At 38.0% G+C, this 144179-nt stretch overlaps 4 protein-coding genes across 10 annotated transcripts; 2 read left to right on the top strand and 2 right to left on the bottom strand.

Moving 5' to 3' along the window:
• Positions 1 to 48459: 48459 nt before the first annotated feature.
• Positions 48460 to 69292, bottom strand: LIPI (lipase I). The gene is made up of 10 exons (XM_013948600.2): positions 69134 to 69292; positions 65491 to 65867; positions 63666 to 63774; positions 60993 to 61094; positions 59467 to 59556; positions 58004 to 58171; positions 56395 to 56487; positions 53454 to 53565; positions 52907 to 53080; positions 48460 to 49184 (listed from the first exon to the last, which is right to left on the bottom strand). Exons 1-10 carry the CDS (start codon positions 69180 to 69182, stop codon positions 49082 to 49084), a joined length of 1377 nt encoding a protein of 458 aa, XP_013804054.1. The 5' UTR covers positions 69183 to 69292; the 3' UTR covers positions 48460 to 49081.
• A 4058-nt stretch (positions 69293 to 73350) lies between these two features.
• Positions 73351 to 84991, top strand: RBM11 (RNA binding motif protein 11). 6 transcript variants are annotated; one of them, XM_067299796.1, is made up of 7 exons: positions 73414 to 73487; positions 74886 to 75011; positions 75775 to 76123; positions 77751 to 77913; positions 78895 to 78973; positions 80124 to 80217; positions 82206 to 84991. In XM_067299796.1, exons 3-7 carry the CDS (start codon positions 76121 to 76123, stop codon positions 82536 to 82538), a joined length of 672 nt encoding a protein of 223 aa, XP_067155897.1. In that variant the 5' UTR covers positions 73414 to 73487; positions 74886 to 75011; positions 75775 to 76120; the 3' UTR covers positions 82539 to 84991. The 6 variants fall into 6 exon arrangements, with proteins under 6 accessions (XP_067155890.1, XP_067155897.1, XP_067155926.1 ...); XM_067299801.1 differs by lacking the exon at positions 73414 to 73487 and adding an exon at positions 74312 to 74324; XM_067299825.1 differs by lacking the exon at positions 74886 to 75011 and having other exon boundaries at positions 73446 to 73487; positions 75898 to 76123.
• Positions 84992 to 86406: 1415 nt separating this feature from the next.
• Positions 86407 to 123988, top strand: LOC106489410 (multidrug resistance-associated protein 1-like). The gene is made up of 28 exons (XM_067299780.1): positions 86407 to 86518; positions 88795 to 88856; positions 91529 to 91670; positions 92945 to 93102; positions 94152 to 94329; positions 95961 to 96215; positions 97577 to 97642; positions 98265 to 98402; positions 100038 to 100184; positions 100999 to 101083; positions 101199 to 101265; positions 102843 to 102969; positions 104400 to 104576; positions 105078 to 105245; positions 106148 to 106334; positions 108136 to 108205; positions 109177 to 109237; positions 110364 to 110583; positions 111062 to 111216; positions 112323 to 112478; positions 113476 to 113675; positions 114501 to 114627; positions 116060 to 116161; positions 117110 to 117253; positions 118943 to 119101; positions 121656 to 121822; positions 122891 to 123085; positions 123565 to 123988. Exons 1-28 carry the CDS (start codon positions 86456 to 86458, stop codon positions 123674 to 123676), a joined length of 3888 nt encoding a protein of 1295 aa, XP_067155881.1. The 5' UTR covers positions 86407 to 86455; the 3' UTR covers positions 123677 to 123988.
• Positions 123989 to 128168: 4180 nt separating this feature from the next.
• Positions 128169 to 136744, bottom strand: HSPA13 (heat shock protein family A (Hsp70) member 13). 2 transcript variants are annotated; one of them, XM_013948598.2, is made up of 5 exons: positions 136684 to 136744; positions 135279 to 135619; positions 134084 to 134297; positions 133341 to 133508; positions 128169 to 131715 (listed from the first exon to the last, which is right to left on the bottom strand). In XM_013948598.2, exons 1-5 carry the CDS (start codon positions 136706 to 136708, stop codon positions 131045 to 131047), a joined length of 1419 nt encoding a protein of 472 aa, XP_013804052.2. In that variant the 5' UTR covers positions 136709 to 136744; the 3' UTR covers positions 128169 to 131044. The 2 variants fall into 2 exon arrangements, with proteins under 2 accessions (XP_013804052.2, XP_013804053.2); XM_013948599.2 differs by lacking the exon at positions 133341 to 133508.
• Positions 136745 to 144179: the final 7435 nt, after the last annotated feature.

The following is a 144179-nucleotide window of genomic DNA, read 5'->3' as shown; positions in this document are numbered from 1 at the left end:
CAATGAAACTTCTGGTATATTAGGCAAAAAAGGATAACATAGCTTCCCAGGCCACTGTTAATACAGGCAGCCTGCCCTGTATATGCCTTTCATTCATGCATTGGAAAGGTATTTCAATATTATTTTCAGTAAAATAGATAAACATTTCATATTTTTCCCTATATGCTTGATGCTGACGCCTGTATTTTGCCCTACTTGAATTTTTTATGCCTTGGTTTAGAAAACAGTCCCAGTCTTCTCTCTCCTCCAAGGATTCTTGTATATTTGAAATTTGTAGCTGTGTAAAAGGAAGACAGTAATAGTGAAGATATACCTAAAATACAAAGAAAATAGCTTATGTGGTACTCAACATACAGTTGACTGTACCACACTAGATTCCTTTCAAAAAGTAGGTTTGAGATAGATGTAAGAGCAAAAAAAATCCTCAACTATTTTCTCAGTGGTGATTATTAAAGAATTGACAGGTCATGTTTCCCACCAACTAGACCTCTCTGCAATGGAAATCTGATACAACAGTTTTAACAGGTGTGTAAAGTGCTAAGAGTTGTATAGTCAAGCCAAAATAGAAGGAGAAAAACTAGCAAACATCCTTTGAGGTCAAAAGTGTTTTGAAGGTTATAATCATTGGGAATCACTAATGCCTAGGGAAATGACAATGTTAGACTAAAGCTTTTGCTAGCACAGATTGCAAATGCTAAAACTGATACATTTTAGTGAGTAAGAATCAATGTACATCAAGTCAAATTCTGGTTTTCTTCAAATGCACGAGAATCTAAGGTACTTGCAGGCATGTTTATATCTGTGTAACTGAAATCAGAATCTGGTCTGAGGGATTTAAAATAATTAATCACTGATGTCTTACTTTGCCTGTTATAAAGACTGTATTTTTAACTTCATTTCTGCTAGTGCATTACCAAAGACATTATAAATACAAGATCCCTCTGAGGGCCATCTGTGGAACAAGACACCGTCCAATGAGGACCTCACTTTAGTATTAGGATTGTTTACAGCGTATGAACAGCAAAGATAAGATTTTTTTCTATTTAAACTCAGAAGCAACATCAGAATACTTTAACAATATCCACATCACATCAAAGCTTTTTAGTGCCATTATCAGTGAGCTAGAGCACTCCTGAGCCTCACTTTTAACTGGTAGCCACTTTTGTGTGCACGCGTAGAAGGTCAGAAGTCATGAATTTCCACATAAAATCTGCAAGAACCTGGGTGGAGAAAAGTAGAATAGATGATCAGATATACCTGTCAGTTCGTTGACAACTGTGGCTCAAGTGAGATATGAAGACAGGTTCACAAGCAACGTACCTTGAGGGCCTGGGTGTCCTGCCTGCACTGCACTATGGCATGAGAGGGAAAGTCACCTCCTTCTCTTCCCACCAAAGTGGTCTCAGCCCCAGTGAGACAGTGGGGCATGGAAAAGCTTTCTTCACCTCCCAAACACTATGGCAGATTTATGAAGAGAAGGAAATACTTATTTATGAAAAGTCTGCAAGAGCTGAGGCAAATATTCCCACTAACGTTAGGGTCCTAGCTAGGAGGTGAGTCTTCCTCAGCCTCCTCCATAGCCAGTGAAGAGAAAGAGGAGCCACTGGAGGGGCAATGTGAGCACCAAAACCAGACTTCTGCTGGCATCCACTGCGAAGTAGACCCTGTATCTTCTACTAACTATAGGAGGAGTTTAGAGAGATTGCCCACTAAGTGAAGTATAAAATAGGCCAAGGTGCATACTCATACTCATTGGAAGATGCTCTTTCACCCACCGCCAGAATAGAGCTTCTTGTAATACCAGGACATATTCTTCTGTATGCTGTAATGATTTCTTCAGAATCAGGCAGGCCTGCCAGAATATTATGTGGTGGAATTACAAACTTTCCAAAACATATTTAATAAGAGTGATTGAGAACATCAGTTAGTAATTACTGATTATTCAGTAACATACTAAATCATTAATTCAGTAACTTATAATTACTTTTTTCAGAACCTTTCCAAATTTAAGTAACTATTGATTCTTCTGTACTCTCTGATTTAAATATAAAGTGAAAAATGTAAGAGTTTTAATATTTTTATAGCAAAATTTTTAACATCAAATTAATGCTATAAAGAAAAAAATACATGTGTAATGCTAAGAGAAATAAATATAACCTACAGCCATACTGTAACTAGTGAATTAATGGGACCTGAATAAAGGCCAATATGTTTTAACCTGGGTATTTAGCCTTAAGAATGATCGTTTCATCAATTCTTTTGTGTATTGAAACCTCTCAAGACATTTTTATGAAACACTCTGGACCCTCATGGCAATTTCATTAAGACTGAAATGGATATTTTTCCTCAAACATAAAAATTTTCTTTGCAATGGAACTCTTGGATTACTTTTAAGATTTTTTCTTGCAGTAGTCCAAATAATAGTATCTGATGCAGGAATTTTCTGTACCACTACAGAGAGCAGAAGATACTAGTAGCTGAAAGCAGTTGCATTACCACCAACCATTCAAAAATTTTGTTTTATTTCACAGATGAGCAAACAAAAATCAAATTCTTTATTATTTCTTATTTCTTCATTTTTGCCTTCTGGTGTGGGGGCCTTTACGATTCATGGTTTCAAGTCTTTCTCAACAAGAGCAAAATTCACTCTCAGAAGCCAAGATTCTTAGATAATGCATTTATCAGTAAACCAACACTTTAGAAAAAAGTATAAAATATCAAAGATCTCATAATAAAACAAAACTAGAATCCTCTTGATTCAGATATGCCCTTTCTTGGAAGAAAATGAAATGCAACATGGTAAATTGTGAAAATCTGACTTAGAAAGCTCTTTTTTTTTATTACAAAATCAAAAAACCTTCCAAGCATATTTCATTTTCTGCATTTTTTTGCAAATACCTATTTGCACTTTCCAAGAATTTCATTTTCCTCCAAGAAAGGGCATATCTGATTCAAGAGATTTCTAGTTTTGTTTTATTATGAGATAACACATTATACAATATCAACAGTAATTGGATGTTTTTAATAGTCAGCAACAAAAGTTGCAGAAGTCTTGTTTACAATCATCTTTATTCATAATCCTTAATTTTCACAGTTAAAATAAACCCCTAAATACAATCTCCTGCAGGTTATGGTTAGAACACATCATTTTTTACAGGACAACAGGTATTGTGAATGATCTTGCCCAAGGAAAATCAGACACCTCAGGTCTGCAGTGGTCTGTCTCATTAGATTTGTATAGCAGGGATACATAAAGGCAGCGCATGTGCAGAGCAGGTTGCACAAACGGGCACGAGCTGTGGTTTCATGGTCCTAACAAAGTCCTTCAGAGGCCCCAGGCACAGTTAGTTGGCAGCCCATCAGTCTTCCAGCCAGTTTCCTCTGGTGCCTGGCTTTCAAGGGGAGCAGAAAGCAAGCCTCACTGTGCTACCAGTGCATCAGACCGCAGCACCCAAGCACAGTAGCATGAGAACTCAAGAAAAAATGTGAGCCTCTTTCTTACCACATGTTCTACATATGTACAGCTTTATGCAGCTTACCCTAGGGATAAATATACGGGGCCATTTACAAAAAACAGCACATCCTCCTACTATCACCAGCATCGTCTGGTAAGGCTGGTATTACCTGGCACCTGGGAGAAGGACTGCAGCAAAGCCACATAGCCCTCCCCTTTCTACATGGGATGGCATCCTGCCTTGCTTCGCCCCTAGGAAAACGGGAATAGAGCTATCATTTCCTCTTACCAGCTAATAACATCTACCATCAGATAGCACCAGTTTCCAATGGGTACTTGAAATGCAGTAAGCTCACATCTGAGCATACCTAGTTTATGCGGCAATATGAAGTTTCCTCATCAATTGTAAGATGTCCCACCATCACATAAAACCTGATACAGTTTATTGCAAGCATTGTAAGCTCCGGTGAACCTGTGCCTCAGTCTTGTATCAGTCCTCAAAGAAGAAGCATATTACTCACTTTCAGCTGACACTCTGATATTTTACTCTTTGAGTCTCGCTGATTCATTAAAGAATACAAAAACAAGGAGTAAATTAAACTGTGACTAATAAATATGTTTTCTAAGTACAATCATTCATAAAATCTACTTTTGCATTAACAAATCAAAATCAGTATAATTGACTTTTGCTCCATAAAACTATTTGTTTTGTTTTTCTTTGTTTTTTCATAAAGTATGAAATAAACTTAAAATCCATTAAGAAATTACAGATAACTGGCTCTGTCAATAAAGTATGAAGGATGAGGAAAAAGCGAGTAGAAAAGCGATATATTTTTCACAAACTATTAGATACTATGAACAAGTTAATGATGTTTGCAAGGGAGAAAATGTGAGCACCAAAAGTTTTCAAGTTGCTGAGTGATAATAATGGTGCCATCTATTGTGCATCCATCACACTGTAGTTCTTGACATGTATTTTGGACTGTTTTCATGCATTTTCTTTATGATGATTAATAGTGGCATTGTACCATCTGAAATAGCAGCCCATTACACAGAGAAAGGTGCATTAAATTAAATTCACATAATAACAACTTTGATCTCAGACACACATGGAGAAAATACTTAAAGGTTAGGAAAAAAATCTGTAAAAAATACCCATGTCTGAGATGAGAGTCCATAACAAACATAACACACTGAAAAATGAGTAGGGAGAAGATACTCTATTTAAAGACAAATACCTTTCTTAAGCATCCATTATTCTGATTTTTTCCCCCAATCTACATTTATATTAGATTGTGATGAGGTTCAGTATGTGTTTTCTGTTGTTACACTTTGAAGGAAAAATGGGGCACTGCATTAGATAAGGTAATTAAATTTCTGCAAAAGGAAGGAATAAAAGGTAATGCATATCACCCTTCTGCTTCTCACACCCTGAATATGCTAGTGTGGCCTGCTTTGCCTCTGATATAAATCAGAAGTGTACAGAGGTTGAAATAACTTACATTTGTTTCCCTCCCAGTTTCTTAAACATTTTGAATAAAGCATCTGTTCACTTCTTTTCAGGGGACAGTGGAAGAAAAGTTAGTGTAGAGACAGTCTTTTTGTCCAGTGAGACTGAAAGTGAGACTTTGAAGCCCTTTAAGGTGACCAGAGCAGTGTAAAGATATTTCAGCATGAGAGTGCTTGCGCTGACACATTTTAGTTTGCTGCCTAGGAGAATGAACAGAGTTATTATGGCTCAGCTAACAAGCACTACTTCTAATTGCATCTATTCAGAGGTGGAATTTAGCAAGAGAATTTAAGAATTTTCAGTGTATGCCCTTTGCTCTGACTCAGCCTGAACAAACAAGAAAAAAATCCCTTCTCCCATCAGAAGAGCGCACGTAATAACTAGCTACATGAGTGTCATAAAGTATATTTAATGACTATAAATCAGTCTGAAATCTCTGGATTTGTCATGTGCAAGTGGGGATGGTAAATCCCTGTTTGAACTTACTTGGGAAACTTTGCAGCCCTGTGTGTACCCAGGAGCATGGCAATGGAGTCACGCTACAGTTTCCCAGCATGGGATCCCAGCTACAGAAATCAAATTTTCAGCCTCTTGCAGTAGTCAACAGACTTGTAAGAAAAATGGAGTGCAGAGAGGGGATCAGAGATGGTGATCTGGCTTGGGGATCAGCTCAGGTATATACAAGTAATAAGGTAAAGTCCAACTAGCTACATAACACTACCACGACTCTTAACCACCAACATGCGAATAAATCTCAGTTGTGTTTTTGATATGCATTAAATTTCCAAATGGGTCTGAGTGCAAGTTCAGTTCCTATTGGCTTTGGCTTTTCATTTTCTATACAGTTACACATGTACACAATAATACTGTACAGGACTGCGTAGAAAAACTGGATTAACTGCAGGTTGATCTACTGAATACCTTCTAGTGTGGCATCATGCATTACAGTTAAGAGATTTGATCATGATTTAATAACATATTAAGTTACAGTATTGTTTATACGTTACAAATTCTTACCTTCTTACCATTATTAGAGAATATTGGCATAATTGTAAATCCTCTCTATTTAACCTGAAATAATCTTGATGGACTTGAAAAAGAAAATTCCAGAGCAGAATAAGTCTAAAGAATGGGAAAGGTCAAAAATCCACCTAACTTTTTGAATGGGAGCACGAAATGAGTTAGTAAGCAGTTGATTAAATTCTTCTGTTATATATGTAAAATCCAAGTAGCCCTAAAGCCCAGGGGAATCACATAGTTTATGTTCCACCTGTGTCAGTAATATCATACCATCATATATCCAGAAGGTGCATAATTTAACAAAAAATGTTTTGGGAGTAGTCTGGAGGTTTGTAGTGTTTATTGGAATTGCACTTTCATGTCTTTTTAAAAGATAACTCACCAGAGTTTAGCTGTCTGGGCTTCTTAAGTGTAAAAAAAAACCGCTATAGCTAATAAATTTAAGAATCCTCTAGAAACTTCTTTGAATAACTTTCCTATGCATAACAATGTTGTACATAATGATTTAAAAGACCTGCTCTACTAGGGCTAGAAACATCTAACTTTGAGGGAGAATCCTTGTGTCTGTGAGTTGAAAAGCTCCTTTTTCTGACCAGCTTCCCGAGAATGTGTCACCTTAAATCTAGCATTCATCCAGTATTTTATACAGCTGTTCTAGGCTCTAGTCTAGTATTTCTGTAGCAGAATTTTCTCATTTATGGGGTGAACAGGGAAGGAAATGTTTCTGCAGCTGTTGGCTTGGATTTAATGCTTTGGAGCATTTGTCTTAAGTTTAAAAAAAAAGGTTAGCATCCACAGAGGACTTGGGTTTTAGAAGCTGTCTTTGGGAAGAGAGTAAATCTATTTTCCATGTCATTGTTTAAAACAGATAAGAAAAGGGAGAAATCATCACCCTGTGAAAATCAACATAGTCTGCTGTGAATTTAATATTATGTTTTCCCCATAGCCAACAACACGTTAAATTCTAGAGGTCCAACCACAGCTCTGAATCAAACACCATAAAACTGTGAGGTGCAAGGTAGACCTGAGAAGCAGGCCAACAGATAAAAGAAAAATCAATGCTTGCACATCAGTACAGCATAATAAAAGCAATATCTCATTTTGACACCTTGACTGAGTTTATTTTAGACAAAGATTAGCATTGTTTCACCTAAATTTATCCCCTGATATTGAGTTATGCTTTTGTGTGGTGTCCAATATGGGTGAGTTATGGCACAGCTCCAGTTGCAGTAACATTGCTTGTCTCGTTCTTTCCTAAAGGCTCCTGCTATTCTTTTCTCTGCAACGTACTTTTCTCCCACTCATGGTAAGCTAAAAATGCAAATATGTAATACTAGCATATCAGAGACTAATTAAATATAGTGATTGTGATACTCTAGTTTTTTTCAGAGGTGCAGACTGCTTCCTCCTTCTCACAAAATATGACATTAATAGAAGCTCCATAAGTGGTCATTTCTTGTTCCTTATCATTTCTAGTTGACCCTGTAACAGGTTCTCCACTTTCAAAGTTGTAAGGCAAAGACCCTGAGCGAAGGCATTTCTAAGCTTTTTCAGTGAGCCGAACCATGGATAAAGATTTAATCTGGTGCCAATTCCCCACGTTCATTAAGATCAGTTATTTCTCAGAACAACGCAAATATTCCAAGGGAATTGATGTCAGATAAAACCTCTTTCCACAGCTCAGCTAACTGACAAAGAAAAACACCAGTACAAAATATTCTCTAAACCAATGACTCTGCTTCCAGTTTTGTAAGTGTGTTGGACAATTTCAGTTGCTGCTTGTGAAAGAACCTGATGACCTCTCTCATTTGGGAAACTGTATTAATTTTAGCACAAATAAGAAGTAGTCAATGAAGGACAAAAGAAAACAGCAATGAATCTGAATCTTGAATCTGTACAAAAAAGTAGATCTGAAACATAAATCTAATCTTACTTCACTTTGGTAACTACCTTTTGATTAGTTTGGTTCAGTATTATAAAATGGATGGCTTTTGGCCATCAACTTTTTTTTCTTATCATTTCTATATGTGAATGGATATAGAGTTGTTTTCACAATTTTTCTGATGTGCTTATAACCTGTTCAATTTAGGAATGTTGGAATATAGGAATCCTCACTACAAAAATTTTTCTCTGTGTTAATTTGGAGAGCTCTACTGACTTCAGCAGAGATGTTTTTTCATTCATGCTGAAGTTACAGAAAAAATGGGTAACTGAAATTTATAACTATTCAGAGGAATAGCACTCCATAAGTAACCTGTCAGGGGCCTAGGTGACTCACAGATCAGGTGGCAGTCCTCTGCATACAGATCAATGTCATGTGAGAGAGGAAAAACACACAGTGACACTCAACTTCAACATAGTAACTAAAAAGAAAAATGTAAACATATTGTTTTGTTTTTTCTTTAACAGTGAGAGATATAAATTGCATGTGCGCTATTAATACTGGCAGACAACCGAATACACATTATAGCTGTAAGTTATATCAATGTCTTAATGAAAATATTGTATAAATATTAATGATTTCTGTTTCTCTGATTCACCTGGCTGATGAAGTCTTGGGTGAATAAATGCAGGTAAACACGTTCTACTTGTATCACATATGAACAGCAGTGGAGTATACCTACATCTCCCTGCCCAGCATGAAACACCACACAAGTGAGTTAATCCCTTTCATAAATTTGTCTTTGTATTTTTGGAATACTTAGTGCAGTGACCAAAAGAAACCACCTGTGCACTTGCTATCTCCGGCTGCATAAAAATGCCTGAAAAGTAGAGTGTAACATGTACCAGCTGTATAAAAGTGCCTGAAATGTAATATGTAACATGTAATTCCAAAATTAATTTCCATAATATAACATTAGGAATAAAACATGGCCGATTTTCTACAAGTATATTAATTCATTAACTATATGTACTGTAAGTTACATCTGAAATAAATACCCCACTATCAGCAACTTTAAATAATGGGACATATCTTTGGATTGCATCCTATTTATCTCACCTGATTTACATCTGGAAATGATGTAAACATGATGTTACATCTGTTTTGACAACAAATGATGTTACATCTCTTTTGACAACAAAGTTAGACACTATTTCTGCAGTCCTAAAGGCCTACTTAAGCATCCATTTTGAGTCTTAATATTCCTTCTTGACCATATATTCTTCATCTATTAACACAGGCATGCAGTGGGTATCTTTCCCTTTATCAACAGGAAATGCCATCCAAAGTTATGAAAACTGCAAATGAAAGGCCTCCTGCTGTGTTGATTGCAGAGAGCTTAAATTTATAAGGTTGGGTTTTCTTTGATGAAGCATGCCCGTATTGAAGTGTCATCAAAATGATTTGCATTTGTATTACTTTTCCCAAAGCTAATTACAACTATTTTTATTGCCTAACTTTTTCTTACTGTTAGCATCAACATAATTGTATATATTATGTTAGTCCCAGATTAATAAAGGAAGTCTTTGATTTCTAATTTACATACTACACACAGATACCTTTTATGAGCTAATCTGTTTTGTATAATGTAATCCATAATTTCAAAATAAAAGACCTTTACTCATTAAACCATACACAAAGCAAGAGAAACCATCAAAACTCCTAAGCCCTTTCACTAGCACTTTGGTCATTATTCCATGAGCTTTGGTGTTCAAGTTTAAGGGACACACAGAACAGTGCAACCGGACATAAAATACCATTTTGCTGTAAAAGGCATACACAGGTGCATGTGAGATATATTAGTCACTGGTAAGCGCGGTGTCTGGGGAGGGCAAAACTTGGGGAAGTCACCCGGCAAGCGGCGCGGGTGTGGAGAGCCACCCAGGGTGCCCCTGTCTCGGCTGCCCAGAGCCCCCTGCCTGGCGGCAGCAGGGACGGGGCTGCGGGGCCGCAGCGGGCTGACCCCAGGCAGGGGGTGCGTTTCAATGGCAGGCAGGTCTTCAGTGTCTCCTCGCCGACAAGAAGCATCTCACTTTCTTTCTCTTGTCTCTTTTTCCTTTTTCCCCCTTCCAGTGCACGCTGAATTTCTCCCTTTTTTTTTTTTTTTTTGGGGGGGGGGGCTAGCCCTTTTCTTTTTTCTTTTTTCTTTTTTTCCCCCCTTTTTCCTCTTTTCTTTTTTCTTTTTCCCCCTTTTTCCTCTTTTTTTTCTTTTTTCCTCTTTTTCTTTTCTTTTTTTTCTTTTTCCTCTTTTTCTCTTCTTTTCTTTTTTTCCTTTTGCTTTTTTTTTTCTTTTTCTTTCCCCCTCCCCTCACCTCTTTTGAAGGACTCCGGCGAGCCCCGGCGCCTGCTACTCTCCTGACAGCATCCTCCTCCCGCCTCTGCTGCTACCCGAGCCCTCCAGCCGCCAGCTCCCCCTGCGAAGGGCGCCCCGGCGGCGGGCGCGCAGCGGGCGCGGCGACTCCGCGGCCCTGGGGCTCTTACCTGCGCGGCGGCGGGGGCACCTCCGCGGGAGGCTGCAGGCGCGGCGGAGGATCCGCGCTGATGCGTCCGCGCCCGAGCTGACAGCGGCAGCTTATTGCCGCGCTGCGCTGCCCGCCGCGGAGCCGGCAGATCCTGCTGGCGTTAAACCGCCCGACCTGAGCCGGCAGGGTCCGCGGTCTGTAGTTTGCACGGTCCAGCCAGAGGAAGCTTAATACCAGGCTCCCCACTAAACAAATAAATAAATAAATAAAGAGGACGAGCGAGAGGAAAGCATCCGTGCATATGGGCTTCTGGCAGTGCAGTTATTAAAGCTGAAGGGAGGAGTCACTTTAATTCAAGGTCTTGCTCTCAGGAAATGTTTTATTATGGATGCAGGCGCAGGGGGAGTCCGAAAGTTGGAGCAAACCCAACTTTGGGCACCTCGGACAGTGAGACCCCACGGCCAGGCAAAGCTGGGGCCCTGCGGGAAGCACCCCTTCCTGCCCCGGGAGGAAAGGGGAACTTCAGAAGCGAAAGCAGAGGAGCCTTTTTTTTCTCCAGCTGCCACATATATTTGAAAAAGGCACACGATCTTGATGTAAATATTTTGAATGATGGGAAGACTAGCATGCTCCTAGGCAAACTATTCCAATAGTTCATTGTCATCACACTTAAAAGTTTGCACATTATTCTTCCTTGGAAATTACCAAGTGACCAAGCTTGCTGGTGGTGGTTCTCCCAACCATCATCAGTTGAAAACAGATGCCAGGTCATGATTGCCTGGAGAATCACTAAAACCCTACTAATACACGTAAATTATATTTTATTGCATAGATTTTGACTAATTAGTGATCTAACTACCACAAACTGGTAAATATTATTGACCTTATTTTACAGCTGAGGAAACTGGAACAGGGAGTTTAGGAAATGACTAAGGTTACGTAGACCCAGACTCATACAGGACTCCAGACCTGAGTATACCTAGCTTGTGAGATCCTCACCCCCCCTCAGACCACTTCCTTCCCTCCTCCTTGTTCCTTGGGTATAAGCGTGGTGCCTCAACAGCACCTTATCTAGCTTGGCTGTCAGCTGTCAACTCTGGAAGCTTTTATAGATCTCACCCAAACACTGAAATATGGTTTGAGGTCCCCCAGATTCAGGCAATGGCAGCTGTGAATGTAATAGCTCAAAACAAAGAAGCATGGTTTTATGAGGAACGGCAAACAAGGAACATTAGTATGGAACCAGACCTTTCATCAACACAGAGAAGAGCTAGATATTTTCATGCTAATGTTAAGTAAGTGAGATAGACATTCACATTTTAGGGCCTCTCAAGTGGAAAGGAGAGAACACACCTTTTGTAAATCTCAACGAACAATTTTTTTTCCAGATATACCCAGAAATGAATTCTTCTTATTAGCTCCAGATTTCATGCAATATTAAACAAGTCTTGTTTCAGGACTCTGTATTGTTACAGGAGCATAGCTGTTATTTTGGGGGAAAAAATATTGATAAATGAAAGTGAAAAAGGAAGTTTTACTTTACTGATTATTTATCTCAGCAGAATAAGAAAACAGAACCTACTTCTTGGTAGTCATTGAAAATAGTATAGCGATTGGAATAAAATTAAAGGGAGGTTTGGGTAAACTTTATTAATGATCAAGATAGACAGGAGGAAGGTAAAGTGAATCTTAAAAACCAGACTGCATGACTCCTTGGTTCATCAAAACGTATATGATCTATTTATGTGCGTGCATTTTCTAAATGCTTGCATCACACAAGAATACAAATTACAACTATGCAAATGGAAGGAAGTATGGAAGCCTGAATGGATGGAAATCCTATGAAAAATTACTCAGATTTGTAAATAACTGCTAAACTGTTTGTGATAGCCCACGTACTTTCTGTCTAATCTTCTAGCAAAGTGACTTTTAAAACTGAAAATGAGAACTGAAAGAATGGGCTGATTTTTTTTGTTAGCATTAAACAGACTCAGATAATTCTTTAATATATACCAACATCTACACACAGAGTCACAGGAAAGCTCAGAACAGTTCTAGCCCAGCTAAGCAGGAAATAAAAGCTGGAAGGGAAAATATCCACTTCTGTACAGCCAGCCCAAGATTTTTGCTTTGTAATATATATTCTAAAGTGCCTTTTTTTCACTAATCTTCTCTTCTTTAGGTAAGAAATTATTTATATAAACATATACATACACACACACACACACACACAAAACCTAATGTCAGGATTTACAATGTTTTGTTAAATGGAGCAAGAACAGAAGCTAGACAGTCCTCGATCTCAGGACAGCCTGAGATGTAGACAGGAACAAAAGCTTATAAAAATGTTTATAGAGTAGATTTCTTAAGTAACACACTTCCAATCACCTCATCCAAGTTCTCCCAACAGCAGCCTGAAAGCAGGTGTGCCAATTAATCTGGTCACAGACTGTGCAGTGGAGACACAGACTTCTTCAGCAAAAGCGTCTTGGAGCATATCCAGTTGCTGTACACAGTGATGGATACAATAGCGTCCAAATCAAGGCTGCTATGGCTTCAGACTCAGAAGTCACCTTGCGTCACAGATGGTCTGAGAGATGGAGCATGGAGGAAGCAAGCTAAAACGCTCGTGGCAGAAGTCACAAACTGAATTTGACCAACTGCAAGAAGCAACGCATGACAGAGCCTGCTGTGGCCAAGAGGAGTTTCTTTGCTTCCCTGTCCCCTAATCACAAACTCCCGGTTGGAAGGCTTGTTTAGGGTAGTGAACAGTTTGGCATTTTCATTTTACAGGACAACCAAGTATGTCCTTATGGTTAACATTTGACAGTGCAGAAAAGATTGCTCTAATCCGGACTGAATTTCTGGCACCCATGGTTCCAGCACAATTTCTACAGGAGACAATCTTTGCTCAGGTAGTAAAAAATCAGAGTTAAACAATGGTCGAGCAGTCATACTCAGAAATTATTAGGGACTGAATAGTAATTATCTTAGCTCAGAATTAAAATTATTAGATCAACTACACATTATTTTTAGATTTTGTGCAAGGGATCTTCCTTGGTTCCCTCCACTTTTGCTATAGAGCAACCAGGGACCTATTATGCTAGACAGTAGACAAATGGGGTAAAACAACAACAACAACGAGCTTATAGTCTAGTAAGGTAAAAATCTTGATAAGGATAATGTATTTACTGTATGAGCAGCAGAAGTTTTACGTGTTCTTAATTATTCATTTCTTTGCTTTTAAGTGCCTTGATTTATAAATGATGTGATGTGTACATGCAGTGTTGATATGCAGATAACTTAATTGTTTTGGTAATATAACAAGGCATATGATGTAATGTCGATTGACTGCACCTTGTGTGCGTTACAGAGCTTTTCCATATTGATGCTTATCCTCTAGTGACAAAACTAATGATTCCTAATATGTGTATACAGGGTAAGAAAGAGGCTGCTGTGATAGACAATAAATGGTTAAACAGACTGGTGGGAGAGCCAAGAATAAGACTCAAAATCAAATCTTGGCGTTAAACTCTTTTTGGAATGATATAATCAGATACAAAGGATTTGAATGAAAAAAAAAAAGGAAAAGAAAGAGGCTGGGCCGGGGGGGAAGTACAAAAGTAATGGAGATATTTGTCCACACATGCAGATTTATCAGCTTCCTTTCTTCACACAGGCCATTCTAAAACAGACGCTCCAAACAATACCTGCTTTATGTTACGTTTCTAGCAGCAATCCAGACTCAAAGTCATTAGTTAGTTATTGTAGGGCATTATGAATTTGCTCTTTCAGGTGCATCAGTAATGGAGTACCAAATATCTAATTAAAATGTAAACATCCAGGTGGGTATTCACACCTTCTAACTGATGTCATCTGAATTATTACCTAGGAAAAACTCCTGCTCTCCATGGACTGTATAGAAAAATTCACATTCCTAATTATATCACATAAACAGTGTAAAGTAGCTGGTTTGCATTCTTTACCATCACCTATCTCTGCTGAAGCAAAATAGAACTGGAAATGCATGAAGCAGAAAGGCGAATAAAATCTAGACAGCTGTTACCCTTGTGACCCAGCCACTCAGGATCAGTAGCATTTATTTCTAAGGTCCTTTCAGAAAAAAAGAGTCATAGTGAGATAGGTATGAACAACCAAATGCTCAGAGCAAAGAGGAAATGCACACCTTTACGTACCAAATTATGTGCTCTTTATTATTTTTTTCTTTTTTTTTTTAAACACATCTAATCTATTCAAGAAAATTCATGTAAGAGCCATCCTGGTTCTACTGTAAAGTGTTTCTTTCTGGACTTTGTTTCTTTTTTTTAGATATTAGTATTACCACCAGGTAGCAAAAGGAGCAGGAAATCACCTCCTGTTGTCAAAATAGGAAGATGAGCTACAGCAACAGCGTCTTTCCTTTCAGTAAGACTTTGAAAGATAATGTGGTTTGAGTTGTGTCAAAAGCAGTAATGCTACTACAGTACTGCCTAATTACAAATATAATAATACTTTTTGGTGAAAATTAACCTCATAAAGCCCTTACAGTGTAGAAGGTTAAGTACTTAGATTACTTTGTATCTAGAATCTGACCCAAATCTCAGTTTCATAATGCCAGACCATTTTGTAATTGATTTTCTATCACCATTGATTATTACAACAATGTAAGACTTCATCCAATTGAGTTATAGAGGAAGGGAAAAAAAATCTATCACAAAGACACAGAAGCATCCATCAAAGATACATTTAGAGCAAATGGATAATGCACTTTTTTAAAAATTGTAATCATATTCAAGGGAATGACATTTAGCAGCCATCAACTGCAGGTTATGGAAATATTCTGTGACCTTGGCTTCTCTTCCAAACAGAAAGCAAAACCACAAATAAAACTGCAGGGAATAAAGCAGTTGAGTTTTAGGTTCAATTATATTGTTTTGAGAATGTTCTATAGTAAGATAATGACCTTAATTACACTCACAACTACCAATTTTGGAATCAGCGCTTAACCAGAAACCACATGTTGAATAACCCTACAATCCATAAATATACATAGTTCAAAGTACTGCTGTCAGAACCCACCTACATATACATAAATGAATCTTGCATATACATACTGTAGCAGCCCAGCTATTTTGATAAAGTTATATTGGTATACTCCTTGGAGTGTATAAGCTTAACTTATACACACGCAACATATTACAGTTTATTTCATTGCTACTGTGTAAGATTAAATGACAAGGATACAGCTGCAGTCACACTGGGTGGGCATTTTCCACCCTACTGTATCACAATATTTAAAGCAGTAAGTTTGTGTTTAGCAGCAAGGCCTTTTTTATTCATATAACTACTGCCTTTAACGTAAAATCAGATTCTAAAAGCAAACATTTTCTTCTTTTATTTCAGAACGGGTAGGAAATGGTAGAAGCTGGAAGCCAGGCCCTAACATTCTGGTTTATTTAAGTGATATTTATTTACAGCTTGAGCCTGTACACTGAATTTAGCTGTTAAGTAAAGGAGTAGGAGGAGAGGAGAGAGAGAACAGAAGCTCTTTGCCTGACAGCAGTTGTTAGAGTAGCACTCCTGATTATCGTAATGGGTTCACTTGTCAAATGCTTTTCATACCAAAAGCAAAGCTGTTAAATGTGAAGTTGAGACCACAGATTTTTTTTTTCCTTTGTAGAGAGAAAGAAAAGACATCTTTTTTCTTTTCTGTTTTTTTGTCCTGTGACTATTAAAAGCATTTTTAATGCTTGAGGGAATCTTATTTCCAGGGAGATATCACAGCATCTACCTGTCTGTTGGTGCTTCTGAATACCTTGTTCATAACTTCAAACAATGAGTCAGCACATAAGATTTCTTTTTGAATTTACTACTAATAATAAATTATCTCTTTGACCAATGGCATTCATAAGTAAGCTCTATTTCTCACTCCTTGTTCCCTAAAAGAAATAATTTCAACATTCTACCAGCTGCATTGAAAGTTTCTGCTCATCTTTTCAGCTCTTTAATGGCATAGATCCTTTAAAAATCAAAGGTCTGCCCTGTTTGGGTTTTTTTTTTTTCTTCCCTTTGATTAGCCACCAATCTGACCTTAAAACTGCACAACGAGTGAGGGAATATTCAAACGCTTTTATTCCCTCAAAGTCCCACTTTCTCTACTGCCTCAGAGGCAAAAACCTTTGAATCAGCCGGGGGAAGCAAGCAAGCCAGCCTGTGGTCCCCTGCGCAAAGACAACTTCCCCCACGCCTTGTGCAGGGCACCGGCGTCCCAGGGCTGCTGCAGGCCAGCCGGCAGAGCACAGCATCGTGGCAAGTACACCTGGCATTCCCACGCGCTGCAAGGGAGCGAATCCAAGTGCTGCCCCCATCTCAGAGGTCATGTCGTGCTGAAAAAACCTTGCAAGGAACAGATGGAGAGGTGGTGAAAGTTATATTAACTGAGAAAACTGACCTTTGCTCCTAATAAAAGAGTTGTTTAGGCACCTTCCACCCCTATTCAGCAGTGGAAGGGCAGTGATTTTAGCCAGCACAGGAGACTTGGAAATATGAAGGTGCATGGAGGAGTGAGAGGAAGGAAGCCGTGATATTTCTGACATTTTCCAGTGCTCAATGAAGGTGATTATTCACAGGCAGGGGGTTCCTAAAGGATTAGGAAAAATATTACCCCCAAAATAATAACTAGGACTGTGGCAGCTGATGTTTGTTACAAACAAACAAAAAAATCCATTCTTCCTCTTCTGTTTGATTTTCAAAGGGTGTTCTGAAACTCCAACAATGACGCCAGGATCAGATTCGCACACTGAAGCTAGGGACAAGCAGAAGACTCAGTAAGGAGAGTTGAAAATGATTTTTTTTTTTAATTCAGATTGTTCCTAGATGCATTACATCTTGCACTTGCAGATATGTTAAACCACATTCCTAGGAGGATTGAGTGTTTTCTTTGGGTGGTAGGCTGAGGAACTTGACCTTCTTCCTTTGGTAAAGTGAGACTGCTGAAGGGGAAGCCGTTTCTCCTACCTATACTCTGGCTACCTCATTTGAAAGATAGAAAAGAACAATATTTGTACACCCTATAGATTGCTGAAAATTTTTTTTCCTCACTGCATATGAAGAGAACAAACTTCCAACTGCATTTTCAGGTGGAGATGAGTACAGCGCTCTGTACCTCTGCATTGCTTGAGCTTAGCTGGAAAATAAAAATTATAATCATTATTTCCAACTCACCTAACTTAATAAGGAGCCAATTTATAAGACGTTCCTGAGGTGGTTTGGGGGGCTTCTAAGCCATCAAAACATCGTCAACTGTCTTGAACTCTTACAGACTTACAGTTGTCTTTGCTGGCTCAGTATACATAATTTTTTAAGAAGTGTGGTATTCCATTACCGATGCTGCAGGACGGCAGCCTGCCAATAGAATTAAAAAGAAGTCATATCAGGCATTTTAAAGGACAATGAAGAGGAGGAAGAGAATATAACTGAACAGAAAAAAAAAAAAATCCCCCCAAAAGTGAAACTAGATTTTCAGTGATTTTTATAAAACATTTTTAGGCCAAGGCAGCAAAGAAATTGAGCTAGTATATTCAAAGAAATCTTAGTTCCTTTTGTTACAGTTCTGTCATAGATGTACTAGAAAATCATTAATATCTTTCTGAAAGATGTGGAGCTGGAAATATAGCACCACAGTTATTGGTTATGTCCTTTATTAGAAAGGCAAGCGATTCCTCCAGGTTTTCTTATTATACATATTGAATAAAGAAAAGGTGGAAAAAGATTAATTCTGGAAAATCACACACAAAAGTAGAAAAAAAATCAATAGCTACAGGAATCTAGGGAATAGGACTCAAAAAATCACAAGCACAGGAACAGTTACTGTGTGAATGACAGATGAAAAGAATAAATCAATAGAAAGCTTTGAAGAAGGTACTATAGGAATAGATGAATATATACTCCAGAAAGATTAATGTTTTGTGTATGGCAGATAAAGCCAATGGAACCAGTTATCATGAACTAGAAAATAATATCACATCCCCTAACACTTGGTAATGACCTTGATAGGAAGAAGTTGACTGCAGAGAAGTTTCATCTTACTTAATTGTATAGGATTTTGTCCAGCTTTGAAAGCATTTACTTGATTGCTTATATTAAACATAGCTCTTGTTGCCTGCAAACCTCTCATAACTTAAAATTTCACATTGAGTCAGCACTGGTCAGAAAGCTACTAGTAAACACTGATTTGAAAAAGATGATTCAAATAGTTGCTTTTGTGTCGCTTCCCAGCAAGTTTTATTCATAAAACTTATTAAAGTTCCAAAGAAAATTTCTACTACAAAGTATGAATATAGTGCTTATGGTAAGGGAGACTAGAACAAGGAGGAAAGCAGTTTGTTTGCTCTCCCTAGATTTGACCTAGCAACAGATTTCCATTCCGTATTTCAGGAGAAGGAGCCCTAAGAGATTGACCATTACTTTATGAAGATTTTTCCTATTATTTTGCTCTTGCTCCTGCTTACATTTTTATTTTACAGCACTGTCATTTCCCAAACTCAATAGTTACTGTGGAAGCTGAAACTCCCTGTTTTAGTAATGAAGTTTTAAACAGATATAAATTCCAGGGGATGAATTCATCCAGTGAGATTCAACTTGATAGCGTTTCAAAACAAACAAACAAACAAACAAACAACTGATGAATAGGTAGAGAGTACCTTAGATGCTCTTTTCATATATTCTTGTGAGTTCATATTAAAAGCAGACAAGCTTATATATATATATATATATTGCAACACTTTTTCCTGAATGTTTCCTTCTGTTGCATGCCTAAGGACTTTAAATCATATGTAAAAATCACATTAATGGCTTTGGATTCTGTTCTTTAGTGTCTCAAGCCTTGCCTTGATGCTGACAGAAATGAAAGGCAGTGTGCTATTGCCATCTTGAACTGGCCAATGTCAGGAGAGGTGTCACCGGACTGCCTGATGGGCTATGTGAACAAGAATGTCCTGAGCTAGGTTTTGCCCCATAGTTCGTGCATCTGTCTTGCTCCATCTGAGGACAGATGAGCTGGACAGCCATGAATACAAACAAGTGACTGGTGATATAAACCAGCAAAGTGGGGATTCCTCAATACTGATGATTCATCTAGAAACTTTGAGATACCAGTCTGGACTGTGGCCCTTTGCTGGCATAGTAGCTTTTCTGGGACTGTTATAACTATCGTAATTTGAGCAACTTAAATTACACTGGACAGGGGTGCTCTGGGTTCTCATGCTCAGCAACATCTTTGACATCTTAAACTACTTTCTGACACCTTAAACTACTTTTCTCAAAAGTCCAAGAGTGGAGGATGCATACTTTTTATGCATGAAATTTATATATCAAATATAATATATTTTTGAATTTTCACTTCTTTGGTGACCTCCTTTTTCCTGCATCCGACTTTTATTCTTGAAGAAAGCAGAACTGGAAGTTTATGCTTTGCTCCAAGGAAAGGGCAGAGCACAACTGTGTGTGAAAACCTTGGAGAATGAACCTGAGAAGAATTGCTCATCCTCTACTCTTCTCTGTCACTTCATGCCCTTCCTTACAAAAGCAGACTTGCATCTTTAGTTCTGCTCAGCAGCCACTTAAGTTTGGACCTTTTGGTATTTCAGAATCCACTCAGCATATTTTTGAGAGATTTGAGTGTATTCCATTGACTCTTCATGAGGAAAAGGTTTTGGGTCAGCTAAAAGAAGAACCATAGGATATTTAGTCCTTACTCTTCCCCCTTGTGAGTGTATGATATAGCAAAGAATAAAGTTGGGGGAATCTTTATGGAAACTTTGTGAAAACAGTAGCAGGTTTCCGGACTGAGCAGGGAAAATACAAATATTATTCTCCAGTTTTCTAGTGCAATGTGTAAGCTACTTTCACAGCTCCCTTTCCTCTTCTAACATTAGTCTATACCTCCAGACTAATAACACTAATATCACATATAGCTCTTCTTCAGCTATATCGTAAAAGTCTCCAATATTGCCTTCCCTTGTCTCAAAAGTAATTCTGTGCTGCCTCAGGCAGTTTTTCTAACCTTCTCTTTCACAGCACAACACTTGAGCATTTTTTTCTCCTTTTCCCAGCTGTACCCTTCACATATTTTAATCAGGGTTTCTCTCTGACCAAAAGATGGACACCTCTCTTCTCCAATTAGTTAATGGTTCCCTACTTTCTGCTGCTGTAGTTTCCCTCTCTCTCTCATCATCCTCCTTGACCTCAGAGCAGCTGGAGCTCTGAAATTAGATTAGACAAGCTCATGCAACTCTCCTAGCTGAACAGAAGCTGCTACAGCAGTTTTGCTATTTGTGTCCAAAACCATGTGTGGATTCTTATTTTGTTGTATAAATTGCAATAACGGTGGGTGTGTATGGGTGGACATGACTATTTCCAATACAAACAAAAGTATGAAAATAATACAAAGCAGAACAAGTAGAAGACAGACACACTTATTTTTGTAGCACAAGTGCATGGAAGACTATATACAAGCCTTCCCAAAGGCTGGGTTCAAAACAGTGTTCATTCAACATTATTCTAGGAAAAGCCATACAGAGGAAGGGCTACCACAGAGAGAATGGTAATATCATCTAAAAATAAACCATTCCTAATCACTAAAGAACTAAGATTATGACTGGCAAGGAACTAATCTTCCCATATTATCAAGTGCATTATAATTTTAATGCAAAGCTGATAGAAATAATAGAATTCCAGTGTGGGAAAAGAGATTTGACACAGATGGACAAACCTATATTTTAGTAACTTCTGCTTTTTGTAAAGCAATATTAACCCAAGCTAACCCGAGTACGTCCTCTGATCCTCACTGCTTGTGTTTTACAAAAATTTTACGGGGATATGGGCTTTAGCAGCAGACACCCACAAAGCATCATTTTCTGAATGTCATTAGCAAAATTTTGAAAAAGCAGAGCAAAGGCCAAGTGAGCAAAACATTTCCCGAAACTACAGTTAGCAGGAGAAAGAGGAGAAGTTACCAGCATCTGTTGAAAATACAACTGAATCAGGCGGTACAAATTAATTGCAGTTCAACAGGTACCATCACTCACCGTAGCAGGTATGGCATGGCAGTGTCTGCATTGTTTATGTGCACAATCTATTAATTAAAAGAATGCATAAAGCTGGCGGTGGTTAAGGAAGTAATTGTTCTTTCTAGCAGTTCTTACAACATGCTGGGAAAGGAGACTTGTTACTATTCTTGACAGAATACACTCAAAGTATGTTAAAGCTTTTGCATCTTCCCTTTGTAAGAGGAGCTGTGCAATGCAAGTTTTACACCTTTAGCAGCAGCTCCTCTTCCCTGTCACCGCTGCCTCTCTCTGCTATTACATTTGGGGCAGGATCGAAAGGAGCTGTTTGGTAAACAGCTACTCTAGTGCTTCTGTGCTCAGTTTTAGTTCCTCTGACTGTGACATTTGAGTTTCATACACGAGGTTCAAACACGGATTGTCTGAGCTCTTTCCAAACACTCAGGAACCGTCCCATCATCCACCCACACCACTAAGAACAAAGGAAAACCATCAGCGTTTACCCAGCCTGGTGTCTCTGCTGCCAGACCACACAAACAGAAAAAGCAAATTTGGTCTGACTGGATAATTTTTTGAGTAATGGATGGATAATGGATAATTTTTTTATTTTTTTTTAAACACGGTCAGAGATCAAGTAACCCCTAGGGTATCTGGAAAACATTGCATAGTAGACTAAGGAGTTACTTTCAAATCCTTTTCTGTGAACTGATAAATATAAAGGAAGTCCAGAAAAAAAGAAAAAAAAGTCCTAGATTTGAGTTTACACTAAGGTCCACTGTATCTCCTATCAAAATAACATTTTTTTAAAGCATAAATGCAACCACAAATAAAATACTGGAAATGAGGATAAAGCAGAAAAAATTTGACAACATCTAGTTTAAGAGCAGCTTAAAAATAATGTTTTTCTTTGAAAAAAATCTTTTCTAATAACTTACATGGTAGTGTTTTAAGGAAAACAAGGAAAGGGGGAGGAATGAGGAAGAAGAAAAACTAGGTGGAAACCCCCCCCCCCACAAATTAATAGTGTCATAACTTTTCTTTTATGCTGACCAAATGGTGCAAGAGAGATTTAAATAAAAGATGCAAGTAGATCTGTTAAGGAGTTAAGTCCCTCATTTTTACACCATCAAATTCCACGGTTAGATAAAAACCAATTTTAAATTTTATATATCAAATTTATATATCATGCTTCTTTAAAAGAGTGCATAATCTTAAGGTACGGGTACATATAAGACACTGTCCTCTTTCCTGATGAATGAGGCACTTAGTTATCTTACCAGCTTTTGCTCAGAACATGAAAACTTTTAATACATTTAATTTTTCTCCTCCTACTTCTCTTGCATTTTGCCAAACAGTGAGTAATCCATACCTTAAATCAGGCTTTGAAGTGTTGTGTTCTAGCTAAAGCTATATTATAAGGTTGAATATAGGAAAAGTATTTTGGTCAGATTTTTTAACTCAAAAGGCCTAACTGATACAGTCTGAGTCCCAGTGAATTAAGAGGCTTTTTATTTCCATGATGCCGCTTCTGCTATTTTACTAATGTAAAATCATTTCCGTTATTTCACTGATGTGCTACAACACTTTATAAATGTTAAGGATTTCAACCTTACAGCATTCCTGATAGGTATGTGTAATTAAACAAGAAAGTGAAACAGAGTTGCTAAGTGATAGTGAAAATAGGGGGGAAAAAAGAAAAAACAAAAAACCCCCAAACAATAATGGCAGAAGCTGTAATGGGACATAGACTTCCTGATAGCTAATCTGCCACTTAACAGGCACCAGCTGCTCTGAATAAAAACAGAGAAAACAAAAAAGGTTGTTCTCCAGTTGTTAGCCATAGTAGGGGTGATATTCGCTCGAAAAGCAGACATCCAGAGGCACGTAGCTACATAAGCAAAGAGGTAGAGACCTGATCCTGCTCATCATTGCTCTTTCTTCATCTTAATTAAACTGAGGAAACCTACTCATTCAGCATACTGCAGGGCCAACCCATTACTGTTAGTTCTTGGCTACCATACATAGCAAATGTACGGTTATCAAACCAAACTACATCTTGTCTGGGAAGTCCTTAAAACTCAATGTTATTTCATTAAGAAAAACTACATCTACCTCAACTCCACACCAAAGTTCAACTCTGATTTAAAAAAAAAAAAAAAAAAAAAAAACACTGTGAGGAATTAACATTTGGAGCACATTTAGGCAATCCCTCATTATCTGGAAGTGTCTATGGTTAGAAAGTCTCATCTGGGTTTATATCACTCCCTTGAAATGTATGATTATGTCTGTCATGGAAAATTGGTATTCCATTGGTTACAAAAGTATTACTCATGGTTTAGGAAAACCTCCCCCCCACTTTCACCTTATCAGTAAAATGATGTATTTCAATGTTTTTTGCTGAGTTCAGTGCATTTTCATACTTTTGATGTTTTGCACTTCCTTTTCAATTCTCTCTCTGCAGTGTATCAGACTTTGTTCACTATATTTCAAATAGCTGGGCAGATAAATTGTGTCTGCCAAGACATACTTTCAATTGAGCATTGAAAGTGCCTGCTTAAAATTCCCTTTGAATACACTTTTTTTTTTTAAAAAAGTGTTGGCAAGCCATTAGTTGTCACACCATCATTTTTGTGCTAGACTATCATAAGAAGAGGATGTAGCACTATAGCTGTATTTCATACAGTATTTTATAACTGAACAACAAAGGAAGGTACTGACCATCTTTCCCAATGAAGAATTTCTTGTACAATCCTAAGCAGATAACCTCTGTGTCCCATGCAAAAAGACTTATGTAACTTCTTCTGACTTAAACACCAAAAAATTGTTATAAATCTGGCTATTTGTTTAAAAACAAACAAACAAACATTATCTTCACAGGCAATACAAGCCATACTTCCTGACAGCTTTCATCTGTAGCTATTGTTTTACTTCATGTCCAACATGAAGAATGATCTCTGCAGATGAAACCTAGAAATATTCAGCTAAGTATAAAACTTCTTCCAAAAGCATCTTGCAGATGCTTCTCGATAAGTCACCTTAGCTTTGTCATTTGACAATTAGTATTCTGTCCACTTCATGCTTTTGAGTTCAAAAATGTCAAGAGCTCCACATTGAACTTCTCTTTTATTTATTCAGGACTCAATTAGGGACAAATAGCCCTGAGTTTTTCCCTACACTAGGAACAGGAAAAACCTCACTATAGATGCCCATCTTTTCCTTTCAACCTGTCCATGCTTTCTTGCTAAGTTATTCTATGTGTTTTCCCTTATGCACCCTTGCCTGCCTGCCTGCCTAGTAACCTCTTCCCCAGACTTGGCTCAGGTCCTTGTTTGGAGACAGACTTGAAGGACAACATACAAGAGAGCCACTGCTAATATTCTCTTCTCTGAAGATGTCTCATATTACACGGTTCGAATAAGTCAAACATGCTACACAGGACACTGAGCTTTTAATGAAGCTTAACATTTTGCAGCAGCTATGATATAAGCTGATCCTAGTGTTACCTTTTCAGCAAATAATTTTAAAATTATTGGAATTGTTTCCCTGAGAAAAGTAGACACCCACTGCTAAATTCATGCAATTAGTTCTACTCACGTTAGCTGGTATTTCTAGTACAAACACCCATAACTGAATCCTTCTTTCAATATATGCTTGAAGCACAATTCAAACACTGATTGCACCTCATGGGCAACTCTGTACGCAATCACAGAATTAGACAATTTAGCCCACACATGAGAGCTCAGTTTGCAAAAATCCTCACTCTGGATACCACGATCATAAAGCAAGAGAGACAATTCACCCTCTCTACTAGCCTGTGAAGTTTTCTTTAAAATCCTGGAAGAATTATTCAGATATCTGGAGTAAGAATAGGATCAGTGCAGATATTTCAGGCAAGATAGTCTATACCTATTTGTTGGCATAATATCTCTTAAAAGGTCATTGATTATTACCAACTGTGTCTATTAAAATTCAATTTTATATGACATTTTAAGATGCGTGTCGGGCAATAAATTGGCAGATTGAAAGTGTTTTCCAAGAAAGAGAAGGTAGCCGCAAGGACAGATATACAGTGCAGACCAGGAGGATTGCAATAGACTGAAGTACACTATCAATCTGCTGAATTAATGCAGGGGGGTTGAGCCATTGTATTTGCTGTGATGGAAACAGCAGTTGTCACAGGAAAAGTATAGCATTACCAGACTTGATGAGACTTACAATGACAAATGCCAGTGAAGAAGACGGTTCTTGAGATGCCCATGTCAAAGTTGATAACCAGTTTGTTTCAGGTGGTCCTGAAAAATATTTTTCCATTACCCTTTTCTTCCGATGATGTTTGCCATTTTGACCTCTGTCACAAATGTAGGCCTGGAGAAGAGATTTATGTGGAGGCTGAAGTTTGTTAGGATCCTTCCCCTCTTCCCCATCCTGCAGCAGACCCCCAAACCCTGGGCTGCTGGCAGGCAGGGACCCTACTGCTTGTGCTTATTATTAATAGTCACGATCACTTCTCAAGAAGGTATTATCTGGGCAGTCCTTTTAGGATTTTCAGTGCAGAGTCCTGATTAGGCCATTAAGTAGCAATTGCAGTGCCCTAATTTAGCTCTGCCCTTGGTCTTTGTGATCCGCAGCCTCTCCCTGTTATGCCCCAGCTTTCGCCCTGGCTACTCAAAAAAGACAGCATTAATTCGTCAGAGAAGCTACTATTTACCAATCTACTGATTTACAAGTAGCTCCAGGAACAACAAAGCCCATGAAATCAAGTGTCCTATGATGTCCTTTTTCGTATTTGCAACTTCTGATGTGTAATAACAAAATCTGAGCTCTGGAAGAAGGTTTCCTGTGACTGGGAAATCAGCCAAATCTTTTCGCTTGTGGATTCCCTGGTATTTAATAAGGATTGAGCTCACCCCTCAGCTTTCTTTCCCCCGGGGTAAGCTAATAGTATCCATCTCTTCTGCAGCATCTAGTTTCATGAAATGTGGAAGTTGCTGTCTCTCAGACTGTAGTCGCTTTGCCACCAGAAGAGTCAAACGTCAACAGGAAAAGACAGACAGAAAAACAGCATGACAGCATAGGCCGCATCCTCCAAGGAAACCAAGGTTTCCTGCTAGCTACAACTTTAGGACGGCAGCCCTCAAAATGACTCTTTGTGCTTGGTTTGGGCAAGTTTTACATGTTTGCTCCTTATTGGTTACAATGTTACTAAGGCCTAAGAATAGCTATTACACATTTTAAGGGTATAAAAACTGCAGCAGTGAGGGAGTAGAAAGCAAACATTCCCAGCAAATCACTTCTCAGTAATGGTAGCATAAATCTGCAGTTACCCAGTTGACTTCAATGAATCTACTTCACATTTATACTGCTGTAGCCAGGCATGAAATTTGTCCTAGTGATTTATTCTATAGATTAGCCAGATCTAGGTTAGACTCAGTTCTGCACTTAGAAAATGCTCTGTAATTGAAAAATTCACAGCAATTAGAGATAAAGATCCATGGTTGAGGAGTGCCTCCAGACTAAAATTTTCTAAATGTTTCAGGGATTAGATGTTGGCTCCATTACTGTGATGAGCCAGATATATGAAGCCACCTATGACTTAAAGTACACATGCTTCAGATATGAAATAGTTCTTAGGACCCAACCATTGGGGTTAGGAAGGTGCTGGGAATAGCTCTGTAAAGCTGACTGCTCTTCACATTTTAACAAAGGATTCAAGTTCATATTGTATAATTCCTAAATCTGTAACAGCTTCATACACTAAGACAAAAGTTGTTACCTAGGAGAGAAAGTTAGAGAAAGAAATGGAATAAATCCAGAACAAAATCAGTTGATCACCTTAGTCTAATCTGGAGCTACACATACTTAAAACACTCTCATAATTACATAGACATTATAGGTGTAAAGGAGACAGAACCAGACTCTTTTCAGTGGTAAACAGTGACAAGATATGAGGCAACGGGCACAAATTGGAACACAGGAAATTCCGCTTAAATATGAAGAAAAAAAAAAACAAACAGTTTGTTGCTGTGAGGATGGTTGAACCCTTGAACAGGTTGCACAGAGAGGTTGTGGAGTTTGGGATATTTCCCAAACCTGACTAGACATAGTCCTGGGCAATGGGCTGTAGCTGACCCTGCTCTGAGCAGGGGGTTGGACCGGATGATCTCCAGAGGTGCCTGCCAGCCTCAACTCTTCTGTGATTGCTGGGCAAAGCTGAACTTATGTTTTTGCATATCTGAACAAGGTCGTGATGAGTAATTTTTAATAACAGGATAGCAATGACATCTAGTAATATTTTAATCCATAAACTACAGATAAGTATCCACAGCTTTAACTCCCTTTTGGAAAGCTTTTTTTCTGGGAAAAACATTGTGTTTCCACATAGTTATTCATAATGTATGTCTGAAGTTTATTAACTAGTCCGGCAGTGCCAGCCATTATATAAATGAAAAAATGTCCTTTCTCTAATTGTGGATAATTTTAGATTACTATTATGCTGTTGCAAATTACTCAGCTACTCTTGATGTGAAACAGCCTTTCAGCTTACACAGAAATCAGACCATATACCAAAATCTTTTGTATGTATTAGTTTCTCAATTTTTTTTTTCCTTTTGGGGGGGTTAAAATATTTTCTGTCTTTAGGAAATTAACTCTTGCTCTACAATCCTTACTCTGCTTTTAGAAAGCCAGTAGATGAAGGCTCATTGGTAGCAATCAATATCACAGGATCAGGTTCATTTATATGGAACTCTCTACCTCTCCCCCAAGAAATGTCTCTTAATTTATTGAATGTGGATTAGCTATTATAATAATATATATCACCTGGTAGCTACAATCTCCCCACGACTTGAAACTATATTAAAAATTACTTCTTCTTTTTTTTTTTTTTTAAAGCTGATTTGGGTCAAGGGAGAGTGTGCTGGGTATTCTCTACTCTTAGTAAACTCAAAGGATATTTTCTGCACCTTGCAAGCCTGACCTGATCTGAAACCTATGAAAAATAGTATATTATCAATGATTTCAGTAAGCTTTGGGCAAGGCTCCCATGTCAGAATCCATGAAAGGACTAGAGAAAAAACACATTAGGGTAAATTAGATGTTTTCCCCATCAACTGACTACTGTCTCCACCTTTTTCAGTAGTTGTACAATAGCTGCTCTGTAACAAAGTTCAGACAAAATTTACATACCCATCTGGGTAAAATATATAATTCATTAACACCTTATCTTGTAGATGAAAATTGCAAATTTAAAACCTTTCTTCTTGTGGTAAACTGGAATCATTTTTTTTGCCAGTAGTGTGAATTGATGTTTCCCATCTTTTGCTCTAAGTGTTTGGTGGGAAATGTACAATTTGCACTTCAAAGACTCACTCCAGATTAGTCGTGTGCTTAGTGGCTGTACAAAAGTCTTACAATTGTATCATTAAAGTCAAGAGATTTCCATATATTTAAAGGGACAGGTTTACATGTATTTAATTCTGTAGGAAGTATTAGATTGTATATTGTTGTGTGCTGCATTTCAGTATATTTGGATTGCAGATCTATTTCTTTAGCCATATAGATGATAAACTCAGTGCCCATTACTGTGTGAAATCTCAAATGTGCGTAAAATAATTTAGCAAACAACCTTAAAACATGAGGCAAAATAAACTCAATGGCACAAATCAATCCTCTCAAGACAACTCCTTTTGCGATAAGCCATTATTTGATTATACAATGTAATTTTTAAATCTCTGTTACCAGACCAAACCCTGATGACCCTACTCACTCCATATTCCTGACAGAGAACTTCCCATCACGAAGGTTTCAGGTGATAAGCCCTCAGAGCTAAACATCAAAGCCTGCAAGCATCAGAGAGAAGCTCTTTATACCCATTTACAGAAGAAGCTCCATTACAGCTAGAAGGCTCAGAAATGCCGTTCTTTTTGCAGGTTCGTATTCTACACAGAAAATCCTCCTTCACAAAAGAATTGGGAAAGCTAATGTGTAATAAAGTGTCAGTGCAAACAGTTGAGATTGCTTCACTCTCAGCTGTTATGTCTCTGCCAGAACCCAAAGCCAGACTGTCACCATACCGCATTCACACCTGGTGATATACTATTCTTGACACTAGGGCATTGACTCACCAGGCTAGCAGCTAAATGTCTCGTATAAACTGCAATTGCACTGAACAGAGAGAACAGCACATTTCTTGGGAGCTACTATCTCCCCCCTGCTTGGAAATAACATTAAAAAAAATTTTTTTTTTTTTGAGGTGCTCCTGCCTAGCAAGAGGAGGCAGGCTAGATATAGCTTTCTGAAATTATCAAACCCTTGGGAGCACAATTTGCAAGAAAGTCTGGGACATGCTGTGATTCAAGGGAAGAGTGTAATATGCTGCGGACCAACCTCTGTGCCGAGGCGGCAGGGCCCTGTGGTGCCCCCTTCCCGGCCCGGTCCCTCCTGCAGCCCCTGGGCAGGCTGGACTCTGACACTGGGACACAGCAGGCATCTTTTATGCTGCAGGCAATATGTCCTTAGCCTTCCTCCACTAGGACTGACAAGCCTGAGGTATGTGAACTTTTACCATGAGGTCTGTATCTGTGTGAGGTGTCTCCAGGTGGGCACAGTTTGCTCAAAAGAGGTTGTGTTCTAGCATGCAATCCCCTCAAAATGTCCAGAAAGCCTTCGCTACTGATCTGCAAAATCAAATATTTTGACTCCAGCAGTGTAGAAACCATTCTTGGGACAACAGATGGTCCACAAAAATATTTCCTCTGTATGATATGAATGATCAAGAAACAAGAAAACTGACAAGTGTGTGGGAAGACAAGTTCCCTTGACAAACCTTGTTTTGGGAAAAGTCGTCTATGTTAACAGTATGCCCAGACACATTATGCTTGATCATGACAAAAGGCAGAGAATGCGATGGAATATTAAAAGATAAAGGTTTTAATCTGACATTAAGTCTAGCACTGCTTGGTTTAACTTGGAAATGTTGATAGTACTTGTAATAAAAAAGCAGAAATCTCTGAAGGCAGAAGAAATTAGTGCTAAAATATCATCAGTTAAAATTGATTGTTAAGAGTAAAATAAATGTTACAAAGAATTCCTTAATAGCAAAAAGCTTTTTTTTTTTTTCTTCCCTCTCCACAAGGAACTCTCTCTTATATACTTTTGTATTCCCCATTGCTAAACAGCAAGTGCTTTGCAAGTTTTAATGCATTTATAACTTTTATGTGCTGTAGAGAAATATCATTGTTTTTCATTTTACAGATGGAGAACTAAGGCAAGGGGAGGGGAATGCTTTGTCTGTGATCATGAGTTTGCATCTTCACTTCTGGATTCCTAGACCAGTACCCTACATACTTGGAAATACTCACTCCCACTAGAAAACTTTTTCCTGCTTACAGATAGTCCCACACAGAAGTATTGACAGCATGATACCAAGCAAAAGAAAAGGTATGTCTCAGGGTGCCCTTCCCTCCTTGCTTGGGGGAACAATACAGAGACCTCCCCCTGGTCCCTAGAAAGACCAGGGGATAATAGCTGTATCAGTCACAGGCATCTGCACTGCCTTATCATCCTAGGCTGGAGCAGCAAAACCCGCTCTGGAGATCATGGCATCCGATGTGACTCCCAAGCCAAAAAATACCAGCGATGACATAGACCAACAGGGTACCTCTTGAACATGGTTTTGATCTAGTCTTACTCAGTTAACCAGAAGAACTCTTAGAAAGGACACAGGGACCAGGATCCACAGGACTAGGAGGCTGAAAATCTTTTCCCAGTGCTGAGTGAATGGTCTGATATCCCAGCTATAGGCACCACTGAACAGATAAAAGACTACCAAAGCCTTGTCATAGGCCTACATAGGCAAACAGACATGTTAGGTTTAACATGGGCTGACACCTAGAAACCTATCACTCATTCATGTGCAGTAGAAGTTTTTGTTTCGCTGGTAACAGCACCTCTAGAGACTCTTGCTGGTGTAGAGGATTTCTAGGTATTTTATTAGTTTGTTGAAATAAAGCTACCCTTGATATGAAAACTATTATATCAAACTGGGACACAGACCTGAAACCAGGATGATTTCACTGTCTTACCAAATCCATATATCCTGATACGGCCCATATCATGCATTAGCAATACGCATGTAGAAGCTGACGGGAGATAGCATGTAAGTAGCATGGCACTAACACTATAAAAGGTGGTAGCTCCCCTGCAAGAGAGATGAAAAAAACATCCATCAAGACCCCACTTCCCCTTTCAAAGAGACAACACTTGGCCTGGGATTTGACTCGGTCAAATCAGTGAGTAGGTACATTAATCCATAAAAAGCATTACTGAGCGGCTCACAGCTTATTACATTTCGCTTACTTTTATACAGTATATGCTCACAAACATCTCTGGTGTCCTGTCTCTGTTCCCACAGTCATCCTGATCCCACAAAACCATAACTCGTGTAAAAACTGGCCCTTCAGCAGCTATAAGCCACCTTGCTGTTTGGCTGCTGGCTGGGCTCACCCTGAGGAAGGAACAGAGTCAAGAGAGATTCCTCCTGTGAGATTTGCCACAGGCCCATCCCAGTGAACAGCTTGAAGAAAATGCTGTAAACCCTCAGTTACTTCTGGTTTCCATGGCCCTACTGTCCTCTGCTAAGGCACCAGTAGCAAAGGAAACTTGGCTCCACTTGGGCTCCACCGCACCATCAGTGGCAGTAGGGAGAATCAGAACTGCTCTCCCCAAAACGCAGCACGTTTTCTCCTGGCCCTCTGTAAATAAGCCTGAATTCCTCCCTCCAAGCACACGCTCCTTCCTTCCAGAATACAGGAGAATACAGATTTTTCTCCTCTTTAGAAGAAACAATACAAGATGACTACACAAAAGAAACATTGCTGATTTTTCCACTCTTTTGCTGCAGCATTTTCTATTGAATGGTATTCTCCACAGATACTTATACATGCATGTTTATAGTATTTATCCATAGATCATATTTTTCCCACACTCCCAAATTAGGGACTCTTCTCCAGCTCTACAGCATTCTTTATCATCTGTTTTCCTTTTCTCCTTGTCCATTTATTTATTTGATTTTTTAAAAGTCTGTCTTTCTACCAGCTAAAGCAAAAGCATATGACTCTAAGGAATCAGCTACATTATTGCTAACTTGAACTTGTGTAGTTAAATTGCTCTTGTTCATAAACCTGTTCTGCTTATGAATTCTTGATACAAGTGGCTGTAATCAGAGCTAGTCATTGCTTGCATTGATAATTTTAGCACTTCAACTTCAAAAAAGCCCTGATTATAACGATCAGTCTCTCAGAATTTGTTTTATATTTTTTGATCCTTTTGTTTTTACACACTGTATGGCTCTAATAAGATAAAAGGAATGCCTGCTGCAAAAAAATGTTTTCTTTTCTGCTTTCTTCCTCTCTTTCAGGAACTACAGCTCTTCCAATGCATTACAGATAATTGAAAAATTAATATTATGGGCTTATTTTTAACTTGAAAAAGAAAGCTCTAGCAGAGCAATTTAGGCTGGGAAGTCTAAAAGATAAGAAGAGCTGTTATTCAACAGTCAGATAAGGCCCTTTCCAGTGCTCTGCAATCAGACAAACTCCTGTTCATTTTAATAGAAGTTTGCAGAGGGATAGAGAGCTTTGATACTGAAAGCTTTCACATACAGACACAGGAATGGTGGCTATTTATTAAACAAGTAAAGCATCTAGCACAGACTGGAAAGAGTGAAATACAGGGAGAAGCAGACCTACTGTCGTCTCTACCAGCTGCAATGCCCTGGCTTTAAAAAAAAGTCTGCATTTTTGTGGAATGAGACATCATAACTTAAATAAATAACCAGCTGACTTAGATAGACCAATCAATCACACATAACTGCACAATAAGGTATATTGAGCTGCAAAATCCTGAGATCGCTGCTGCTCTTGTTTATTTATACAGACAGATATATCATGACAGTTTTCTTGTTGAAAAAACTGTTTACTCTGAACAAATATTTATGTACACTTATATTGGCTTCATAGAATTCCTTTAGATATCTTTTGAAATTAGAATATGCTGTTGGCAAATTCGTTTCAGAAAATGCTGAAATGTCATGGTAGACTGGATCCAAGTCTTATTTCATGTTTTCTTCCTGTTTTTATGTTCTTTTCCCATCATTACATGACATGTGAGTAGCAGTAATTCCTACTGACATATCCTAACAACTGAAATATTCTGTTATTTGTATTGTCTTTCTAAAATCAGCATGAACAATTGAATGTTATCTGCAAATGGAAAAAAAAATCTGCTGCAAAGAATTTCAGCATAGGAACTTCAGAAGACAAGAAGATCTGTTATATTCTTGGAATACATTTTATATGCTTCCTGTGTCTGCTGTAATGAAAACACTGTGACAGGCATCTCTATATTGATTCACAGAACTCCTACTATTTACTGTCTAGGCGTAATGATTTCAAAGACACCCTAAAATATGGATTAAAGGTGTGCTTCTGCAGACATTTCTTGCAGTCTTGCAGATCATTTTCATCCTCCTGCTGCATTGCATCTTCCTCAAGTTATCTTATACAACTGCTTGGAGGTCTGTGCAATAAGACAGATCACTAATGTTCTGGATTAAAAATGTTTTCAAAGATCTCTTCTAGCTTCTTTTTACCACGCAGCTTTTTTCCATTGATTTGCTTTTACCCCGTTAACGACATGCTGGCAGAAATTAGAAGGCAACAAATTACAAGGGGTGGAAGAAGATGCAGAGATGGGATGTTTCAGAGCAGCTTCTCAATTTAAGAAAAGCAGGCAGATTAGAAAGTTTAAGTGGGGAATTAATCTGGCTCTTCAAAAATCCCTTTTCTGCTTTTGTTATTATTATTATTTTCAAGCCAATCTATTTCCTGATTCAATGCAACCACATTGTGAAACTATAGCTTGAGTATCACCTGACCAGGATCTGCGGCCTTTTTTTTTTTTTTTTTTTTAATTACCCCACAAATAGGTGAGACAGGATCTGAATTGAATAAACTGGTGTAGACACAAGACAGTTTCTCGACAATAATTTTTGTTACTATACTTATTTCTGAATGAGCAAATCTTCAAAAACACTTGGGGTGGAATACTTCACAACATAAGCATACAAAGTAGATAATTACCAGCTTGCTTACTCTTCTTGCCATTCTACAATTTTAATTTCATTTTGCCAAAGTGCTAGGCAAAAAAATATAGAATAAGAATGGCAAAGAAAAACTCTAAGTGTCACCCTTAACAAGTTAAAAGATATTAAGCATAGTTTTAATGATATTCTCTGGAATGATTACAATGTCAAAGCATATTGAAAAAAATTTATGAAGAGCTGCAGAATAGGCACATAATAGACATTAAAACCCCTAAACTTTGCAATTATGCAAGCATATAATTAGGAGAGTGCTATATAATAAACACCAATTAAGCTGAAACAATCACAAGGGGAATAACAAAATGAATACTAAAGCAGGAAAACCAAAGCCATCTGCACACAGCAAAATACCACGAATTCAAAACAGGCTGTGCACAGCTAAATACCTGAAAGGCTGTTTATTACCATACTGGGTAGAGGGGGGAAAGGATGACATAACAACAGCTTCTAGCAAAGTTCTCCAACTGTGAAGAAACTAAAAGAGAGACACTATGTAAGAAGTTGCTTCACAAAAGACAGTGCAGAAGAAAATGCAAATGAGAGTAAGAGCATCTACAATCATTGTAGAAAATGAGACGTTTAGGCCTTCTCACTGCAAAGATTCAATCCAAATACTTTAAGTAGCCTGCTACATTACCAAGAAAAACATGGTTTCATTTGCCTATGTAGATTTTCTGAGAGTTTTCTTACTGTGGCTTGCCTGAACATAGACATGCAAAACATGGAGAGCAACACATCAATAACAGTTAATGCATCCACTTTCTATCCATTTATCAAGCCATTTCCTTCATATTCTTTCTTACTAACATATTAGTTTCCTAATTAGCATATCTAAAACAATTACCTGCTACAGAACGATCTTTCATTCCCCAAAATATGGAACTTTCTTGTCTCCTTTGCCTATTAAATAAAGGCCTCATTCTCATGAGGAATGAAATCTAATTTCATGAGGAATAAAATCAGTGTAAAATTCACATTATCTGGTGTCTGTGCAGAATCCATCCCCATAAGAGTTATATTTAGTCCTAGATCTAGCACAGGAAACAAAAACCTTACCCATTAGTGAAAAAACTTGTGAACTGACCCATAACTTTGAGCATGTGAGTTATTTAAGGAACAGTACTTCTCCAGTTTCATCTGGCATCAGCATTGCAACCCAACTTACCACCTTTGGGCTCTTGCAAAAAGAAATAGTCAACGAACTAGCAAATTCTTATCCTAGAGCTCTGCAAAGCCATAGCATCAGCAATAGCAACAACAGAAAGGTAAACAAGGTAAAAGGGAAGAGGTACAAGATGCAAGGGATGTGGTTTAATTAGGCTGCAACTCCATTAAATCTGGGAACATCACTCAGCAGCAAGTCATTCCTCCCTTGATCGCCCCAGCCTACTTGGGAGGGTGCTCCTCAGCCCACTGACACAGTGGTGACCCTTCTATCCCTCCTCATCAGGGCAATGAGATGAGAGCTGATGACTGTTATTTGTTACCCCACAGCCTCAGAGAGGACAGGAGACACCATTCTCCCCGTTTCCTGCCAGTCTGTTTCCAGCTGGATTTATTGGATAACCAAACCCCTCATTTGCTGCAGATATGGTTGGAGAAAAAGCAAAGCAGAGTGAACAAAGCAATTTGCTTCACCAGCCCAGTCTGGTGAGAAGGGAAAATTCCCCCCTTGCTCCCTTTCATCCTCCAAAGAGTATAGCAGTCCTCAGTGCAAATCATAAAATGCTTTGGATACCACAGGTGGAGAAAGTGAGGATGAGAGTAGTCTTTAGCAGTGACAAAGTGTCAGGGTCAGAAGGAACAGAGTGTAGCTGTGTTTTCATCCCCAACATGCACACGATACCACTTCTTCCAGCTCCTGGATAATATTTTTGGCTGATTATTCTCACCTTCCAGGCATATCTGCAACAAAGAGATTCAAAAGTGAGCTCTCTGCAGGAAAAACCAGACTTTTCAAAACTGAGGCCTCAATTTTCAGGCTACATGAATTAAAAGGCATCCACACAAGGTGCTGTTAGAAGGTACTGGACACAGTCTTTAGGCAGTTGGAGATCTTATCTAGACAAACAAAATATTTTTTGCTCTTTACAATCATGTCTCCTGTGGATCCCTGCTAAATATTTGCCTGTGCATTGTTTAAAGCTACATGACAACTTAAATGTTTGACTTCCTCATTTTTGTTAACACATTATTTCTATAAAAGGAAAAGCCGTCAGAGAAAGTAACTTTAAAATATTATACAATATTGACCAGCATAAATTATGCATGACTCATTCTGGATTACTTCTATAACCAAATATATACTTTTATACCCCACTCTTGCTAGTGGGAATAAATTAATTATAACATTAGAAGCCATTGTACAAAGGTTAAAAACAGGCAGGCATGCATTCAATCTACAGAAAACTAAAAAGTTTAGGTTAATGAAATGTCTGTGGAAAAGAGTCCTATTAATTAGCAGGTTCACAGCATCCTTCACAGCTATATTTTAGAGATGCCAAAGTGTAATATATTAGTGCTGTAGGCAAAAGCTGCATCGCTATCTAGAGAATCATTTCAAGCTTATTTTATTCAATCTTGGATCTTTTTTCTAGTGATTTGTATGCTGCAAAGCACTATCTCTTCCTCAAAATCTTGCATGAGACAGAAATCAAGTGCAATGTTTATGGCCCTGTAGATAATGAGATAAAACTACTGAAAGAGCTCTGGTTTTATTTATTTTTTTAAAATGGATTGCATTTTCAAAGTTTCATTAACATGGTAGGTAAGTGTTTATAGATTTTTTCCCTTTATTGGCTTTGGACTTGATGTTGATACAATCTCTTCTTTTCTTTTTCTTTCTTTCTGTTTTTTTGGGGGGTGGGGAGGACCAAGATACGGCTGATCCAAACCTGCTGCAGTCAGCAGGAGTCTTTCCACTGACTCTGCTGAACACTTGAGCAAGACCTAGTAAATAAAAAAAGTGCAGTACCTGGCAATCTAACAAAATTGAAGCTTTCTGTTTAATATGCAGAGAAGACATGGAGTGAGGAGTATTGGTACTGCCTCCCATTTTGACCTGAAAGAGACACATGAGCAGATATTGTCATGCTTCAGCTTGTTTCATTACAGCCCTTGTCCTTTGGAGAATATCAAAAACATTACTGTTCATTAGGGTTGTTTTTGTGAGGTGGACACTTACATTTCTTTAAACAGGAAACTTATTCTCTCACTTTATGACACCTTTTGAACCAAACAGTAAACTGGCATTTGCAGTCTTGTGGGTTGTTTTTGTTAGGAGGAGAAATTTCTGGTGGAAGGAGGCGCGGGAAAGGGTGAGCTGCCAGACTCGTAGCCAGTTCCCGGCACAGGGACTTCTTGTTCTAAGCGCGAGTGGGCAGGGGAGGAGGAGCCGCCCACAGAGCCAAGCGCGGGTGGCAGAGCTCCAGCAATGACTGTACCCGGGGCGGGGAGCAGAGCGTATTGGAGGCAGCATTTTTTCAGCTGACAACGGATGCAGCTCTGACTTTAAAGCCCGTTCATTTGAACTAGAACAAGCCCCCTCTGGCTCTTGGTGCATCGGTCCTTTCTTGACAATTCAAAGTCTCTTTTCAGATAACATTACACCCCAAAATCTCTTTTTTTTTGACTTAGCATGTCCCAGAACTTGTTTTAATCATTATTTTGACTTTCTGTCCTTCTGAAAGACTTTCTGCACTTTCCTTTGTGTCTTTCACTTTACTCTGCTGATGAGCTTGAAGATCTTCATTTTTTCCAGCTTTGCTCTCTGAGATTGTCACCAGTCTCCTGCTGGAAGTTGCTACGTCCTCAAATCTGCACGCTCCCTAACCTATTCCAATAGAGATAAAGCAGCTTAGCTGGAACGATTTAAACAGTAGGTCTTTGCTACCAGTCAGAATACACTGAAGTATACTGCGTAGCGATTTTATTTGCAAGAAAGGCAGAGGCCTATAGGGTGACCAGAATAGATCTGCCAGCTTTCTCAGTGACTGATTGCATTTTCTCTGCATTGCTCTGCATTTAGTCTATCAATCCTCAGGGAAGTACTTGAGTCATGCGGATAGGTCAGCTTCTGTTCAAGTCTTGCCACCTACTTGCATATATTGCAAAAAGCCTCTGCTACTTCCTTTTTTCAGTAAAGGAGCTTATCTGCATGTCCCTCCCCCATCATCTCCCCAGCCTTCCCACTCAAAAAAACCCCAACAACCCACAATCTCTTTGTGTGGGCTGCTGAACAGTTGGCAAAAACTCTTGGTCAGTGCTAAATTGGGCCTCCTTTCATCCAATGATACTCCTCCCCCCCACCTCAGTTTATTACATTTAAGAACATGTAAATGTAGATACGTCAAAGAAGAACCAGGAGGATAATAACAGCAAGGAAAAATAAATCAGATTCAGAAGACATTGAAAAAAGATATTTCTTTTGATTGCAGTAGTTAAGGCAGCTGGACCAGATACAGTATAAATCAGCACAAGTCCCTCACTTGATTCATAGATCATTTGAGCTATGCACTACTATGCCGTCTGACAATCTGGCCCTCTGTGTTTATTATATTTGTTCAAAAACTGGTTCTGGTTTACAAGTTTTGGTAAAAATGGTACTTTTTCCTCAATAAGGAACTAGTGATTTCAAAGTCAATTTGGCAATTTTGCTGACCAGAACAGTCTTTCTTCTTTTTTTCATTCAAAATGCAAAAATGAGAATGGGAGAAAAAAACATGAATTCTTTTATTAGATCCAGGTATTGAGAAATCAGGGTTGGTCTAGGGAGCCTACTGACAGGTTAACAATAACCTGTAAGAGGACTGATGCTTTTACTTCATTTATATACATAGACAAGAATACAAGTCCACTGTCTCCAATTCAACCAGGCTCAGGGAGAGACCACTCTTAACAGACAGACAGAGTCATACTGTTTGTGGAAAATTTCCAATTTATATGTGTGTCTTCAGTAATGCGGACCTACCAGGATCCCATGTGTTTTGCTAGTCAAAACATTGGGAAATATCCAAAATTCAGCAATCTTAAAATACCATAATATGCATTAAATATACCACCACACCTTCAAACTGCATGTGCAGATCCTGACACATTTTGTACAGCCCTCTGTTCCTTTAAGGAAAGTCAGCTGGAAATTCAAGGCTTTACAGTGAAGGAATTGTTTTGGATAAGAACTGAAACACCAAAGCCCCATCTGCTTGGCATCCACAAGATGCCTTGCCATATTTTATAGGAATTGGGGTGTGTCTTGGCATCCTATATATGACAACGCATGCACCTCATGCTGAACAGTACGCCATGCTATGATTAACTCTCAGCCTTCACCTTAGACTTACTTGCAGGGTGTTAACTACAGACAAAAAGCATCCATGAGGATGGAGTAAAGGATGGGAGGGAGAGGACTGGTAGAGCCTGCACTCCTTGCTCCTTCCTTATGCTATACATTTGGTTCTTAATTGAAACACAGACATAGGTTTGCATAGGACATGCAAACCAAATCTTTTATGACAGTTTTGAGCACAAGGCAAACCTTTGATTTTTGAGCAAAAATTACTTAATTGCTTGAGACTGCAATTATACACCTATTTAAGTGCTTAAGATTAATTCTAATCTTAACCAATCACTTATATCACCTGGAGTTTACATGCTTTACGGAATCACGCTCTGAAAACATCATTAACTCAACTTGAGCCCTCACTCTGCCAAGCATCTAGATCTGAATTTCTGAACAAGACAGATTTCCAAACCTTAAGAAGATCTGGGGACATTCTAATTTGACATCTGACGCATACCAAAATAGACTTGGAGCCACAGAATTACCTCAGTTTATATACAGATGTAAGACCTGATTCTTTCTTCACTTCTACTGGCTCTTCAGCAACATAATTCTAGCACTAAAATTTCCTTCAGTGGAGATATTTCTGATTTATATTTTGAAAAGTGAGAGGTTCAGGCTCTCAGGCATTGACTTAGTCAACATCTGACTTTGTTTTGACACACTGAGACAGCCAAACCTAGGTTTTGCTTTGGTTTCATATGTTTCTTTATTACAACAACCCAGGGCTTTTTTTTCCCTTTGTTCTTGGAAATCACTTGCCCATCTATCTCATCTATCAGAAGGCCACATGAAACTTTAATTCATGAAATTTTTCTCCTAATTGCCAAAGTAAGTGTTCTGAGGCAGAAAGAAACAGTTTTAACATCAAGCCAGTTCAATTAGACTACTCTGTGCAAAGCAAAAGTGTATTTAAAAGATTATTTCTGTGAGTGAAATAAAGTAAAATAAATTTCCCTTTAACATAGCAAAAACTTAACACCACTATGGACGGGAAATGCTGCTAGACAGTTCTAAAAAGGAAAAAGAAAGCTCACTCCGATCTCAATGTCCTAACTTCAGACCACTCAGTCACTTCAGAAATGACTCCTGTAACTCACAGACTACCATTTTGTCAAAACACTGCAGAAGCTAATTCACTAAAGATTTTTGAAAGAAGTGGCTGTGTTATCTTACATCTGGCAGGGATTCATTGATGTATCAGCTAAAAGGATATATCAGCCCGAATTAGAAGCACTCAAAAGGGCAAAGTTCCCATTTTAAAGATGTACAAACAAATCAAGTCTCTGGTAAGTCAAGACTCCTAGTTCTCTGATTGCCTTGCTTTCCCTTTCTATTTTTCAAGAGATAAAATTTGTGTAGAATGCATTGTCTTGCACAGCTAGCAGGCGGGGTTCTCAGCCTTAGAACACAACAGATGTATTCTTCATACAACGTTCAGGGTTTTTTTCATATCCATCATGAAATGTCACTGTATTAATTTAGACAATATAAACTTCACCCAACTTCTCCTGTATTTTAGCTCACTGTTTCTCAGTCTCCCTCTGCAGAACCCTTCTGGAAGCTATAGTCCTCCCTGTTCCTGAGAAAGGCTACAAAAGGTATATAAAAGAGATAAATGAATCATGCTTCATAAGTCAACAGTAATTACATTGCAGACCATTTTGGACTTCTCAAGAGAATAGAAGGTCTACAAACATTTGGGCTACTTTTCTATCTGGTATAAATCCACATGTGCTCAAAGAACTCTGCTGATTTAAGGTATGTCTACAGAGTTGATTACAATCTTTCTCTTTGGCCTGTATCAATCTTTTACCTTGTACTTTTCCCACACAGAGCGGATGGATTTTCCATGGGTAGACGAGATGAGAGCTCCCACCACTCCTGCTCTGAGTTGCTAGACATGAGAATGCTCTGGTCTTGAAGTCACTAGCAACGGTGCCCAAGTTAATAAGCTTTGCTGAGACTCTGGACATTTTAATTTGGCTTCTAGGGAAAGGTCTTAATATTGAAAAGTTTCAATAGATACTGATACCTAATGCATGTAAGTGTCATGCTTGCACTAAGGTGTTACAATGTGTGCCTGCTTACACGGGCAGTGATCTTTGTAATGCCCGATCTAGACAGGTTGGGAGTTCCCCTGTTTTTGCCCTCACCTACTGTTGGCTAAGTTACTCACAAGGAGACACAGCCACCATGCTACCGCTTCCATTCAAGAATCAAAAGTTAAAACAAGCACATCTTTATAATATCTTACATCTCAAGACTGCCAGAAGCTCATGATACAAATTTCACATTCTGAAACAGCCTTTGTGACTACATCTTGTATTTGAATAAATACAAAAACAGATTGGTATGATCAGGAAGAGGAATACAGTAATAAATCACTGTTCCTTTAATTTACATATTTTTTAGTTCTAGCTTAAACTAAATATTGACTTATCTCTATGTAGCAATATTTAGAGCAAGTGCACTTTGCCCTTAATACCAAAGTATTCAAAAGTTTATTTGCCTTAAAAAAAAAGAAAAAGAAAGGAGGATCAGATTTCCCTTTGTTGACTCATCTTAAAAACCTTTCTAATTCCATTGTCTGAACACAACAGAAAAAAAAACCCACTACCACTACAAAGCCAGGCCTCTATCCCCTGAAGATCAGGTAGCAGAAAAAGAGAACTATTCTTGCTGTGATCAAGTTTTGCGTATGTTGCACTAGCCTTAACATGGTTAACCCCACAGTGTTGTGCCTAATTCTAGTGAAAGGAATAATTTAAAATGTTTTCCATATTGTTGTTGGTTTATAGTTTATGTGAAAAGGCTGCCCTCTTCTGACAACATTTTAATTTCTTCTGAAATCTTAACTCATTTTTCTCATCTCCAGTTATACTTTATCCTTTGTTTCTCTGCACATTGCACTGGTAGGACAAGCACTCCATTCTTTATGCTCATATTCAAACTTTATAACAAACAAAAAAATTAGAAAAGACACTATGTACTTAATGTGTAAATTGCATGCAATTGATAAACATAATAAAAATCACCATCCCTTCCTTACTCAAACACAAAAGCAGGAAACAATTGGATATCTGGTATTCTATGCTTCGTAGGAATATTAATTGCTGCTAGTGCTTTTGTCACACTTCCAATATTAGCTTTTTAAATATGAATCATCTTCCCATTTTTAGATACACCCACTGTATAGATCCCCCTGTCCTGCAGTATTTTCACAGTGTCTGCATAAGGCTTTTAGTTTGGATCAGAGTATGCTTCTGAAACGATCATCCCAACTTACCATGTTCTGGTTCACATTGCAGAGCAGTCTCAGAGCATGCGGAGAGGACTCCTTTCAAATGAAATTACACTGAAAGATGCCTTCCTGGAGCACACCTAATGTACTCCGATCACTAATGGGAAGTCAGTGGGACCAGAACAGAGCTAGTGTGAGGACTAGCTAGAGCTAAAGCATATGGTGAGTAATCAGGTTTCACATCAACAGCCAGGCCTACCCATGCACTGCTCCTTGGCTGTGCTACTTGGAGATGCAGACAGCTGCTGTCCCCAGCCGCTCTGAAGTCAAAGCAGGTCAGGGATCTAACAACTGAGCTTAACTAAAAGCTTACTATGCTACTTTTTATGGCATACAGCTGTTACTCAGTGTTTCTCTCCTACACTTCTACATTACACAGAAGGATGTGAAGTGACCACAGGCTGAAACTAAAAAGGGATTTTTGATGCCACAGTGCAAAGCCTCTATGGCAGCTGCAGTGGAATCCGGAGCTCTGTGGCAGAAGGTAGATAGGCTTCTTCACCCAGTGAGAAAGGATAAATTCAGTTGGAACTGAGAACAACTGAGCAGAGACTTGTAACAGCTAGCCCACTTTATCCATTGACCATTTAATGTGAAAAAATGTACTAACAGTCCCTTAAGCAAGGACTGTAACCCAAGAGTTCCCTTCCCATTGAGTACTCCCCTTGCTAGGTTTACCTTTGCTTCCTTTCTCTAGCCCAGTCAATCTTGGTCTCATTCTGCGCTGTGGCACAGCATCAACAGGAAGGGAAAAAGTGCTCCCAACCCAGGATGGGCTTAGAGCATGGAGGTAAAAGCACTCCCCCAGGAACCTGTAGAACTAGAATAAATCTCCCTTATGCCATGGATGGCTCACTGGTGCTCCAAACAGGGCTCTTACCCCCTTATCTGTTAGGGAGCACCAGCATATCATTTTTCTTAAGGTTTTTAACAGAAGGCAGTCTGTCTCAACTTCTTGTGTGGACCTTCATCCATAGCATTAGACATGCACCAGGTATGCCTGCCAGACTGAAGGGAGAGATGTAAGAATTCCTAGACTTCGGATTAGCTTGGAGGCAGTGTCAAACTGCTCAACACTAAGATTGATGCACACATGCGAGTATGCTCAGAAGAAATTTGGGAAATTTCAAAGTGAAACAAATCGAAGTACCCATTGAGTGCCTACAGTGACAGCTATCAAATGCACTAGTTCTTGTTGAGGAGTGATTTTGGATTTAGCTTAAATCCTGCTTAGTACCTCTTTAGGTCCCCGTGTCTGACTGCTTCCTCTCTCTCATATCAGCTGTGCTGTGCTAGTCCATCATTTACTATCCAGGCAGTAATGTCTCACGTGATTGTTAATTACCTGGAATACTCCTTAGAAGTAACCCATAACTCTACAAAATTTCCATCAAAAGAGCAGGTGTTTTCATGAGATTTTCTTCTTCCTAAAAAAAGATATCTGACCCCCTTTCAGTGTTGTCTTACAAAATTGTTTTCCACTTAGCTGCATAGATACATAGTCCTTAATTTCACCAACATATATCTGCACTTAACCTGATACAAATGAGTAATCCCAATGTGAAATCAATCCTTCTTAAGTTATCTGTGGCAGAAATCATAAACCACAGCCTTAACTGTGTAGAGCATCACTGAAATCAATAAAGCCATCCCAAATTAAACTGGCAAATGGTCTTCTGCCACATATCCTTAATCTAGACCATTTAAACCTATTGTGAATTGGCAGAGTGCTGTAGCAAACATCTCCTGCATTATGCATCACCTTTCTTCTAAGCAAGCTGCTGCTTACTCCAGTCACTACTAGTGCTTAAACAGTTTCTCAATATATCCCCACTGTGACACCATTTGAAATGGTATGGTTAGACTAAAAGATGGATTTATCAGATACAGATCAGGTCTAACATAAGTACACAGAAAGCATGCTTAGATTAGTTTTATAAACATGTCACTTAAAAATTTCATCTTCCTGTGAACAAGCACTAAACATAAATACTGCATTAAATCTCCAAAGCTTGTTGCATTTGACAGAAACAGTTCAGAGTTCATTACTAGAAGTATATGCTAAAATTATCCCTTTGGCATTACTACAATATATCCATTAGTTACAGAGCTTTGGTTTATTCATGGAATATATCTATCTTCAGATGTATAGAGGTTGTTCCTTACGGTTAAAAACACTAACTACAAGCAAACTACTGAAATAAAGTTAGAAAAATTTATTATTACAAATTGGGAAGGTTTTTTGACTGGACAGTCTTCAATTTTACTGGTGGGAAAACCAAAACAGTATCATCAGACCTCCCAGCAGGCCATTGCTTATAGCTGAATATTGAACCAGGAGAAAATAAAATAATTTAGTTTAGTTCTGTAAGGCAAATATTTCAGGTCACGTCAAAACAGTCTGAAGTGACATGTTTCCTCATTTTAGATCTTTCCAATGGAAATTGATTTTGGATTTTGAATTTTCTCAGTTAAAACATATGTACACCTTTTTGTAGTAAAATTAAAGATGCTAGTGGATATTTTGTAATCTGACAGACAACGCAGAAGAGTACTGTAATCCATTGAACCCCATCTTCAGCTCTGATGTGAAAGGGAGACGTGTGCACCACTGAACTGTCACCACCACTCCTTTCAGAACAGGGAACTCCTTGGAAGATTTCCATTTTCTGCCTGACCCTGATACCTTCTGCTGAGCTCAGGAGAGCTGACAGAATTAGTACAAAGTGGTATGTGGCAGTGGGCCATATCAAGCAGTGCATTTCTGAACAATTACAGCATATTTTCATCGGTGTTGGGAGACACAAGGCTATAGTCCAGGTGGTTAGCCACTTGAGAAGTGCAGTTATGCACTGGAAATGCACTGCCTGGAACAGTCTCTCTTAAGAAATGGAAATTACAAACTAAATTGGGAAATTAGAAACAAAACCCTGTTTCATTTTGTCTCACTTTGATTATTTAGAACTCCTCATCAACCCTTCTGCTTCTTTCCTCTTTACCTCAAGTCTACCTAAATTAAGGCAGCAAGTCACTATTTCTTTCCCACCCTTTATATAGGTATGTTTAAAATGTGTGAAAATATTATCATTACCTTTATTCTGCATCACTGTGCAACACTGATATTCATACCTATATGTCTCCTTTCTTCTGTCTTTTCAGCAGCACCTTATCTCACATTTATTCCATGCATTTATGGAAATATATATTTCCATATAATGGAAAACTCTAGAAAGATATTTTAGTCCTCAATTCCTCACATTCTCTTGCTCATGTATTATGCTCTAGCTCTCAGCTCAATATATCGTGACAGCTTGTGTAAGCATCATTTTGCCTTTACATCATTTTGTTTTTACACGATAGATAAGGATGCACGAAGCTAGGAGTCCATTGCGTATATGAGCTGACTACTGTCTAAAAGCATGTATTCAGCTCAAGTTCTCCTTTTCAAAGGCTTTTATAACAAAGTTCTACCCTACTTTTGGAAGAAAAACTGGCAAAGGGTGTATTTCATAGTGAAAATACCATCCCTAGCAAATACTGAAAAGGAACACTTTTATGTCCCAATGTCTTTAAATGAACTGTTGAAAATTAAGTTGTTATTGGTAAATAACTTACAAAATAGAAAAAAAGCCCAATCATTTAACAATTACTTCAGTAATAGCTGTGGTAATATACAAACACTCAGAGACTATTACTGGAAAGGACAGTACACCTTTATGCTGCCAATGTAGAGCTAAAATAATTTTATTAATTTTTCCAGATACTAACTTGAAATTGAATATCCCAGGCAAAATAAAAGTCTACAGTCAAAAATCAAATTAATTCTTCTGTACTTTAGGTCTTCTCAGCAGGACTTAAAACCAATGTAAAAATACAAAAAAAGTGAGAATATAAAACATTCAATAAACTGTTGGAATTTAAAAGAAATTGCAGAAAACAAAATCAAAAGGAAACTTAAGAGGCCATCTGACACATTTCTCTGCCTGAACATCTGTGTCACCCACTGAAAGATTCTTGTTTGAGACATTTGAAATTTACTGTCAGGTCTCTGCGCTGGCTTTTCAAGGAACATAAGAAACAGGTATTTGGAGGCAAGGTGACAAAGGGAGGGAGGGTCAGAGAACTGTAAAGGGGAATCTAGGGATGATGAGAGCAAGGCTGGACAAAAACCTACAGAATGAAAACAAGCAGAATAACAGCAGATCAAAAAGAGGGAGTGGAATGAGATAGTGAAACAAACAGAAAAAAAGCCCTCCCTCCACACACATGCACATAAACACACAAAAAATGTCTATTTTTGTACTAATGACTCCCTAAAAGGAAAGGAACAAAGAAGGTATGCAATGGGATGATGAGGCTGAGTTGAGACACCATCTGAGAAAACCTCTGGTAATGTAATTGTATTTCTAATCTCTGGGAAGAAAGTGGAATAATCAAAAAAAAAAAAAAGTCAAGCCATGAACAAGTGAGTCTATAATTCCGTGTTTTTTTGTGTCCAAGCATCATTTCCAGATCTAAGCTTACAGTTCCTTCCCATATGTCTTTACCTGTTTGTCTAGACAGGTAAAAGCACATGCTATGGCTGGTTCAGAGCTTTGTGCATACTGACTGGCAGGCTGGAGCTGCCTCTTGCACCAGATAAGGGAGTAAGTTGGTGCCCTGACTGAGGGAATGCAAGTTATATCTTCCATCTTTCTTCCACCCAGCTGTTGATTTTCATAAAACTTCTTACCACTTCATAGGTTTTTGACATTCCACCCCATTGACATTTAGATGAAATTGGGCAACAGGTTCAATCAAGTACTGCTGTCAGCAGCAGGGACAGTTGGGGCATTGGAAAGAAAGGAAAAGGCCAAAATGCATAGGACTCATTTACACAAGAAACCAGGGTTAAATACACAAAACAACCTTTAAAAAGAAATATATACATATCTGTTCTTCAATCAGTATCATCAGAAAAGGCAGTGTGACTGGATTTGGAGAACCTGTTCTGAACTGGAGGAGGTAGTCTTTCTTTATGTAAGGCTTACTCTTGCTCACATTCCAGTAACTGAAAAGCTGTCACCAATTTCAACCTGAGCAGAGGCTCTAATTGCAAGGAACCCAAACTGAAACAGAATGAAAATGGATATATTTCATCTTTCAACTATTCTCTTCATGAAAGACTTTACAATTACTTCATTCCTGCAACATCATTGCCCTATCCATAGCTTTAATAGAAAAAAAAGTCTGAATGGTTTGTAATAATATTCATCTAAGATGGGCATAGACATAAAGATAATTGATTTAAACAGCAATTTTACCTATACGTTCACAAATTTTATTTTTCCAGTTCTCAGATACTGAGACATACTAACAAGAAAATGTGAATTCATTTATCCAAAGAATAGCACAGCAGAATTGCTGTATATTAGATATACAGATCACATGTACAGTATATCAAATTCACTTAGTAGTCAGATAATTATGTTTCAATGTAAAAGCCATTATAAAGAATAAATAATTAAATATACATATGACTTGATAAATAATGTGCCAAGATTATGCAGGTAATTCATATTTAATTTAGTAGTCCCCTCATCACTAACAAATAATAACGAATAAACCATTGCATGTTCTCTGCTATGATACACTTGTTTTATTCAAATTTTCCAAATATACAGATATCTGAACTTTCCAATGAACTTCATTCTAAGGCAGTTGAAGTAATAAATATTACTACATAGATTCTTGAAAATAAATCTAGCTTAACTCATTTCCTCTGCCATTGCAGTCTTTATCCCGAGAAAGAATCAAAATGTCACTGCTGTAAGAGAAAATAAGTTAGAAGTTCTCTCTTCCTATATCGCTCTCTTGGCATGGGATAGGCTTGAAGGTCAGTTCAGTGTTCTCCAGCAGTACAAAATCATATCTGCACAGCTGCAGCCTATAAAAGTAGAAAAAATGCACAATTGAGAAAACAAATATTAAAATATTTTAGTATCTGAATTATTAAACCTGCAGCATTTACCACCTCTCAGAGAAGTTACTCAAGACAACAAGAAATGTAAGTTTACACCTTATTTTATGGACCATTAGAGTAGTTTTGCCAGCCTGGGAGCAACAGCCAGGACATCAGATGAATGGTGCAAAGTGGCATGAGTAAGAAGTGTATCACATTAGTCTGAAATATAGAGATGCCATAATTCAGTCACCAAGGCTATTAACCTGCATTCAAATTAATTCTTTAGAACAATGGTCCAAGTACAGCTTGATACTTGGTCACATTAGGATTGAACAATTCACTTTGATCCCCCTAGCACTTAAAGTTTCTCTTTCATTCCATGGAGAGAAATGGAGAGAAATCTAAAACTGCACTAAACTATCTTCTCATTTATTCAGTTGCAATGAGAGTATGTATAAGAAAGTTTCATGAGGGACAGTAATTTGTCATCTCAATGCCTAGAAAAACCAGAACTGCATAATACTAAACAATTAGTATCATGTATGTAGCACAGAGGTCAACAAAGGAGTAAAACACACAGACACAAAGTCTTAATTTTTTCGTCAACATATAAGCTAGCTCTGTTCTTTTAGGGCAAATACAGGGCATAGGTTTGCCCTTAACGCACTGCTATAGCTAGATGGAGACGACTAGTTTAGACAGGCAAGTAGCAACACTTCCTTTTCTCTCATAGCACCTCTAATGGCATATATGCTATGATACTTATTTTAAAATGATCTACATTGTTCTAAACTCAGACATGGTTATACGACATGATGCACCTCAGACTGGGATGTAGGATACACTGAAACAGCTAAGGGAAAAAGCCTGGGAAGGAATGTGCAGCCAGCCACTTCTGTTGTTGCCCGTTAGTGTGAGATTTCCAACCAGTTACAGCTCCACCTATCTGTGTATGAAAGGGCTGTGGGACTTCTAAGTTACACAGGACATGGCGGAAAGGTTGAGACTATTGAAAGTCCCCACAAAAGCTAAGTTAGCAGATTTTATAACTAAAAAGATCAAGAGAAATTCTGGTATTCTGTATAATGGAAAACATAGAATGTCATCCAGTGCTTCATCCATAATTTGTTTTAATTAGAATGTAGTTGTTTAATAGTGTATTATTTTTGGTACGGTAAGAAAAAAAAAGACATAAAAGCACAGAAGTTGTCAGCATTTTAGAAATCCTTACAAAAGACCTTGAAAGAATTCACAGGACAAATTTCCAATCAGGATAAAATTATTATATGTATATATATCCCAAGTTAACTTTCAATATACCATGTAACAATACAGCACTGCATTTTAACATATTTGCAACACTATTTGGAATACAGTAGCACAATATGTTAGCATAGCCAGTTCTTTAACAGAATTTTACCTAGCAATAATTCTGTCTAATCACAAGGGATACAGTACTTAGATACAACATGTTGGAAAACAGATGTTGTTCTTTCTAGTATTCATTATTACAGTTTGTCTATCTCATCTGAAGCAAAATACATCTGACTGAGTACCAGGCATGCCTCATGGGAGAGTAATCCTCAATGAGAAGTAGACTTTCCAGTTTACCAAGAAGGTGCAAAACACAAATTATTTTTTTGTTAGGGGAGGCATTCATAATCTCTTGCCCCATGTGACTTTTCTGGTGTATACTAAAAGGCAAGGGTATGCCACATTCTTTTTTTCAGTAGAGGTGTTAATAATTCTATTTTATTATTCCTGTTCTTGTTTTGGATAAAGAAAGGTGGCTGGACTAAGTAACTTGAGACTTTTACTTCCCCCATGAAATGAGTTTGGAATTGACTGACAGATTCAAACACCATACAAGTTACAAAAGTTTTCTTTTACGAGTGAGCAAGAATGATTTATCTCAGAGACCAGAAGAGTCTGAAATGATATGTACTCTCTAATACTTTCACATTCACAAACCATCTGTGTGAAAAAAGGGTCAATCCAGAAAACAATTCTGCCAGTGATATTCCTCAGAATCCCACTGTCTGCCGTTAACCCAGATCTGGAGAGAGTGAGACTGCTATTGTCTTTTATCCTTGCACCTGTCCTCTGTTCTTTACCTAGTATTTTGCTGTATGAATAATTTTTTAAATGTAGTTTAATGTTGATTATCCTGTATTTAAGTAATTGCTGTAATTACATCTAACTAAGGTGAATATAGGTAGTCGTAATTACAATGAGCAATTATGTAATTATACCATCCAACAGCATCGTAACATCTGCATTTAAATTAACCTCACGTGTTCACATGCAGATTCAACACACTCTTTTCCACCACTGTCTAAAAGTATCTAATGTGCCTACATGACTGTCAGCTGATGAGGCTCTGTAAGAAGGACTTTAGTGGATCCTATATTAAAACAAATCAAGTGCATCTTACTTTAAAATTAACAAGAGTTCAGAACAAACAGGAATGAAAACTGAAAACCAGTCAGGGATGTTCACTGAAAGTGTTCCTGATTCACTAGACTATTCAACTGAAAGTCTTGAATGCTGATGGGCTTGCATGAAATGAATCTTTTGAATTATCACCATTGAGTTGGGAAAAAAATTGCAAAATGAGTTAGAGCTTTGGCTATCTCTCATAGCCAAATGTTTTTTAAATAAAATCACGCCAGTCTACTGGAGAGCCTGAGACTTATGGCCTTCAACAAGTTAATAAAGTCTAATGCATACACATTTTGGGGTACTATTTTGATTACCAAGTGTTCCGTTTCTTCCTAACTCTCTCCCACCTGTATCCTCCTCTTTCTCAGTAAATATCAAATAGCAGATTAATTTAGTAAGGTTTCAAAATTTTTACAAAATATCATACCCAACTTCTACCAGACTATTATGATATATCAAATCATAAAACCTTATATGTTATTTCTCAAGTTATAAAGCATACTGAATGAAGTACTCTTGCCACTTTTGACTACCTCCTCTTGGGTATTTCTTACCTATTCTATGGAATATGTTCTTTTCACATGATGAAAGTGTAAAGTTTAATTGGTAATGCCATTTTACAGGTAACTCTAGAGATCTGAAAACTGCATATACGGCAATACCACCAAGTATTTAAAAACGGTAGTAAATAATATAAGTGTAGTAATGACATTTAAGTACCAATAAATGCAGATGATGTCATTTTAAGCATAGTCAAACATAGACTGTGTGTTTTGGTCTTGTAGGGCCTCTACCAACAGCAACAAGACCAAAAGCCTATTTCTGTCACACAGGCAGCTGGACTGAAGTGCTCCATTCCATATCTGAGTATGAAAAGCTGTGTATAGACATATGATTAAATCAGAAAAATGCTTAATAAAATTCATCTTCTGGAAGAGAACATAATCATGCAATCACTGGATGGCCTATTTAAGTCGTCCTTTAGAACTCATTGTGACCAGCAGCAGCAGCAGCCTGCTGTAATAAGCGGCATATAGATATATATATATAAAAGATGCAAACTTAGGGTCCTGTGCACTAAATGTTAATGTACAGATCATCTCTTCCACATAATAAATTTGATTCTGGGTGGGGTGAGAAGGATATTAATGCATTTAGGAATATGCTATAGAACAAAATCAATAGAAGCAAATACACATTTCTGAGGAAACATGCTGAGCAGTTTAGTTGATGCGCAACTTCAATACCTGACAAACACTTACCTTTCTGGATTATTAAGAGATTTTAGCCTCATCTGGAGAATCCTGAGCTTATATTTTGGTCCTATTAAAGTCTTTGTAGAAAAGGTCAAGGAAATTCTCAATATTTTGTCAATATCCTGGTAAAATCCAGTTAGTATTTCGACTCTTCTGTATTGCTGAAATGTTGCAGCCTCACTAAAGAGGAATATTATTTTCTGGTCAGTGTTTTGCTATCTGAGTAATATTAATTATTATTATTAAGAACAGAAATCTGATACAATGTACGGATTAAGAGCATTCAGAACAAGGACACCTAGAATCAGACTCAAACCTGTAGCATACACAGACATGTGCTAGTTTGTAATTGGAGAGAGGATCACTTCAGTGTGAGGAACATTGGCCTGGGGCACTGAGATATATAAGATCCAGAAAAAGAAACTGCAGCCAAGAATTAACAACCTCATGATACTCTCTGGCTGAGTTAACAGGCCAGATGCAAGGTTTAGGGAACTCAAGAAATCAGTTATATGAAGAGATAAAAAAGATTTAGAGATAAAACATGACTTACCTATCCATTTCTGATTCTACTGTCTTTCCAGCATAATCTGTTATTTTAACTCTAATGAAACCTCTCCTAATATTTTTATTCCAGGTAATAATATCCAATAAGTAGTTATACACTGCAAATAGAGACAGGAGAAAAAAAAAAAGATTCAAGGAATGACCTCAACAGGATACAGTTCTTATTATTTATTAAAAGTACTCATTGGATGATGAGTGTAATAGTGACTCATTACTTCTAAGTTACCCATTCAAACCAGGACAAAAAGACTATTGATAAAAAATAGCCTCTACCAAAGAGCTACTTAGATTTCTGTGTAAATAACTTTCATTTCCTCCAGTTCTTACAAAGAAAGGATTTGCATTAGAAAGCTACTATCAGAATTAATGTGAAGAATTTGACCTGCCGAAGAAAAGAATGCAAAATCAAGCCCTAACTGGCACCTTCAGTTTTTCATAAGCTCCACAAAGTGGAGATAGTTGAGCTACTAGCATAGCTAAACTATCACGTTATCCATAAAAGTGGCATTGCCAGAAAATATTTAAGGTACATTGGCAGGAAGAGGGGAGGAACAACATTCACATAAGCTTTATGCACAGGCAAAGTGCACAGTGTCCTAGGTGAGCAGATTTATCAGGTGGTAAAACTGAAGAGAAACATTATTTTGTGCTTTGATTGCCCAGCCTGAGTAGTTGCAACAGTACAGGTCCTCCAAGCACCCTTCTCTCAGGGCAATTCAACCTGTTCTTAAGTGGAGAAGCCACAAATACTTGAAAAACTGCATGGGGATGAATGAGGAAGAGAAGAGGGGGGCTGATTGCTTTCCCACGCTCTAGTCCCTTCTCCCATCTCCCCGGACAGCTCACAGCCTCAGGAAAGACATGGTGGCTTCCTGGGGCTGGCACCCTCAGTGCAGCAGGCTACTTGAGAAGGATGTGTGCAGCTGAGCCTGCTGGCACAAGAGTGAGTTTTGCTTATACTGCTAAGAAACCCTAACCTGGCCTTCTACTGCACTTCTGTAACCACCACTAACGTTGTAACTGTGCTACAGCTCTCCAGAGGAAATAGATAGAGCCTTTCTACTCAAAGCAAGTAAGCCAATTGCAACTCTTTTTTTGGCATGTTGCTTTTTAATATTCTCCCCTAGAAGACCAAGCCCCACCTTGTATGGGGTTTGTCCTGCTCAGCTTTACAGTTTCACTTAGTTTTAAGGCCTCTTGTTTATTCCTATTTCCTCATGTTTCCAAACATCTAAGAATTAAAATAAGGCTTTAATTAATAAATATCTTATTTTCCAGACTGGTTTATTAGACTCATTTTTCTCTTTGAATTTGCATATTTTCCCTTAAATTTATGCTGTCATTACAACACTTCTTATTCCTCTTCATCTCTCTCCTTCTATGTTTGGTAAAACTTCTCCCTCCCTTTCTCTCCACTACCACCCCTGCCCCAGACTACCATATATCATCTTCTACAATGTGTTCTTCTGTCATCAGGTTTCTGCCTGGGTGGACTTTTGATAAATGCCCAGGTTTTAATGCTTGCCTGAGCAGGAGCAAAGCTGTATTTTTCTTCAGGAAGACTGAAGTGAGGAGACAGACCTACTGGCCTGGGCAGCCTTGAGAGTGCGGAAGAGCAAAGTCCAAAGCAGAGAGTAGGAGGGGAGAAGAACAGTGGTAGCAGGTGTGGGTTGGGCTGAAGACCTTTGGGAAGAGAAAGCATTTCTCTGGGTCAGGAAGTGCAGGCAGAAGAAGATCTGATTTGGGCAGTCTAGAGAGAAAGGGTTGAGAAGACTCTGGAGTGCACAAAGGTTCGAAGGACACCCAAATAGGTGCTCTGCAACACTAAGCTTGGCATACTTGGAATGCAGTTAGCAACCTATATTCTCCTTCTCCTCCATCCTCCACCACAGCATGAATATATATAAACTATTTTTAAATTGTGCCTTAGGCTTTGCTAACCAAGTCCTTTTCTTTCCACTCACACCAAGACAACTTCATCTTGGTGGCCACCTGCACCAATAACCCTAGCACTAGCTTATGTAAAATCTATAAAACCTTTGTTAACCTCTCTTCAGCCATTTGAAAGAAACAGTGAAGTAAGTAAGTGCACAATTACCACTATAACAACAAGAAGTATTCAGTCACTGGCCACAAAACTTGCCAAAATGATGGAAAAAGCTAATGGAAAAAGTTGATTTCCCTTGAATTCCCTGTAAGCTCCCCATGTCCCAAATCAAAGACTTTAAATATAATCAATTAGAAGAGTGTGCTAACATTCACTCACAGTGGTAAAATCTGTTAATAAAAAGGGAAACTGGATGAGAATCTAACGTGGACCTCGCCAAGGCTAGGTAAATATTTAATCTGTTGTAGCTAAAGGCCATGCTAAAAGTGTTCGTTCCCATATAGTGTATCCATGATAGTCAGCTAAGTTTTCCCTCCACTGTTTTATTCTTAGGTAGAAATGGATCTATAATAGCTGGAGAAGCTTTAGTTCACTGTGGGCACTCCCCTCTCTAGGGTGGAACATACAAATGTTTCTTTTCCTTCCTCCACTCGAGGCAGTCTTGCTACACATTTTTGGTCTCTGAAAAATGGCAGTAAAGTTCCCATCTAAGCAGGTTCTCTCTCAGTGCAGGCTCTGCCCTGTCACTTGATGCTCATTTTCTGGCTTCCTTGGCAGTTCATCTTTCTCTCATTACTTTTATAGTCACATTTCTTTCTCTCTCTTACTCAGTTCACTTATTGGGTACTCTTCTGCCATAATCGTTCTTCTCCTTCTACCAGTCTACAAACTGACAGCTGATGGTTTATTACACCATTTCATACAGCAGGTAACAACAACTTTCTATTTTTAATCAAATACAGGCTTTCAATCCAGATCAGCTAACAAATAACAACCATAGCATTCTATAAAGAGTTTAAGTACATATTCAGTCACTTACTACAGAATGGGTCATGGTCCGAAGTATCAAAATAAGCTTTTGTTGGTAAACTATTTTGTATTAAGAGTTCTTTCCACCGATCAGCATAATAACCTGAAATCCAAAGTTTATATATTTAATTTCAGACATTCAGCAAAATCATGATACACATATAATTACACAAAAGTAAGTCACCCAAAGTGACAGATTTGGCTTTAACTTTCTAAAAGATTCTCTGGGAAAGTAAATTGATACGGAAAATGCAGGAACAGCCTCAGTCTAATAGAATGTAGTATATATGTATTTCATTCTTCCAATATATTAGCATCACTAAATTGTCATAATGGGATAGTTGGAATCTATTTAGTCTAGAGTACTAACTCCAGAAAGTGCTTATAAACTCCTGCAGAGGCAATAAAAACAAAACCAAAAAAATAACCCATATATTTGTACAAAACAGTTATGGAACAGCTTCACAATAGGTAAAATGTCTTCCTTCCTTTCTTCAATCATTAAAGTAAATATTTTAACCCTCTAATCTATAGTTGTGGAAATTATTTAATAAAAATGTTAAATCCTCTTTAAACCTGCTAAGCTCTTGGATGTAATATAGAAAGTATTTTGTTTTATGCAATTTTATGTTTATTGTCTTTTCGTCTTGATCTTATTCTCTCCCTCAGATTTCTTTATCTAGCTCAGATAACCAGGGCTAGTCAGCAAGTCAGCATCTGGAAAAGGATGCTCTTTCTTCTCCCAGTTCCCAGGTTCAGCTGCCTGTTATTTCCTCAAAGGTTTTATAGTTATTTAAGAAAAAAGATGATAGCAGTTTGGTCAAATATTTTTCCACCTCTAGGTCAGGCCTTCTGTGTCAGTGCATCATGTATGCCTAATAACCATTCTGGGGAGTCTTCCTGCCCTACTATGATGTGGCATTATAGTTGCTTTTTATTATAAAATAGTCTATAGTTTATTATAAAATAGCATATATCTTTCCATTTCTGGTCTATTTTCAAACCTGATTTAACTAATATATGCATGTCTAAGGATGAAGACAAGGTATGAATTCAGAGTTAACTTCTATTTAAACACTGTAAAAATTTCTTTTTTAAGAAAACACTACCAACTGGGAAAAGCTCATACCGTTGTAGCTGTTTTCAAACTGTCCCCAGATCCTCTCTAAAACCAATACCCCCCCCCCCAAAAAAACCCCAACATATTCCTAACAAAAACTTGACTCCAGTAGAGGAGTAAAGCCAGAGACTCCATGAAGTTGCTTTGAACATTATTACTCCAAGTAAAAAATCACAGTTATTATAGAGATGATATTGCATTATGGAAGCCTACAGTGATGGACTAAGTAGAAGCAGCTTCTCTATACAGAGAAAATGCATAGTGAATCTATTTCAGACTAGAAAGCCTAATAATCAAAGATTAAGAACATTCAATGCTTGTGTCTAACAGAAATAGCTATAAAGTAGCCAAAGCATTAAACTTTAAACTTTTTTAAACAGTATGCAGCTCTGTAAACAATCTCTAACAAGAGACTACAGCTCTTTGTAGTCACAGAAAGAACAAGTCTAAATTATTGAGAAAATCTCACCCAGCCCAGAAGAGATACCATAAGTCTTACCCAGGACAGGACAGGACATTGGCTGAAAAGCTTTACAATCAACACATTTTCCTCTCTTGTAATCCGAGTATGAGTCACAAGGATATGCTGTTATGTTGCACTCGCTTTTCAAGGATGATAGGAAGAGGAAGACAGATCTCTGATGATCACATTTAAAATACTGAAATCCTTTAGGAAAGAAAATAAAACATACAAAGAATATGTACTCATTTTTCTTCTGGAGAGAACGGATGTTATCCAAGCAATCCCACTTAACTGAGTCATTCTTAGTTAGCCATGTTTTTATTCTCTGGTTAGTTGACCATCAACAGTTGCATGTGTTTTATTTCACTATAAGTCTTTGAAGTGGAAGAAATGGATGCACATACACAAAAAGAAGAAATTGAAGACTATTTAGAATATACAGATACCAAGGAAAGTCTAGAGGGTTTTATGTGCAAGAAATATTCTACTAAATCCTATCAAATTTATAGAATTACTGTGAACAAGTATAATCCTGAGTTAAAATAGGCTTTATTGCATCCCCTACTGAGTGTTTAAGTAAAAAAAGCTACTGTGAGGAATACTTTACAGATTCTTCTCTCTAGTTTTTTGGGGAACAAATTCCTTTCTTCTCCTAGCAAAAGGAACTATGAGATGGAATCATGCAGGTGAAGATGATCCTGAATCTTAAAGGATTCCCCTGTATTCACAGACACACAAATGGAAGCCCTATGATTTGCAGCAGCTGTAATTCCTAGCAGCAGTTTTCAAATTAGTAACAGAAATATAGACAGAACCATAAAGATATACAAAATGACAAAGACAATGTGGTGCAACCTTGCCTAAGATTTATGGAGGCTAAAATAAGCAAGATTCTGAGAAAAAAAGATCATGCCATAAAAGTGTTTTATTCCTACAGGATCTAAAAGACCTGACCAAAAAATAGTTCATCATTGCCAGTCAGGAGGAACCCAAGACGCATAGTGAAAACTTGATAAAGCCAGTGACTTCCACGTTCTGCACAAGTGATCCTGTCCAAATCACTCGAACACAAAAATCTTCCCCCATGCCTAGCTCTATATAAACACAGAAAAATAACGATCACTATATGCAGACTATATTTTATATATGTGTGTGTGTGTTATATATAAAATATATATAATTTATATATATATATATATATATAAAATTATAGTCTGCATATAGTGATTATTACTAATTTGAATTTTTATATATATATAAAGAATAATAATGGTGTGATGGAATATGTATGCTTATAGGAAGATTTTTATTAAAAAAAGAAAAAAAAAAACTCATCTGTCCTTGTTATTTCTCATTTGTCGAGTGGGGATGAGAAAGAAAGCATACAATGACCTAGCCCTCATATTACTGAACATGTGCAGTCTCCATTGAATTCAGTTCAGTCTTTTTTGACTTGATCTCAGACTCTTTTCCTATTAACTGAAAACATTTTTATTTACCACTGAATACTGTTCTTGGACAACCAGGCTGATCCATTCCTCCATTCGGATAGAAATCGATGGTTCCTAAAGGTTTCCTGAAACCTAGTGCTGAAGTAAAAACATCATAAAATCAAAAAAACATAAACAGAATTGTCTAGTGAATAATTTATCATTACACGGAATTCTTAAAGAAAATTTTTGCAAATATCCTGTTCTTTTCTTCTAATTGGAACTCATGTTGAGTTAAAATCCATGTTTTCTTCCTTTTAAGTTATTCACATGTAAAACGCTGTATAGAAATGTATACAGATCTGTGCATTGTACTTCTATTGCCACAAAAGAGAATGGATAGAACAGAAAGAATTAACAATTTTATGTTGCAGCTGAGTTATTTGCACTAAGAAATTTATGAAATGTATGGCCTGTCTAGCAACCAAAATTCTGTCCCAACATATAATTCATTAGAATAACATTTTCCATTTTTTTGCACCCAATGCTGGATTTTGAATTACACTAATAAAAACAATAAATCATAATAAACTATAAGAAAACATATTTTTCTTGCCCCATAAAAGACCATGACTGATGTCAGCAGGATTTAGTCCAAACTGACATACCTTCCTTTTTAACACATTATCTTAATTCACATAAAGGAAGTGTTACACATTCACATATAAATTTGTACAGGAAAATGCTAAGTTTTAATATTTTGAAAAAACAGATACAAAATTACACAAATAATGGGACAAGTGTAGTACCTTTGAAAGGTTTACTTATGTTTTTGTTAAAAAAATGAAGATGGATTATTGTTTGGATGTATTACAGCAGATTTTACTATGATCTTCATTTTAACCTTACAGCAATATGATTCTATATAGAATTATAAGCAATGGATTTGTACAGTATACTTACGTGATACAGCTGAGACTGGGTATCTCAGAAGGCAATTTAACTCAGTGATAATCATGTACTTATAGACTCAGTGTTTCCACATACAAGGTAACATGATGTTTATGTTTAACTATTTTATAAGTAACAATATCTTAAATTAATGCAATAGATAAAATGTTATTTAATGTGAAGACTTCTTTTTTTCTTATTCATAATGCATTTAATATAACAAATAGGACAAATGACTGTCTACTGTCACATGACATTAAACGGACTCAGGAATATGTGACTAACTACACATACCTACAGCTGGTTATTTGGAATGAAAATCATTATTTCATTATTTTCAGGTTCAGTCATGAAATTTAACTCACTCAATAAGAAGGCTACTCATGTCAGAACTGAACAAAATGGCCAGTCATTGCTCAAGTTATTAGCAAAGTTGAGTTTCAATTTCTTGAAGAATAGGTAGGATAATGTACAATATGATGTCAACAGTGTAGATGAAACCACTAGGAAGCAAGAGTACAGAAATCCTCCCGATACACAGCATATACCACTGCAACACTATTTGGATGCTCCTGAATTACCTTATCCCTCCCTTTCCCATCTTTCCTCCAGCTGAAATAGCAAAGTTAAAGCTATGTCATTACCATCAATATCCGTATGAATTACATCAATAAATTGTGCATCAGTATGATACAATCTCCCTTCTGGTGGTTCTTGAGAGAACAAAGGACCCGCAGGATCAAGACCTGAAAGAAAATAATGCTAGCATTACAAATCCAAGAGTCTGTTTCTATAGTCCTCTACAAGACCAACATTTGAGCATTGTACAGCAACTCACCCATTTTCCTGGGGTACTAACAGTAAAATAAGAACAGAAAACTGCACAATTCTCAAAATTCCATTCTTCAACTTGCTAGGCAAAGCAATGGTTCCTACTACAAGACTGATCAACCCATATCTTTGAATTCTCTCTCTCCCTGTTCTCCAGAAGAGTTGTAAGCCATCAGCATTAGGGGTCAAGTCAGGAAAATTCATCTTCCCTTTTCCCCAGAAAAGACCATACCTATTATGTGCTTCATGAAAACAAAATCCGCAGTGTAACTACTCTCACCACCAAAACCCAAGATAGTGCTTATCTCAGAGACAATTTCAAACAAGTCATTGTCTGCCTCAGTCACTTTATCTGTTGATATTGAAATTACTTACAGAAAAAGTTATATGAAACTAAGTAAAATATTAGTTTTTGACCAAATTTTCACCTGAAAGAGATTTGGAAATCTTGTATTCAAATCAAAACTCAGCAACACAGAAGAGATTCCAACTGTGATCCACAAAAACACTTTAACTCAAAGAGGAAGGGATTCGGGTGTCCGAGTATTTGAAGCATAAACACTACATATTCCCATTCCCTTTAGTGAGAGGGAATTATTGTTGTGTAACCCTGCAGCCTGATAATTTTTAAAATGGTAATTACGGTCCTTTACAGGAAGGAGAAGTTGCTGACTGTTTGTGGTCTCCTCCTGTTTTCTTAACAGCAAAGACACAGACAAACGGAAGAGAAAAAAAAGAAGCAAGGATTGAAAATGCAACAGTCAAGACAAAACATATTCCTACACTTAACTGATTCCTAATTTCAATCTCACTGACTGAGAAAGACAGACCCAATATATGATCATAGCTTATCAAAGACCTAACAAATTTGTAGCATAATTCAACTGATACATCTGTTTTACTGGTCTAGGAATGTTGCCTGTCAAGATCGAGATAACTAAGACCCAAACTACCACAGAGGATCATGGAATGCCAGCAATAAATGTTCATAGTACGCCAAGTCACAAAAGTTCATTGTTTTAGTCCACTAATCAGTTTCATACTTCAGAAACCTCCAAACAATGATGAAGACAGTTTCTTTTCTTTTCTCTTCTCCTCTCTTCTCTTTTCCTCTCTTTCCTTCTCTTTTTAATCTAGTTTTTCCAGCATCAGTTTGGTCCACTGGCTTGCAGTTCTATCTCAACTTGTTTGAAAGAAACAATATCAAAACAGGCACTGATGAAGTTATGAGCCTTGCGTTTTTGGACTGCCCAATCTTTGTCTTTATTCATCAATATTTATAATTATAGGAAGGTGATTGGAACATTTCATGCAATTCCATTTACCTTTGAGCATCTGAGTTCAGAAATGATATAGATCTGCTAGCTTCCAATCACTGCAAGAAGTCAAAAAGGCCACAGGCCTGCTAACCTAATACTGGTACCAAGCCTGCCCCAGCCAGTGAAGCCCACAGACTCTAAGGAATCGGGTAGAGTGGAAATGAGTCTTCATAACCAAAGGAATATAACTGGAGCCTATCACACTCCTAGAAAACACCCTGACTTGCATATTACTGTACTAAAAGGGAAAGAGTCTCTAATTCCCTTTTTTGAGACTAACTCCTATTACATTTGGGGGAAAAAAATGCTTTGGTAAGTAAACTGAAGAGAGGGTTTGGAGCTATGAATCTCAAGCAGAGATAACTGCCTCCTTTCAGCCTGAAGACAGCTGCTTTCATAAATTCTAAGTATCAGGATCCAAGAGTCATCTCTTACTAGCATTTTCTGTTAGTCTGCTTAGCCAGCTTCCTTCTCAACATGCTAGCTACTGTGAGTTTTGTTCTTTCACCACGAGCAGTATCAGGAGCCTGTGTACACAAATTAGCACTGAGGATCCCGCTCTAGGAATCAGCATCTAAAAGTGAATTCTAAAACTCTGTTTGTGATCCTAGCCCTGAAAGATATTTTCCAGCTACCACCACCATGAAAGACAATGCTGACAATGCAACAAAATATTAGATATTTGCAGTGGTCATACTCAGGTTGCACATCTGATTTAAGTTCCTTATAGCAGATAGTCCAATATACTAAAGCCTGCACCATATTCAGATATCTTTAACTGAAAATAATCCCTGTGCCTGAATCCTATGCTCTGACTCTAAGAGCTTTTGAATCTCCCTTCGGAGGGAACTGATTTTCTCTACTGACTAGATAAGGAACTCAGGTAGCATATCGCTTAACTTAAGTGGCATCTGAACACAGCACTTAATTTTCACTCGAAGGATTAGAGGAAATCAGGTTGGAAAATTTCAGCTATAACTTATTAGTCCTCAAGTCAGACTTTCACAATTTTTTGAACTTATATCAGGGATACCTTTTTCCTCTTGTATGTTACTACATAATCACTTCTTATTTGATGATATTTCAATACTAGCATCTACGTGTTTTGCAGTTATGAGAACAATTCAAGGTACATTAGAATACATATATCAGGATTAAAAGCCTTACCTGTAATTCTGCCAAGTTTGCCATTATACTTCTTGCCAACAAAACCAGCTACATGAGCCCCAAGACTAACTCCAATCATATGCACAGAGTCAAGAGAAGCTCCATCTGCCTATCAGCACAAAAAAAAAAAAAAAAAAAAAAAAAGGCATGACTGACCTCTAGAGTGCCACACAAAATTTGCAACATGGTTAATTGAACAGGTATCACCAAGCACTAGACTGATTTAGTTTTCACTTTTTGTCAGTACTCTAAGTTATATTTCTAACTAACTTTAAAAACAAATTCCGTACTAGCTATATAATGTAGTAATTATGAAATTCTTTGACTAGTTAAAAATGTAAAATGGAAGCTTAAGTATCATTTCTTCCAAACTGTCATGCTAGTCTATTTGAACATGGGGAGCATGCGGAGGGAAGAGGAACAATTTTACCAGAAACACAAAAGATGAACCAAAACTATGAATTGGGGGAGGGGAGGGGAATTCCCCTCATGCCTTATTTTTCAATAAAATAAATTAAAATAGTTATACTATTAACAAACACACCATGGAACAGCTGAATAAGGTTGCCAAATGCATGCCTGCAGGAAAGCGTCAGCATGCCCACTCTACAAAGCAGGCAGTATTTACAAATCTTCTGAGGAACTCTGAGTTAGTATCAATATACCTATTAGAGTCTCTGCAAAACGACGGAATGTTATGTAGAATCTAAAATGTTAATGTATTAATGTTATCTCAAAATTAATTAACAAAGGCCTCATGGCAGCTCACAAGTATTAAACTGATAGTCATGGGACACGACACACCCCACCACCATCATTTTGCAGACAGTGGGATTCAGCAAGATCTATGTATGCATGCCCTGCAGCCACTGTTTTACCAGACAGGCATGTAACCAGCAATCAACCAGAAATCTACATCAGGGAATTTGCAAAATACACCTTTTTATCCCAGTCTGGATTGTGGACTGTATTCTTAGAGTGTATATAATCCTATTTTATTTTTCTATTCCATATCAATAAATTTACTATTACAGTTATGAATAGTTGTCATTACATCTGATCCCAGAGGCCAGATTCTGATAGGATGAGGTGAAAGAAGAGACAGCCTTTCTCAAAATGCTGTTTTCCCTTTCTCAAATTCTATATGAATATTTTCTTACTGTAGGGCATTCAAAATTTCTAAGAACAGCTGGAAAGAGAAGTGCTGAGAATGGAAGAAAAAGTAAGTGATAAATCTAATTATGGAGTAAATAAGATGATAAAACTTCTTCTTCATTTTTTTAAGTAATAAATTTAAAGCCCAGTTAAGACCACTGGCATCAACAATTTTTTCAACAACTACCTGTAGCATTAAGAAGTTCCTATAATTTTGCAATAAATATTTATATCTCACAGTGATTTTTTCATTTAAAATCTTTAATTGTGTTAATTTGATATTCAAAAGAGTAGTGCAATTTTTTTGTAACATTTTAATGCTGCATAGTATTTGAGTATCTCTCATTTCACCTTCCTACTGATGCATTAGCTCTTTGCAGAAGACCTAAAACTTTTCACTGGCCAAAGAAATCACATGCAATGCAGTCTCAGACATATTTCAATAAAATGACAAAAACACTATTTATTTTAGTGAGAGGGAAATGAGAACTTAGGTGAAGTTAAGACATGCAGTAATAACTGCATGCAAAGTTAATTGGCAAGACTTTGGTAAGACATGTCATTTGATGTTGTTCACTATGCTTCTCTTCAGATATCAGACTAAATATACATTCCCACCCAAACTATGCTATTTAAGCTTATTCCGGAAAGATATAACTTTCTGCCTTACCAGCATCTGGTCAACATAGTTCTTCAGTATTTTTGCAACTTTCCTGGTGTTTTCAACAGCAGTATTATAATTCAGAGTTGTAGCACCACGATTCCAATCAACTATAATGAGGTTAATATCCTCTGAAGTCAGTAAAAGGGTCTTTATGTCACCCAGCCATACTGGTGAAGATCCTGTTGGTCTGAAGCCATGAACAACAAAGACAATTTTCTTGGAGGTATTAAGATACTCAGATGCTGTAACATTATGCTCACTGAGTTTCTCTGAGCAATCTGGATTTTCCCTTGTGTATAACAGTAATTGGACTTCGAGATTCGTTCCAGTCAAAGCATTGCCTATATTAAGATCTGTAAATTCAGGACACTTTTTCTCCTCATCTGAAAAAGATGAAAAGGTTAGACAGTCATTTGATGAGTCAGACTATCTGAAAGACCACCTCTTAACTTTTCTTTCCATATTTATCCACTAAGAGTGAAGAGCTTCCATTTTATCCACTCCAGACCTTTGGAGCGAGGAGCTGGAATGTGTGCTGAGTGATGGTGAGCTATGGTTTAACTAATGGCACTGCAGATGTTCCTCTGAAACAGTCAAATACAAAATACATCTAATTATTTCTGAATCATCTATTTTCTCTGTAACAAACACAAAGTAGTAGTCACTGTCAATAAGATCCTTAGCTTAGCCTTCAAATTTTAGGTTCTCAGAATTTTTTCACAACTAATGTGCGTTGTATAAGCAGGGACACAGTTGAGGCTGTTTCTTCCTCTTTCAGCCAGGGTGGTAAAGTTGCTCATTCTTAGGCCTTCCTGTTCAACCTAGCAGTAAGAAACAACAGTTGTCTGACAGTGCAGAATGACCCAGAATCCTTCCCTAGTTTTGGATCACCATAAGCACATCGTTAGCAAGAAACAAAGAAACAACAGACAAAGGATTCTGTCTGAGTCTGAAAAAAATAAGATGCTGTTAGATCAATATACATAGAAGATACAAGAAAAGCTGCAGCATTTAGCACTTCCGTACTTGGAAAATTATGGTACAGAAGGCTAAGGTTTAGATCAGTGAGGATCAACAAAAGGATGGAGATTTTCAAAACAGTCTAAAAATCCTAAATTCTTCCCCTGCATGCTTATTAATATCAAAAGTCAATGCTTTAAAAAGTATCCTTTGGCAACTAAGGTCATACTGCGTGGAAAGCGACTTCAGGATTTTGGGTACAATCCTATGTCTGTCACAGGTTTTTTTAAATGACCTCTTCACATCCGTGATGATTTTAGCTGTTTTATGATCTAAGAAAATTGGGCCAATCTCTTGACTTCTAGTGGGCTATGCTACTTACACAAAGCTCTTGTTTGATATTTGAAGTTACCTTTCTCAATTTTCCTGTCATTAACAATTGTGTAAAACGAGAGTTGGTCAGCTTCTGGAAAGCTGAAATAGGAATAGTGCCTACTCAGTTCCTAAAAAGAAAGAAAAGAAGAAAAAAAAACCACTCTGAATTTCTTAGAATTTTTTGAGTTGTAAGAGAGGCAGTTCTAGCATTTCTCTATTTCCCAGCAATAAGTTAACAGTACAGGAAGAAAAAGACAGAACTGAATCCTCCATATTTCCAAATTTGAGAAAGATAAAGCCCTCAACAGTTTATAAAGTCTTGCAGGGGAAGCACAAAGGGTCAGAAGGTACCCGACAAATGTATTCAGATCTTTCTTTGAAGCTACAATGTACACAGAAATGTATGTCACTTGAAAAAAAAGAAGCTTTTTCAAATGACAAAAAAACCAATGCATCACATCATTGATATTACACTGTCTATCTAAACAAGCTAAATTGTGTGAATTACAGGACTTAAGATGTACTAAACATTTAGGCAACAACTGGTGACTACACCAGTCATCTCTAGACCAAACCAGATACGTACCAAGACTAGATCAGTCACCAGTGGACTAGACATCACAAAAAATAATGGATATTTGCAAATCAGAGTGGGGTTGAAGTGACCGAGTATTAGAAAACTTCCTGCCTCAACTCAACCAGAGAAGCTTCAGGCCTATCATTACCTTATCGTAAATGACAAGAAGTTATAATTCTCTATATTTTAAAATAAATATCACAGTTCCCCTCATTTGCATGTTGAATAATTTAAGTAATGTTTACCATGATTACTGGACAGTTCATTAACTAGCTGCTGATACAGGAAGACAATTCAGGATACAGTTGTACTGCTGAGATTTATCCAAGAAAAAAATGTGAAATTAAGAGCTATTCAGCTGCAGTTACTTTGAATTTAGTAGAAACAGTATTCAAGAACTTGGTAAAATGTCATGCATTTGACAAGATACTGAGATGTTAACAGAATGTGTCACATTTAATCTCTAGTTTTCATATAATGATATAAGATGATAAAACTAGAATAGAAATTCTCTAACACAAACACCATACACAGAACTAAACACTAAAAAATAGTCACTTAGTTACCTTTTCACTATTCAGATTCATAGTTACAACATAAGTCTTTTTAATTTTGCATAAGAATGTTCTTGCTCTGGGAAATCCAAGTTTAATCACGGAACCTTATAATATTACTAACATATATATAAGATTCACGCTAAGATACTGTAAATGTTAAAGTGTTCCTTCATATTGATTTGAATGTTTTGATCAGTTATCATAACATTTGATTGGTAGAAATAAGAATTAATTTTTCTAAGGTCAATGGAATGATACTGATATAAAATAGAGACACAATCTAGTCCACTGAAGTGAGAAATCTATCACAAGGAAAATATTTTAACTAGTGAAACCTAATTACTAGCTGGGAAATTTCAAAGGAAAACAACACATTTACCTATGGCTGTGAAACGACAGCAGAATTATTCTTTGAAAAGTAGGTAGAGGAAAAAATGATTTCTATACTGCAGTACTACATAAGTACTATAAATATAGCAATGGTCTAGTGCTTTGAATTGTTTAGCAACAAATCATTAAGAGGAAGTTTTTCAAACTCTTATTTCTGGTTGGTTATTGGAATGAATACCCAACTGCCTTTTGTGCACTCTAGTGAGCGTACTCAGATACATTTTTCGGTAGAGTTAGAAAATATAAATATAGTTTGGGTAGTTATATATGCAGTTTAATCCAATTAATACATCATTTCAAATTTTCTGTGCATGTTTGTGATCATTATTTTACTAGTAGCGAGCTTCTGGGACTGAAGAGGGGAGAATTTTAAACACATGCAGGCTTCTTTGTAACTAAATTTTTTTATTTAAAGTATAATAGATACTTGAAAAGTTGTCAACTTTTCAAGTTGACTCAGTCAGCAAAGAATAATTTCAAACCTAATTGAATATATTAAAACTATTTCACAATTTCCTATTTACTTAGTACAAAGTGCACATACCTGAATGTGTCTCTGTACAAAGTACAACAACAGATAAAGTACCAGGCTTTGTTCTACTTACTTTAAAATGAAAACGTTTGGCTCAGTTTCAAAGTGATCAAATTCTCTTTAGTAATCAACTGTTCCATCAGACATAATTCACAAGATTTAATCTTTTGGCCAAATTACATGAAGAAACATTAGTTTTCCATGCTTGAATAAAGACAAGAGACTACACTACAAACAATAAGCTAATGGTTTTCTTACCCGATTTCACCCAGCACATCAGACAGATGAAGAAACACAATTTCAACATGTGGAAACGGAGAAAAGCAATACGTAATATCCACAAAGAAGTAGAAAATCTACTCTTTATAGCATGCTAGATTTCTGACTTAACTGAATGCCACTGATGAAGTAGGTGGAATGTAGAGTAGGAAGCAGAAAGCAAAACTGTATTCAAGCTTCTGCAATTCATGACTCCTCCTATTGAATGACTTCAGGAGGTAGGGTGGTTTCTGGACTTTCAGGGTTGGGATTTTTTTTAATCTATTTCCCTCTCTCTTTGGCTATCATGCTGTATATTACTGACAACTCTGCTACCTGTGTGGAATTTAGGAAGCAGAGTAACTAGTTGTACCTCACCTTAGAGACCCACCATGTGGCTGTTTTCAAAAGTGTCACTCAATTGGTATTCTGCAGAACCTGCAATTAAGAGACATTGAGATGGGCATAAGAAACTTGCAATAAAAAGTCATTTAGGTTATGGAACAATTTCTCTGTAAGAACTTGAAAATAATTCTAAGACTGTATCTCCATGGATTAATTTGTACACAAAATTTTCTGAGCTTTCTAAAAAGTCACTCTCTAATCTAAATCCAGAGTACATCTGGGAAAGTATATGGGAGAGAGATGGAGCTTACAGCCCCAGGCTTACAGTTCTCATTCAGACACTGACTTGCTGGGTATTCTGTCACTTAACTTCATTCTCTTTGTGTCTCCAACTGTAAAACAGATGAAGAGACATCTATCTTTGTGAAGTTCATTTATTTACAACTCAATTCACCAGATAAACATAACAGAACAAACTTAACTTTCTTGGAGTTCATGGTAAGGCAAAGATAAATTCTGCATTATCCCAATTAGAAGCCTGAATGCTCGGTTTACCTATATCTGGCCCAATTATTTCCACTAGAGAGGTGGAGAAAAAAAAGATACCAGAACCACTCAGATATGATGCAGACGCATCCCAGAAATGTTTTCTAGATGGTGGATCTTTCATAGTGTTTCTACAGGTATGATCTGGGTTTCCTTCTTTTCCTTCCACAATCAGTAACAGGGGTTTTTCATTATTTACTTCCAAGTGATCAATCTCTACAGCTAGCTTTGTGTTCCTGGACAGCTCAACAAAGCTGTGCAACAGAAGTTTCTGCAGCTGATAACCTTTAGGAAGTCTCTTTAAAGTCTTTTTCCCTTTGAATTCAATAACAAGGAGAAGACAATGCAGTATGACTACTCACATGAAAAAGGACTCAGTTTAACCAGTGACCTTTCTCTTTTTTTTTTTCTATTTCTCAAATTTGTCATCCTATTTTCATTGAAGTTCATTAGACAACACTTGTTATTTCTTTGCAATCCCTCTTTATCTCAAATCTTTGACTCTATGTGCAACTATTGTTATGAAAGCACAGCCGCATTGATGTAAAATATTTCTTAGAGCAAGTAACAGTATAGTGTCTATTTTTCTATTTTTCCTGCAACTTTTAATACAGATTACTGTTAAATCAAATGAAAACTTAGTGCACCCAAGCAACCATCAGTTAGGCAACCTCACTATGCAGGCTTCACAAGTTAAAGGATGGAGAACTCAACACCACTGAAAATGCTTGGTACTGGAACCAGTAATTAGCTCTACTAAAACACTTACCACACTTACCCATGAGCCAATTACCTGATATTAGAAGAAAATCTTATATACGTACCTGTACATACATCTAATGCTAATACCTGTGAATAAATTGCTCATGCTTGCTTGCTCTTTCACACACAAACAGGAAAAAGGAAATTTTAAGTTCCTTATAGAACTGAAAATCAACAAGCCCATCTCACATGCAAAGTACTACGCCACCCATGTTGATATAACAACCTACGAAACAAACATGTTTTAAAGCCCACTGAAATCAGGATCAGGAAAGGATTCTACTCCTAAATAAATGTCTAGAATTTTTTTCAGAATTAATCAGCTTGTTGAACAAGTACTTAATATTCACCACTCTGCCCTACAACAAGGGAATTTTGCTCTGCTCAACAATAAAGGCACTTAAGTCACTTGGAAATTCATAAACCTTGACTGTTAATGTTTACACTATGGTTTCTACTGACATTCCACTGTCAGGCAAATCCATCACAGTGGCTGTGAGTTTCAGGTACCACTGTCACAAACAAATTCGAGACCCTGAAAGTTCAGGTACTGTCTGTTCCTCTTTGCTGCATGTTAAGATTGTTCTTTCTACTGCTGTTCTCACAAGGACGTACCAGTGTCATGCTGAAAGTCCAGAGTTACCAGCTCCTGAAGTGGTTTGTGCAAACCAGTGGAGGATCACCGCACTGCCTCTTAAGTACTCTGTATCCCACAGTGCTCAGAACCATAAGAATAATATCCCATGAATAAACCATGACTCTTCTGGGAGAGCCCACAGTCCATCAGCTATGAAAAAAATAAAAAGCAGGAATGGCCAAGTATTCAGATTAAAAACAAAAACAGACAGACTTAATTTTATTACACTGCAAAGACAAGTAAAGGTTATTATGATTTACAGATAACAGAATGGCACTCTTACACTTCAGTTCACCTCCAAAAGGTTCTGATAACAAAGGTAGCTAAAAGGATTTCAGAATTCTTGCATGGTTTTCAAAGTTAAGACCAAATCCTTATGCAAGACTCTGGTTCTTGATATCCTGATCTGTAGTCATATGCAAATGTGATATTTACCTTTCTACCTTCTCTCTACCCCTAAAAATTTCCTAATCTTGGGAAATCCCCCTCTCTTAAGAATTTTCATTTCTCTTATGAATCAAGTTATATCCCCTTTTCAGAACAAATACTGACTGCCCTCTAACCATCAGCCTATGAGTGCTGCTTCCTTTTAGGCAAGACTGAAGCAAGCTCAGTTTTAGCAACACAGCATGTTTAAGTATGGAAAAACTTTTTAAAGATTTTTGACTGGCTGGAGGAAATTTATTCCCATTACTTGCTACACTGAAGCTCATAACTCATGTAAATTGATAATCCCTTCTTATATATAAACATAAGAAAAAGATACAGTTTAATACTAGTGTTTAGCTGACACTTGACAAGTCAGTAATCAAGCCTCCATTAGAAAACAACAGGCACAGAGGCAAAGCACATGATTTATGTTTAGGAAAAACAATAATTTATTTGAAAAATATTTTATAATGTTGTTATCCAGATGACTTCTAGAAATGTGCTTCTTTGCAAAATAAGGCTTTAAAAATACATTTGAACATGCATGTTTGATAGGTTGTCCAAATGACCACGAAACAGTGGGTCAGAACACAGGTACAATTTCAACTTTAAAGATAGCATTCATGTCCCAGTTCTTTGAGAAAGGTAAAATGTCCAACACTTCACATTTTCATTTTATTAGTAACTATCAAAACGCTTTATCATATTGATGACTGTAATACTTAGTGCGTTAGAGGATTTTGAAGGATTTGTCACTGTCAGTCCTACTACAGCAGCTGCAGTACCCACTTATCCCACAAGATGGCAAACAGAGACTAGAGCTTTATATGGTTTATTTTCATATTATGTCTTAGTTTTTCTTCTATGCTCATTTACACCTTTCACACAGACAGGAAAGAAAATATCCCAATGACCTACTTCTTCAACATTTCGCGTTTCTGTATGAGCCACACTTCCACTGGTAGACCTGAAAATTGTCAGCAGGGAAACTCAGAAAAGAAAAAATGAAAAAAACTTCTTAAAATGTTAACGTTCCTTACAGAACAATGATACCAGAAAACGACTCCCTTGCCTGACATCAACAGACTGCATGTTTAGTGTCTCTCAAAACACTATTAAGTAAAATTTAAGCCCTGTCTGCAGCTATAGTAAGACCTCCAACTGAACTTATGCCCATCAAATTGACTTCACGGTCTCTACCCCTTTAGAAACCTCACTCGTAATACGCACCTATTTCTGCGCAATGCCTCTCCCTTCGAATGAAGCCCCCCGGGAGGCCCCGTCACGCGGTCCATCGTTTTTACCAGTCGCCCGCAAGCGTCACAGACACCTCGAAACGCCGCCCTGGGCCCAGAGCCACGACGAGGCAGCACCCGGCCCGCGCGACGGGCCCGCGCGTTGCTAGGACACCGCAGCCTCCCCGAGGCAGCCCGTCGAGCGCGGTGCCCGCCTCCCAGCAACGCGTCCTGTCGCGCGGCGCTTTACGGCCGCGGGGGGCGCTTCCCCGTGCCCCTCGCCCGCTCGGGCGCCGCCATGTCCTCGCCGGGGCGGGCAGGGGAGGCGGACCGGACCTTGTTCGTGGGGAACCTGGAGAGCCGCGTGCGGGAGGAGATCCTCTACGAGCTTTTCCTGCAGGTGGAGGGCGGGGCCGGGCCGGACGCGCCGCGGGCTCCGGGCAGGGGCCTCTCGCCGGCCGCGCATCTCCGTAACGGAGAGCCTTAGCCGTTAGCCGCCCCCTGCCTCGCAGCAGCGGCGCGCCGGGCTGCGGCGGGGTGTGCGCCGAGGCGGCGGCCCGGCGGCAGGTCACCAGCTCCGGCAAGAGCCGGCGCCCGGTGCAGAAGCTGGCTGCCGCGCCGCGGTGGCGGCGGTAACGGCGTGCGCAGCTGCGCGCAGGCCGAGCCGGGGAGAGCCACCGGCTTCTGCTTCACAAGAGAAGGGCTCACCCAGAGAGCCCGTGCTTCCAGGGTCGGAGCTAGCGGGGCGCGGCGGGGCGTGCGGGCCCCGCAACGGGCCCCCCGCGAGGCTCAGAAACGGGGGGGCCGCCGGACAGCTGGCCCCCCAAAGCGGTCGTCTGATCGGCAAACGTATGGGGCTGGCAGGTCTTGGAAGACCTACAGACACGAGCGTTTTTCTTATTTTTGATAGTTGTTACCGCTTCTGCAGCCTCGCGATGCTTGACGTGCTGATCTGAACTGTCCCTCTGTCCCCTATCTCCTTTTTCAAATTTCTCCCCTCGGTTTTCCTTTTCTTTGCTGTGTAAATTTCGATGCAACAAATGGGTCCCAAGTTAGTGAGGAAGTTAGATAGTTGAAAGGCGTTTTAAAAATCCCCATGAAAAATCTCTCTACACTTTTTTTTATTATTATTATGAAAGATTTTGAATTAGAAAAATGTAAGCAAAAGGACTGAAAATGAGTTGAGCAAGGATGAAACTGCTAACAGAATGGGACAGGAAATAGGAACGATTTGCAGGTAGGACTCAGGACTAAATGATTTTTATAATAATTTTTTTATGCTTTGATACTTGAGAAGATATTAAAAGTTTTATCAGCCATCTTTTCAGGGGGGTGGAAGGACTATATTAAATAGCCAGAGCTGTTTTTCAAATTGTAACTTAAACTGTTTCTTTGGAGATTAAGTTATGCCAAGGAGGAAAGAAAACAGAAAAGAGAAAATGTTTCCTGTGCTATCTCTTCCTACGCTGACTACACTCTCAGTCATCTTAAAAAAACAAAGAAAAAACCCTCTTCTTAAACTCTCTTAAGATCAAGAAACTTGCTTCAGGGTTGGGCTATGTTAAGATACTGACTTGGTTTCAGTTTTGATCTCTGACACTGACAGAACCTTTGTTTGGCAGAGCCAGGCTTATTAACCTGAAAGTAGCAAGGAGAAGAGGGGATAGAAAATGCAGAGGAGGGAGCATTATATCAGTAATGCTAGCGTCAAATTTCAGATGGATTGACAAAAGTAACCGAAGGCAAGGTTTTCCTGATTTTTTTTTTTCTTTCTTCTTTTTCTCCTGGCCTGATCTAGTCAGTCTATCTCAAGCTTAAAGTTCTCAGACTCCGACTGGACAGTCAGCCAACAGCTTGGTGATAGATTTGCTTTCACGTATCTACTCAGTTCCTACGATCTCAGAATGAAGCTTGCTTCCTTCTGGTATGTTAGCAAACTAAAAAGTACAAAAAAGAGATGGCAGAATAATTTGTTCTCTTCATTCGCTAATCAAAACTTTTTCTGCTAACCAGTTCTATTCAATTGATTAATCTGAAGGTCATCTTGTTACTAGGCGAGATTACAGCATGCTACTCCATTTACATCAAAAGGCTTTTTTGTTTGGTCTAGTCTAGCCTTTTGGTTTTCAGCTGTTCCCATCTCTTCCTAACTTCGGTTTTAACTCTTCCCTAAAATTATCTAAGAAACAGATTTTTTCTTCATTTTCTATGCATCATTCCTACCTGTTTCCAATATTAAACAGAATTCTGTTACTTAATTATAAAAAAATTGTTTAAGGTAGCTTGTCTTACCAGAGACATGAGTAATACTATACAAATCTTGGCACAAAAGTGATAAAAATAGGCAGATAACTCTTAGAATGCAGTTCTGCATGACTGTTCTGCATAATCTGCTTCAGTTCATCTAACTGCTTACTTTTATCTATGTCTTTAGGTCATCCCAGTAACACTTACTTATCTTCCTCTTCATCTCACTCTCTTCTCACTCACACTTCTCTGATTTTTGCTGCAACAGCATGTGCTTCTGTTTGCAGTGTTGTCCTTCCTTGGAGAACATACAGTTCAATCTTCCTAGTACATTCTAGCCTTAAAATGCGCTCCTGAACTGTAGTTTTCCCCCTATCAAATGAGGAGAAAATATTTATGAATATTACTTCTAAATTATTAATATTTTTATTTATGAACAGGAAGACTACATATTTAAAAGACTGATCTGCAATGCACATGACTTTGTTGCTTCTAGTTCTTGAAGAACCAGATCTTCTTTACTAGGCAAATAATAATCGGAAGACTTGATATGTCATTTTTAGAAAACCTGCAGAGAAGTGCAGAACACCAAAAATGCCTTAAAGAGTCAACTGAAGAGAAAATAAACATTTTGTTACCAAAAAAAAAAAAAAAAAAAAAGCAAAACAGCAAACTTCAAGATATGGGGAAAGACAAGATCAATGTTTTGAAGATTTCCTGCCCAGGAAAACCTAGGTATTACGCACTGCTGTATAGCCTGATCATCCTTCTGCATTGATAATAAAAATGGTACATTGTTTTCGATCCTTAGTGTTTGTCTGTATTACTTTCCCCTTACTTTCCCCCAGAAGGGGCAGGGCAGAAGCTAGGAAATGTTGCTCATTTTTGAGAAAGAAACATCTTATTTAAATTAGGAGTAGTTTATACACAGCTGGCAAAAATGTATTGCTATCAGATGTTATCACAGGTGAAGATCTTTATTATCTTCAGTCTAATAACTTGGAAGAAGACAACTCCACATCATCACTCTAAATGCTCACAGCACACAAACTGCAGATTTGTTGTTTGACAATAATTATCAAAACTGCAGAATAATAAAGTAAATTACTTTCTTCTCCATGTCTTAAGTTCTTCATCTGAGCATATTTTGTGTATTTATTTTGAAACTAACTGTTTATGCACATTTTAATTGCTGTAAAGCTGTTACCATAAGTTAAATTGTGTTTTGCCTAAACCAAACCATGGCTTCACAACTATGAATCAGTATCATCAGTAATTTAGACATTCAGTAATTCTGTTACCATATTTGGGGGATTACTTTGTAACTTACCCAGGTCAGCAATGAGGTGACATATTATATCCTCCTAAATACAAGTTACATCTTAAAAGCTCCTGACCAGGAGGAGACTTCCTCTGGCCCTCTCTTTTCACTCTGCTAAATCAGCCTTACAGATGTGCAGGGGGGTTTTTGACAAGAAATTGTTAATTCATTGACTAATATTCAGTCTTGATAAAGGAAGAATCATCATCTTCAACATCTGTTATGAAAATGACAGTTTCTTTGAAAATAGAGCCAAGATTTAAGGAATATCACTGCTTTAATTTGGTAGAAATACTAAACCAGGATTAAAATAATACAGATGGGTAGAGATGGAAACTCTTTTTAGTGAAGATATTTCAGCCTAAGTTTTTTGTTTTGTTTTGTTTTTGTTTTTTGTCAGGAAGAGTATGTTGTCTTTGATGAGATAAATGAAGGGTCTCTTGAGTCCTTGCCATGCATTTGTGCTGAGGGTTAGGTAGTACTTAACAGAAAACTTGTTTTATGTGTTTTGTTTTGGTTTTGTAAGTACTACTCTGTATTCAGGTTTGTTCTTCCTACGGTTTTGATACTGCCTATTTTAGGAATTTAAGCAAGTGTAAAACAGAAGCATGTTAATGGAGTAGGTCACTTACACAGTGGTATTATCAATTTGTGGAGTTATATTAGCTGTGCACAAACCTCTGTAGAAATTCTGCTAACAGCTATGTGTATACATAAGATAGCCTTTGCCACAAAGAATTGGTAACTTAGTCTCCCTCCTATCATAATTATCCTTATAGCTGTCATAATTATCCTTTTAAAAATAATCAAGAAATAATTTGATTATTGAAAAGTAAAGAGGATATAATTATAAGAGAGAACACTAAAGATCACCCACAGAGTGATGCTTGGTTCCCTTTTAATAAAGAAACTTCAGAATTAGAAGTCAGGGCGTGTGGAGACACATTTTCAAAATTAAGTAGAGAATCTTATACTGAGAGAGTTGTGCTGTTTCTGACTATGGCAGAATATGCATCATTATGAAATACATATTCAAAGCAGAATGAAAAGCCACTCTGCTAAGTTCTGTGAGAAAATAATACAAATTTCTTTCAGGCTGGACCATTAATCAAAGTGACCATTTGTAAGGACAAAGAAGGAAAACCTAAGTCTTTTGGATTTGTCTGCTTTAAGCATACCGAATCAGTGCCTTATGCAATAGCTTTGCTGAATGGAATCCGTTTGTATGGAAGACCAATTAAAGTACAGTATCGGCTCGGTAGGTTTAGTAGTCTCAATGATTAAGTTTGTCTAAGTAGTTGCTAAAATTAAATTCTAGTTATTGTAAAAAATATTGTAAAGTTTTTGCATCCTAAAGTCTTTTAGAAAGATAATAATTTATAGTTCAACAAATTACAGTCCATTCATTTTAAGAAACATTAACTTTTCATGGCTTTTGCATAGGGAAGGATTCAAACTTTGTATTTTTGTTTATTTAGAAAGAAATAATAGGTTGGTTTAGAACAACATAATTTCTAAGCCAGCTCAGACAATACACTATGGAAAGTATTTACAACAACTCTGGCATGGCAGTTTTTCATGCCAGGTTACATTTAGGAATCAGGATGTGACTTTAATTTGCAGTCTGACAGGAGCACTTGATTAAGAATTTGTGTAGCTGCTTTCAAGTTGTTTGATGATAGGTTTTCTACTAAGGCCATAGAGTTACCAGAGCTTTTATTTTAAGCGGAAGGGACTGTAGTGAGAAGAATGTGGTCAGATTCATATTCTTCATTTTATGTTTATAAAAATAAACTTTCTATAAAATTAATGATCAAGGCAGTGTTTGCTGCCCAAACATTTAGCACTGATGTTCACTCTGAACACTGGGCTACTCCTTCCTTAGAAGGCTGTATAGAGTAGTTTCAGTTTTCAAGTAAAATGGCTGAGGTTCCTAAAATCAGAAGCATCTGCTCTGAGGAAAGCAACTGTCTGCAAATGAGTGGGAATGATTCTGTTTTCGATTATTTCAACAGTCCTGATTTATGCTTCTGTAAATGGGTGTGAATAAGTGATAAATGAACATTTTCATGCATTAAAATGACAATATAGATTTTTATCTGCCATAATATAGCACCTTGCCTTTACAACTACTCTAATATGCTAGCCCACCACAGATGACAGAACAGTTTCTGTGTTTTTAAATGATTAATCAAATAGTCATAATTGAATAGTTATTATGCTCTTATCTTATTTACAGGGAGTTCACACTCTTCAGAACTAAACAACCCTGCACATGGTTTTGAGAACTATGTTGACGTATATTCACCTTCATATAGGTAACAAAGATCACTTGTGAATTTAATTGCATGATTTGTTTTTAATCTCATTAAAAAGTCAGTTGATGTGGTAGAAGTATGTTACAAAGAGCAGCAATATCCTTCAAAAATATCACTTATAAAATAATAAAAATGATCCTTTCTGATATTGTTTATAGGAACAGAACAAGGTCTTAACAGAGGAAAAATCAGAATGCAACAAGATGTCTAGAGTCCTCTTCAAATATTTTAAGAGGAAATATTTTTAACGTACCAGATTTTATCACGTTCATGTGACATTCCTTTTCGACTGAAACACACCCATTTAATACACTGTTGTGCCCCCGTTTTAAGGAACATTAATTGATTTCTGATGTTATGCCAGATCCTTAATGACTGTACTATATTGTCACAAAGGATTCTTTTGGAATTTAATATGTTGTATTTTAAATTTGCAACATGAGATCAATCTGTAGACTTTTCATAAAAACAGCCATAGCACACTTTGACTGCATCCTACTGACAGCTTACAACTAGCCCTAGTTAATGTTTGGTTGTTTCACTTGCCAGAGGTTCAAGCAGCTTCAGCTTTCCAGTCTTCAGTTGTTTCTGCAAGATACAGAAACCTGAAAAATTATTGGAGTATAATATATAACTTGTAGTGAAGTATATAACACATATAAAACTAGAAATGTTTTGATTGATAGTTCTTAGGGATAAAAATCTGATAATGGAGAAAAGCTTTTAAAACCTCATTGAGTTTGTATTCATAACTGTGTGTATTTGCACAAGCAGCTGTCACACACATACAAATGCACAGGTACAAACTGTCAAAGGAATTACAAACACCCTAGTTTCAGTATTTCTCAACATTTCAAATTCAACATTTTTGTTTACAAGTGTGACAGAACTCTCTGCAGAAGCTAAACTCCAACAGTCAAATCGAAAACTTTTGAGTTTGTGAACTTACATAGATGTGAAGATTATACACTGCTTGAGTCTTAGGATGTATTTTCCTTGTTTTACTACAGTTTTTCAGGGAAATTCAATTGTTAATATCTTAATCCTCCTCATGGACATACTCGTTATATCCCAGTAGTTAAATCTCAGCACTTCAGTAAGCAGTATTTGATGGAAGTCTACCCTTTGTATATTTACTTGTTTTTCCTAGGTATCAAGAGCCTTATGGAAATCCTCCATTTCCTGTTATTCCTTTTCCAGTGAACAATAATTTACCTCAGGAATACTCAGTCTTTCAAAAGATGGTGAGTTTGTGGTAAAAGTTATAAATGGCGGGGAGGGGGCTTATGAAGTTGAAGGTATTCTGCATTTCTGCAAATAAGGGTGGTTATTTGATACCTCAGAATGTCTTTTAGGCTGCTAACTTTGACTACATTAGGTCAGGGTTTTTTTATCACTTAAGTGTACTATAATAACAGGGGAACAATTAAACCAAAACATTTTCTTATTGTAAGAATGTCTTTAAGTCATAAAACATCTTTCAAGTGTAGCTTAAGATTGCCAAAGTCTACAGGAGGAGCTCTTTACTGTTTCTCATTCCATATCCTCTTGCTGAGGCAAGCTAACCTAGCAAAATTACAACCATGCAAGCAATAGTCTTTTCAGACACAGGAATTCAGTCAGGGAGCCTCTTAACTCTCCTACTTGATTCAGATTTGCCCAAGTCTGAAACATGGACCTGTGTTAAAGCAAATGAAAACTCCCACAACACACCACCACAACCAATGACAGAAACAAGTCAGCACAACAATGATTTGAAGGTTTCTGGCCTGAACCTTGCCTCTGCATGTTCATGCCTCTGCAGTTCTCGCATGCATTATTTACTTTTATTGCAATATATAGTAAGAACTACTATTCCAGTTCCCCTCTAACAGAATATGACATTACTGGTCCATTTTTCCTTACCTAATCTCTACTGAGATAGTCCACAAGGCAACTGGAACAGTTTCTTCAGATGGCAACCTATGGGACAAATCCAGCTCACCAAACAGAGTCATGGAGCTTCTAAATCTGATGAGTGTGGATCAGTAAGAATGAAGAAACCCAGCTGTCTTTTAATGTGGGGTGCGGACTGTGGGCAGTGCTGGTGCCACCCAGTCTGACTGGGGAATGATCCAACACCTTGTAACTGCAGAAGAGGTGAACTTTGGGTGGGTTATTCCTGCTAGCTGCAATCTGAGGACAAAAATGGAGAGGGGCTATTCCCTGTTGCATGGATCTGGTGCTGGCCTGCCTCTCCTCTTCCCTTGCTGTGCCCCCGGTAGAGCTGATGCTTGCACAAACTTTCATATCCCTTCCATTGTGGCTGAAAGGGCCAGGAACGTACCAACTCCGCCATTTTGCTCACTGGTGACTACGGTTCTTAGTAACAATCTAGTGCATGCACACTGAGACACCAAACTGTCAGCAGATCAGCACATGCAACCAACTCCATTCCATCCTCTGCCTGCTAGAAGGGACAGTACTTCAGGCAGTCTCCAGTGATGGCTTGGTGCTCTAGACAAGCTTAAGCAGAATAAGCTCTTCTCACATGTTCCCCCACACACATATCCCTCACCTTTTTTGGGGTGGGCCAGGCACTTACTTGTTCTTAGTGCCAAGTACTTACTTAGGAGTCTGCACATAGGACACACTCAGACATGCTCCGCAATATTTTTCTAGTTACTTCTAGTCAGTAGAAAGTCACTCTTCCTTCTCTGACCTTTGTAATTGTATTGCTGTATTTGGGGTGTGCACGTTTATATGAGAGGGACTCTCTGGATACTTTAGGGAACGTAGCAAAGAGCTGGGCTTGTGCTGAGGTGTTCCAAGGGCTGTGGTGTATGGATTCGCTATACCTCGTTGGAATGCCTTGTTGCCCAGTTACTTTAAAATTAGTTCAATCAAAATAAATTGCAGATGCACTGCAGTTACAAATATTTATAAAATACACAGATGAAGAAATGAAAGAAATGTCATGTTTGATTACCTTACACAAAGATTAAATGGCAGTTTAATCTTGCATCAGATTATGTCTCTCTGTTCCACCTTTGCCAAGAAGGATGTCTACTTTTTCCAACTATACTAGTTGATCTATAAAATATATAAGCTCTACTCACAAACCTTTTGTGTTTAAGTTATTTCATATAACTTGCTATCAATATTTTCATTGTAGAAGCTGTAATGCATGCAAATTTAAACTCTACAAAACTTTCTCTGAACAGCATTAACAGCTTGGTTTTTACTTCTCTAGATGAACCATTTTTTAGCACAGCAGTACACAGTACACAGTCCAGGGGGTCAACAATTTCCTTTCAATCAGATGACTTCACCACTGCCTTCAAATTTATCCATTCCTCCCTATCAGAATCAACTTGCAAATTTTAAGTCTGGACAGAGTTCTTTTGAGTGGGCCCTGCCACATTCAAGTGATTGCAAAGTGTACCAGAAGGATGAAAGCACCTCTAAAAGAAGGAGAGAACAGCTAAGTTGCGACAGTGACAGTAGTATTGAGAACGACAAAAAGAAACAAAGAGAATGTGACCAAAAATACAAGAAGTGCAAAAACAAGAAAAAAAGGCATTAATACAGTGTAACTGGATTCATTCTTTTCTCATCTTAATTACATTTGATTTTTTTGAGAGAAATTGCCTCTCATCCTTGCACTTTATTAAAAAAGGAATTTTCAATATTTATGATATTATATTTCAAATGTATTATGCATAAAGTATTCTGATACTGTAGTACTGTTTAAGGTATAGGAAACATTTAAGATGAAGTTTTCCTAATGAAGGACAAAAGTAGTTATTTTTATTTCTTCCCCAAAATCATGGACTGCTGTTATTTCACTAATACAGAAACTTAATGAAAATGCATAATTTCAGCCATTCATGAAGCACATGTATCACTTCCATCACCAATGAATGTATCTATCTTGAATGTATTATTGTGAATGGTGTAATAATTGTCTGGAGATGTTGATTAAGTCAAAGCAGTCAGCAGGACAGAAATTTTAAGTGTTATATCAGAGTTGTGTTTGGCACGAACGCACGGAGAGCTATACTTTTTTTTTTCCCAAATATAAGAGTCTTTACTGATTTAGCTCTGATGTTATCTATAGTTACATCACCTTGTTTGTTCACTAGAGCTAATTTTTTTCCCAGCAGTAAATTTTGGGTAAAATAAGGGCACTTGCACTAATTACATGACTTACATATGTATCAATACTCAAATGAATGTGTATATTTTACAGCTGCAGTATGTACTAACAAGAACTACATGAATATATGCATCTTTCTATAAATTTATTCTCTAGTGCTTATGTGGGAACACTGAATGTTATTTGTAACAAATGGATGAAAAACTTAATGGAGTATCTCCATTAGAGTTCTAATTAGTAGCATAAGGGCACGAGTCAGGTGAATTACTACTACCTGTTAAGAAGAAAAGTCTTCTACCTGTTTAGCAGAGAAAAAATAAACTCACATGGTGGTGAATCAAAATAGTGAAATGACCTATTCTATATCTTTTGAAACTTCTAATTATTCACAGCTGCCATCAATACCTACAGACAGATACAGACGTGTTATACAAGACCTTGGTGAAACACTTACGGTGAAACACTTTTATGATACTATTATATGAGAAAATGAAAAACTTCATTTTCAGCTATTTAATATTGCATAAAGTTAAGTCTACTATTTAGACTATATGTAGGCTCCAAAGTGAACCTCACAGAAGAAAAGGATTTGGGTTTTGTGATTTATTAAACTCATTCTTGTAGATAACTTTGGTTTGCTTGAAAGAAACACTCTTCATCATTACTTCAGTATTGAGAAAGAATATCCAAGTTTATCGTGAATAAGGTGATGAACTGCTGGCTTTTTTTACAAGCCCAAATGAGATTCAAAATGGAAAAACATTTAGCTTTCAACAATTTCTATTTCATCTGATAAGTCACAGCTAATGAAATCAATTTCTTAAGCTTTTAACTTCCCAAAGGGATTACTTTTGAGCTTCAGAGACACTCCTATAACACCACAGTATGGCACCCTTGAGATGTTACTAGCAACTGAATTCAGCCATCTCCAGAAAGAATGTACATAACAAAGATTTACACCTTATGTCTTTAAGAAACATGCTAAATCTGCCTGGCTCCTTTTCCCTTTTCCCTCCACCCTTCCACACAAATGCCTGCACCTTTTATCTTTTATCATATCTTTTTATGCTTGCACCTTTTATCACAGCCTAGTGCTAAAGTTACTAGTGGGATGCAGATATTATCCAACTTCTGTTGGAATATATGACTGACATTATACCAGTCAGTTGCTGATCACAGAAGCTGCCAGAAAGACAGAAGAAGTTAACATATGAAATACACTCAATTTCTTTAAACTTGTCTCACATGCTAAAGAAATGTAAATATAACCAAGTGGAAGAAGAATATGTTAACATTACCTTACTTTATAAGTGATGTTCATCAGACAAAAGAGAAACCAGATGGATGTCCAAACCAAAGTTAGCCTAGATAAAGATAAACTTAAATCAAGTCTATGCTAGTATATCCTTATCAGACTTCCCCAGCAGATGGGTAAGATAATCTGTTTTGTTCAATTATATGCTAAAAAACGAATGTCATACATGATCATATGCATATAGCTGATAAAGTATCAATCCTATTCTAAAGAAATATTTTTTCTTAGCCACTTTCTTCTTAGTCTTTTTTCCCTGAGGGAAATGTGGGTTTGTAGCACATCTCGATATCTTTTTATCTAGAATTCCTCAGTGTGTTAAGAGAACAGTTAGGAATGGTGTGAATGTGATAAAATTAATCATAACTAAATCTCTTCTATACATCTGAAAACTTAATCAGGACCTCATTTGAGTCAGGGCCTTATTGATGTTTTAATTACACTGTCACCAGGTTTAGGAAATAAATTACTGTATACAGAAACACTTGGCTTTAGCCTCGACTAACTATTTGTTCACCCCTTATCTGTTTCAGCCCCTATTTTCATTCTTTAGGAAAATGTAACAAATGTTTGGGTTTTGTGATTTATTAAACTCATTTTTCTTGTATATAACTTTGGTTTGCTTGAAAAGAACGCTCTTCATCATTACTTCAGTATTGAGAAAGAGTATGCTCTACGCTAGTTTTGTTTCTAAATTATTGCTGAAATTTTGTCCTGGTCTTTTGTTTCCCATACTACTAGCTGACCACACAGAATCTTGTTTTTCCTGCTGACACATTTAGACTTGTTTCTTTCCATTTTATTATATGGAATGGAACGCACAGTTATTTCCACTATATTGGACAAATCAGTATCGCTGCAGACCCTGTTCTAATTTAAGGACACAACCTTCCAGCTCAACAAGAGCGAGTCAAAGGGAAGGTGAAATGAGAGATTAAGACTACAGAGTAAAATCAAGATACTGATTTTCATTAACTTTTGGGGAAAATTTATGTTTAGAAGAAATGACAGTGATAGAAATTATTATTACAGTTTCCTACCTACCTTTGCATCAAAACAGTAATGAGCAAACTGAATGATACAACACGAGACCTCCAAAAAGCAAAGCTAAAAAGCAATACAAGTAACAAAGGTGAAAACATGCAGATTTTCTATACGATTTGCCATGTTCCCAGTGCTGCACTTGTCTGGTTCCAGTGACAGACTAGTTTTAACTGCTAGCTTTGGGGGAATAGTTAGGACAACACTGAACATACATTATTTAAATTTTATCTGAAAATATTTAAGTTGGATCTGTCCAGTAGTGATTGCACTGTAGTGCTCTGCTTTAAACAGGAGACCGATTTGTTCTAAACAGAGAAGCACAAAGTGGCCCCCTCCCTCTGTGGGTCCAATTCTACTACACAAGGACTATCGCTTGTTCATCATTTTCTGATGCACTAAAGCCAGCAGCACACATCTAGCTAAGACTTGTTTTTTTCTTTTTTTTTTTTTTTAAAAAAAAGGATTTTTATATGTTTGGTCACCATTAAGCGACATGTCTGTGAGTGAGCCCCTCCTGCCTCCGGCCCTCGCAGTTTTACTTGAACACTGCCCACAGTCCAGCCTCTGGCAAAAGGACACCAGCAAGGCAGGAGTCACATACTAACCACTCCTCAGCGGCCGCAGCTCTCTCGTTTTAAGGCCCAAAACGCATTTCTCCGCAAGGTCTGCGGTTGTGCTGACACTGCGCTGTACGGCCCCGTCTGCCAGGGGGTCCCCGTGGGGCTGGGAAACAGCACAAACCCCGCCGCTACACCTGCTAATTTCCGAGGGAAAGCCTCGAAAATCAGCTGCAAGTCGCTCAGAGGGCGTCAAGCCGGCCACACCAAGCCGGCCGCGCCGCGCCCCCACGCCCAAGCGCCGCGCCGCCTCACGCCGCGCCGCTAACGGTCTCCATAGGCGGCCGCTCCCGGGGAGGGGCTCCGCAGTGCCCGCCCCGGCGTGGCGTAAGGGCGAGGGTGCCCGCACCGCCGGGGAAGGCCGCGCTGCCATGGCCGCCGCCCGCGGGAGACGCGGCGGCTTTTACGAGCGCCTGAGCCCGTCCGGCAAGAAGGTGACCCAGCGCGGGGCCGGGCAGGCGCGGGGCGAAGAGGCTCCTCACGGCCTGTCCGCCGCCTCGGGGCCGCCGGGCGGGAAGGCGCCGCGCCGGCAGGGAGCGGGGGGGTGGCGCGGGTGGCGGAGGCGAGGCCGGCTGCTCCCGGGGGCGGCGGGGAGAGGCGCGGCCGTGCCCTGGGGGCCGCCGCCTCGGGGCCGGCGCTCGTGCCTCCGCGTCGTCACCTCGCATCTTCGTGGAAGGCCTCCTCTTAATAAGGCTTTCCTGACTTGACTACAACCTTAGAAACAGCCTTTAAGGGGCATGTATTGTATCCCCCGTATATGTTACTATATTACATGTGTTATTATGTTATATATATTACACCCCCCGTATTTTATACGGGGGGGGGGTGTGGGGAGGGGAAGCAGCAGGGAAGTTTCTGCAAACCTTTTCCAAAACCTCAGTTCCAGAAAGCTCACAGGGTTTAGGGGATCGGATGGCATTTCACTACATAATCAGGGTGACTGGGCTGCTCCTGTCAAGAGCCAGGAGGTGGAGGAGCAGCCGGTATGACAATGTGTAATAAAAGTGGATGTGGTGGTGCGTGCCAGCACCTGAAGTGACACCATCAACAAATCAAAACCTGCTGGAGTTTCTTTCTAGATAAATACAGTCATAGAATCCTAAAAATTAATTATTAAAAGTGTTTTCAGGCTGTCAAATATCAAGGGATTCATATAATTGGTATAGGAAAACAAGGTTTTAAATCAGAAAACTGTCAAACAGTGAAGGAGTACCTACTTTAAATTTGATCAGATTTCCTGTAGATTTTTTTGTCAAAATGCAGTTAATAAGAAGTGTTATGTGTTGCAGGTATGTCCTGGGATACATACTTTGAATTTATAGGGAGGAGAGAATAGTCTTTAGGCCAGGGTTTTGTTCAATATATCTCCTCATTTTTTTTTTGCTAAGGAAAAACAAACTTTGCTAATGACAGAAATGGGAGCAGGATTTGACCGAAGCCAGTAGATGGTTATGCCAGCATTTCTGCTGTTCATTAGTAAAAGCTAATAGTTAAACAAACAACTGTGTGTGGATGTAAAACTCAGAAATAGTAATGTACAATGATACTTAAATCAGATACTTAAATCTGATATCAAAGGGTGAGTTTCTCCATCAGATGCACAGCAAAATGTGTTTCTTTGTTACAGAGACAACATTTTTCTTGTGTATTTGTTTCTTGGATTATCCTTTAGCCTTTTGGTTTTTTGACTGAAAGTACAACAAAAATTGTTGTGAAAATATACAGGGTCTCAGAGCACCAGCACCATATGTTTTTGACAGGCGAATTTTTATACTACCTACAGAAAAGATCTGTAAGTGCCTTTCTTGTTAGAAATGATTTTAAGGTGATACTGAATTTCTGAGCCACAGAATTTCCTCCTTAGGTGTGCTGAGGTCTTGGGTGTGGGTACGAATTCCCCAAGAAATGTGCGAGAGTTCATATTTGTTTTCCTCTGTTACACTTATCTCCATTGACAACGTATGAAATTGGCAATGACACAATCCTCATATTCTTCACTTCTTTACATGCACTTTATACATTAGTAGTCCTTCATATGTGAAAGGAGTTAAAGGAGTTTGCTGTTCTTCTGATAGCTAGGTTTTCAAATGAGAAAGAAAACAACATTTTAGCTGTCAGAGCTTTAAGGAAGGTTTGCTTATATTGTGCATGACTTACTGTTGGTATTATCATACTCTAGTGTAGAGTATGTGTAAACAATGCAAAATCAATCTAAGGTGGTGATTTATATTTTCTTACAGAGGGAGAGATAAGTTCTTTTATTAAGTCCTGTACCTGTACGTTTCCCTCGTTCTTCATGCCTTGTGTTAAACAGAGTATATTGGTGGGAGCAGGTGATGGAAAAAAAGAAGTGCAAGTGCAGTATAGGCATTGGGTGGGACTGGATACCAGCAGGGAAGAAAGTGAGGAGGACAGAATAGGGTAGGAGGAGGAGCCAGTCCAGTGGGGCCAGTCTGGAGAAAGTGATGGTAAATACTGCTGTGAAAAATATTTCTGGTAATTCTGCAGTTTAAAATATAAAGTAAAATTGTAACTAAAATAAATTTATATAACATAATGGATATTTTTTCATTTTTATTTCCACCAATAACTCTCATTATTATAGCTCAGAATTAAATAGCTCCCAAGAACTATATTTTTAGTAAAAGAAGAAGAATTTTTTCAAGTCTTTCAAGTAGCATTGATATTTTTTCCTTTTTTTTTTAAACAGAAATGCAGCCCTGAAGAGGATGTTTTTGTCTTTAGTAAATTAACATATTCCTGGTTTAGCAGGTGAGAATTTAATAAACTGTTTGTTGATGTTCATTGATGCTTACTGAATTACAGAGCACACACCTACATTCCATACCTTCATCAGACTTGATCTAGAGTCTGAGCCTAAGATTGCTGTTAGCTTCCTGTACAAAAATCAGTTTTCAACTTTTATAAATCGTATTAAAGTATTTCCTAGAATATTGCTTCTACATAGAAATAGCCATTGTATGTGTTACCTGATTTCATTACTTAAAACAGATAAATACTTCACGCTTGTTAATGACACCTGGAACTAAGGATCTAAATGTTATTTTCACAATAGACAATATTTTTAGATAATGGGATATAAACTGCCAAATTAGGCTATTCTTTTTATTTATTATCCATGTTTGGAAATAAGGTTTTCTTTGTACCCCAGATAGAGCCGTAGGTGTGATGTAACAATTTTCTAGATCTGCAGGAACAAATATTCATTAATATATCTAAGGTGTTTTCCAAGTAGCTGATTTCATGCTTGATTTCTTCCCTTTATGACAGGTCATATGTCCTTGTTACTGTAGATCACCTGTTCACAAGCACCACTAAAGTCCCTCTGCTTCTTGGGGAATTTTTCCACCCAAAAATAGGAACTGAAAGTTCAACTATATCAAGTTATGCAGCTTCCTGTCACTTAATAGTCACAATGTATTTCAAACAACTTCATGTGTTGGCTCCTGACTATTACTCATTCCTGCTGTTTTTGAGCCAGGCACATACTGAACAATTCAAAAATCTAAGAATGAGGGGAAAAAACATTTTAAGAGTATTACAACTACTTCTTGCTTTATTCAATACCATTAATTTTAGGGAAAAACTGAAAATAGTATTTGCTATTAGTAAATTGAGACAAAACAATTGGATTATTTCAGGCACTCAGAGTTTTTGGTGAAACCCCGGCCCTACTGAAGTTAAAGTTCTCTGTCAGTTTCAAGGATGCTATGATTTTACCAATTTGCACATTGCTAGAGCATAAATATAATTTTTCAGTTTTCCTACAAAAGTTTGGCAATATACTGAATGCAGTGCTTTTATATGGCATTTCTTTGTTCATTTTCTTTATTTCACAATGTTCACCCAAATTGCAAATGTCAAATCAAGGCTATCCTTTATAGTTTTTAATCATTTCCACAAAGTTTAGCAAATGAGAAGAAAAAAATATGTATGATTTCTGTTCTGCTCAGTGAGAGTTTGTTTAGCTATGAAATAATTAACGATGTAATTAATTTAATACTTAAATATTAGAATAGCTGTGTACCCTCTTTCCAGCCACAAGCAAACAATTATTAAATGTATACTTGCCTTAAGTGCTTGCACTCTAAATGAAGATGTCTCAATTATTATATAATAAACCTGTAATGCCATGCGATGTTTCCTTAGCCTTGAGGCAGTTTGAGATTCCAGTATGAGGGGCATTTGGTAAATCTATTTATCCTTTGTCGTAGCAATGGATTTTTGGAACTGAGATCAATAGAAACTATTATTTAGGGATATTGTGTAACTCAAGTACCGGCTGGTCAGCTCTCCTCATCTTCGTCTTTGTTGGCAGTCTTCATAAGAAGCTGTGTTATTTTTGCCTTGATTTAATGAGCTTAAGATATTTTACTTTGTCTTAATGTTGCAGCTTCAGCAGACATTGGGATGGCCCTTGGGGACAGTAGGCTGCATCCCCACCAGAAATTTATAACTTCCAACAAAGTGTTTCTGAGTCCTGTGCTAAGCAAGTGGCACGCATGTTAGTGCCGAGTCCAGCACTGGCAGGATACTCTACCCTGGGAGTGCACACTGGAAAAGCAAGTACACTGCACTTGCATAGCAGCCCTCTGGCGAGGAAAATCACTCTGATAGACACTTTCATTGACACTCGAGTGTGTCCTGACTTTGATTCTTAGATGTTTGAGACTTCCTTTAAGTTGAAGCACTTTGGCAATGTTAGACTTCTTGCATTTTCCTTGTCTCAGAAATGGTACAGCATGGTTTGCTTTGAGTTAAAATTTGTCAGGCTCTTCAAAAAAATAGATCTTCTATTATTTTTTGAAATGGAGTTCCTGTGGGATCAGTGTATTTATCAGCCATGTTTGACCATTTTAATATTGATTTGCCTTTTTTTTTTTTTTAACTTAAATGAATAACAACATAACATTTTAAGAAATGAGGATCTACTGTAAGAAAATTTCCATTGTATTGGTGGCAAAACCCAGTGGTTTAAGGTTGTTACCTTGGTTTAAGATGAGTCACAACATAATGCAGTCCTGTGATGAAAAAAATATTTCTTTTCAGGTCATAATAGTAACTGAGTAATTATGCTAAATAGATTTGTTTTGAAAGAATTTATTTTATCTCTAAAGAAATACAATATTTTCCTACAAAGAAATACAGGATAAGAAATGTGGACAGACTCTGAGGTGCAGACTCTTGAGTTTCCTCAGAATTTGCTATTTGGGGTTTTCTTACTTCCAGTGAATTTCATTATATTTAAGCTGACGATAACTAGGTGCCACTGTTTAGTCTGCAGCCTCTTAAAGAGTTGCGTTGATTATGTTGAATGTGGAGTTTATTTGTATACCAGACATGATATTGTTAACTTTTTGAGTTAGAATTTCTGCTTTTGTGTGCTGTATTTTATGCTGTCTAAATTCATTGCTTTCTTTCAGACTAATATCTATAGGCTATAAGAAGCCATTGGAGAGGGATGACCTGTTTGAACTGAATGAAGGTGATTCGCCATACAGTGTGTGTCCTAACTTTGAAAAGCAATGGAGGAAGGAAATGCAAAAATCAACCACTGGATTAAAGGTAGTGATAATTCTGACAGTAGGCAAAATTCTTTCCTAAATTTAAGGAATCTAGATTCTGGAGGAGATTTCTAAAACCCTGTTGTTTGCTGAACAGCCCACATTTTGTAGATTATAAAGGCCAATCAATATTGTAATCATTCTATTGGGGCTATAGGATTTTTCTGAATTGTTTAAGTTATATTAAATTATTTCTTAATTGTTTAAATTAAACATTGTTTTGGGAGCACCTGGGTCTTACCACAAGCAGTTGTATATTAACACAAAGTATATTAGAAGAGTTAGGAAGTTTAAGACTTTATCGGGAGAGCAAGATTCAACCAAAAACTGTAATGAGAGATTTTGGGTTTTTTGCCTGAGTTTGCCTGTCTGATTTCCATATAAATCCTTGACATTTTCAGTTACAATTATTTATTACTTTGTTGTTGTTAAAGTGCACTGTGAGCTCCATAATGTTAGGAAGTTCACAGGAGAGAGGACCTTATCTGTAAATCCAGGAAGAGTGTAGCTTTTGTTTTAAATGACCAAGAAGAGGGCTCCTGCAGAGTTTGGCTTTACGGCATTTCTTCAGTACTTCTTTTTTGTATTTATAGATTTGTCCTTTCTTCTACTGATCGTATACTCATCAGCACACTACCTACCAAAAGCATTCAGAAATATTTTTCAGTTAGGGTAATTTTTAGTTCAAGTACCGTTGTTACAACCTAACTAATCTGTAGAAAATAACCTGTCCTTCATTATTGTAATAGCTAAGAACAGCTGCATTACTCTTTTTTGAGCCCTTGCAAGAATATTTGCAATTGTTTATAAGCTAAATTCAAATTGAAAAAGAATAAATTACTCAACAACTGAAAATATTCTGAAAAAAAAGAAAGGGTATTCCGCCTTAAATGTAGAAGTTGTTGTAAGCCTGCTATAAATGATAATGCATCTCAGTCTACCTTGAAGATTTCCTCTGTTGTACCCATCCAAGTTTTTGACCTGTGATAATCATTTGAGGATTAAAGTAATTTCTAATGATAATTGTGGGTGGTTGAGACAACCTGAGAAACCATATTTACCCTTTCCTAAAAGACTGCTAGCCGGACCAAATAAAACTACACTTAATTTGTTACATAAAAGCTTTTCTTCCGTTTTCAATGTAGGAAATTCACTTCTTTGGATCATAAGTGCAGTGATGGCTTTAGATGGACACTAATATAAATTTTATATTGGGGGAGGAGAGAGAACATCATTTCTTCCCTTAATTCTGTACATATTTTTGTAATTTCACAGGCTTCCTACATCAAAAGAATGCTATTTAAGAAAACAAGTTTCTGTAAACCATCTTTGGTTTTCCCACTGTGGCAAACATTTAAATTTTTGTTGATTAAAGTTGCCTTTCTGAAAGTTGCAGCTGATATTCTGGCTTTCATGGGTCCACAGATAATGAAGTAAGTTTTTAATGTACTTCACTTTATGTTCAAAGAGTAACAGAATAATAAAGCTAAAGGATTGCCAGTATCAAAACCAAACTAAACAACAACTTAGTTTGCTAAGGTGGTTTTTCAGTGATTATCTCTATGTGATCTAATGAAGGAAAGCTCAAAGAATCAGGAGTTTCTTAGCCAAAGGACTGAGGCAAAAGCAATAGAAGTTCTACTCCAAAATATTATACTTAAGTATGTAATGTACTTAAATATAAAATCAAATACAAAAACAAATTCAATGCAAAGATGTTTGACTTCCCTCCTTTTTTGTCAATTCTTTCCATCTCTATTTTTCAACAAAGCCCTTAAATATACAATAATATCTACAGCTTCATCATTTAATGGAAAGCTGCAATGACTCTGTTGTTATAATGTTGTTGGTACCATAAGTGGAATGGGGTTGATTTTTATAAATCGTGGTAACCAAGGAGGTGTTAAGCATTTGTCAAACACTAATGTGTTTACAATAGCTAATGAACAGAATTACTGTTAACCACCATACTATACCCTGTATCAGAGTAATCCTATAGTATGCTTGGTTATTGAACAAAACTGTTAACAATAAAATCTTTTTGAAGACCTCACAGTTTTTGGTTATTTAAGAAAACCTATTACTAGCACAAAAATAAGAATTAATTTTCCTCCAGATTCTTCCCTCCTTCCCTCTCCCCCCCCCATAGTTGGTAGATGTGGCATTTGTAACCAGAAATATCTTATTAAAATGTGATTTTTTTCTTTTTTGCCATTCTGTATTTGTAGTGCATTGTCAGTGAAGTCAGCAATAGTAAATTCATCTCTAGAGTAGTATTTGAGAATTGTTTCTAAGCTGACAAAGTGTAAAACAGATAAATGCTGCCTTTTTTAACATAGTATTTCTTCATGGCCTTCTAGCATATCTGGGAACAAAACAGATTAATTAAATAAGTTGCCAATATATCCATTTATTAAACTTTCTGTTGTCAGATGTTGATTTGATGCATAGATTTTAAAATTTACTTTGCTTCATTTTTCAGAGCACTGATAATGTTGAGTGAAAATCACCCTGGTTCACATGGGAGTGGATATGGCTATGCTATTGCCCTTTTTTTTGTAGTTCTCTCTCAAACTCTCCTCCATCAGTTGTACCAGCGTAACAACATGCTTACTGCAGTCAAAATCAAGACTGCAGTTGTAGGCCTGATATACAAAAAGGTAATTATATATTCTACTTGCCCTTCAAAACAACCAACAAAATAAACCCTCAATTTAAAAAAATACTATATTTATCAGCATGTTCAAAACCCAGGATGTTATAGACTGCTGATGGCAGGCTAACAGATTGACTTTATATTTTGATGATTATTTATTTATAATAATTTCGAATTTCAGCAGTGTTTCTACTCTAATCCTGCAATCAGATACTCGATCAGCCACCTGTACAGAGATAATATTAGAGATACGTGAAGAAACTGGAATCTTCCTGTTGTGATTAGGGCTAATTTCCCCAAATTTACTGAATGAGCTGGGAAAACTTTATAGGCTGGATGTCTGGATACAAGTAAGCATGCAGGTGATCACTGTTTTACTATACAGTGGTAGTGAATAGAAGAAGGTGAGGTTGGCCAAATTGTCACCTGTGGAGAATGAAAGTTTTCTCCCCTATTTTAGTGAAACTGATTTTCAGTTGATTTGGATATTCAGTAAGTTAGACATTTTTTCTCACTTTTTTTTTAAAGATGGTGAACTGCTGTGGAACTGTACATATAACTTATCCCACCTTTAATGAAATATCTTGGGGGCCCTGTGCCGCTTTTGCAAGGGATGTTGGTGCTAATAGCGCAGTAGTAAAAGCAGTTGTGTCTGACCTGCAAAACATTAAAACATTTACTATAATGTTAATTTATAGTATATGAGATGAAGCTAGTTTCTGTGTGCTGCACCCTCAGTTTACTTTGTTATGAATGAGGCAAGCTGATATGTTACTGCAGTATTTACCTGGTAAGCATCAGTTAAGGAAGACAAGAAATAATTCAAGTCCAAAATAAATGACTGTGTCTTCTCAATTAATTTAAAAGACAATCTGTTTTCTCAAGAGATTCAAACAAATCTTATGGCACAGATTTCTTGGGTGTTTTCTGAAGCAGTACACAAGATTTCACTTGTCAGTTATGATGCAAGAGAAAGAGGAATTCTTCTTTCATGTCCCATACCAAAGTGTGTTGGGGAGGGAGGGAACAGGGGAGCAGTACGAGGCTCCTGTTGGGGTGGGCAGGTCTGGTAGCAAGTTTCCACAGCTACGGGGCAGAAGTATAGTTTCTTCTTCACTCTGAATAGTCAGTTAATGACTGGCAGATCAGGTTGTGTTTGCCATGTGGAATGATGAAGTGTGGTGCTTCAGCACAGCCCTGGTAGTTGAAGGAGTTGCAGATGGCACAGTGGAAAAATGCCAGGCACCAACTGGGAGGGGAGAGAAAGAGATAAAGAGTGTATATGTATGTGTGTGTATGTCTGTCTGTGTCTGTCCCCATACACCTGGGACTTGTGGTGCCTGCCTGCTGCACTGTGACTCAACCTGTGCTTGCTGGGAAGCCTGCCGTTCCCAGTTCCTGCACTGGGAGGTTCTAAGCTAGCCCAGAGCTGAAGCTTTCTAGGCTCTGTTTGCACCACAGTGGCCTATTTATTTGATGTAAAGAGCTGCAAGTCTGTTTCAGTGAGTTCAGCTTTGCTCTACTGTTTGTTGTCCTTTTTTTAGTTCCTCCTGGGTGCCTAAAGACAGCAGTTCCAGAAACCCATGAAAACTGTTGCTTTCTGTGACTTCTACTCTGTGTAATTTCTGGTTGCAGGCCTTAACTTTAGCAAATTCCTCACGTCAAAACTATACAACTGGGGAAATTGTTAACCTGATGTCAGCAGATACTCAGCAGCTCATGGAGCTAACTGTAAACCTCAACCTCCTGTGGTCAGCACCTTTTCAGATCCTCATGGCTATCATCTTTCTCTGGCAAGAACTTGGCCCCTCCGTCCTAGCAGGTGTTGCAGTACTTCTTTTGGTCATACCTATAAACGCACTCATTGCAGCCAAAGTAAAAAGTCTGAAGGTGAGACACGTAAATAGGCATAGTAAGGGGAGGTTAAGTTGTCATGATACAGGAAGTTGTTTTTTTTTTAATTTTGCATGTATAAGAATAGTATTGGTACATCTAAATTAAAAACAATAAACAACCCTAAGCCAAGGCTGTTTTTCACTGAGGAGGGAAGCATAACTGCAGAAAAAAATGCTTATGTTTGATAGCTAAACTAGTATTGAGATTGGATACCTAAATTTTCATTATACTAAAAGAATATCTTTGTATTAGTAAAATTGTATGACTTGATCTAGGAAACAATTACATTTTTACATATTACATGAGTAATTCCATTAAATACAGGATTTTGGAGGATTATAGCCCTCTTTCACCTCTATTATCGAGGCTAAGCAGCTTACTCAAGGTTAGCACATTCTCTGGAGTTTAGGGAATTCCTACAGAGGTGCTACATGTGCTCTGTCTTTTCTGCTTCTCTCGTGCAACAGTTCTCTTGGCACTGTAGTGTCCACTTCCATGATTGACAATTTCTGTGATCTCCACTAAGAAAAATATTACAACCCTAACTTTTGAATTGCTACTGAGGCTATTATTTATCTTTGTCTTATTCTGCCTTTGATACCACCACATGCAGTGAAGACTCTGGATCTCCAGCACTTCTTTTGTAAAGCTGTGATGGTTCAAATAAATGGCAACAAAAGCCCTCACCTCTTTTGCATGTGCAGAAAGAATATACACAGTTAGATCCCTGCTGTGACATGAGAGATGGAGAAGAGTTAGAAAGGACAATAAAATTTGTCTAAATTTTGAAACTTGTTGTAGTATTTGAATAAGATTCAAAAGTTTAAAGAGGCTGTTTATTACTATTTTGGAATTGAGATGCAGAAGAGCCTGAATATAGCATAGGAGTGCAAAGAATTTGTGTGTGTGTTTTTTTTTTTTAAACTGGTTCTTTCAGTAACAATGTATTATCAGTGACAGAGGGAACTTTCTTCCGAACTCCTGTATATGTGCATATATATGTATATAGTTTTATGCACATATGGTGTTCCATATAACAGGCTTCCAATATGTAAGATTTTAATTCAATGTGAAGAAAATAATAGAGAAAGAAGCAAAGAAAGGACAAAGAGTTGGCATGCACTCCTTTAAGATATTTTAGCAGAAAATTGTTATTATAGTTTATTTAATAATTCTTTATCCTATATAATGAATTGTATGAATACATGCTTATCTGAAAATGATGTAACTGCAGTGGCAGTGTTGTTTTCAGCAAGACCAAATAACATAAAAGATATTTATTGCCTGAAGTATACTGCCTATTTCACTCTCCTTTTGCTCACTGAAAAATGGAAGCATTACTATCTTTTAACCAGAAAAGCCAAATGAGGTATTCAGATCAACGAGTCAAGCTTCTAAGTGAAATGTTACATGGAATTAAGGTAATGCCGCAACTAATGATTTTTTTTTTTTTGGTTTCTTTGTTAGCTTGTGAAGGTAGAAAGTATATTATTTATCAAACTAAGGTTTCATGAGTAGTCTTGCAGCTGAAATTGAGAAAAAAATTAAAGAGAAAATGTTTTAATATAATATACTTTAAAGTGTTTTTTAAGAAAAAAATTACTGGTTTAATTTGATTTGAAAAACTTATTACCCATAATATGGTAGTTTTACTACCACCTTTTTTTAATGAGAATATCAAATGTGTTAATAGATGACTGAAAACCCTTAACAGAATGAAATTTTAGTGCAGAAGGAAAATATGTTAAAATTGACTAGTTTTATTTGTTACTTAAGCTTCTATTTGAAATACCCCCACTCATCATTTATGATATGTAAGGGACATGTTGAAATGCATAGAAGAGGACTAGAACATAACTCAAAACTAGATTGTTCTTATGGAAGGTATCTCAAGTCTTGATTTCATTTGTAAAATGTTCAGATTTTTACAGTGTGGGATTGCTGAATATTTGTCAATGATATTTGGTGCATAAATTTATTTTCTGAAGCATGATCACTGCTTCTTTGTTTTATTGAAGTATCTTTTTTGTTTGATTTCTCTAGATTCTCAAACTTTATGCATGGGAGCCTTCATATCAAAAGAAGGTCATGAGCATTAGAGAACGTGAAGTAGATGTTTTGAAGTCATCTGGGTATCTGGCGACTTACTCCATGCTAACATTGACGTGTATTCCTTTTATGGTCTGTTTTATAATAGCACTCATTCATGCAGGACTGTTTCTCATAGGTTACCTATTGCTTTAGTAGCTGAATGCCTTACAAATGTTACCTCACAATGTCTCAAAGACATTAAGTTTATCGACACAATATATCTGAATTCACAGGTTCTAATAGTACTTATATGACTGGAGAGGAAGGAGACAGAGAGATTATAGATTGATCAAACTGTTAGCGATCTCTGCTACAAAGTCGTGAATTAAATCCAGATCTCCTGAATGTCATTTCAGTATTTTAATCAGACTTTTCCTATTGCATGGACAATCAAATGCCTTCTTTATACTTCTCCTTTTTGAAGTTTTAAGGGAACGTCCCTTCAATCTGTATTTTTTCGCATCCCCTTCCTATGCAGTAAAGCTCTAAATATAAGAAAAAAGAGTAACAAAAAGTATGAACCAAATTCATCCAAACCTGTTTCAGTGGAATTGTATCAGGAAGGCATTTGGAACTTCCCTTTAAATCCCTCTATTAAACTCCATCAGAAAGTAAATGGATCAAATTGGAACCTTCATTTGGGATAAATGACCACCATTAACTTCAGTCACACAAACTGGCACCTTGTTAGTGCTTAACTTGCAGTATGTAAGAGGTGAAGAGGAATATTCCTTAGGACCAGTGAGAGGGAGGATGGGGGTCATGCTTCTTCAGTCTGAGCCAGTGAGTGAGAGGAATTCACAAAGATCAAGCTGAGTGCAGTGAGATAATCAGCTCCTAAACTCAACAGAGACGCCATAGGACAGGAACTTAACTTTAGTCTTTTTTGGGTGATTCTGAAGGCTTGAGTATCTGTTGTGCAGGAGCCCAGCTCGCTCTGATGGGTACAGAAAGGAAGCCTAGGGAGCTTAGCCTCACCAAGCTCAGAGCAGCCACTGTGTACACCCACAAGGCCAATGGTGCACTCTCAGTCATCCTTAACAAAGCAAAGCCTTTAAGGCAACGCTGCCTTTTATGAAACATCTGGGTTACTGAACATGACTGCAGAGCATTCAAGTGAAACAGAAAGTGCCAACATCTTTGTTGGTATATTATAGGTTTAATTCACAACAAGAAGAATTTGGTCATCAATACATCAGGCAACTTTGGAACAGTAAAAAAGAAAAGAAATACTACCTTAATTTATTTTGCTAGTCAGAGGTTGAAGATAGTGATTTGCAGACATTTTTGGAGAAAACTCCAGGCGGTCAAAAATAAGACAATCTGTAGTAAATAGTTTTACTTTATGACCAATGTCACAGCAATGTGTAGCAAAACGAAAAAAAAAATCTGAATTTGCTGAAACATCCTGTTTCAATGTTTTCAAAACGAAAAAATCTGTTCCTTAGATGGGAAAGCTATTTATGTGATTTCATGTGTATTCAGCTGGGTCAAATACCATGGCCATGTATTTTGCTTAATAAAATTAAAGTGTTATTGCACTCTATAATGGAGTCATGCAGTAAACTTCATGTGCAGCAGATGCAAAAGAGTTCCTGTTCATAAGTGAACAGAAATACGATTTCACACCTCTCAATTGCAAAGAAAAATAATAGCTATGTATAAATTTTAGTTATAATGTGGTTTTGCTTCCAGATACATCTTTTCTATTTTTGGATTTAAAAGGTCTCACTGGCTACATTTGGAGTCTTCTTTCATGTGGATGAAGAGAATGTTTTAACAGCAAGTAAAGTTTTTACATCTATTTCTTTATTTAACATTCTGCGACTGCCATTGTTTGATTTACCGTCTGTCATCTCTGCTGTAGCTCAGGTAAACAGATTATGAATAGGGTGCTATGAAAGGCTCATATTTACCCTGGTCTTGATCTTCTGTGTCATGTGTTTCATCTATTTCTAGGAATGATTAAGTCAATTATTTTAAGTTATACTTTATTGAGATGAAACTGCACAGTATCTTTATGCAACATGAAACATGAAGGCTGTTTAAAAGGTGTCCCATGACCTTTTAAATGGGATGATAATGGCGTAGCATGCCTGGCCTTGACTGGGAGCCTGATCTGATTTCATTTATGGTCTACATGCTGCAAGGTCAAAAATTTTTCATAAGATTTAGTTCTAATAGCTTAAAACTTAGCACAAGCGTAAGTTAATTCATTGCATTTCATATCACAGAACAGCACAGTGCTGTGATATGAACAGCACAGTCTTTCAGCTTCATTTATTAAGAGATAGTTAGCATGCACAGTTTCTTAAAAAAAAAAAAAAGAACCCAAAGTGTTTTTACCATTGGTTTTTTGAAAACAGTCTCATTAAGTCATTAAGAAGAACCAGCCATTCAAAGATTTGCTATATGTTCTAATGTTGGATATGTCACGCATGCTCTGTTATTTTATAACTACCAAGCAATAGATCCTCAGAAAAAAAAAATTGTTTAGGCCTTTTGATTATGTAGTATTTAATCTAACAAAATAATTTTTACATAACCTGAACACCTTTGTTGTCTGTCTTTAGATAAGACAAGGAATCTGTTTTTTCCATATTGTTTAGAATTTTTAAAATATTATTTAAAAATTCAAATAGTATAAACATGTTGCTAGGATTGTATAGATTTGTTCATCTTGCAGACCAAAGTTTCTCTGAGCCGTTTAGAGGATTTTCTGTATGCTGAGGATCTTAATCCTGAAGATGTCAGCACAAACTACAGCGGAAGTAAGCCGTAGTTGTTTATTTTTCATTGCTTATTATTTTATATAGATGATGATTAAGAACCTCAACTGAGGGGATACATTTGCAAGTTGTTGCTCTTTTCTCTTTACTGCAACAGATCATGCTGTTGGATTTATTGGGGCTTCTTTCCGCTGGGATAAAAGTGGCCTACCAGTCTTAAAAAAGTAAGATATTTCTTAGTTATTTTTATGAGCTCCTTTACAGAATGTGAAGACTATGGAGATTGTGCTTGGAGTAGTTCATGATGGTACATATCAAAAAGAACATATGGTACTGTTTCCAGAGTAGCCCATGTGATCAGCTTGCTCTGGAAAGTCAAATCTGACCTAATCTCTCTGCTCCAAGAGTAACCAGAAAAAAAGCATATATTCCCCCACATAGCACTGTAGAAGTGCCAAGGAAAGCCAATACTCTTTTTCATTCCTTCTTACCTCCCCCCTTCCCTCCCTCCCCCCCCCCCCCAGTTTGCACAAGGGAGATTTAACAACTGTAATATCAATTTTTCCAGAATTGCTTCTTATGGTACGTTAACTGGCCAAATGCCCTTTTGTTGCTGTACTAACTGAGCCCACTGAAAGCATTTTAAATTGCCTACAAGTAAACTAATGGAGTTTATGTAGCCTTAACATTAGTCTTCTATTTAGATTGTGGCATCCTTTAGAAAGAACAAACAAACAAAAAATTGCTTATCTCACGGTGGTGTCTCATGCTTGAAAAACAACCTTCCTTTTTTTGTCATTTCTTAACGAGGTATTTTCTTAGGTGTAAATTGAGCCGTACTGCTACATGATGAACATGTTGGAGGGTTAGTAAGGAAATGAAAGGGAGTGACCAAGCTTCAGAGTGGCATGAAGAACCTATTTGATAAGCTCTGTTAAGTATCACTAAGACAGCTGAAGAGGTTACAGCCCACACAATCCAAACCCCTCACCACATGGTCTACCCTATTCCTCTCAGGATGGGGCCATCGCTTCCCATAACATGGCATTGGGTGTCCGAGTCTCAGCCACCATAGCCTGTAGTATAGTATCCAAGTATGAACCACCTTCAGCACCGTATACAGACTTCATTAAAGTCTGGTGTAGTCTCTACATACAGCCTTCTTTCTTTACCTCATTTGTGCTCCAAACTGCAGTCTGAAGGAACTGTGCTTATTTTAGCATAGGGACTTCAAATCAGAATGTGTGTAGATCCAGTTAGCGTGGAACACAGGTAAAGCCGGTGGCTCTGCTTCTATGCTCAAGTTTACAAGTACATACTGTACCCTGAACAGGTTCAGATTCCAACCACAGCTAATTTTGACAGCAAAGTCTATGGAAGATGGAGTCAGCCTTATTTACTCAAACAGCTATTTTTTTCCTTAATTGGGGTCACACACTGGCTACAGTAGATGCTATAACAGTGGTACACATTATGAGAATTCTAGGAGTTGATTAGCAGAGGAAGATGGAAATGAACCACAGGGCTGAGAATACTACTACTACTTATTGGTTAAACCGTCTTCCATTTGATTCTGTTGTGACCAAATGAAAGCCTAACTTCTTAACTTGCAGACAAATAAATGTATTCTTAAGGTCATTATTGCAAGTGTCTAAAGTGTACGTAGTCATAAAACTGAAGTGCTAATCCCTGATCGTTGTGAGGGTAAAATAGAATATTTCTTTCTTAGAGTGATCACAGCCCATATATTATGCAGTATTTACAGAGAGGGTAACTAATTTGTCTTCCTCAATGTTTCCAGTCTGAGTGTCAGCATTCCTGAAGGCTCTTTAGTTGCTGTTGTGGGACAGGTTGGATCTGGAAAGTCATCTTTTCTTTCTGCTATTCTTGGAGAAATGGAGAAGCTTGAAGGAACAGTTCAGAGACGAGTAAGGTTGTTTTTTTTTTTCCTCCGTAACAAAATTAAGTAGAATCTGCTTTTGGAAGTGAGTTTTTGCTGCTCAGCTATTTATAATTGTAAAAAGAAACATTCTGGCAATGGAAGCTTCAGTGTTTAGCTTCTTAATCTTGAATCTTCAAAGAAAACAAGTAGCACGGTATCATTTGGTAATGGTGCTAAGTGATTGCACAGTTATTCTCATTTTGTTATAATCTATTATAATTCAGTGCAAAAATCCTAAGTGGTTAAGTCATATATTGAGCCTAAACATTTAATGGTTGCTGGTTTTGAATACCTGTACAAACATGGCCCACTTAGAGCAGCAGTAAACTCATGTAAGAAAATGATTCTCTCTCTTGCAATGGCTTACATGTAGAGAAGATGCAGGATATATAAATAGAGGGGGAAAAGTTGAGCTTTAGTCAGAGTTAGGGTTAAAATATTGGCTCTCTCAGTGGCAGGAAATGCTGTAGCTTAGCTGTTCCTATAGTTAGACAGGGCAATGAAAGTGCCCATCACAAAAACGAATTTAAGGAAGCTTTTATAGGTTATAGATATGCAAAAGCTAACCTCTAATCACAGACTGCAGTAAAAATAATCAAATTACAGTGATCGAGGCAATAAATATCAATTTATAATGATAATATCAGTTAATGAAGTTGCAAGTGGATGTGGCAACACTAAAAAGTGACTCAGCCTTGAAAATAAGTTTAGAACAAGAATCTTCAGTCCTGTGGAAATCTAGTACACTATCCTGTCACTGATAGAGGTGGGGAAAAGGGAACGATGTTGAAGTGTTCCAAAGCTGAGAACAGGAATTAATGGGAAAAAGATGAATGTGTAGAACCTAATAAGGAAGACTTATGCCCAACACGTGTATCTGTATTATTAATTTGTAATAAAATTAATAGACTTTCAAAGGGTATATAGCTTAATGTAAGAAAGGAAGGATCTAGGAGCATTTCCAGTCATCATTTCTGTCCTATAATCTTAATTTCTCCTGGCTGGTGCATTTCACAGCAAGTTAAGTAAAAATATAAACAGTCAAACTGTGCTTTGATATATACCTAATACGGGCCCATTTTGCTGCCTTACTGCATATAAATCTTGCCTTACAATGGATGCTCTTGTTGCTGTCAGTAAGATCTTTTGCTGAAAAAGGCTTTACTCAATGTATGTCCCAACTCTCACTTTTATTCAAAATACATGCTCTCATGAAGCTGTTATACAGGAATGTTCAAAAGATTGTTCTGTATCACCTGGCATGGTCAGAATTTTAACGGTATAGCAATGTCCAAGTTTTGGAAGTAATGACTAGTTACTTGAGATAAAGCTGGAAGAGCAAACATTTTAAAATGCTATTTTTTTTTCATGTGCAGACTGCCAAGTAAGAATTTGTTTCCACTTCTCTTTGTTTAGGGGTCAGTAGCTTATGTTTCTCAGCAGGCTTGGATTCAAAACGCCATTTTACAGGAAAATATTCTCTTTGGCTCAAATCTAAATAGGCCATACTACGAGCAGGTTTTAAAGTCTTGTGCTTTACTCCCAGATTTGGAACAGTTACCGAATGGAGATCAAACAGAGATTGGAGAAAGGGTGAGAATTTGAAGTGTCATAAATGATGCAATAAGCTAATTTATATGCTTTTGTATTTTTATATATGATCCATATGATAACTGACACTGATGACTAATCAGGGCTTAACCAAGTGCACCTAGCCAAACTCTTTAGCTGTCTTTAAACTTAACAAGTTCAAGCAGGAACTCCTATTAATTTTTAAATGGCTCTTTCTTTTACTGAAGTTTTTTGAGTCAGCCCTGTCCTGTTCTCCAGGGTTTCTCTCTATACTGTACCTGTAAATAATAGTTACTTTTTAAATTTGTGAAGTAACTTGCATTAGCTTATTTTGGAATGGGAAGTTAATCAAAGGGCAAACTTTGCTCTTATTACTTGAAAATCCAACTTTTTACCTTTTTATTTTCATATCTGTTCTAAAATTTACTTTGATTACCCGAACAAACTGATGAAGAGATTGAGCGTGACACACTGGTTGTCTTTCGTATTTAAATGTGGAGTATTTTGACTTTCTTTTCTTAGGGTGTCAATATAAGTGGAGGGCAGAAGCAGAGAGTGAGTCTGGCTAGAGCTGTATACAGCAATGCTGATTTGTATCTTCTGGATGACCCCTTATCTGCTGTAGATGTACATGTGGGGAAACATCTTTTTGAGAAGCTAATTGGGCCGTCAGGTCTCCTAAAAAGCAAGGTAAAGTAGGAAGACTTCTTTTCAATTTTGGGGTGGACTGCTTTGTACGATACAAAAGACACAATGAAAGTCTCGGTCATTCTGCAAAAGTTTACCTCTTGCCTATTATGTAGATGACAAGTATTCTGAATAAAGAGACTAAATAAGAGGCATTGCTGATTGTGCCAACTTTGAAGCCTATCAGGGAGACATAACAGAGACCAAAAAAAGATTGAGAGCTGGGATGACCTGGGAAACTGAAAGAGTTATCTAATATTTGGTCTTTGCTCCTTTACTAGCAGATGTTGAGTACTGTGATCTGTGGTCACTCTCAGTGCCTCAGTGCAGTAAATAGCTTATACAAAGAAATGTTTCTTGTTGAACAGAGAAGTTCTTGAGGGAAAGGGGAATCAGAGGGAATAAATTTTCCCAGTTAAAACTGTTAATGTAGGAAGGTAAGATATCTGGTAAAAAAAAAAAAATTCTCTTCAGTGTTATGAATTAATGCAGGTTACTACTGCTGGCTGATGCCTGGAAAACACACAGATTATTTCACAGGTAAATGTCCTTCACTTGCCCTCTCATGCTTCTCCTTTTTCTTAATTTATTTGCTCCATGAATGATAAGTATCTGGCAGAAATAACAGCAGTAATGGTAGACTCCTAAGCAGAATTAATGATGAGGCTATCAAACTAGATGTGTATTAGACTGCAATGAGAAGAGGTAGATACTACAGCTCTTAATTTAAACCATTTCTGGACAAAAGATACTCATTAAGGAACAAGTAAGTACAAGCAATATCAAGCAGCTATAAGAGTAAATGATTTGACATTAGGATTGACAATTAAAGGAGAAATGTAGGCAATGTTTTTAATACATGCTTTATTTTCATATGGAAAAACGGACAACATTCTGTGTTTCAGACTCGTATACTGGTGACACATAACCTAACCCTCTTGCCTCAAACTGATCTTATAATAGTAATGGAAGAAGGCAGGATAAGTCAAATGGGGACTTACCAGGAACTGATTTCAAAGAGAGCTAACTTTGCTGAGCTTACTCAAGTCTTCGCTACAGAGAATAGAAGTGAAGAGACAACCTTAGTGAAGGGTGAGAGAATTTATTTACTATGTTTTCTTAGTAGTTTTCCTTTTCATTCAAGTTTTCAAAAAATATTCCTTCTCCCTTTCCTTGACATGAATAGAATAATTCCTAGAAAACACAGAGCATTCCCCTCTAGGTTTTGATTTAGAATTACAGGTTATAAACTGACATAAAATTCAAGGCATTAATGCCCTGAAATCAAATGGTTTCCCTTTCTACTAAAGGATGTGTGATCAGGCTGCCTTATGTGGCTGTTCTCAACTTCTGCACACGATTTTGGTCATCTGCTAAAGTTACCTGATTCTGCTCAAGCATTTATTATCCAATAAATGACTTTTGAATGCCATCTTGAATGCTGTTTTGAATTAATCTTGCAGTAGGTATCAGCAACAGTGTCCTGTTTTGTATTGGATGCTCCCCATTTCCATCAGTTTAGACTACTGTAATCATGGAGCACAGCATAAAGAGTAGGAGAATATGGTTTGTTTGTAGGAGAAAAAGGAAATGAAGCTTTGTGTACACTTAAGAGATACTTCCAGCCAGCAAGTAACATAAACAAACATAGTACTTAAAAAAAACCATACCTATACACCAGTCATGCTGGTTAGGACTCACCTCATTCCTGTACATGAGTAAATATGTGCTCTTTATAGAGTTGTGGGAAAGAAATAAGTACATTTATAATGCAATTTATTTGACCGTTTTTCACCATTTACTTTAGGAGGAGATGAATTGTGGATACTTTGAGAGAAGTAATCTCTCCACATAATATATAAGTGTCTTATAAAAGAGAAGTGACTCTTCAAATGTTTATAATGCTGGTTTCCAGTTGATTTAGCAATCCTAATTTGAGCCTGTAGCACACAGCACAACCTAGTGGGCTTATTAACTCAATATTGGAGCCAGCACTCTCAAATTTTTGCTGGGGATTGATGGGAAGGAGGGGAAAGACAGAACAGCAAATTTGCAAAATGCAGCAGTGCCTTGGGTGGCTTTTCTGAAGGGATGAAGGTGTGATGTTGCCCTGTAAGGAAGCATGTGTTATGCCTGAAGGGGAGTAAAGAGAGGGAAGGGGGACCAAGGAAATGAGGAGAAACAGCATGGGGAGTGTTGTGATACAAAAGTATACAACAGTACATTCAGTATGGTGAATATATGTAGAAAACATATCTTTGTCTTTACAGATTTGTTGACTTAAATGACATCAATCCTACCCTATTTCTGAAAAAAAGAGTGTTGATTCCTTTTTGTTCATATTAACACATAAGGAACAGCAAGGTGGTCTGCTCAGTTTTCCAGCTATGATGCAAGAATGTTTTGAGATATACAGTAATCTTAATATTCATAGGAAGTCATAATACTTTTCCTAAGCAAGAACAGAATTCCAGAGACTTTGGGCTGCTTTGCTAGCACAATTATTTTTACTTCAGTGAAGTTACAGTAGCAGAAAATGTAGAATTCCACTTCCTTTGCAAATCTTTTTGCAATATCTTTAAGAAATGTTAATTCTGACTCGCTCCTTTTGTATGTTCAAACAACCTATATTGTTTCAAAGTATTTTAAAAGTTATTAACTTCTTCCACTTCATGAAAGAGATTTACTTGCTGTCAGAGTTCTAGCATCTAGTCATAACTTTGTCCATCTTGTGTAGTACCTGTCCCAAGACTAGGGGACTGACTTACAGAATTCATAAATTAAAGTATCCCCATTCATCATGTTGTGCCTTTTTTATTTCTAGCTTCCTGTACTGTACCTATCTACACGTGGTATAATGACTGAAAATATTTTTCTATTTTTTCTGCTATAGTGAGTTCTTCAAAAGAAGAGTGTCAACTAGGAAAGAGTCTGCTACAAAGAGAACTTTTGAAACATAAAGAGTAAGTATTAAATTTTGCCATTACCTAATTGAGGTAATGCTAGAGCGACCCTAAGTGCCTGTACCAAAGGCTTCATGATTATCCTCCACTCTGTAAACATGGGTTAAGACTGAATGCACATTAACAGTTGGATGCAGTGTGTGCATTTGGAGCTCATCTTCTAGCTTAATTTTATACCAAAGGAGTCCAGTTAATGTCCTACATGAGTTCAAGGGCTCCAGTTCATGGGCTGCTTCACTGTGTGAACCAAAGCACATTAAATGGGAATGAAGGGGAGTTTCACTTCAGAAGACCAACTTAAGTCACTGATGTGGACCATAATTCCCTTGCAGCAGTTTAACTTCTTGCTGTATTAACAAGTAGTTTATGCTCTTTGTTTTTCCCTGTAGCATTGATTTATCTTTTTCTACATATAAGACAACCTCCGATCTTTCAAATAGTTGAAAGAACTCCTAGATCAATTTGCAAATCACTGTAGCAGTGTATCTGCAGTGGGGAGTAGAAGATAGTACAAAGCTCCCTAAAGTAGTAGAGACTTGCTAGCAAGCTCTGACAGTGGAAGATACCTGAACTTAATCACTTTGCTCCAGAAGTAGTAGAATTGGGTGTGTCATATAGTAAGCCCTATTTCTGGGCCTAGACTAGGTCTGAGGCCTAAGTCACACCGCACTTACATGCCTTAGAAAAGGGCAGTCTCACATTTCTAGCTCTAGAGTCGCGCTGTGCAGAGCAAGCTCAGTTTTATCTACACATAATGGTATGAGGGATGAAAAGGCCATACCTAGTATTGTCTTTTGATAATAGAGTTATTCTAGCAACATAAATAGAACAGCTGAAGATAGTTTATATCTCCTTAGAAAAAATAGACAAGGTTTTATAGAATGCATTTTTGCTTAGGAATGAACAGATATATTCTTTATATGATGATTCACAAGAAGATCTAAAAGTGTATTTGGCATTCTTGTTTGCAGTCCTTCCGTTGATCAATGGAGAACACACACAAAGAGTAAAGAAAAAGTTGCCACAGGTGGTGTAAGTATCCCTAGTAGAAAAGGCTTTGACATTTCTTTTTTTATACATAGAAGAAAAAAATGTTATTTTGCAGTCGTACCTGCCTGGTTCTTGTTAAGGTTTCCTGACATCTAATTACAGATTTTTAAATCAATCTTTATAAATTTTTGCCAGGTTTTAAGTGTTCAGTGTGAAATTTTCTATTTTGATAATCTGCTACAGGCTGAATTCTTCTGTCAAATCTAGGTCCAGTCTGATTCACATATCTCAGAAAGAGCAAGCTTAAGAAAGCTTATACCTCTATTAGAAAAACATTTTGTCTGCCTCACCTTTAGGAAGTTTTAAAACCTGTGTACTGGAACAGAGAAATTTTGCATGGTAATACTGCCGCAGTATTGTTTTATATTAGAAATGCACTTTCTGCTGTCTCCATTAAAAAATCTGCTAGTTGCTAGGAAGAGGCAAAAGAACAGGTAAAACAGAATGTGGGGAGGGCTAAAACTTTATGGGATGCTATAGCCAAATTAGAATTAAGAGCAGTGAGAAAACAGGAATGAATTTCCAGCAAGAGGATAGAGACAGACACTTGAAGAAAATGAATTTACAGAAGGGAGACAGAAGAGTCTGTGCCAACCAGCATTTTCCTCCAGACCCTGTAATGACTTCTTACCTTTCAGGTAGCCTAGCTGAGTTTCTCCCCATTAGTCTGGGACTACACCAAAGATGAGAATTTTTCTGCTGTCACTAATTCCCTTGGCTCCAGTAGCCCAGAGCAGCAGTTCTAAATTTTCTAGCTCCATTAATGGATGGAATAATATTTGCTTCAACCAAACTGCTCAGGTGTTGCACTCTTGTTTTTTATATAGTTTAAATACATAGAAGATTTTTGAAGTCTGGTACTGAAAAGTATCACAAACAAGCTTGCCTATGATAGGTGTTATTGAACAGCAGAGAGCAGTGGTGAGAGAGGAAACCTCTTTACAGTGTGATTCCGTGTACCTAAGTTATCAGACTTCATTAAGAAATTCTTCAGATTTTTTCTGAAGAATGTAATGTATGCAATTCCCATCATATAATCTATACTTGCCTTCAACAATGGTAATGATTTTTAAGAGTAACTGTTCATGTTCTTTTTTACATATTTTAGATGAAAATGGCAGTTGTTTTGAAATATCTGCAAGCCTTTGACTGGCGATGGGTGTGGCTAACCATAGCTGCTTATTTAGGTCAGAATGCACTAGCTATTGGACAAAATCTGTGGCTTAGCACCTGGACTGCAGAAACAGCAAAAGTTAATGATTTCACAGAATGGAAACAGTTGCGAAATTATAAACTTGGTATCTATAGCCTTTTGGGATTCATGCAAGGTAAGGATGAGTATTTATGACTAATTTCTCTCCATTTGCAAAGTTTATCTACCTGAATGTTTATTACTAAAGAAATAATGCTGGTTGTTTCATGAAGAGAATTGTATACAACAAAGTATAGTTGTTTAACCTGGGAAAGGAGCAGAAGAGATACTCAGCAATGCAGAAGAAAATGCCATTTAATTTTATGTTGTTTCCTGGAACATCCACATCTAACCTCCCTGGCATCTCAGTGGGGGAGGACATTTCGTGTTGGTGTATAGCAGCATGCTAGCTTGAGGGACTTAACTGCAGGAAAGACGTGCTTATGAATTAGTAAGATGTGCTAGCAAAATACAAATATGGGCATTTGTAAAACAAAGGTATGAAGCAGAACTATTGGATTGGTCACTGTGGTGGAAGACAGGGACAGAAACAAGCTCCTCCTCCTTTCCCTCCCTTGCCATTCATACTGTCTTTTTATTTATTTGTTTACAAGGTTTTCTTGTTTGCTGTGGTGCGTATGTGCTCAGCAGGGGATCGCTTTCTGCTTCTCAGGCATTGCATCATCAGATGTTAGACAGTGTATTGCACCTTCCTCTTCAGCATTTTGAAACTAATCCAGTAGGTCAGATCATCAGCAGATTCACAAAGGTAAAGGGAAAACTGATGCATATTTTCAATTTTAAGAAAATGAAGCTTGAGTGACTGCAGATTTAATTCCATTTAGTGTTGCTGAAAAATTAAAAATATCAGAGTAACTGAACGCAATGTTGAGAAATAGAAAGTTACTTCAGTGCATAAGAAGTTATAGAACCGTCTCAAGCCATTTTCATACAAAAATTATCAAAACACATTGTTAGTAGAAGTTACTTAGACCCCATGATCATTAGGGACCCATTCCTCAAACGTCATTTCTGCAGTATGACAAGTTTACCAGAGCTAAACCTGATCTGTTTTTACTTATTTATTTATTTATTTATTTATATTGCTTATTGATGTTTTATTGCATATCACAATCAAATGTTATTGCCAAAAACAGATAATATATCAAATTCAAGTTCTTAGGGGTATACAGACTTGCAGTGAATGTTATTTTCTATTTTGTGGTGTTTTGACTTTAATTGGAATCTTTAACACACAAATGGGTGTTATTAACTGACTTCAGTACTTTCCGTTATCATCGTAAGTAGACTGTTGCACTGCATTACAGACCATTTCAAATACAGTAATTGATGATAGCTGTATTCTCTGAAATAGATTCAAGGGTTGTTATGTCATACACTGGAAGATTAGTTGATTTAGGTTTGACTTCTGAGTCAAGTCTCTATTCTTTGGTTGCAATATATTATAAGCTGGGTTTGAGAAAACTTTATAGTGTACCATAAGGGATTAATAGTATTTCAGTACATTTCTGAATCATTAACAAAAGCACAAAGAAGAGATAAGAGCTGAACTCCCAGTCTGCTTTTCAGTTTAATATGCTTTCTGTAAACTAAATAATATCGATTTCTTTTTGTCTTCACCACACCCTGAGTCAATTTTTTGACATACTATGTCATTTAAAGCTATTGTATCTATTCCAGTATTAGGCAATAACAAAGATCTATTAATACACTTCATTAGGATGTCATTGGGTTTTTTTCCTCCAGTAACTGTTATTGAAGATATTTTAGTCTGATTCCATTTTTAAATGATGCTTCCTTGAAGTCTTTAGTGAAATTTACTCAAAATATTGATTCTTTTGTGCATTGTTACAGGACTTATTTGTAGTGGACGTCCGTTTTCATTACTACTTACGAACTTGGTTAAATTGTACACTAGATGTTATTGGAACCATTCTAGTTATCACATCTGCCTCGCCGCTATTTGTAGTAGTAGTTATTCCGCTGGGATACTTGTATTTTACTATCCAAGTAAGTTCATTAAGCTTTTATAAAGATTTCTAGATATATGTGCATGAAATGTGCAAAACAGTCAAGGGTACAAGTATAAATTACTCCTTATTCTGAAAAACATACAGAACACACCTGAATTTTTTTTCAGAAAAGATCTTCTGGCTTCTTAAAAGGAAATTAGAACACTTCTTGAGTATTCTTTGTAATGTTTGGGAACTTTTAAAAACTTACATTCTTTTCTTTATATTTTCCTTTTTCTTTGGAAGATAGAGTATTGATACAGATCCCACCAACAAATTTGATGAAGTTATCTGACAAAAGTGGGGCATAAAGTTAAAAGCTGAAGAGTAACCCTGAAACAGCATGTGTAAAAATGTAAAAATAAAATGATGCCTAACTTATCTGTGCTATTTATTGTTTGGAGTGTCAGCTACGTTACTGAGAAACCAAAAGAGTGTTTGAGAAAGACTAATGGCTGCAGTCCTGTTTCTTGTTGTTCAGAGTATGGTCTGTGATTAAGGGAGTCTGGAATAAAATAAGATCATAGATGAAGGAAAAGAGTGTGTGGATTCAGTCTTTGTTAAGGAGTTTAAATACAGGCATCATTACATAAAGAAATAAAAGCTGATTTTTCACCTGAGTAAGAAACAGAGCATTCTGATTTAAAAGCTTACAAAATTTTGTTTGGTTGTTACATACCTCCGGTGATATGGCACATCCTATAGAGCTGGAAATAATTTTCTCTTATTTCAGCTTTGGCAGTAATTTACCTAAATCACTATATTGCGGTTATGTCAGCATTGCAATGTTACTATTCCCAAAACAGACTTTTTTCTGTGTTGTCTGTAAATAACTTCTTTTCTTTGTAGATACTTCCAACTTTTTCATATTCAAAATTTACAAGAATAACTTAGAGGTTTAAAAAAATGGAAAAAATGTTGCAAGTGTTTAAAACAACATAAAAGAAACTTTAGCAACTTAAAACCTGTCTCTCTCTTCTGTATTGTTTTATTAGCGCTACTACATAGCGAGTTCACGGCAGATTCGACGACTAGCTGGAGCATCACATTCTCCTGTGATCTCCCACTTCAGTGAGACTCTCTTAGGGGGATCAACAATTCGAGCATTTGGCCACCAGGAAAGATTCATTAGAAAAAATAATGATGTGGTGTATGAGAACTTGATTTACTTCTACAATAACATCATCTCAAACAGGTACTTTACAGCAGTTCTGCATCTCTGACTGTGGCCTTTCTATACAATTCCACAGCTAAGTGTTTAGTTTCAGTCAGATTAAACCCACTGAGAAAGAGAAGAAAGGACAAGAGCAATTTATCCATCACTCTTCGTAATGAATGCATAGATTATGTTTAAGCATTAGGATGAATTTTTTGCATACCAGAGACTAGCAAATTTATGGAAAATGTGCATGCGCTGCCTAGGATGAGAACATTTCCGAAAAAATAAAGGTGTACAGCTAGTTCCTGGACATGGGCTGTACTACATTTCAACTAACAGTTCCTCTTACAAATTTATGACAAGTCTAATTTGTATTTCAGTAGGTCATGTGGAAGTACCTTGGTGTCTGTACCGACAGTATAGATATGTCTTGAAAGTTAAATCCCAGGTCTGAGGAAATAAGTGCATTTCCCCTTCCTGCTTTGTCATGCAGTACATTGAATCACATGCAGTTACAGGCAGAGGTTAGTGAAGAGGGGATTTTCCATTCTGATTTTCATTCATATACCTGAATCTTTTTAAGGTAGGAAGAGTAGGAAAGCAGTGTGACTAATGAAAGGCAGACTGGGCAGGATTCAAAAGACCTGCTTTTTTTTCCCCAGCTGTGCTAGTAGTTCACAGATTACTTTATATCTGTCATATTCCTTCCCCAATCCCTCAGTAAAATAGGAATGGTAATTCTCATTTTGTAAAGCAGGTTGAGAGACTGATCTCAAAGAGTCTTTATATTCACTATTTGTTTATATACCATAAAAAATTCTGTAGATAATTCACTTTTTTCCCTGTCTTGATTTACTACAGGTGGCTATCTGTCAGGCTTGAATTTCTAGGCAGTTTAATGGTGTTCTTTGCTGCACTGTTTGTAGTACTGGCTGGAAATACAGTGAATTCTTCTACAGTGGGTTTATCCATATCGTATGCTCTAAATGTAAGTAATGGTATAGTTTTGGTGTTCCTACTCTGTTAGATATGAAAAGGGAAGAATGCAAATGACAAAGTTGAGTAGATGAACATGTACATCAGTGACATCAGTGAAATTGAATCTCATGGGCAGAACAGAATTTTTCTTTGAATTCCATTAATTCCAGGAAGCTTAATAGTTATTTATCCACTTCTGAATTTAAATGAAAGAATACTTATTAAAACATGCTTAAAATAAGGTTAATCCAACTATGTGTGGTTTACTTTTAAGTGTTTTATTAAATCAGTAATAGGAAAGAAGTTTGAGCATGTTCAAATGTCATTCATATTTGATTTCTTGTTCTTGCTAACTAACTTACCTAATGCTGTGTGGGAATGCTTACTTAAAAGTTTACTAGAGTCATTTACTTTGGCATCATGCCTGTAAAAGTAATATGTGAGAGCCACAGTTGGAAGGTGTCCTATAATAAGGTAAGATTTACTGGTGAACAGCTAATTAAAATAGGCTTAAATATTATATACACAAAAAGTAAGCATCCAAAGTTTCTTTAATCTTAGGAGCCTAGTGGTGGGCAGATTCCCACTATGGTATGTGCTTAACAAACATCACTGGCATATACTAACTAATAAAAATTTGAAACAAAATTTGCCAGGCAATAGTAGTGGCATATCCACATCTCCTCCAACTCACAAGAGTTCCATTTTTCATTATTCAGAGACGGAACAATCTCCTTTATATCACCAAATATTCAGTGATGGCAGTCACAGGTACTGCAGGATTTTTCACCTTCCTCTGTTTTATGTCAAATTGACACCATTCTTTGGTTGGTTACCTATGGCATCTCAAAACAGTTGACTCTTAAGAATTCTTCTGGCTCACTTTTTTCCTTTTGAAGTGTGAATATTTAACCACAAAACTGTTACTACTCCATTATACTGAGGTGATACCACTTCTGTCTGCAGAAGCATTTTCAATTCTTGAAAACAAAAATTTTGGCAGACATAATAGACCAGATTAATATCTGTGTTCTAGATTCTTTGTTCTGCATTGCTAACTTACTTTAGGGAATAGTACAATAATGTATCCACAAGATGGGCCATATATGACCTTCCTTTCAACATATTGTACAATTACAGGGCACTTTATGTTGATCCTGAAATGTTTTCAGATCTCTGGAGGTGTTACACTGGTGAAAAGTACAATAGCCATTGGGCTGTCTTGACAGGAGACAAGAAGTGCTCAGAGCAACATTGAGATCACTGATTCCTAAATGATAGTTCATTTGGCAGGCCATAATTTTCTGTATACTTTTTGGCTTCCTCAGTTAAGCATCCAGCCTTATGAATTGATTAAATTCAAGGTAAGTTTTGAAATTCACTATTCTCTATTCTAGTAGAGTCAATTTTTTACATTCTACAATGCATTTTTTTTCCCCCAGATAATTCAGAGTCTAAATTTTTGGGTGCGTAAAGCATGTGAAATTGAGACCAATGCAGTTTCAATTGAAAGAGTTTGTGAATACGCAAAAATGGATAAAGAGGTGAGCATTCTTTCTGAGAAGGTAAATAAAATATTTAATTTGCATGCATAGAAAATTACTAATGTATATTGAATTTAATATTGGCAAGCAGTAATAGCAGGTTATAATTTGCTATTGCATACTTTCTCAAAATTTTTACATGAGAATAATGTGTAGCTTCTTAAATATATTTATTGTACTTGCAGTTTTGCTTCTGTTCTGACAAATACATTTCTTGGCATCCTTCTTAGCAGTCACTTTTGTAATGAGACTAAGCTAGCCACAGCTCAGATAAACTCTCTTGGATACATGCAATCAAGAGGAACATTTTAAGGGGGGGAAGACAGGGAAGAGAGGCCTGCCAGACCCCTCACTATTACTAATCTAATGGCTGGAGAGACATTTCTTTCAAAGCAATTGGCCTTGGTTATTGTGCTTTTCTGAGCGTAGAGCCTGTATCAAGTAGAGAGACCAAGAGCCTTGGTCTGTCTCAAACATATCCCTTTTCTTTCTCTTCGTTCTCTTCTACCCTTTTCCAGTTTTTCCTGTTTCTTTACCTTTGTTCACATCTTTCTGTTGTCTCCTTCTCTACTTTTTTTGGGGAAAAAAAAAGTTTCTTGTAAATTGTGCATTTTAAATGTCTGGGAGGTTAGGCATCTGATAACATTCAGTTCCAGGCCTGTGAATCGACTGAACAGATACCAGACCATTAGCAGCGATCCAGTTAAACTCAGCTGACTTTCAAAATGAATACATATGATGTTCATTTCTGAGGCGGGGGGAATCAGTTTGAATGTTATTGCCATCCAGTGTCCATTAAAATAATTGACTTCTTCCTCCCTTATATTGCATTGGAATTATTCTAACCTACTTGGATTTTTAGAGTTGCATATCATTTTCCCAGTGTTTTTAGTTGACTTGTAACACGTTTACTGTCATGTACTGAAACATCAATGGTTTTAATTCCAGGAACCCTGGATTATGTCGAAAAGGCCACCCATGGGCTGGCCCGAGAGAGGCATAGTAGAGTTTATTAACTACAAGGCTCAGTACAGAAAAGATCTTGGTTTAGCCCTGAACAATGTCTCTTTCCAGACACGGAGTAAAGAGAAGGTATTGTATATAATAAGAAATAAATCAGACATACAAACTTCTATTCCTCCACTTTCTACTTCAAAAAGATTCCATATGAGAAGACTCCAATACTATATATAGCAAGATTATGTTGAACAGGGAAAATGTTAAGTGGAGGAGACATTAAAGAAAGACAAATGGGAAGAGGAAAAGTATTTTCTTCTACTCACTGTAAGAAACTGGCATAATGTTTTATTTCCCCACACACACTGACTGGGGAAGAATCTCTTTGAATCTGAGATAAATGTTTACTTAACTTTCAGTTAGTTGGAAAAAAATGCGTAGGGGAAAGGTGTTACCAGAAATGCTTTTTAGAATTTTCACTATGTAATAATTAAGGCGATCAAAATTCAAAAAATTCTTTCTGAGTGTAAATACAGCTTCATAAGCTCTCTAAACTGCTATTTTAGAATTAGTCACGTAGTGGCTGGAAAAAGCAGAGCCTACATTTGCCATTACAAGAGACCAGATGGCTAACTGCTATGGAGTGACTTAGGTCCATTGATGTAGAATCATAAGAATGGAAGGGATCACTTGAGTCAGAATGCTGTCCCTTAGTATCAAAGGTACCCATATCATACAAACTTGTCTTTCTTGACCTCGTCAGACGCTAATGTCTTTTTGCTTGTAGTACTCTAACTGTAGTAGTATTCCTGACCTTCTCTGCACTAATAGTTGGAAGTCTTTTTGCTAGTTCACAGCCAGCTTATACCTTTTGGTCTTTCAGTAAAGCTCCACCAATTTATACTGACCCCATGGTTAGACAGATTTATAATGACTGCCTTTAAATTCCAGTTAGTACTTTAGACTGATTGTCCAATCCTGTGATAGATCAAATGCCTCACACTGAGCTGATACAGCCAAGTCATTTTTAAGAACAAAATGGAAAAAAGTCTGCTGTATTTGTTTATGCCAAGCTACTGCATGTTTTAAGATGAGGCTGAAACTAAATTGTAGATCTTTTTCTGAGCCTTAGTGGCTGCAGAGGTGAAGCTATTCATGAGAATGGCATCTCAGCAGTGTTAGTGTTAGAGAGTGGCAGCCTAATAGTGTTAGATAGGGGGAAATGTGGACTGGTCTCAGTTCCATGCTGCTTTAGTGCCTGTATGAAAAGGTGACCTTTAGACCATGTGATCCTAAGGTGATGCTTCTGAGGAGCACTTTCCTCTCAGAAGAGTGGATATTCACATTCCTGATTAGATTTTTCCAACTGAATTTAGCAGTTTTAAGAAGGATTCAAATTTGAAACTCAACTTGTTGTCCATTGTGTTGAATATTTATTTAGAGAAATATGCTGCCAGATTAGTGCTAATCAGCTTTGGGTTTGGGATCAAGGAACACAGCATGAGACCTTGTTGGGAGTCATTGGTTTGAGCTCAAGAGTGCTAGACAAAAGAAAGGGGAAAAAGAAGGGTCTCCCTCTGAACCAGGCATAGGCTGTACAGCTTCTGAGGGAGAACTGTGATTCTGAGCCAAGTGGCCCAAAAGTGAGTTTTAAACAGTCCTATATACCAAGTTTTTTAACATAGTTTTATCCACCTACAATATTGCATGTCGGTTAAAAAAAAGTTTTGAACTGAAAGTTGAAACTGAACTTACAAATCATTTTTCATGTACAACACATAGTATAGGATGTTATAGTCTTTATCAGAAATGTTTCTATTCCAGGTTGGAATCGTTGGAAGAACAGGAGCTGGTAAATCAACACTCACAAATTGCTTGTTTAGAGTTCTAGAAGGATCTGGAGGCAAAATAATTATTGATGGAATTGATATATCCACTATTGGACTCCATGACCTACGTGGAAATCTTAACATTATTCCACAGGTGAGATCTGTTTTTAGAGATAGCTATTATGCAGTTGACTGACGCGAGACATTTAATGTTTTGTGAGAAATTATGAGTCCAAAGATTGCCAAGAGGCAGGGGCATAAAACTCAAATAGTATTTTACTGATCTTTGAAAACAGATTCTGTACTGGCCTATCAGGTTTTAGAACTAAATATTTGAGTCTCAGCTTTTTGATTAGACTAAATCCTAACTACTGCTGGCATAATGCTATCCTGAAAAAGTCACATCTGTGTGTTGGCATTAATGTGGAAGAAGCCTTGAAACAGGTGAGACCACAAGTGTGACATTAGGTCTTATTAGGCCAGGTTTAGTTTTAGAGTCTTAACTGTAATAACTAACTCACTCATGTGTTTTCCAGAATCTGTAGGTGTATAGCTACATATGGTGTTTTCAAGTCTTACCTGGAGGCAAAGATATTTAAAAATAACTATATGAGTCTCTGAAGAATTTAGGGAATAAAGTGATGAATAGATTACATGAGTCATGTATACGTATTTAAGTTAATCCATTATGGTCTGTCATGCGGAGTTGTCCCTGCTTACTTCAGAACAGGGCAGAAAACTAAGATCAGTTCACATATCATTAGGATTCTTGTTACACTGCTAATCTGACTTACTTACTTTTGAAATACCCTAATAGAAAATAAAATCTAGAACACAAATTTAATGGTCACCTGGAGAGACTTTTCACATGTTCTCCGAGTGCCATTACTACAAATGTATCTGTATGGGTGATGTTGATGTAACTTGCATTAAGTTTATATGACTCTTTCCATAGGAAGTTCTGTTTTCTTTTAACTTTTCTGAACTTTTTACCCTGTCAATGTATTTCCTGTGCCTCTACCATAGACTGTGCAGGGAGAGGAGGCTAGGGGAAGCATATTTAAACCAAAAGAGTTTGGGTGTTTCACAGAATGAGCTGATTAGGAAAAAAAGTACTTTATCTCTCCAAATTCTTGGATGCTCTTCCTTTGAGAAATTTATATGCTGAAGGGAAGGATAAATTTACGGTTGTCATGGTATAACTTTTGGGTCAGAAATGAGAATATTAACCTGAATTTAGTTATGCTGCAAGACTGCAAAATACAGCAATTCACACAAGCTCAATAGTAACATTTTTCTTTAATCAGCTAATGATCTAAGAATTTGCACAACATGTGCAGCAGTTGTAAGCTACACAGTTTTTCCTCAACTGCAGTTGCAGGTGTGACTTACTGTGAATGGTGTATATTGGATCCAGATCAAGGCAACTAAACTGAGAGCAGGTACAGAAAAGCTGAGTCAACCAGCAAGCTGGGAACAGATAAGGAAACCAGAACTGGAAGGGTGGAAAAATGGAGACTAGAGCTTATGACGAGTAGATGGAGTCCAGAGTGTGAAACTGGGTAGGCAAGGAGAGTGGAACTAGATGAAGAGGAAAGTCTGGGACAGAAAAAAAGTCAAGGCTAGATGCTAGAACTTTCAGTGTGCACATACTTGTTCAGATTCTGTAGTATAATCAAATACATCTCATACAATTTTGAACAATCATAATAAAGTATAGATTAGCAGGTTACCTTTATGATGATCTAATGCAAGGAACATGAAAATTAAATTAAGAATGTGCACAAGATCTCACACCATTGTAACTTAGTTGTTTTTAGTCACCTGACTATCTTAAAATTATCACTGTTCCTCTTGCATGTAACTTGCTAGCAGACATTACTAGCCCTTTACAGTCTACACATTGGGTTACAACCCACTCTTACTGCCTTTTGTCAAGATGTCTGTTCACTGCCTCTGAAAATAGCACTTATGTTTATAATGTGTGCAGGTGTTCATATGTTGCCGAGCAGAGACGTTTTAAATTCATCTTCTTAAGAAAAAATGTTTTATATGTACACACAAAGGTGTTCAAACATGATTAAGACAGTAGACACAAGCTTTCACTAGTCGGGAAGTGCTGGAGGTGACTCATATCCTCATTTGTGCCCCAGCTGGGCATTTACTAGTCTACATGTACTTTTCCAGACATTCCTTACTCTATTCAGTAAACAGAAGCAAGTGATGCTCATTGAATAAACATTTATACAATAACTGGTCTAGTTCTCATTGTTGAATGTTACCTTTCCCATAGGAAATGAAGAAAATTTGACTTAAAATCGTAGCCTTCTAATTTTTCTTAATAGTGCTCATGAATGTAGTATCCAGTATCCAGCTTCATAAACTTGCCAATACTACTATTTTCCTATGTTGTCTCAGCTACTAGATGTTGGGCAGATCTCCAGTCAGCCCTTGAACTGGTAGCACAAAATAAATATGTATGAGAAATCTTTTGCTGTCCGCTTTTCACACTGATAAAGAACAGAGCATGTTCAGACCCCCATGTGATTTCATCTTTTCATCCACCAGCTTCAAAATACTACAATTTCTCTTGCAAAGCTCCATTTCCAAAGTGATTTGTTCCAGTTCCCCAAGTTAACGTAAGGATTTATGACAGATTTCTTTAGGTCTGTGTTGGAATTGTGTACTCAAATTTTGCTCTTATTTAGGATCCCGTCTTGTTTTCTGGGACATTGCAGTCAAATTTGGATCCACTTGAAAAACATTCCGACCTCGAACTGTGGGAGGCACTGGAACTGTGCAACTTAAAAGATTTTGTTCAGTCGCTCCCAAAGAAACTCCTTCATGAGATTTCAGAAGGTGGTGAAAACCTCAGGTATACCAACAAGCAAGTTCTCTTGCACTATTTCCTGACAGTGTAAAACTATGTCTTACTTCAGGACAATTTGCTTCAGAAAATACCAGTATAAAAATGACACTCCTCCCTTCATTCTAAGTAGAAGTATTCTGGTAGTAAGAGTTTCTTTGAGGTGGCCAGCTGATGACAGCTGTGCAATGTCCTATGGCCAGACCTATGTGGGTGGCTAGGGAAGTGGTCCGCTCTGGGCTCAAGTGCCTAAGTGGTGGGCAAGTGTGTGAGAGGCATTCATGCACCAGCTGACAATACTTGGATAGAAAAGTGTTGCCATACAAACAACTGGAAAGAAGGCAAAGCTCCAAAGAGCTTGTTCCTTTGCCTTATTTGCTTAAGCAAAGCAACTCAGTTTTTCCTTCTAGAGCAATATGACCGCAGATATGCGGGGAAGGAGACACTTGACATAGATGGACTCTAAACTCTAGGAGACACGCATACTGACACACTGAAGCTTTCAGCAGCAAAGGGGCAGACCAGAATTTAACAGTGTAAGAAAATTGTAATAGTAATCATAAGAGTTTAAGTATAGCAGACTATACTGAATATTAACTTGAATTTTTAGGACAGATCATTTTCAGGAAGCAGTTTCTAGGAGGCATACACCAAAGTAAACATTCATAAGAGTATCAAAACTCTTACCTTGAGCATCCCTTATTTAAGAAGTGGTTTAGCTATCAGTCCGGCTTATTCAGAGTCCCCGTTATAACGTGAATATAGAAGTTGAGGGCAAGACCAGATTTATGCTACGAAGTTTTGCAAGTATACATTGTTTTTAAAAGTCACACGTTAACTATTATTGGTATGCTGAGCATGAAAAAAAAATAAAAAAACTTCCAAAATGAGGTGAACATATTTCACCCATCTTTTTAATGTATAAAGTGTGGTTAATGAAGACAGAACAGATGATACACTCCATCCTAGTTTCAACTTTAAATCAACTCAAATGCCTGAGATTTAGTAGTGAGGAAAAAGTTGTTCTCGTCTTCCTCAAAGTGCCTAACCTGACCTTCTCAAATGTATTTTTAACAGTGTTGGGCAGAGGCAGCTGGTCTGTCTTGCCCGTGTTTTGCTACGAAAGACAAAAATCCTGGTCTTAGATGAGGCGACAGCTTCTGTTGATACGGAAACGGATAACTTGGTGCAATCCACCATCAGAAGAGAGTTTTACAACTGCACAATACTAACTATAGCCCACAGGTTACATACAATCATGGATTCAGAGAGGTAAGTTTTGATAGACCATTTTAAAAACGTGTGGCTTCCTTTAAACACATTGGTTTTCAGACCTACTAAATTTGACAGCCCTAACACTTTTTTACCTCAGTGGCTTTGTACCCATACAATCCAAGGTATCATGAAAGACCTGTGCATTGATGTTAAGTACTGCTAATCTGTGTTTTGTTTCTCTCTTCTAATCACAGAAGGAATTTAACCTTTCCCCCCCTAAGGTACACTAAAACCATGTAACTTACTAGAATAAATAGACTACACTACAGAATTTTCACGAACTGAGCAAAAAATCCATTTTCAAAAGGTTTTTTAAATGTAGAAATTCCTAGCTTTAGGAACAGATGAATTACCTAATGCAGAGAGATTTCTTCTAAATCAGAGTTCCAATTAACAGATACCTGTAGTAGGACTGGAAAAGATGGTTGAACAGCTCATTTTTCCTCTCTCATAATTTTTCTACTTTTGCATTGTAGAGTGCTTGTTCTGGACGCAGGAAGAATTCTAGAATTTGATACACCACATAATTTGTTACAACAGAAAGGTGCTTTTTCTGAAATGGTTGCAGAGGCTGGGATAACAAAATAAGGGAACCTAATGAATGAATTCTTAATAAAGACAAGAATTCTTTACTCCAGTAAACACTCTAGGGATATGTGGTATTCCTGATGTTATAAAACAGACTAGCTTCCCTGAAGGTTCCTCCCATTGCTATTATTTACTACACCTGAAATTTGTATATATTGATCAGGTTTCTTAAAATAACTTTTCTTTTTGTCTTTTTATACGAACCACTTACTTTGATCATACTGGCACTGGAATAATGTAATGAAACAATGATTTTTATGGCATGTTTTAAATGTTGCACTAGCAAAGACAGACTAAAAATAAATCTTGCTGTTCACACAAGTCACTAGTCTCTATCCTTGTTTCTAATTAAAAAAGGGTACATAATTAAATTGCTTGGACATAATGCTGATTGATTTAGTAAATACATTCTTATCATGACCTTATTAAAAAACAAGAATGTTTATTTTATTGACACGCAGGCTGATATCACTTGGTGCTGATTTTTAGGACATGCATAATTGCACATATATTTTGGTGTAGATTTTAGTGCAAATCTTAACACTGATTAGAGTAGCAGGACAGGTTATGCACATTTACTGAAAGTGTCAGTTAAACATACATATATACATCCGTAGGCCACATAAATATTATTTTCCATTTTTATTACAGCTCCTAAATCTCTTCAAATACAATGCCAACTTAATCAGTGCAATATTATCTTAAAAAATAAGATTCCCATAAACTTCTTTCAAAAACATCTGCTAAGTATGTGAATTGAGCATCAGACTGCAGCCCTGTTTCATTACTGCAACACTGACACTCGAGTAGGATCTTACTTTCTTGCCTGATAGGCAAGCAAGCCATGTTTGCAGTTTTAGAAAGGTGGAAAGAAGTGATGGAGACTTTCTGAAGAGCTTTCCCCCGAATGTGATTCTAATTCTGTGAAGTTAACGATTAGCTTAATTACAGAAGTAAGAAGGGCTCATTTACTTAATTCTCCATCCATTCCTGAAGGTTAAAAAGAAACTGTGCCTTCCTACATTAAAGAGGGAGTATCTAGTTTAATTGACTACAAAACACAACTGCATATACTATCACCTGCACAAATCTATTAGAAGAACAAGATAAGCTGATTTTAGAACCACTTAAGAGCAGGAACAACACAGGCCACATAACTATGGTCTTCTGGTAGTCCCAGAGAGAAGGTTATGACAGTTTGTCAGGAGAGAAAACAGCTTCTTGCAGCGCACTGCAGTTTCCTAATCTTTCCTCCAAAGCGAAACCAGCAGCACCTCCCCAGCAGAGCAAACGTTCTCATACCAACATTTAACTTCCTTTCCCACAACGCATAACATGCCATAGGCAGGCTCTTCACCTGGTCCCCATCCCTATGCGCCTTTATACTCCCCACCAAACTCACCCTTTCCTAGAAGCATCCCAGGAGAAGCTGTAAAAGGCTGAAGCTGATTAATATGGTTTAGGCTTAAGGCTAGGGAGAGTAAAGACTTTAGTACCTCACACAGCAACCCCTTTTACAAAGAAGTCCAGTGAAAATAAGTTGAGGGCTGGCTTCAGCGCAGGTAATTTTTGGCTTGTTTTCTTTTCCCTCTCTCAGAGGAGAGGAGTTTTCTTTGCTTACTGATGAGCTAACATAGCCTTATGGCATTGGGTTACCTTCAGAGCACACAGCTGGGGAAAGCTGCAGACCCTGAAAAATTGCAAAGTACGAAAGAAAAGAAAGCAAAGGTTTGGTATCAGCAAAAGCTAGCTAGCTATTCCTTCTCTTTTAGCAAGCTGAAGTAAACTCGCATAAAGGTGTACTTTGGAAAAAGGGCGTGCAGCGGAGGCAGAATCGGTGTGAGATGCTCCTGCTACATTTTCATGCAGCAATAGCTTCCCAAGCTCACATATTAAGCCGTGCAACAGGCTTAGGGCAGGCAGAAGAAAGCAATTCAGTAGTAAAACTAACACCCAGGATCTGCAACTTCTGATCCCTCAAGCCTGATGTACAATGATGATGTGCACCTAGGGAGATAAGCTTATTTGGCTGCCTCAAGCCCAACATTCATTCGTGCTTTGCAGTACCTGACACAATCCACCGAACACAATAGCATCAATACGTAACCAGCTAACTTCCTTCACAGTGAAGGCAAAACTACATTGTAGCCCCACAGGCCAGCCCAGCACTTACCTCACCTCTCCTGCTCTTGCTGCAGGGCATTGGAGGCTCCACCACGATGTGAGACATGAGGCCTGGCAACAGGTCCCAGCTTCATCCTGTGGGGTTGCCCATAGGCACCAACCACCTGAGAAAGGCTCTGCTCCAAGTGGGCCACTGAGACATAAGGTGCAAGGGAGGGCAAGTGTGGAAAAGCCCAGTTTGGGGCTGCTCCCAAAGGGCCCATCAGCTCATCCCCTTGAGGGGCTCCTGACTAGGCTGCTTCCCAGCTAGGCTGTTTGGGTTAGGGAAAGGAAGGGTGGGACAGTGCAGGCTATCAGGCTTGAGCCTCAGATGAGCACTAGGCTCTGAAGGGCCCAGTGCTTCAGTTTTCTTTTCTGCAAGGAGCAATGCAGAACAGCACTTTATTGTGCCATGCTTTGGCTTCCTTCCCCACAGCATTCAAAACCCAACAGGCAGGCTCTTCTCCGGCTCCCTCAACCCTGCTCCACCCCTTACTCCAGACTTTCTTGGCAGCATCACAGGAGCAACTGGAAACAGCTGAGGGCAGCCCTTCCTTTCCCTCACAGGAACCTGCCAAAGCCCACAGGTGTTCAGCCTCTCCACTCCTTTCACTTGACCATCCAAACTTATCCCCTCCCTGCCTGGTGACCTCACCAGACTTTCAGTGCTCTGCTCCTTTCTTTTCCAACCCACAACCCCACCTCTAACCCTCCATGCACCTTTAGAGACCATTTGCATGTCACTTGCCCCCACAATATAAAAGCCAGACTGCTAACCCTAAGCCCAGTCCAAGCTTCCCCTAACAGCCAGCAGTCATCTGTGGCTGGCAGAAGGGAGGAATTGACAAGCTCTTGAGGGAAAAGCTGAGCCTTGGGAAGCCCCTATTCCATAGCCCTTCCTTTAGGTATGCGAATGCTGACCTCTCTGACTTTGGTGCTCTGAAATTGCTTCAGACCAGAGTCAGAGAAAGACACAACTGCAAAGCCACAACAGCTACTGAGTCTGACCAAAGGAGCACATGGCCGGCTGGCACCAGCACCTTCCAGGACGGATTCTTTCATTCTTGACCAGGGCTGGCTGTCTCCCCTCTGAGCCTGGTGGTTAGGGTGCACCTTTGGGTTAAGGTTATGAAAGGGAGGGACTGCCCAGCCTCAAGCAGCCACTGTATTTTGCAAGGTCCAAAAGTGTAAGGTAAAAGCTGACACCAGCAGCCAATTGCTCATTCTTTTTCTTGGGCAAGCCAGGTCTAAGTTCCTCTCCTTATTCATGCTTTTAGGGGACCCCTTTTTTTTACCTTTGGAAACAGTTTGGGTGAAAGCAGGAGCCACCAAGTTTGAAGAGTTTAGTAAATCCCACATTCAGGCACAACAAATCAGCATCAACAGAGGCCAAGTGGCCATTTCTTGTTTCTGTGCTGCACGGTGCTCTCAGAAGGCAGCAGTTCTGCCTGTGGCCAGGACTGCTGCTTGAAAAGCACTGTGCTGTAGCATTTTCTTTCACTGTGGTTCCAGGCAGAAGTTGTTCATGGAAATTCTAGATTGGGTTTAAGCTGCAGGCTGAAAAAAATACATTTATGAAACTCCACCATCTTTCAGGTTCTCTAGCACTTACTTTTCTCTGCCTGAACCCTAACATGACATATATGTAGGGACCCACTACTCCTGGAAGCAACAAGGACTATTTGGAACCCACCAGGGCCAGCTTTCCTGCCTGCAACTTTTCAAACTGCACATTTGCTCCTGTTCTCCACGAGCCTGCCCTCAACCTTCACTTTACACGTTTGGAGCCATCATGATACACTTCTGTCTCCTCTTGTTCTGCCCATGTCCATCCTGCAGCTGTTGACCAACACCAGGGGAAGGTCTATCTATACCTGTCCCATGTCCAGGGCACCAGCAGTCAGGGCACAACAGGCACAGTAGTAAGAGGGGCGGGAGCTGCTCCTTCTCCCACATTCCCAGGAGCAGGAAGATCATTGCTGCTCCTGCTTGTCCCTCTGCCCCTCTGATGAGGGATTCCCTCCCCCATCAGTGTTTCCTCCCAGTCACTCCTTGCTTTTCCCTGCACCAATGTGCAATTTTTTTTTCATGTCCCTTCCCCCATCCCATAGTGCAGCTTGAGAGGCCAGAGTCCTCTCCTTGCCGCAGCGGTTCCTAACATTCCTCTGAGCCCATTCCTAGAGAAGATCTCACTCCAAGCTACAGCAGCACCTTGGCAAGTTGGGGTGTTACAACCTTATCCTCTCAGCCCCAAGGAATTCAAGGAAGGAACAGGAAACCAGTGCTGTTAAAGTCTTTCCCTGAGAAACTGAAACAAGACATGTCCAAGGAACAGAGAAATTGCTTTTATTAAAAACATTCTAAAAGGTTATTTATAAAATGCATTTTATCTTCTGCATTTGAAAACAACTCAGGAACATACAATTGGTGAGGCATCTTATACTTTCAGAATTTCAACCCATGAAACAAGCGTTAGCTATATAAATATTTGCATTATACCATAGGCAACATTATTCAGATTTGAAGGACAGTTTGTAAACAAATTGTTATTTGAAGGCTGAAATCCTTTAAACAGACTTCTGGTGGTAAGCAGTACACATGTATACCTGGAAAGATCCATTTAGTACAGTGTTCCACTCATCTTTAAAATTCAATGGTTTGTGCCAAAATACAGTACCAAAACCAAAGATACAAAATAACTTGACTGCAGAATTCAGAAAAGTTATCTAATAAATAAGGATGCATTCTGAGATATCCAATGTACAGTAACATCTCTAAAAAAATCTGCAGAGAAATCTGAATAAATACCTTTTTGTGAAGTTCAAGTAAACAACTCACCCTTCCTTTACAATTCCCAGATTAACACTGGAAGAAACTTAACTGTTGAACTCTGCTAGAGTGAAGGAGTACACATTAGAAGTACTTCATTTACTTGCATTAAGAGTTTCACATTTAAAAGTTGCTCTCAGACTCCTGCCTGACTTGTCCCCAAACTTGTAAAAAGCCTTTGATAGTTTAGCTTAACTACAATGTGGTTCTATTTTTAATGCAGGTCTGCTCATTTCACAAACTGCATTAAAAATGAAGACTTTAGACCTACTGTAATTCCAGTATACTTTGAGAAGAATTTACAGCAGGGCAGAAGGAAAGGCCACAATGACTCAAGACTTAAATTAAATACCTACAGTATCTGCAAGGCAAAGATAGCAACTGCATGAGAACTGTACTGTATATTGGCATTCATCCACAATTTCACTGAAGCTACACTTCTTCCAAGTCAGGAGTTTTAGTTATATTCACCTTAGTCCCTTACCACTCACTTTTTATAACTGCAATATTTTCTTTTGAATACGTTATCACTTTTTACTGAAAGCTCCACACAGACTTTCAGGCTCACGCTCAAAGCAGTAGAAAGGGAAAAAAAAAATCCTATATAAAAATCACTTTGGTTTTCCACCCAGTGAAATTAAAAAGATACTAGCAATATTTTGGGAATCTTCTGTGAAGTTAAACAATGCTGATGGAATGGTTACATGAAACTATGATTCAATTTAAGAGGTTTGTTTTTTTTTTTTTAGTTGGAATACTTCAAAGATATGATTTACACTATAGCTATACAAACAGCTGAATCAGCACAACTGAGGTGGTGGTGCCATAAATCAGGTCTACCACCAGGAGAACAATAAGACTACTTTACTATAGTCATAGCTGAGACTATAACTAAACCCCAAACCTTATCTGGGTAAGCTTAATATGAAAAAAAAATTGAGGCATACAGAAAAATGCTTAGTACCACTTGTACCACTAGACTACCTGATTAGAGCTTACCTGATTAAGACTGGGGTTTGTTAATGGATATCTAAATGAGTCTTAGCTGAATGAAGTGTTTTCATTGTAGTAAGACAGTTCTACACAAAAAAGAACACATCCAGCCTTTTAAACGTTGTTTTAACTCTCCAAAGAAAGTAGAACTCAGTCACCAAAATGAGTAATGATTTCTTCTCCTCATGCATTTGCTAGATAGCTGGGCACCAAAATACTTGCCTAAAATAAAGTCCCAAGAAATGCTACCTCAAATCCTGGGTTACATGCACCATTTCCCTCCCAGAACAGCAGCAACAATCTCTAATCTATGTTCAGTTTAGAGTGGAGACTAGGACAAGTAACCTAAACCAGAGATACTAGCTAAAAAGCACAAAAGAGCTAGGTGAATTTCCATTACTAAAACTTCAGGAACTAAACTTCATCCAGGAGGTCCCTTCTGTCCCACACTTTCTCCCTGAAAAAAATAAGGCTGGGGTGGGGGCCAGGGAAAGAGGTAACATTTGTAATTGCACAAAAATGAAATTCATGTTGGTCAAATTCAGGGGAAGAAAGATGTACAGGTATAACTTTTTAAAAAAATACATAAAGTTTATACAGTTTTCATATGAAGGGGGTTATAAATAGTTGGTGTTATGCGCTCGTTCTCTGGTAAGAACATTAGTGGTATGATAGCAGCACCTACGAGTAACAATTAAACACAGACCAGGAACTTAGCTCTTGGAGACACACTAAGTGGCACTGTGCATTAACAAGAGCTAAATTTCTTAACATGGTTTGACTGAAACAGGAGACAAGAATTTGCCATATAGTCTGAATAATATGCTGTTATGAACAGCAGAAGAATCAAGTGAAAGTGTAAATCTCATTCAAGCTGCAATATGCCTTTTAGAAAGGTGCTTAAATGCTCAAATGACTCAATTTAATAAATAACTTTAAGCTCAACACTGCTAGTGCTATGTACGCTAACATTGATTCACATTCTTTCAAAGTAAATATATTAAACATGGGAATACCTATGGCACAATAACACATTACCTGCAACCTTTGGTCACACTCCCTTTATATTTTCATTTTTAAACACACACCTCTTCAGGATTTGCTAACAAAATTTAGCAAGAGAACGTGACTGTCATCATTAGCATCTTCACCCAATATTCCCCTCTACAGGTCAACAGGGGACACTTCAGAACTTCAAAATCACTCATACCTTTAAAGTAACATCTAGCTTTAACAGAATTAGGTGTCCAGTAACACCTAATTGGAATAGATACAAAAATGGATATAATATGGCTAAGATTAGGCTTCACTGCCAGTTAGATAAGTATGCACCATCAAAGAACACTATAGGAGAGATGGAATGCAATGGGAAAGAGTTTATTTTCAGTTAAAATTAGTTTTCCATAAATGCCTATTAGGAATTTCTATAGCACTAACTTGGAGAGGCCAGGACCCACCAACGATTCCTGCTTGAATAGCTACACCCATTACAACTGCTAGATCAGGATCTACAGAGGTGTTAGGTTCCTTTCCAAAGAAATCTCGAATAACTTTGCGTATTTGAGGAATCCGCGTGGAGCCTCCAACTAACACAATTTCATCCACTTCTGCTTTGTGTAGATGGCCTTCCTTCAACACCTGTTCAATGGGCACAAGAATCTTCTTGAAAAGGTCCTCATTCAACATCTCAAATAGCTTCCTAGAGATTTCTGTTTCAAACACAACTTTGACAAAGTTGTTCTGCACTTGTGAATTGCCTCCTACGAGATTTTTCTCGTCTTTTGTTATTTGTGAAGACTTGTCTTTAAGCACGGTATTTGTGTTCAGCTCACTTTCTGGAAGATCTTTTGTAATCTTTTCTGGGATAGTCAATGACATTCTTATTGTAGAGGCCTCATGCACAGTCAAATTTAATTTAACTGCTTCCACAGCCTGTCTGAGTCGATGTATTTCTTCTTTTCTTGATGGTAGAGAACCACACCTTTGGTGGAGCTGAGCATACAAATGCTGCAACAACCTCTGATTAAAATCCTGTCCTCCAAGTTTGTTGTTACCTAAAACATCAGAATAGAGTGCATCAGACATCACAAAAAAAACTTCAGAAAGCAAAATGCATCTTCTCTTATTCAGAGGTGGTTCTCAAGAACCAAAACAATGATACTAGGACAATAAGCACAGAGCAAGAGCTCACAGAGCTGGAAAAATGGACATAATTATTACCCACTGAAGAACACAGGATAGATAACCATTTCAAGATTTTTATTTAGCAAGTAATTGAAGAATCTACCCCAGCAATCTCTCCTGCCCCCAAAATAGCTCTGTTACAGTGCAACGGAAAAGTCATTGCTGTTAACTCAGTGGAGCTATTCTTTATATAGAATAAACTGTAGTAAGGTAAAATTCTAGCTAGAACCCTCTAGCTGAAGTGTAATACTCCCCACTACTTCTTTTTTTCCAACTAAAATTCCCAGTCTTAAGACAAATTTCTCTCTTCGCCCAGAACAGGCTTTTCTCTCAGCACTACTGCCGTACAGCTTCATAAGGATTACTGCTTTAACATTTTCAAATTATTGAAGGGCTTCCTGCATTCACATGAAAATTACATGCTACTGAAGTATATATATATATATATATATATATATATATATATATACACACACACACACACCCTGACAAAGGCAAAAGAAAGTGATGTAATGCAGACAGTAAGCTTCAAGCTCTATTAACAGAAAGATCTTCTATTAGCCATTAGAGACCAAGAAGTATTGTACATTCCCAATTTCTTCTTAAAGGCTATTCCTGAACAACCTTTCCAATAACTTAAATAATTACTCCTGCTTTCCATTCAATAGACCTAGAGTAGACCTGTAAATTTTCATCCATGTCGAACAATACTGTCAAATTTCCTCCTTTTTGTTTTGACAGAAAACAAGAATTCAGTTTAATGGACATCCATCCAAATAAATCAGAATGACGTTGTTAAATGCTTCTTGCTGTTCCACTCTCAGTGGACAAAGCATCAACTCACATAAAACTCATTCATTCAAGGCAAAGCTGAAGGAAGCACTACATCTCAGATCTGTCTGAATCCAGGTCATTTGCAAAGCAGTTGTGTATTCACTACAGTTCTGCTAGAGGTTCCTGCCAGAACTCTGTGCCAAGTGATGAACCACTTTGGCATATACCTATTACAAAACTTGTTTCTGGGTTAACAGAATGCAAGGTCCCTGCCCATCTGAGCAGGAGCCAAACGCAAGGCAAGGATGTCTAAAGCACTCTTCAATAATTTGGCAGATACTCTCAGTTCAGATAAACAAAGGTGACAGAAGGCTTTGTTATACCCCCTTCCCCACCCCCTACACCTAAGTCTAGTTTAGTCAAAGTAATTGTAATACATGCCACCAGTTACACGAGGCACAAACATCAACAGCCATGGACAAAATTAAACTACAGCTTATAACTTTGTAGTCAACCAAAACCTGAGAGTCTCTCTTAACTATTGCAGGCAGTTGCAAACCTAACTCTGCATAAAGGCAGCAGAGAACACTTACAAAGAACACTTTGTTACGAGAGTGGTATGTTTAAAACAAACAAACAAACAAACAAACAACCTTCCTTAGTGGTGACTTTAGGTGCATCTTTCCATTCTCCTGCTGAGAAAATAAAGTCTTATTCTTACCTGCCATGGCTCGTGTGAGGAACATCCCTCCCTGCTTGTTCAACAGAGAAACATCTAATGTTCCTCCACCCAAATCCACCACCAGGACGTTAAACACATCAACTTTGTGGAGTCCATAAGCCATAGCTGCAGCAGTGGGCTCATTTATTACTCGCAAAATTTCTAGCCCTACAAGAGCAAAGAAATCAAGCCATAGTCACATACACTTCAGGCATTTACCATTAATTTTCAGCCAAACTTACCGCAAGTAAAACATCAGATCTAAGTGAGATGGTTAACAAAGTATTATTGCTTGGAAAACTTTTTTTCTTATTTAAGCCTAAAGTAATCCTACTTCAGTGCCATGATGAAGGCATGAACCACAAGTTACCCAAACATCTTTTCTCCAGAGAAAGCTTACTGAGGAAACTTATTTCACAGTGGTTCTATTTGTGTTTAAATTATTGTTGAAGGGTGCCTCAAAAATTCTCCCTACTTGGAGATTACCAAAAGACTACTTTCCCTAAGCAAAACTTATTTCTTCTAGTTATGTATGTTTGCATTAATCAGCTGCATCTCTTGCAACCCAAGAGTTCTTTGCTGTTCTTCACAATTGCTAGTAGTCTATAAAAATCAATTCTATGGTTTTCTATCACTGATTCACTGTTTAATTCTGTATCAGCCCCAAAGACTTTGCTGTAATGAAATAAACCTAAAGATAACTTTGGGCTTCATAGGAAGAGATTGGAATAAAGAGACATCACCTGCAAGGTTAGCTGCCTTAATGGTAGAATTCCGTTGCTTTTCGTCAAACTCTGCTGGCACAGAGATGACTGCCTTTGAAACAGGCATGCCGAGATAGTCTTCCGCCATTCTCTTCAATTTCAGGAGCAGCTGAGAGCCGATATACTCTGGAGTGACATGAAAGGTTTCATTGGTTGTCACAGAAAATTCAGCTGAGCCATTGTTGTTAAAAATCTGGAAGAAAAAAGCAACACAACCCAGAGATGTGAAATCCGTTTGTTACAAAAAACTACCCCCTTGCTGCTGCCTCTTGCCCCCAAAAGCTGTATTTGTATATAGTTTGCTTATTCCTGAAAAATGTGAATGTACTTTTGCCACTCAAAAGCCTCTTTGCCTGAATCACTTTTATTCCTTGATTGTGAATAGCCTGAAAAACAAGCCACTTAAGTGGTTGGAATATATCTGAAACACTGTAGTCCACTGTGCCCAGATACATTAAAAAAGTTAAAATCTGGCAACTGTGCAATTAACTTTAACATTACATGACACAACACCACAATCAAAGAGAAAAGTAATGCTTTTCATGATTAGGCTCACCCTACTGAAAAAGCATCCCACGGGTTCTTCTTCCCGAAAGGTAGCAAACAGGCTGGTACAGGAACAGTTCTTCTTAACAAGCAAGGAATGCACAAGACTGTTTCTATTACCTGAAAATTTGCCTCTTTTCAGCAAATACTGCATCATGCTAAATTTATGCAATACTTTCTGTAAAAAGCAGCTTTCAACGTCTACTATTGGTCCACTTAGCACTACAAAAAGTGCTAGAGGAAAAAAAAAAGCACTGGGACAGAGGAGACATGACTTACACACTTCTTTTGTTTGTTTGTTTTAATCTCAGAGCAAAAGTGAAGTTTCAGTAAAGCAGAGCTAGACTTTCAAGTTGAACTTTAAAAGAAGTATCTGGAAGGTTACCCAGAAAAAAAAACATCTCGCAGTAGAGGAAAGGGTCTCTGGAAAATCACTATCAACTCTCATGCAGAAGTATACTGCTTCTACAACTCTTTCCTCTTCTCCTCCCCAGATATGCACAATGCATCTTATGGTTTTCAGGCATATCAGATTTTGCCGAATTACTCACAGGGTCAGAAAAGTTGGTCACCCGTTATATGCTTCAAGCTTCCTAAAGATTATTGCTTGAAGAAGATAGCAATTTACCTTAAATGGATACCTGCTGCTTTCACTTTTCAGTTCTTCTGGAGTGAAGATTTTCCCAATGAATCTTTTTGCATCATATATAGTGTTCTGAGGATTTGAATCAGCCAGTTCCAGGCCATCATATCCTACATACACGTCTTTGTCTGTGAAAGACACTATACTTGGTATGCTGTTGTGCCCGTTTTCGTCTGCAATAACCTTCACCTGCCCTGTTCCAGGAAGGAAGACACCAACAGAGCAGTAAGTTGTGCCAAGATCAATCCCAATTACTTTTGGTGTAGGCATTGGTAAATACTGCTGTGCTAGATAGCCAGCTAACAAGAGAGCCAGAACAGCCGAACCTGAAACACAGATTTTAAAAAACAGGGTTAAAGTACCTACTGCTTCAAACTTAGAAGTCAAGGCAAACAACATCACATTACACTTCACATCTCGTGCAGTATTATTTTGCTCTGTGAAGCCTATTCAACTACCTAATTAGTTTTCAGTTTCTTTAAAGGTCATCAGCAAGTTCAGGGTCTCTTAACTCTGTCCCATTACTAACCACTGCTAACCAGTTACCAAATTGGTTAGCAAAGATAAAATTCTTAGGCATTGAATAGGTTCAAAAAAGAGGAACAGCCAAAAATATCACCACCTTGTACTAATTCTTTTTCTATCTTCAAAGTGATTCACAAATATAGGTTAATTACTAATTTTCTGGGGATCACCTATGAATAATTCCTATGAGACAGCTGGTTAATGAGGTCACACAAAACCAAAGTGAAATGACAAACTCCTGATTCAAATTCCTCCTTCAACTTCAGCCAAAGTCTCAAAATAAGGAGATACACAACCATAACTTCACCTATTTCAGTCATAGCTCCCAAAGAGCATCTTCCCACACTCTTGAATCTTTCCTACACGTGGAAATCAAGATGTCAACTAGTTTAAGCACAGAAAGTGACTCCCCCCCCCTTATATGAAATCAACAGACATAAAGCAAGAAACCCCAAATGCAAGCTAAACCAAGGCTCAGAGAAAAAGGCAATAAACATAAGTTGCATAAATTGCAAGCAGAAGTAATTTTAAAGAGATCCATAGAGGAGTGGAAAAGCAAGCCCAGCAGGGGCTGCAAGCCCAGCTCTTGAACTCGCCAACAAGAGTACGCGCCAAACACGCAACAAAAAGGAGGGCTGTGCTAAAAAGAGGCCGCAGGAAGACAAAGCTAACGACCAGGACTGCGAGAGCTCTGGCAGCCCCTCGCAGCCCCGGCCAACGCCGCACGCCCGAGGCAGCGGCACGGGCCCCCCGGCCCCGCCAGCCGCACAAGGGGGCCCAGAGCCCGCTCAGACCCCGCTGCCGGGCCGGGAGGAGCCTGGCCCCCCGGACACGACCCCCTCGGCAGCCGCAGGGCCGCACTCACCCAGCACCGCCATCTGCCCGGCCATGGCTCCTCGCCGGCTCCAGCACCACCCGCCAACGCCGACTGCTGACGGAGCCTTCCGGGCCGCGCCGCGCGGCACGCCGGGACTTGTAGTCCGAGAGCCCCGCCTACACCAGCGGCCTTCACCTGCTCTCTAGCGCGATAAAACTACATTTCCCAGCAGGCTGCGGCACACGCCTTCTTCCGGGTGACTCCAGCCAATCGGTTGAGAGAATGGGCAGCAGGGGTGGGGAAGAGCTGGGAGGGTGCGAGGATGCGCATGCGCAATGGTGTAGCGCGGTGCCTGCTGGGAGCGGTAGTTCCGTTGGTGGCGCCCGGCCATGGCGCGGAGGTTGCGCCAACCGTCCTGGTAGCGAGGGCTGGGTTGCCGCCCTCAGAAGCCGCCTGGCCTCCGCGCCCCCTCTTCTGATCCAAGTCGCGAGGCTGGGGCGCAGTGGGTCTCCTCTCTCCCACGGTACCTCTGGGGAGAGGACCAGAGTCTCCCGCATTCAGGGTGGTTTTCTAATTATGGATCTAATTTTTTTTTTTCATACATCATAAATGAATCGATGTCTCCAGAATTTCTTCCCTCATAACACTCAAGAGCAGGCACATATATTTTGAAGTTTATGCAACTTTCAGAGAAAAAGGCTTAGTGAAGACAGAGCGTATAATTAAACAGGGTTTTATTCATAAATACGGTATTTGATAGCAACCACATGCACATACATATATGCACATACATAGGACTCATCTGAAACCTCACGCTTCCGTAGGAATGCTGATAGCTACAGGTTTTTTTAAAAAAATACTGTGACAAAACCTCATTTTGGAGGTTTTATCCTTTCCTGAAGCATAGACCGGGCTCTGTTTCTATCCTTGATATTAAAACTCTGGAAGACCTTGTGATCACTTGGTAATGCATATGCTGAAGGGCAGAATTCGGGTGCCCTTTCCTATACAGCTTCTGTCCTATTTCTTCACCATAAAGCTGCTTGATAAATTTGGCACATCAGTCGAGTCTGTTCCCACCTGACTCTGAGTCCCCAGGGGCCCGTCCATTCCCTGTAGACTTACCCAGCTTGGGCCACCTGCCTGGGAGTCAAACCAAGGAGAGCAGAGAGCTGCTTGCTGCAGGATTATGCTTTGTGGGCTTTCTGCCCGGCAGCAACTGTGTCCTGGGCTCTCTCCTTCGTTACAGAAACCTTTGCAGGAGCCGTCTTCCTCCCTGCAGGTCTTTCTGGCTTTTATGTAATCGAAGGCTGGATCCACCCTGCTTGCTCTGTAGTCCCTTGAAGGCAATGTTTGATCTACAGCTCATCTGAGCACACATGCTCACATGAAGTCCAGAAGGGCCTCATTTTTTCCCCGTATCTTCTCCGTGATGTGTCAAGGCCTGCTCATGGATATTCCTGAACCCTGTGGAAAGATGCCTGAACTCTTGGATCTGCAAAATAAGTAGAGCTAAAGTTAGCGGGCTTGCAGGGCTCAGTTTGTTGGGCAGTCACCGAGCGTGTCTGCTCAATCAAGTCCTAGGTAACAGCAGTGTTAAAAACAGCTTCTTTTACCTGCTCTCTTAGAGCAGTCATCCAGGGTGCTTTCATTTTCTTCCCTTGTCTGAGGGGATGCTAACCTCAGGAGAGGGTTATTCAGAAGTGGAAAGGTGCATTCAGTGTTTCCTGAGAAAGTAGTTTTTGATTTTGCATAGAATAATTAAATATTTCTTGGTCCAGAGAGAGGGGCCTGTTCAACTGGGAGGGGAAAGTTGTCCCTGCCCCACTGACTGCCTAATGAGGAATACTTTGGCATTGCTTGGAGCAGAGACTGGAAGGCAGGTCTTCTTCTTCAGGAATAAAGTGCTTCAGCCACATTCCCGTAACAGCCCACAAGGCCACCACGGCAGTGTTCAGTGGCTCACCTGAAGACAGGCCATACATCCGCAGACCCAGGCAGCTCCCTTGAAAAGACTGTCACACTGTGATAAAGTGTCAGCAAAATGTTATACCTATCATAGCTTCACTGGATGTAGCTGAGTTATGGTAAATTAGGATCTACGGTAACATGGGCTGCTGTGACCAAGCAGGTTCTGGTACCTACAGTAATTTGGATGCCGTAGCTGCACGGGCTGTGCAGCACTGATAAACCATTGGTGACCATGTACCAGGCCCTTGAATATATGGCAGCACTTACCTGCCATTGACTTTAATGTAGATGTGTAACAACTACCTTTGAGGTAAGTGCTTATTTATGCTTATTCGTGCATCTATTCACTCCAGTAGTAAGCTGTTTAAAAAATTTCAGAAGGTTTTCAAGGATTGATTTCCTTCAAGGGGATATTGTTTCCCCTGGTGCTTTGATAGGTGGAGGTAAGCATGTTTTTGCCTACAAGTAGCTTGAGGGAGAGAATTGTTCTCATAAGGTAAGAGCAGAGACTGGTTTAAAAACGGTCTCCCATCAGATAGGAGCCGGTCTCTGCAGAAAAAGCTGTTACACTGGGGAGTGTCACTGAAACCATAGACCTGTGATGTGTTAAACACAGTTCAAGCATTCATTGCGAGTGTAATCAAATAAAGCTTGTTTTGATTTATAGGATGTTTTGCATCAGCTATATTCCAGCACTCCGAGAAAAAGGAATTGGGCTCGCAAAACATCCTTTTTTCTGCCATTTTACGAAACAGGACTACTTCTTTCTCCTCCTTTCTGGGGATGACTCAGTGAGTGCCCTCTGCACTGTCTTAATCATTTTCAAGCCGGTGTCCAAAACTGAAACACAGACTGCAGGAGGATGGTCAAAACATTTTGGTCCCAGCAAGACACTATGACCAAACTCTGTTTTCCCACCATCAAGGAGGAAGGGAGAGAGGGATTTGGATCCACGTATTAGGAGAGTGTAGTTAATGACTCCTTGAGAAAGGAGACAATTTATTTAGATGCTAAAATCTGAAATCTCGTTTGCAGTTCCAAATTCAGGTAAAAGTAGGTTCTTCGCCTTAGTGCAGTCACATCATCGGAATTACAAAAATGCAGAGAACTTCACTCATAGTTCCTTTACCAGATTAAAACATTGATCTTCTCCTGCTGCATATGGTTGGGAAAGGGAGGGATTTCATTAGCGCCCAGTCTTCCTGTGAGAGACAGGCAATCGTAAGAGAAAATATAACCTTCAGTTTAGATGCAAAAGTGTCCATTTAAATTCCGGAATATAGCTTAAAGATTTCTTGCTCCCGTTGACTGGCGATTGTGAAGGAGGTGTGCAACGAATTCTTAATTAGCCAGAAACCAGCTCTCCAGCTAGAGGCACCAAAAATAGCTTACAGCTACTTTTAGGATTAATAGCCAAAAAGGGCTGAACTAAGAGGGGCAAGGCGATTGCAGCAAGCTTCCAGCAGATGTCTCTGTTATGCAGTACTGCTTCTTGAGATGCCTTTTTATATTTTACAGTTACCTACTTGCAGATACATATAAAGCATATTAACCTATTGCAATCTTTATCCAAATTCTTGTAAAGGCATAAGTCATGAAAATGTTGTCTCATTTTTCAGTACAGTTTATTTAATTCTCTTGACATATCCATTCCGCTGAACCCTTATGAAATCATTTTGAGGTTAACAGTGAAATCACTATTTCCTCTTTCATGAATACAGGTGTGGTGATAACAGCATAACATAGTTCAAAAGATGTCCAGGAAAAACACTCTGCAACAGAAGTGAGATTTGCACGGGTCTCTCTCCCACTTCTCTACTTGAATTTCATCTGGGCTGCACTCTGATTGCTGTGGTGTAAAAATAAAATGCAGAGACCTTTCATTTAAGAGACAAGACAGGCTTGGCAATTACTGGCCTGGTAGCTGGGAGTTTCTTTTTTTGATTCCCCGTAGTGCCATTTGGAGCAGCAGCCGCAAGGCCAACGGCTGAATGGCTGCTGTGAGATTGGCTAAATTACCCCCTGCCACAGGCAGCCTGGTCTGGTGGGTCTGAATTTTGTCTTGGCTTGGATTCATGTTGTGCTTTGGAGCCCATCACTTAGCTTCTGCTCGGCTCAGTTACCCCATGCAGAAGCAGGAGTTACAGTACTGCAGTAGCTCCTGGGGAGACTTGAAAATGGATTGCTTGTCCAACAGCTGGGTGGAAACAAAGTGCTGCAAAGTATGATCTGGACTACAAGAAGGAGGGAGCCTGGGAGTCTCGTAATCTGCATGAATCATGAGAGTGATAATGATGATGAACAACAGTCCCAGCAGGCTCCCAGGAGGCCGTTTTCTCAATCACATTGTTGTTTTGTGTATGAAATCCATACGGATGTCAGTCAGACATTTCAATTTTATCTATTAGGAACGACAACAAGAGGATAAACAGAAGAATGTACTCAAGTGCAGCTACTTTAACTCTGAGCTTCCCAGGCAAAGGAAAAGAGGTTTTGCAAATATTTGGATGGAAAAAGCTGTGCTTTTCTTTCGGTGGGGTATTGAGGGTAGGGTCTCAGAATATTTGTTTTGCAATTACTTTCTCCTTTTCCTGAACATATTGTCTAGAGTACATCTATGCGCTTGGATAAGAACTTTGGGGCCTTTATGGTGGGTCTTTCTACTGACACAGAAAATCTATTTTAATTATTTACTTATAAACAATATTATGGTACCCTAGGAGCAACTGTGCTGTGCCCTGCCTATTTTCATAGAAGAGTTAGTCCCTGACTGATATTATTTCTAATCCAAGCATATGAGAGAAATAATAGATAAGTGATTATATTATCCCTCTTTATACAGTGTGAAGTGGAGGAACACAGAAATTAAGTGACTCAAGAACAGACATCAAGCCTAAAGACCAAATGCAGTTTGAAGCAATATATCAAATACCATTCCAGGGGACTAACTACAAAAATCAGTCTTCTTCCATTCTTTTAAAGAGTGGAATGTTGTGGATGGTCAGCAAAGATCTAACGGGAGAGGGTCCTCATGTCTACCTCACTCTTTGGGCAAAGTGGTAATGACATTTCCTAATTATTTTTGTGACTAAGATGAGCAAGACTCATCTAGCATTGTACAAACTCAGTTTATTTCTCTTTGAGTGTCATCTGTGAAACCAGTGGCACTTGACAGCATATGCCAGTGTCGCTAATGTTTTTTAATCTATCTGAAATAGAGAAAGAAATTCGGAGAACACAGAAAATGAAAACTTAATCTTATCAGTCTAAGCCAAGGTCCTTAGTGTTGCTTCGTACCTTCCCAGGACCTCTAGTCAACTGGCATCCACTTTGCATTCGTCAGTGCCAACGCCAAGGCTTGCAACGTACCTGGAGGGCTCTTAAACCTATTTCTGACAATATTGATGGAATCATTTCGACATTAGTCAGATTATTCTTACAAGACAAGCAAAAGTGTTGGCCACAGCACGTCTTCTTTTCTCAGCATCACTCCCACATACTCTGTCATGTGAGTAGCAAGTGTCTGTTTAGCCTGGAGAAAAGTTTATTGAAAGCAGATACTGTAAAGTTAGAGCTATTCTAGAAAAATGGTGCACAGCTGCTGAAAATGATCCATCCACAGAAACAGAAACGAGAGCAATCACAATAAAATGAAAGTCCCATGCCAACTTTCTATCTGTCTTGAATGATTGTGCGTTGTACAGGTCTGCTGGCCTGCACCAATACCCTCTTACAGCCAATAAGTCATTACTGTGCTCTTGGCTCAGTCCTGCTGCTCAGATATGCAAGTGCATGCTCCTGCCTGTTTGAAAAATCAGCTGCTGCATATGCACACACCAGCACGGTAGTGGATTTTACAAGATACGTGAAGTCTGCATACCAGCATATTTGTGGGCACTGAGCCCTTAAGCTTCAGAATGTTTTTACAGAATACAAAATACTGTTAAAAATGCAACAGTATGTTTATGTCATGGTTGTAAGAAACATTTTTGACTATGTGCAAACAGTCTCATTGGGCAGGGACTGTCTTTTCTTGTTCTTAGCACATAGCACAAAAGTGGCAGTCAGCAAAACTAGGTGCTCCCACAGTACCAATATTAAGAGTTAAACAGTAGGGTAAGGGAGGGATTTTGCAATCTCAGAGAAATATAATAGAAGTATATTAATTTCTGCTGAATTGTTGGGACAGAGAAGGTGTCTCTTCATATGTTCTGCAGAAGCCCAGAATGCTACCCGTCTCACTGTAATAGCTCTTTTCTTGCTGTCAGTCAGGCCCAAAGTGAACAGAGCTGACAGATGTCGATTCTTTCAGATTTTCCTTTTCCTAAGGACCTTAAAAGCCTCAGGTGCAATGGAGTTATTCCTTTTTTTTTTTTTCCGCCTTACCTGCTTACTCCCACTGTAGCTGTCTTCCCTCTCACAAGGAGACATAGATTCAGTTCATATCATGCGACATCAATACTTTACCATCACTTTGCTGAAAAGGATCTAAGGAGCAATACAATATGCTGCCTGTCCTTCTCTGTCTGCTGTATGCTAGGTAACCAACTTTCATGCTTTCATTTCAGAAGCACTTAGATACCAGACAGCAGAAAACCGTAGGATAGATATAGGTATGTAGCAATATGTTACTCAAAAAGACTGTAGTTAGGCAACAGCTATATACCCATAGGCAATATGACCATCAGCAAAATAAAACAAAAAGTAATTGGCAAAGAAAGGTTTTGTAATTTATTTTTGTAATAAATAGTTGGCATTGAAAGATGTGCGTCTACAACCTGGTTACTATTACATACATTTTAAAGCAAAACAAGAATTGTATATCATGCATTATGGATACAGTTAGTAATGTTCAGCTTTTTGCTGAAGCTGGGTTACACATTCTGTCTGAATACAGGGAAAATGTGGCAAGTCCGGATAGTACCAGAGAGTACGTGCCTAGGAGCCAAATAGCCAAGCCTCTTCTGTAATTTAATTTCATACAGTATATTTCCCATAACATAACATTGAATTGGCTGTTAACCGCAGTCACTGAAGGCAAGTAGTGCATTGCCATTCCATCTCTAACTTTTTATTTCTGTATTTGGGTAAGGATATTCTGGGCTTCTGTGTGATTAGTTTATATATTTTAGTTTTGAAGTGTGTGACCCTTAAGATCTGACCAGGACATCCTAAGTGTCTTTATTTTTCTGGAAAGTTCACTAGATGGAAGCATCATTAGCTTAAACCTTTCCCCAGCTCTCAGAAGAACTCTTTCATTTTTTTAGTGCAGGTTGATGGATTTTAGCTCAAATATGTGATTAAACAGGAGCGGGGCGCTTTCTGTAAAAGGCAGTCCTAAGAAAGGTGCAGTTTAGTCTATAGCCTCTGATAATCTTCATGAGATCATTCATGGAGGGTCTGGCAGGAAAATCAGCTTACCAATTCTGTGCCATTTTCAAACAACTTTTACCTGTCTTCGTTTTCTCCTCTTTTGACAGAAATAGGAAGCATTCTTTGTCCTATACAAAGGGCAGCAAAGGAAATGGAAAAAAAACCCACGCCAAAGCAGTTTTCTTTTTGTGCAACAAACA

The sequence above is a fragment of the Apteryx mantelli genome, chromosome 1 (assembly GCF_036417845.1).
Source record: "Apteryx mantelli isolate bAptMan1 chromosome 1, bAptMan1.hap1, whole genome shotgun sequence".
Lineage (NCBI taxonomy): Eukaryota > Metazoa > Chordata > Aves > Apterygiformes > Apterygidae > Apteryx > Apteryx mantelli.
The sequence above is the reverse complement of the archived record's forward strand: the minus strand, read 5'-3'. Positions and strand labels throughout refer to the sequence as shown.

Bases quoted from the DNA above. Each gene is read 5' to 3' on its own strand.
- LIPI (XM_013948600.2), bottom strand. From the start codon at position 69,182: ATGTTGAAATTGTGTTTCTTCATCTGTCTGATGTGCTGGGTGAAATCG. The intron at 63,775-65,490 runs GTAAGGCAGAAA...TTGTGCTGATAG, and splicing joins ACTATGTTGACCAGATGCTG to GCAGATGGAGCTTCTCTTGA. The intron at 53,566-56,394 runs GTAAGTGACTGA...CTCTATTTGCAG, and splicing joins GGACCATGACCCATTCTGTA to TGTATAACTACTTATTGGAT.
- HSPA13 (XM_013948598.2), bottom strand. From the start codon at position 136,708: ATGGCCGGGCAGATGGCGGTGCTGG. The intron at 135,620-136,683 runs GTGAGTGCGGCC...TCTGTGTTTCAG, and splicing joins CGGGCAGATGGCGGTGCTGG to GTTCGGCTGTTCTGGCTCTC. The intron at 131,716-133,340 runs GTAAGAATAAGA...CTGATGTTTTAG, and splicing joins CCTCACACGAGCCATGGCAG to GTAACAACAAACTTGGAGGA.
- RBM11 (XM_067299789.1), top strand. From the start codon at position 73,386: ATGTCCTCGCCGGGGCGGGCAGGGGAGGCGGACCGGACCTTGTTCGTG. The intron at 78,974-80,123 runs GTAACAAAGATC...TGTTTTTCCTAG, and splicing joins GTATATTCACCTTCATATAG to GTATCAAGAGCCTTATGGAA. The intron at 80,218-82,205 runs GTGAGTTTGTGG...TTACTTCTCTAG, and splicing joins ACTCAGTCTTTCAAAAGATG to ATGAACCATTTTTTAGCACA.
- LOC106489410 (XM_067299780.1), top strand. From the start codon at position 86,456: ATGGCCGCCGCCCGCGGGAGACGCGGCGGCTTTTACGAGCGCCTGAGC. The intron at 105,246-106,147 runs GTAAAGTAGGAA...TCTGTGTTTCAG, and splicing joins CAGGTCTCCTAAAAAGCAAG to ACTCGTATACTGGTGACACA. The intron at 121,823-122,890 runs GTATACCAACAA...TATTTTTAACAG, and splicing joins GAAGGTGGTGAAAACCTCAG to TGTTGGGCAGAGGCAGCTGG.